We start from the raw sequence: 144,179 nt of genomic DNA on the forward strand, positions 1-144,179 counted from the left end.
TAGGAAAGATACAGAGGCTTTGGAGAAAGTGCAAAGAAGGTTTATCAGAATGCTGCCTGGACTGGAGGGCTTGTCTTATGAAGAGAGGTTGACTAAGCTAAGACTTTTCTCTCTGAAGAGGAGGAATACAGGGTAATGAGAGACATGGATACAGTAATAGCCGGAGGCTTTTCCTGAGGGCAGGATTGACTGACTGGGACGAGGGGTAATAGTTTTAAGATATTAGGAGAAAGGTGTAGAGGAGACATCAGAGGTAGGTTCTTTACGCAGAGAGTTGTGAATGCATGGAATGTGTTGCCAGCGGTGGTGGTGGGTGGAAGCAGAGTCATTGGGGACATTTAAGTGACTGCTGGACATGCACATGAATAGCAGTGAATTGTGGGTACGTAGGTTAGGTTATTTTATTTTATGTTAGGATTAATCCTCAGCACACCATCGTGGGACGAAAGGCCTGAGCTATGCTATATTTTTCCATGTTTTATGTTCTATAACAGGACATAATCTGAGTGTAAGATATGTCTGTGCTTTCTCTTGCCAGGATTACACAAGAGAAAGAGTTTTAAAAAAAAATTGATATATCTGGACTAATTTAGTATTTTAGCATGAGTGAACTAAAATGTGCTGCTAAAATCTATTGGATACTCGTGTGCTTGCAATTAATAAGAAAGGACAGTCTTTCCTTTCTTTCTTTTCTTACTGGAAGCAAGTCATCAATCGAGCCACAGATGAACCGGAAACCGGACAACACAGTGAAAACAATGAATTGGGGACCTTTGCCTCGGGATCACTTCTAACAATTGCAATCAACATTGCAGTAGAATGAGATACTTCTAAGTTATGTGAAAATTTGTTGCTCAGGTTGAGGTTCAGGTTTTAAGTTTGCTCACTGAGCTGGAAAGTTTGTTTTCAGATATTTTGTCACCATATCATAATCAGTGAGTCTCTGTTGAAGCGCTGGCATTCTCTCCTGCTTTTTATTTGTGTCTTGGTCAGTTAAGGTGGGTGATATCATTTCTGATTCTTTTGCTCAGAGGTGGTAAGTAGGGTCCACATTGATGTGTTTATTGATGGAGCTCCGGTTTGAATGCCAGGCCTCTCTGAATTCTCATGTGTGTCTTTTGTTTAGATTGTCCCAGGATGGATATAGAACATAGAACATAGAAGAATACAGCGCAGTACAGGCCCTTTGGCCCTTGATGTTGCGCCGATCCAAGCCCACCTAACCTATACTAACCCACTATCCTCCATATACCTATCCAATGCCCGCTTAAATGCCCATAAAGAGGGAGAGTCCACCACTGCTACTGGCAGGGCATTCCATGAACTTACGACTCGCTGAGTGAAGAACCTACCCCTAACTTCAGTCCTATATCTACCCCCCCTTAATTTAAAGCTATGCCCCCTTGTAATACCCGACTCCATACGCGGGAAAAGGCTCACACTGTCAACCCTATCTAACCCCCTAATCATCTTGTACACCTCAATCAAGTCACCCCTAAACCTTCTTTTCTCAAATGAAAACAGCCCCAAGTGTCTCAGTCTTTCCTCATACGATCTTCCTTCCATACCAGGCAACATCCTGGTAAACCTCCTCTGCACCCGTTCCAGTGCCTCCACATCCTTCCTATAGTATGGCGACCAAAACTGCACACAATATTCCAGATGCGGCCGCACCAGAGTCTTATACAACTGCATCATGACCTCAGGACTCCAGAACTCAATTCCTCTACCAATAAAAGCCAGTACGCCATATGCCTTCCTCACCGCACTATTTACCTGGGTGGCAACTTTCAGAGATCTGTGTACATGGACACCAAGATCCCTCTGTTCATCCACACTACCAAGTATCCGACCATTAGCCCAGTACCCCATCTTTTTGTTATTCTTCCCAAAGTGAATCACCTCACACTTAGCTACATTGAATTCCATTTGCCACCTTTCTGCCCAGCTCTGCAGCTTCTCTATATCCTGCTGTAACCTGCCACATCCTTCCTCACTGTCAACAACTCCTCCGACTTTCGTATCATCCGCAAACTTGCTCACCCAACCTTCTAACCCCTCTTCCAGGTCATTTATAAAAATGACAAACAGCAATGGTCCCAAAACAGATCCTTGCGGAACACCGCTAGTAACTGCACTCCAAGATGAACCTTTACCATCAACTACTACCCTCTGTCTTCTTCCATCCAGCCAATTCCTAATCCAAACCTCCAACTCACCCTCAATGCCATACCTCCGTATTTTTTGAAGTAGCCTACCATGGGGAACCTTATCAAACGCCTTACTAAAATCCATATATACCACATCTACCGCTTTCCCCTCATCAACCTCCTTCGTCACCTTTTCAAAGAATTCAATAAGGTTTGTGAGGCACGACCTGCCCTTCACAAAACCATGCTGACTATCCTTGATCACATTATTCCTATCCAGATGTGCATAAATCCTATCCCTTACAATTCTCTCTAAGACTTTGCCCACAACAGAAGTGAGACTCACCGGCCTATAGTTACTAGGGTTATCCCTACTCCCCTTTTTGAACAAGGGAACCACATTTGCTATCCTCCAGTCTTCTAGCACTACTCCTGTAGACAAAGAGGACATAAAAATCAAGGCCAATGGCTCTGCAATCTCCTCCCTTGCTTCCCAGAGAATCCTAGGATAAATGCCATCAGGCCCAGGGGACTTATCTATTTTCACCTTTTCCAGGATTTCCAACACCTCTTCTCTACATACCTCAAAGCCATCCATTCTACTTATTTGTGACTCAGTATTCATATCGACGACAATGCCCTGTTCCTGATTGAATACTGAAGAAAAGTATTCATTCAGTGTCTCCCCAATCTCTTCCGCCTCCACACGCAACTTCCCACTACTATCCTTGACTGGACCTATTCCTACCCTAGTCATTCTTTTATTCCTAACATACCTATAGAAAGCCTTAGGGTTTTCCCTAATCCTACTGACTAAGGACCTTTCATGTCCCCTCCTTGCTGCTCTTAGCTCTCTCTTCAGGTCCTTCCTGGCTACCCTATAACTCTCAATCGCCCCAATTGAACCTTCACGTCTCATCTTGAGATAGGCCGCCCTCTTCCATTTAACAAGGGATTCCAATTCCTTATTAAACCACGGCTCCCTCGCACGACCCTTTCCTCCCTGCCTGACAGGTACATAATTATCAAGGACACTCAATAGTTGCTCCTTGAACAAGCTCCACATATCATTTACACTCTTGCCTTGGAGTCTACCTTTCCAAGCCACACATCCTAAGTCATGCCTCACCGCATCATAATTTCCCTGACCCCAGTTATAACTCTTGCCCTGTAGTACACACTTATCCCTCTCCATCACGAGAGTAAAAATCACCGAATTATGGTCACTATCCCCAAAGTGCTCACCTACCTCTAATTCTAACACCTGGCCAAATCCAGTATGGCCTCACCTCTTGTTGGCCTGTCTACATATTGTGTCAGGAAACTCTCCTACACACATTGAACAAACACTGACCCATCTAACGAACTTGAGCTATAGCTTTCCCAATCAATATCAGGAAAGTTAAAGTCCCCCATAACAACCACCCTATTACTGTCACTCATCTCCTGAATCACCTTCCCTATCCTTTCTTCAATGATTCTAGGACTATTAGGAGGCCTGTAAAAGACTCCTAACAGGGTGACCTCACCTTTCCTATTCCTAACCTCAGCCCAAACTACCTCAGATGGCAAGTCCTCATCCATCGTCCTTTCCACCACTGAAATACTATCTTTGACAAGCAATACCACACCTCCCCCTCTTTTACCCCCACCTCTGACCCTACTAAAACATTTAAATCCTGGAACCTGCAACAGCCAATCCTGTCCCTGTTCTAGCCATGTCTCCGTAATAGCCACAACATCGAAGTCCCAGGTACCAACCCACGCTGCAAGTTCACCTACCTTATTTCGTATACTTCTTGCATTGAAGTATACACACTTCAAGCCACTTTCCTGTTTACAGGCACCCTCCTTTGAAATTGATGCCATGTTCCTAACCTCCCTACACTCCAGGCCCTGCACCCTGAAGCTACAATCTGGGTTCCCATGCCCCTGCAGAGTTAGTTTAAACCCCCCCCAAGAGCACTAGCAAACCTCCCCAAAAGGGTACTGGTGCCCCTCAGGTTCAGGTGTAGACCATCCTGTTTATAGAGGTCCCACCGTCCCCAGAAAGAACCCCAGTTATCCAAAAACCGGAATCCCTCCCTCCTGCACCATCCCTGTAGCCACGCATTTAAGTGTTCTCTTTCCCTATTCCTCGAATCTCTATCACGTGGCACGGGTATCAAACCAGAGACAACAACTCTGTTCGTTCTAACTCTGAGCTTCCAACCTAGCTCCCTGAAAGCCTGTCTAACATCCTCGGCACTCCTCCTACCTATGTCGTTGGTGCCAATATGGACCTCGACTTCGGGCTGCTCCCCCTCCCCCTCCAGGACCCGGAAAACACGATCAGAGACATCACGTACCCTTGCACCTGGGAGGCAACATACCAAACGTGAGTCTCTCTCGTTCCCACAAAACCGCCTATCTGTGCCCCGAACTATCGAGTCCCCAATTACTACTGCTCTGCTCTTCTTCACCCTTCCCTTCTGAGTAACGGGGACAGGCTCCGTGCCAGAGACCTGAGCCCCGTTACTTACCCCTGGTAAGTCATCCCCCCCACAAGTATCCAAAACGGTATACTTGTTCTTGAGGGGAACGGCCGCAGGGGGTCCCTGCACTGGCTGCTTCCTCCCAGTGCCCCTCACTGTCACCCATCTATCTGCCATCTTTGGAGTTACTACTTCCCTATAACTCTTATCTATGACCCCCTCTGCCTCCCGAATGATCCGAAGTTCATCCAACTCCAGCTCCAGTTCCCTAACACGGTCTTGGAGGAGCTGGAGATGGGTGCACTTCCTGCAAGTGTAATCGGCAGGGACGTCGATGGCATCCCTCACCTCATACATGTTGCAGGAGGAACATTGCACTGCCTTCACTGCCATCCCTCTAAAGCTAACGTTTATTTAAAAAAACAAAACTGGGTCTAAAGAATACAACAAGCAAAATTCAGCACTTACCTACTTACCACAACAGATGTTATTATTAGGTTAGAGGAGGAGGGCGGGTGGGAGGCACTACCCGTGTAGTGCCTCGGATTCCTCTCCTTCGCGCTTTTATAGGGGGAAAAAACCTACCCAGGTAAGCTTACACTAACTGCTTCCGGGTCTCGGCTGCCCCTCTGGTCGTCGTCACTTCCCCCTGGTGCTCCCGCTCTTTCTGTGAAGAGAGAGTGAAAGAGAAAAAAAAACACCTCTGCCCGCTACCGGTAAGTACTTTTAAAACCAAACGGTCTTACCTTCGCTGCTGCTCGCACTGGAAATGTTGAGTAGTGTCCATCTTTGTCTGTGTGTAAGGATACTAGTGATAGTTGGATATGTCTTTTGGTGGCTAGTTGGTGCTCATGTATCCTGGTGGCTAGTTTTCTGCCTGTCTGTCCATTGTAGTGTTTTGTTGTAGTCCTTGCAGGGTATTGTGTATATGACATTTGTTTTGCTGAAGATGGTCCAGGGTCAAAGAAACACTGACCTCACTACTAGATAAACCAAGGACACAAACACCAGACAGCACCAACTCCATCAGCAAGGACAGCATCCTCAAGCTAGCAGACCTGTGCCTCACTACCCACTTTACCTTCAATGAGAAGACTTACATACAAATCAACGGGACACCCCTGGGGTCACCAATATCAGGATTCTTAGCAGTAGCAGAGATGTAGAGACTAGAACAAACAGCCCTCCCCATGATCCAGCCCAAGCTTTGAGTTGACTATGTGGACAACACCTTTGTCAACATGAAGCGGAACAAATTAGAACAAACTTACAACATCAACAGTATTACTGGCATAAATTTCACCAAAGAGGAAGAGAACAGCAATCGACTCCCCTTCCTAGATGTCACAGTGGAATGAACAGTTGATGGAGAGCTGCAGATCAGCGTCTACAGGAAAGCAACACACAGACCAGATACTTAACTTCAGAAGCAATCATCCCAATACCCACAAATGGAGCTACATCAGGACATTATTTTAATGGGTCAAAACACACTGCAGCACCCAGGAACTATGAGCAGCTGAAGAAAAGTAGCTATACAGCATATTCAAAAACAATGGTAAGCACAGTCAGCCAATTTTACATAACAATCCCAAACAAGAACACACAACACGCCCAGAGACTCTCGCCACACTATCATACATCAAAGACATTTCTGGTCATCATCTCCGATTACTCCAACCCCTTGGCATCATGCTAGCCCACAAAACTACCAACATACTGAAACAGCTACTGATGAATCTAAAGGATCCTGTGCCAATAACCAGCAAAACAAATGTCATAAACAAAATACTCTGCAAGGACTGTCACAAGGACTGTCCAGATGGACAGATGGGCAGGAAGCTAGCCACCAGGATACATGGGCACCAACTGGCCACCAAAAGGCATGCCCAACTATCACTAGTATCCTTACACACAAAGAAGGACACCACTTTGAATGACACAACACATCCATCATGGGACAGGCTAAATACAGACATATACAAGAACTCCTAGATGCCTGGGAGTCAATAAAACCCCCATCAATAAACACATCAATTTGTACCCCATTTATCAACCTCCTGAGAAAAAGAACCGGAAGTGATATCACCCAACTGAACAGACCAACACACACAAATAGAAAGCAGGACAGAGCACCAGCGTTTCACCAGAGGCTCACTGATGTTACCAAGCATGGTGACGCAACGTCTGAGAACAAACCTACCAGTTCAGCAAGCAAACTTCCAATCTGAATGATATATATTGCAAAGGAAGATAAACCCCATTCTGTCCTACATACTCTATATACTGGTAGCAATATCATAAAAGAAAAACATTTCTGTTCATAATAGTTAGGTGACTATTGTCACTGCACTTACACATTAGAAATTCCCACTCATTTGTAGAGCAAAGCATGTAGTTATTAACATTTTAATCTCAAAAAGTAAGCTAATTTATAACTGACAAAAACACCTTTTGCAAATTATAATGAAATCTCTGATTTCCCAGGAAACCCATGCCCATTTTAGTAGTAGCACACATCTGAAACTGTCAGGGAAAGCTTTTATTTTCTGAAAGAAAGCTAGGATTGTATTTTCACTTTCACCTTCTTCATTTAAGTAGTGTCATCAGGAGGAACTTTGCTTTATCAATCAATTTTTTTTTATTATTATCCAAATGGTGTTTGCTGAATTAACTAGGTAAATCCTTTGTGATGCATTTGGCATGAAAAAGTTACTCTGTCTGAATGTCTCAGGTAACATTTATGATCCCTCTTTGACATGCTAAAGGTGACCGTGCTTATTATATGGGTAAGTAAAGGTGAAAATGCTTTAGCATAAGATGTGAAAGAAATGACTATATGTTACTCTTCTTTTAGTAACAACATCTTGTGTTTAAACTTGTCATGATTTTCATGAAGTTGCACATTCGCCATTAATGAACTATTGAATTTGAACTAGGAGAAATCCCCCTATTTTTTAAATTATTCAATGAAAGAATCTAGGTTTATTGTCAAATCAGAAATACAGCATCCTTCACTGGGTTACATAATTATATCAGTCTAGAATATGTAGTGAAATGATTGAAAGAGCATGAGTTATGCATTAGAAAAGATTTAATACCTCTACAACCAAGCATGCACTTTACTGTGTTTGACATCATTCTGTACAACATATCTTTGGTACAAAAATGAGTTATTAAACAATGAAGAATTGGAGTTGACCACCCCTCTTGTAAAAGCTTAAAATATAAAGGGCTTAGAGCGTCAGTTAGTTCAGTTAGTTCAATTGGTTGGTTGGCTGGTTTGCAATTTAGATTGATACCAACAATGTCGGATCCATTCCTGCACAGACTGAGGTTACCATAAAGGGCTCTTTCTCAACCTATCCTTTCACCTTAGGCGTGGTGACCCTCAGGCTAAACCATTACCACTTGTTGCTCTCATCCTATCTCTTGTTCTTTTAATGAGAGAACAGCCCTAATGGTTGATTGGACTTTGGCAACTTTACTTTCTTTCAATTTAATTGTTTGCTTACAAAAAATGAAGACCTGGATTCAAGTGCGTCAAAGTTGGAATTGCCATCTTGCATGGGAGGTACCTTAGGAGTAAGGGTGGGTGTAGTGTAAGTTTTTATTGTCAAGTGTACTCGAGTACAGGGAAAAGTGTACAATGCCTCCACATAGGATGCTATCTTAAGTATAAAGGTATCTTGGTACAAAGCTTTGGTACTGAACCCTGAATGGGTGCTGATTTTGCCACCTTTATAAAGCAGCCTGCATACCTTCTTCACTTATCACGGCATTAAAGCACAAAAACAAAAGTTAAAATATAACCGACCTTGCCCATCAGCCTCTTTGTGCCTTGTACTCACCTGCCCATGGTGCCTCCTACCTGACATACTAAGTTTTATACCCGGTACTCATTCCTTCCTCCTTTCTACCTTCCATACCATCTTCTAACTCTGTAGCTGTCCACCATGGCCTTTTTACGATCATATTCCACTCCAACCCCAATGATTCTTGACAGGCCCTATGCCAACCTAGTGCCAATCCTTGTCCCCATCTAGCACCCTTTATATTTGCCTGACCACACCAACTTTCAAGTATCCTCCATGAGCAGACCTCAGATTCAATTCAGAGATGCAACAAAATAAATTTCTCTGTTTTGATTGCAGATTTCACTGAATTGACAATAAAACACACTCATTCTTAAATTTGATTTGGAGGCGCTGGTGTAGGACAGGTGTACAAAGTTAAAAATTACACAACACTAGGTTATAGTCCAACAGGATTATTTGGAAGCATGAGCTTTCGGAGCACTAGTCCTTCATCAGGTGGTTGTGGAGTATAAATTCTTAAATTTATTTACATATATTCCTTCAACTGCCTCAATGAAGATTGCAGAAGATTGGCATTGAATCTACATTGATTAAGTTGCAGCACCAGGTGCACCTAAAAATGAAGTGACAATCCAATGAATCTACAACTTGCATGTCAACGAGCATAAGCATCAAGTTATAGACAGAGCTAATTGATTCCAATATCAACAAGTCAGATGTAAGCACTGCAATCCTGCCAAATTCAGTCATGAATGGTGATGGGAAATTAAGCTACTCACTGAAGGGCAGGATCCACCAAAATGCTGCCCTCCATGATATCTGGGTATAGAAGAATACAGAGTTGAGGTTAAAATCAGATCAGCTATGATTTTACTAAATGAAGAATCAGGCTCAAAGAGCTTACTCTTATTCCATGTTTGCACGATCATAACTTTTTTCTCTCCCCAAAAGTTAAGAGAAACCAGTAACTTCGAATTCCACCAGCTCTTACTTGAATATCACTCAGTTCTCATTAATATTCACTGTGAACATCAATATTGAGTTCAAGATCTTTTCAAGGAAGTCAAATCAATATTTCTTTCTGCATGTTCTTATCATGCAACAAGTATCTTGGGAAACATGTATCAAACAATGGTGAGTGATCAAATAGTAATCCAAGTCAGAAGTAAAACACTATTCAAGTCCAAAGTTGATGCTGTGTGAGACTGAACTCCAAAATCCTTCTCTCCTCCCAATTCACCTAACTTGCTCTCATTCAAAGTTTTTTTCAAGTTTAGCAAAATGTACCACTTCACATTTAAGAGCATAGAATTTTATTTGCCACTTCCACCTTTTTATCAACGTACGCTTGCAACTTATTTTTGTCAATGGAGTTATTTACTGCACATTATAATTTTTAGTATTGTTTACAAGTTTGGAAATGGTTTCCTCTCATCCTATGTCCAAATTATTTATGTGCACCCCAAAAAGAATCCCAATGGACATTTCTCCCACTTGCAAACTTTTGAGGAACTACCCCTAACTTCTGTACTCTACTTCCTCCCTTTTTAATTCAATTTTGGTACCATTTTGCCACTCTGTTGCTTCTAATACATTTCCATAAGTGGAATAAATCTTCTGAGTGTTGAGTCTTTTGAAATTCCTTGTCACAGAGCTGTGATGGCAAAGGCCTTGTATACAGGCCGTTCTGCTATTTTGCAACAATTGTGTTCCTCTGCAACTTTGCTATAGAAAATCTGCTATAGAAAATCATGCTGTAGCAGATCGCTAATAGAAAGTTGCTATACTTGTTCAGTAGAAAGTTCATGTTATCGTGTCTGCAATTTGTCAATCATGTTGCAGCCAACTTGCATTGACAAAACAGCGTTATAACAGAACAACCTGTATATTTAAAGCTGAGATTCTTGATCAGTAGGGGGATCACATGATGCAGGGAAAAGGCAAGAAAGTGGACGTGAGGAATGTTTGATATGCCATGACCCTATTAATATCAGAGTTGACTTCAAGGGTCAAATGACTCCCGTTTATATATCTTATGGTCTTTATGATTATGGTTAATCTTTTGGTATCTAATTGAAGGTGTTCTAAGATTTCTTAGAGCTGCATTTTCCCCTATTCACTGTATCTGCCATTACCTCACAGAACTCTTCTGATAGAATGTCCAATGACCATTGTCATAAAAAGGCAATGAATGCAAGAGTGATGACATGCTTAAATAGAGTCAGAGATGTACAGAATGTGAACAGATCTTTCGGTCCAACTCGTCCATGCTGAAATGATTAGATTAGATTAGATTACAGTGCAGAAACAGGCCCTTCGGCCCAACAAGTCCACACCGACCCGCCGAAGCGAAACCCACCCATACCCCTACATTTACCCCTTACCGAACACTACGGGCAATTTAGCTTCGCCAATTCACCTGACCCTGCACATCTTTGGACTGTGGGAGGAAACCGGAGCACCCGGAGGAAACCCACGCGGACATGGGGAGAACGTGCAAACTCCACACAATCAGTCGCCTGAGGCAGGAATTGAACCCGGGTCCCTGGCGCTGTGAGGCAGCAGTGCTAACCACTGTGCCACCGTGCTGCCCATTAATCTAGTCCCATTTACCAGGACTTGGCCCATATCCCCCTCAACCCTTCCTATTCATATACCCATCCAGATGCCTTTTAAATGTTGGAAATATACCAGCCTCTACCCCTTCCTCTGACAGCTCATTCCATATATGCACTACCCTCTGTTTGAAAATGTCCCTTAGGTCCCTTTTAAAGTCTTGCCCCTCTCGCCCTAAACCTTTGCCCTCTAGTTCTGAACTCCTCCACCCCAGGGAAAAACCTTATCTATTTCCCCTATCCATGCTCCTCATGATTTTATAAACCTCTATAAGATCACCCCTCAGCCTCCGACACTGCAGAGAAAACTGTCCCAGCCTATTCAGTTCTTTAACAACTCTTCCCATTTCCTTTTTTTTTGGGGAGTATGCCAAGGAGTTTCGCTATCAAAGCATATATGTGATTTTATTGTGCAAACTGTTGTCGACTTGATACTAACAAATACACTGCTTCATGGAATAGGGCTAATATAATCGTCATGTCCAAGTATCGATTTAGCTTCAGATATATAATGGACAAATGCTCCTGCTATTGTCATATTGTCAAAAGTTCTTATAAGCTGTTAGCACTGTTTGGTAAAATGAGATTAATATAGAATACTGAACTCCAGGTTTATGTGAGTAACTGGTCAGTTTATGTTAATATTTTTGATAAAGCATGAAATAGCAAATGCGTTAAAACAAAAGAGAATGAATATTTTACTTCTGCTTGAATTTGTACCCGAGTTTTTACTTCTAAGATGTATGACCTCCCTCCAGGTTTAAGATCGAGGTTCTTTTACTTGAGATTTATAAGGAATTACACAGGATACATGAGTTCTAAGATCTGAAATTTTTTTGTATTGTCAATTATTATAATGTAAGCAGTACATTGGTAATGTTACAAGAGATAATATACAGAGAGAGGTTAGTGGATGATCATTCCTTGTTGATTCAAAGTCCTCCTGCTGAGATGAGTGGCTAAAGTACTGCTGCCTGATTACAGCGATGTTCAAATTAGTTTCAATCATTCTTTATTCCTTGATAACGGTGGCAGAATTTAATGCCCTCCTCCTGAGGTGTGGTTTGTTGGTGTGGGAGAGTGACTGAAGGTGAAGACCCTGCCACCTTTCCATCTCTCTCTGCCCCTGCTTGATTGCCATTGATGGGAAAGTTTATGGACAGCCTTTCTCGCTCTGTCAGTTTGTAGGCCTTGCTCAACTGGGCAATTAATGTCTACTTAAGAACCTTTTTACTGCTTCTCTGGTATTCACTGTGTGTCAGATAGTGGCCATGGAATGTGGTAATTCTAAAGTAAAGCCTGTCAAGGTTTCTTGCAAGCTTCTGGGATGAAATCTTGACTCTGCCTTTGTGTTGTCTCCTATAGCCCTACACAGATTCTTGATTAAACAGTTAGGGAAACTCAACCTTGAGGATATTCAATGATCCAACTTCCAAGCTCTGTAGAAGAGAGCTCCAATAACCCTCTGAGGTAATAAATTTCTTCTCATCCTCTCTCTTAAGTGGAAAATATGTTTTTTTTTCATCTTTTGCTCCCCATAAAAGGAAAAATCCTTTCAGCATCTATCAATTCAAATTTCTGGTCAGGAATTGTCATAAGTAGGATTTCTGTTGTTGGGGTCCTTGATCCTGGGAAGGTAAGCCACAGTTGAATGCCTGATTATGACTTAATTTGGTGGACATTCCTAAAGGCAGCATCATTGATTCTTATTGGATTTGTAGTTGGGGAAGATCCCCATCAACTCCATTAAATACTAGCTGATGTTATGCTGATAGAGCTTTGTACTGTAAAAAGATTTTGTAATGTAAATTGGCGAAGAAAAAGTTTAAAGATCTGAATTTTTTATGTAGTTCTGAGAGATGTGTGGCAGAATCAGACAAGAAATCCAGTGAGGCCCATTCTCAACGTTGACATTGTCTCACTCTACCTTTTACATTTTTTACATCTAGCATAGCTAGATTCTCACCAGACAGCAACAACTTGCTAACTGAATTGAATTAGCTTTATTGTCACGTCTTCAAATGAGTACAATGAAAAGTTTGTAAGTCACCATTTACAGTGTCATCTTAGCTACAAAGAAATCTAGGTACAGCTTCTTTAGTTACAAGATTAGTTACAGTATAACAATGTCACTAACATAGGGCATCATCTTAGGTACAGAGTACCTTGGTACAACGCTTTAGTTGCAGAATAGAGAAATGAAGAAAAAAAAAATTACACCTCTACAGTTATAACCATAGGTCAGAAAAACAAGAAGCAAAGTTTAAAAAGACAAACATCACAGTCTCTCTCCAAGGGCTTTCACCAGCAGACGAGCACAGGGCCTCCACATGGTCTGACCTCTAGCTGCTGCCGTGCTCTGCTTTGGGCCACTGGTCTCTGGCGTCCCCGCTCTGGAGCCAGGAGTCAAGACGCTGGGGCTGGGCGTACAAGGCCAAGATAAGGGAGGAAAAGAGGAGGAAAATGCAGAGCAGGTAAGTTCCGGCTGGAGTATCCTACTCTGGAAGCCAATATGATGGGGATCAATACAGCCCCCCACACTCTATTAACATTCAGGTTTTGATCTTACCCAATGAACTAGATGTCAAGAAAACCTAACATGGAAATCAGAGTGGATACCTGGCAGATTTAGCTTGCTGTTTTGCTCCAAACACCCTCCATGTTAAAAATCAGGCACCAATGTTTCAATGCATACTCTGGACAGCAGCCCCTTGCACACTGTCCACAAGCATTGGCATTTGTTGTCTGTAAACTTTAAGAACTGTTGTAGCATTTTTCCAATCCAGGTACAGGATGTCTCTGTACTTCAATGCTACACAATCTCTGGATTCACCATCAACTATTGTTGTAAAACTACTACAAGGATACTTTGTTCCTGGGGAGAAGGGTGCATTTGCAGGCAATCTGGAAGGTGCTTTGGTTTAGGTGGGAACTCATCCTCCTTATGATCCTTATAATCTTATAAAGTTAAAAATTACACAACACCAGATGAAGGAGCATCGCTCCGAAAGCTAGTATGCTTCCAATTAAACCTGTTGGACTATAACCTGGTGTTGTGTGATTTTTAACTTTGTACACCCCAGTCCAAAACCGGCATCTCCAAATCATATAATCTTAAACACCTCTTTCAGGTTCCTATGACAACCTTCACTGTTTCAAGGAAAACCACCTCAATCATTTTGATCTTTGCTCAAAGTGTAAACCTTCCAGGTCAGGCAGCATCCTAGTAAAATTCCTGTATCCCCTCTCTCTAGTATAATCACATGCTTACTGTAAAGGAGTGAGCTGAAATATCTCTCTATCTCTAGAATGGTCTTCCATCCTCCCACAGGCTCTCTCTCTGCTCCCAGTCCACCCCACACCAACATGCCACCTTCTATACCACCCTTGGTGTTGCATCCTCTCTTACCCCTCATTACAGTCTCCCTGTCTCTTTTCCACCCCCCCCCCCCCCCCCCCAGTCACTTTAACCTGCCTCTGCCTAAACTGTTCATTGTTGCATGGTAAGGGCACAGAGCAGGAAGATCAGAGCTGCACACGATCCAACCTCCTATGGAACATTATATATGACCACTGAGATTCGTGATATCACTCCTCATCGCCAAGGCCCCAAATACATCAGGAGTAAACCCTACTACTCAACTCTCTATGTATGTATCCACTTTCCAATTAAAAGTACTTAACATTATTCGCAAAACATTTCACTAAAGACATTCTCATTAATTGCAATAGCATGACAGCAACACCTAACGTCAATACGATTGTGACGAATTATGGAGCTGGCTCGAAGGGCTGAATGGCTTCCTACTCCTGTTTTCTATGTTTCTTGAGATTCCTATACTTTATTATCAATTCTAGGATGAAAAATTGAGTGATCTCCGATCACTTAATTTTAGGGCTGAGGAAGACCGATTATTGATTACTAAGGGATGAAAGATTGGGGTCTGGGAATTTAGTGATGCGGTTAAAATTCAATCAGCCATGAGCTTATTGAATGGCAGAACAGGTCCAGTTGGCCTGCTCTTGTTACTTATTCATATAATGTGTAAGAATTTAGACCCACTACAGCTCTGAACCTCCTGCTCTGAAATCAAATCATTAAGAATGAATGCTTATGTGTTGTGGTTCTGTTCGCCGAGCTGGAAGTTTTTGTTGCAAACGTTTCGTCCCCTGGCTAGGCGACATCATCAGTGCTTGGGAGCCTCCTGCGAAGCGCTTCTTTGATGTTTCCTCCAGTGTTTATAGTGGTCTGTCCCTGCAGCTTCCGGTTGTCAGTTTCAGCTGTCCGCTGTAGTGGTTGGTATATTGGGTCCAGGTCGATGTGTTTGTTGATGGAGTTTGTGGATGAATGCCATGCCTCTAGGAATTCCCTGGCTGTTCTCTGTCTGGCTTGCCCTATGATAGTAGTGTTGTCCCAGTCGAATTCATGTTGCTTGTTGTCTGCGTGTGTGGCTACTAAGGATAGCTGGTCGTGTCGTGTCGTTTCGTGGCTAGTTCATGTTCATGTATGCGGATTGTTAGCTGTCTTCCTGTTTGTCCTATATAGTGTTTAGTGCAGTCCTTGCGTGGTATTTTGTACACTACATTCGTCTTGCTCATGTTGGATATCGGGTCCTTCGTTCTGGTGAGTTGTTGTCTGAGCATGGCTGTTGGTTTGTGTGCCGTTATGAGTCAATAGCCAACCTACTGGACATACAGAACAGAAAACAGGACGCTGAACCTATCAACAAAGACGGCATATTTTAACTACTGGACTTGTGCCTCACAACACACTTCACATTCAACAACCAGATATACGAACAAATCAACGGAACACCCATGGGATCACCAATCTCGGGACTCATAGCAGAGGCAGTTATGCAAAGGTTAGAACAAACAGTCCTACCACAAATTCAACCCAAACTCTGGGTCAGATATGTCGATGACACGTTTGTAATCATTAAAAACACGGAAATAGAAAAAACACACCGGATCATCAACGCCACACTCACAGGAATCCGATTCACGAGAGAAGAAGAAAAGGATAGCCAACTCCCATTCCTAGACGTGATGGTACAGAGAACACCAGACGGAGAATTCACTACAAGAGTATACAGGAAAGCCACACACACAGACCAAGTCCTAAACTATGAAAGTAACCACCCCAACACACACAAACAAAGCTGCATCAGGACACTATTCAAAAGGGCCACAACACACTGCAGTACACCAGGACTGCAAAAAGAAGAAGAGGAACACCTATACAAGGTATTCGCCAAAAACGGATACCCGCGCAACTTCATCAGCAGATGCCTAAGAGAAAGACCACGGAACGAGGACACACCACAACCAAAAGGACTAGCCACACTACCATACATCAGGAGCATCTCGGAACTGACTGCCAGACTACTGCGACCCCTCGGACTCATAACGGCACACAAACCAACAGCCACGCTCAGACAACAACTCACTAGAACGAAGGACCCGATACCCAACATGAGCAAGACGAATGTAGTGTACAAAATACCACGCAAGGACTGCACTAAACACTATATAGGACAAACAGGAAGACAGCTAACAATCCGCATACATGAACATCAACTAGCCACGAAACGACACGACCAGCTATCCTTAGTAGCCACACACGCAGACAACAAGCAACATGAATTCGACTGGGACAACACTACTATCATAGGGCAAGCCAGACAGAGAACAGCCAGGGAATTCCTAGAGGCATGGCATTCATCCACAAACTCCATCAACAAACACATCGACCTGGACCCAATATACCAACCACTCCAGCGGACAGCTGAAACTGACAACCGGAAGCGGCAGGGACAGACCACTATAAACACTGGAGGAAACATGAAAGAAGCGCTTCGCAGGAGGCTCCCAAGCACTGATGATGTCGCCTAGCCAGGGGACGAAACGTTTGCAACAAAAACTTCCAGCTCGGCGAACAGAACCACAACAACGAGCACCCGAGCTACAAATCTTCGCACAAACTTTGAATGCTTATATTGCTGTAACCAGAATGATTTTAATGTAATAAATATTCCTGTGCTAAATACATTTAATATTGAGAGAAATCTTACACTTCGCTCAACATTTCTAATACTTCAACACGATTTGGATGTTGTTATAGCATCTCCAACATTGCATTTATTTTTGCTTCCTATTAGATATTTCATTTTCAGTCAACCTCCACTTGGAGTGTCAACCCTGACATCTGTTTCCTTCTGGTAAGCAATTATATTTTGACAGCAGTGTATTTGAATTTGTTTTGAGTGTTAATCACTAATGTGTCAGCACAATGTCTAAGTTGGCACCTTAGCCTAAAGCAACACATCTTTAACAGACAGATTATACTTCCATCTGTGTCAAATTCATCCTTTATTCTCCTATATGCGCATAGTAACAACTCTCCATATCTTTGACAACAACATCCACATGCTTCTACCACATGGAAGGGCAAAAATTAGATGTACATGGGCAGCCACCATCTGCATGTTCCCCTCCAAATCTCTCAGTATCCTGACTTGGAGTTGCATTGCTGCTCTTTCACTGTTGCTGGGTCAAAATCTTGCATCTCCTTCCCTAACAACACCTTGCATTCACCTATGACATGTGGATTGGAGCAGTTCAAGAAGATAGCTCACTAACGAGCTTTGAGAAGATTTGTAGCTCAGGTTGAGTTTCTAGATGTAGGTTTGCTCGCTGAGCTGGTAGGTTGATTTTCAGACGTTTCCTCACCATACGAGGTAACATCTTCTGTAGCCTCTGGATGAAGCACTACTAATGATTTCTGCTTTCTATTAATATATTTGGGGTTCTTTGGATAGGTGATGTCATTTCCTGTTCCTTTTTCTCAGGGGGTGGTAAATGGGGTCCAAGTCAATGTGTTTGTTGATAGAGTTCCTGTTGGAATGCCATGCTTCTAGGAATTCTCATGCGTGTCTCTGTTTGGCTTAACCTAGGATGGATGTGTTGTCCAAGTCAAAGTGGTGTCCTTCCCTATCGGTATGTAAGGATACTAATGAGAGAGGGTTTTGTGGAGAAAGTGAGGTCTGCAGATGCTGGAGATCAGAGCTGAAAATGTGTTGCTGGAACAGCGCAGCAGGTCAGGCAGCATCCAGGGAACAGGAGAATCGACGTTTCGGGCATAAGCCCTTCTTCAGGAATGAGGAAAGTTTGTCCAGCAGGCTAAGATAAAAGGTAGGGAGGAGGGACTTGGGGGAGGGGCATTGGAAATGCGATAGGTGGAAAAAGGTCAAGGTGACGGTGATAGGTCAGACTGGGGTGGGGGCGGAGAGGACAGGAAGAAGATTGCAGGTTAGGAAGGCGGTGCTGAGTTCAATGGATTTGACTGAGACAAGGTGGGGGGAGGGGAAATGAGGAAACTGGTGAGATCCGAGTTCATCCCTTGTGGTTGGAGGGTTCCTCGGCGGAAGATGAGGCACTCTTCCTCCAACCGTCGTGTTGTTGTGGTCTGGCGATGGAGGAGTCCAAAGACCTGCATATCCTTGGTGGAGTGGGAGGGGGAGTTGAAGTGTTGAGCCACAGGGCGGTTGGGTTGGTTGGTCCGGGTGTCCCAGAGGTGTTCTCTGAAACGCTCCGCAAGTAGGCAGCCTGTCTCCCCAATATAGAGGAGGCCACATCGGGTGCAAAGGATGCAATAGATGATGTGTGTGGAGGTGCAGGTGAATTTGTGGTGGATATGGAGGTTTCCTTTGGGGCCTTGGAGGGAGGTGAGGGGGGAGGTATGGGCGCAAGTCTTGCACCCCCTGCGGTTGCAGGGGAAGGTACCGGGAGTGGTGGTTGGGTTGGTGGGGGTTTTGGATCTGACAAGGGAGTCACGGAGGGAGTGGTCTTTACGGAATGCTGATAGGGGAGGGGAGGGAAATATATCCTTGGTGGTGGGGTCCGTTTGGAGGTGGCGGAAATGACGGCGGATGATGCACTGTACATGGAGATTGGTGGGGTGGTAGGTGAGGACCAGTGGGGTTCTGTCCTGGTGGCGGTTGGAGGGGCGGGGCTCAAGGGCGGAGGAGCGCGAAGTGGAAGAGATGCGGTGGAGGACATCGTCGACCACGTCGGGGGGGAAATTGCGGTCCTTGAAAAAGGAGGCCATCTGGGTTGTACGTTTTTGGAACTGGTCCGCCTGGGAGCAGATGCAGCGGAGATGAAGGAATTGGGAGAATGGGATGGCATTTTTACAGGAGGCAAGGTGGGAGGAGGTGTAGTCCAGGTAGCTGTGGGAGTCGGTCGGTTTGTAGTAGATGTCCGTATTGATTCGGTCGCCTGAGATAGAAATAGGAAGGTCGAGGAAGGGGATGGAGGAGTCTGAGACTGTCCAGGTAAATTTGAGGTTGGGGTAGAAGGTGTTGGTGAAGTGGATGAACTGTTTAACCTCCTTGTGGGAGCACGAGTCGGCGCCGATACAGTCATCGATGTAGCGGAGGAAAAGGTGGGGGGTGGGGCCAGTGTAGTTGCGGAAGATGGACTGTTCCACATACCCTACGAAGAGGCAGGCATAGCTGGGGCCCATGCGGGTGCCCATGGCTACTCCTTTCATTTGGAGGAAGTGGGAGGATTGGAAAGAGAAGTTGTTCAGGGTGAGGACCAGTTCACCCTTCCACTGACACCCTCCTTCGACTGACTGAACAGTCAGTCCATCTTCCTCAACTACACTGGCCCCACCCCCCACCTTTTCCTCCGCTACATCGATGACTGTATCGGCGCCGCCTCGTGCTCCCACGAGGAGGTTGAACAGTTCATCCACTTCACCAACGCCTTCCACCCCGACCTCAAATTCACCTGGACAGTCTCAGACTCCTCCTCCCCTTCCTCGACCTTTCTATTTCTATCTCAGGCGACCGAATCAACACGGACATCTACTACAGCGACCGACTCCCACTGCTACCTGGACTACACGTCCTCCCACCCTGTCCCCTGTAAAAACGCCATCCCATTCTCCCAATTCCTTCGTCTCCGCCGCATCTGCTCCTAGGAGGACCAGTTCCAAAAACCAGTACAACCCAGATGGCCTCCTTCTTCAAGGACCGCAATTTCCCCCTCGACGTGATCGACGATGCCCTCCACCGCATCTCTTCCATTTCCCGCTCCTCCGCCCTTGAACCCCGCCCCTCCAACCGCCACCAGGACAGAACCCCACTGGTCCTCACCTACCACCCCACCAATCTCCATGTACAGCGTATCATCCACCGTCATTTCCGCCACCTCCAAACGGACCCCACCACCAAGGATATATTTCCCTCCCCTCCCCTATCAGTATTCCGTAAAGACCACTCCCTCCGTGACTCCCTCGTCAGATCCACACCCCCCACCAACCCAACCTCCACTCCCGGCACCTTCCCCTGCAACCGCAGGAAGTGCAAGACTTGCGCCCACACCTCCCCCATCACCTCCCTCCAAGGCCCCAAATGAAACTTCCATATCCGCCACAAATTCACCTGCACCTCCACACATATCATCTACTGCATCCTTTGCACCCGATGTGGCCTCCTCTATATTGGGGAGACAGGCCGCCTACTTGCGGAGAGTTTCAGAGAACACCTCCGGGACACCCGGACCAACCAACCCAACCACCCTGTGGCTCAACACTTCAACTCCCCCCCCCCCCCCCCACTCCACCAAGGATATGCAGCTCTTTGGATTCCTCCATCGCCAGACCACAACAACACGACGGTTGGAGGAAGAGCGCCTCATCTTCCGCCTGGGAACACTCCAACCACAAGGAATGAACTCGGATTTCACCAGTTTCCTCATTTCCCCTCCCCCCCCCCACCTTGTCTCAGTCAAATCCATCAAACTCAGCACTGCCTTCCTAACCGGCAATCTTCTTCCTGACCTCTCCGCCCCCACCCCAGTCTGACCTATCACCGTCACCTTGACCTCTTTCCACCTATCGCATTCCAACGCCCTCCCCCAAGTCCCTCCTCCCTTCCTTTTATCTTAGCCTGCTGGACACACTTTCCTCATTCCTGAAGAAGGGCTTATGCCCGAAACGTCGATTCTCCTGTTCCCTGGATGCTGCCTGACCTGCTGCGCTTTTCCAGCAACACTTTTTCAGCTCATATTGTTTTGTGGCTAGTTGATATTCATGTACCCTGGTGGCTAGTCTTCTGCCTGTTTGTCCAATGTAGTCTTTGTTACAGTTCTTGCACGGTATTTTGTAAATGATGTTAGTTATGCTTGTTGTCCGTATAGAGCCTTTCAAGTTCATTAGCTGCTGTTTTAGTGTGTTGGTGGTTTTATAGGCTTCCATGATGCCAAGGTCGGAGTGGTCTGGCAGTCATTTCCAAGATGTCTTTGATGTAGGGGAGAGTGGCTGAGGTTTCTGAATACATTTTGTCTACTTGTTTGGGTTTGTTGATGAGAAATCTGCGGACTGTGTTCATTTGGGTACCAATTCCAATTGGAACTCTATCAACAAACATATTGACTTGGACCCCATTTACCACCACCTGAGAAAAAGGATAGGAAATGACATCACCACAGGAAATGACATCACCAACCCAAAGAAACCCAAACATATAAATAGAAAGCAGGAGTCATCAGCAGTGTTTTGTTCAGAGGCTCACTGAAAATGTTACCTAGCATGGTGACGAAATGTCTGAAAATGAATCTTCCAGCTCAGCGAGCAAACCTACATCGAAGGCAGCTCACTGCTACCTTTTTCTAAGGTAATTAGGTTGGCACAGATGTGATGGGACAAAGGGCCTGTTGTTGTGCTATGCTGTGCTGTTATAATTAGGAAAAAGAAATAAATGCTAGCCTTGCCGGTGCTCTGTTAGGTTATCATCACTATCGGAATAATTAACTCCGTGGTGTAGCTCATCTTAAAACAGTGAAACACTTCCAAGCCTTTTGAAACAGACCTTCCAACAAACTTATTCATTTCTGAATGTGTACCTTACAAACCAAAGCTGATTTGCCCAAAAAACATTTGACTATTTATAATAATAAGTCAGCCTATGAGTTTATATGATGTATTGGTAATTTGCTGAAATCTTTAAGACAGGATGATGATCGCGTTGGCTTGGGGTGCAGGGTGTAATTGAACTCCACAGTCATCAATGATGTCTGTCACTCTTGCTGGTGCTGTCATTTTTTTTTCTTTCATGCAGTTGCTGTTCCAGAATTTGATTATCCAGACATAGTACACCCACATATTTTCTTTTTCAGCCTCTAGCTGATTCATGTCTCAAACTGAATTTTAAATAAGATGTGTCCACCAGTTATCAAGCATCTAATTGGTCAGCAGTCAATTGAATGGACAGCCAGTTTGATGATCAGCTGCTCAACCATATCTGTAATATATTAATCTAGGTAAGCACATAAATCAGATGGTAAGTCACTGCGGCACAGTGGCAGTGTTCCTATCTCTGAACAAGAAGGTTAGCACACAAGTCCACTTGCCACAAATGCCACAGCTGGATTAAAATTATAAACTAATACACACAATACCTCTGCATATCACCAGCTGTCTGAATCATAGACATGGGGATGAAACTGTTATACATGCTGCTGATTCCAAATTTGCAGGCTTTTGAAGGAATGATGAAGTCTACACGTATGGGACACATTATAATGCTCAAGGTTACAAACTCTTTTTGCATATGATTCAATTGAAAAAGGTGACAAGGATTGGCAAGATTGACCTCACTATGTACAGGCTGCAGAGCAGACCTTCACTTTTAGATAGAAGCAACCTGATAGAGACCCAAACGTTGACTGGGGCAATTTTTCAAGAGGAATACAGAAACCTCTTTCCTTCAATTTTATTCTCAGATCCATACATCAAATGCAATTGTTTTGATAGCTAAATCTTGCAGTTTTAAATCTTTTGTTAAAATAAAGACAGAGGAGAAGCTGAAGGAATGTCCGAAAGCGAGACCGGGGACTCTGGGAGCTCCGGTTATGGAGCATCACAAATCACCTGAAAAGGATTAGCAGGGTCTTCCATTCTGAGTAGTATACTGAAGGGGTCTACCAAAGGCATTGCGTCTTCCTGCAGATGAATGAACAGCAATGTTGCAGCCACCCTCGCATGACTCTCTACTCCTATCTGCCACCTCTAGGGGAGAAATTTCATAACCAGTAGATACTGATTGCTGTGCTGGCTCTCCAAGGGAGGCAGTGATGTGTTCACATGCTAGTGCTATGACATTGGAGTGAACGAGAGCAGATCCCTTTGACCTACACTTCAGTCTGTGCATGAATTCTGGCATCTCTGCCAAACACTCCCATGCTTGCTTTTCCATCTCTGTCGGCTCATTAAGGCCAAGACCAGAGTTCTCAGTAATGAGGTCTGAAGGCTGTGGTTCTTCAGACATGCATGTCAGGGACATTTTTTGTAGCTTCCTGCAAGAGCTGTGGCCCAGGTCAATATTGTCATTACCCTAAGCCTATTGTAAATAGATCACTGAACAAATTGCACCTCTCTGCACTGCTGGGGATTGGGAGAAAGTCCTTAATAGTACATTCACTGAGAGACCCGACCCTTCCTCTGAGGTGGTGCTTGAGGTAGTGTTTAGAGGTGGGGCTGGATGATGGGGCTTTTCTTTGTTTCCTGAAGTTAGAGTTTAATCCAGATGTCAGAAAGAAAAACATAAAGGTTTGTTAGTGTCCTGAGCCACCACTTTGACCCAAAATTGTTTGGAGATGTTATTGCTTTATCCATGTGCAGCTGGAAGTAGCAGAATTTCTCACTAGATGGATGTACGTATCCAATGTCTCCTTCATCACAGGTACGGTCCCCTGGGTCTCCTGCCAGTACTGTGCCTGCTCCTTAAAAGGGTCTGGAGTGTTCAGTCAATCATACTCTCTTCCCTCTCTCCCATTCACCCCAGTACAGGTGTATACATACTGACACTTCTGCAGGTACAGAAGCATTGTGAGATTTTAGCCTAGCCTCAGGAGCACTTTTTCTGCATTTTAGATGCAGATTGAAATGGTAATCCCCAGAGTTTTGAATGTCTGTCTGTGTGTCTGTTACTTGCAAGAGGAATGTGGTAAAGAGTGTCTGAGGAGTTAAAATGTTCCGAATGAACTGTGCTTCTGTTTAATCAAAGACCGAGAGTAGATGTGAAACAGTAAAGTATTATGTGCTGTTTGTGACTGCAATATTGCTTAGATGTTGAGATCAAAGCCACCTTTTGTGGTTATTTCCTTTTCCAATGAAACAGGATGGGGGGAACTTGTAAGGTGTCCAGCTGAGATGAAAGGTCATTGACCTGATGGCGCCTGAGCTGCTGAGTATTGTAGCTCCTTTTTATCTTTTCACTGAGAGTCCTGGAGCATAAGGGAGTCAGTGCCATTGTGATGGATATAGTGCAATATTGCTAGCTCAAGTGAACTGTGACATATTCACAGTATGAGGCATCTGATGGACGTGTCTGGCACCCAATCTCTCGTGTCTTCTGCAGTGGCAAACTGACCATATTTCAAGGCCTGTGATTCTGAAGTAGCATTGAGTAGATTATGACACGTACACTATGGGAGCATACAAAATCATTCAGCCTTCTGTGTCACTTCAGCCAGGGTTCCTTGAGTTTGTAATGGATGTACAGCATGGAAATATACCCTTCAGTTCAATTTGTCCATGCTGACCAGATATCTTAAATTAACCTACTCCCTTTTGCCAGCACTTGGCTCATATCCCTCTAAAACCTTCCTATTCATATACCCTTCCAGATGCCTTTTAAATGTTGTAATTGTATCAGCCTCCACCACTTGGCAGCTCATTCTATATACGCATCACCCTCTGCATGAAAAAGTTGTCCCTTAGGTCCCTTTTAAATTTTTTCCCCCTCACCCTAAACCTATGCCCTCTAACTCTGGATTCACCCCACCCCAGGGAAAATACCTTGTCTATTTACTCTATTCATGATCCTCATGATTTTATAAACCTCTATATAAGGTCACCCATCAGCCTCTGACGCTCCAGGGAAAACAGCCCCAGCCTATTCAGCCTCTCCCTGTAGCTCAAACCCTTCAACTCTGGGAACATCCTTGAAAATGTTTTTCTGAATCCTTTCAATTTTCATAACATCCTTCCTATAGCAGGGAGACCAGAATTGTACACAATATTCTATAAAAATGGCCTAACCAATGTTCTGTACAGTTGCAACATGACTTTCCTACTCCTTTACTCAATACTCTGACCAATGAAGGAAAGCATACTGAATGCCTTCTTCACTATCCTATCTACCTGAGACTCCACTTTCAAGGAACTATGAAACTGCACTCCAAGGTCTCTTCAGCAATATTCCCCAGGCCCTTACAATTAAGTGTATAAGTCCTGCCCTGATTTGCCTTTCCAAAATGCAGTACTTCTCATTTATCTAAATTAAACTCCATCTGCCACTCCTCAGCCCATCGGCCTGTCTGATTTAAGATCCCGTTGTACTCTGAAGTAACCTCCTTCGCTGTCCACTGCACCTCCAATTTGGTGTCATTTGCAAACTTTCTAATTATGACTCTATACCTCTTATGTTCATATCCAAATCATTTATTTAAATGATGAAAGGCAATGCACTGATCCTTGTGGCACAACACTGGTCACAGGCCTCCAGTCTGAAAAGCAACCGTCCACCACTACCTCTGTCTTCTATCTTTGAACCAGTTCTGTATTCAAATGCCTAATTTTCTGAGTTATCCACAAGCATTAATCACGTTGCCACTTTAATTCGAATGGTCTCCTGTTATGACCTTCATCAGCAGGATATCTCTTCTCCCCTCAATTTACATTCTTCTATAACCTCTGAAATGGAGACCCACTTTCTGTATGTTCTCGTATGTCTCTGAGGGTGAGTGGGGATTGCCAGGTCAAGTTGATTACTGCTCCTGATTTCAGAGAGTGCAGTACTGTCTGGGCGACTTTTTAAATATGATATTTGAAAGTTGCCTGGAAGGTTCTGGTGTATCTTGGACCTTGCTGCCTATAACATTTGGCATTCTACTCCGAAGTGTAATGAACTAAGAAGAATGTAATCCTGAGACAACCCAATCTGCCCCAAACAGTGGTATCACTCTTCTTTCTCTTATTCCCAATGATACAGTCAGTTTGCACAAACTATGTTCCACCTGATAACCTGACTGTTGAGATTATTGGTATGTGCAAATATTCTGCGATGAATACTTCCAAATAAAGGGGTAGCATCTGATGTCCTTTTTGTTGACTATATTCTGGAAACATAGTTCATAATTGCTGAGCTTTTCAATGTTTGCTTCCACTCATGCAACTATGTGCTCTGAATGAAAGTTGGTTTGTTGGAATAACTGTATCAACATACGCAAGATGCACACGCCTCTAAGAAGGCCAGTATTTGTTTATTTTTACCTATTTGAAAAGGTCTGTGACTCACCTTGAACCACTGCAATCCTTTGTAGCAAAGATACAATCGAATGGCTTGCTAGACCATTTCAAATGGTAGTTAACAATTTGCTGTGGGATGTATCTAGGTCGCACTGGCTAAGGATAACGGATATCCTTCCCTAAAGGATGTTAGTGAAGCAGCTGGATTTTTATTACCTTTAATAGGTTAAATACTGATACCAGCTTTTTATTCTAGATTTATTCTTTAATTGAATTTAAATTTTACAGCTGCCATTGTAGCATTTTTACCAATGCTCATTTTTAATTCATTCTTGGAATGTGAGGGTTTCTAATAAGGCCAGCATTTATTGCCCATCTGTAATGGGTTTTGAGCAAATGTGGTCAACCCTTCTCTGCAGTGGTCTTGAGGAGGATTTTGACCCAATGGCAATGAAGGAACAGTGGCAACGGGAGTAAATATAAAGTGGTGGATACTTGCATATAGTGCAAAATGCATATCATCTGTAAGAGACATAATTCAAGAATTTTCTACAGTACCTACAGCAAGTTTCACTCCATCTCTCTTATCAGTCTCGCTTGAAAAAGTATGCCCATTGTCACTGGGTCAAATTCCTGAAACATCCTCCACCTGCCCACACCAACTTCACTGTGGGTTAAGGGCACCTAGCAATGGGGCAACAATGCTCACATTCTACATTTTGAATAAACATAAAATAGGAATTCATCTCTGCTTTAGAGGTTGTCTAAAACCCTGATATTAATATAGAACATAGAACATAGAAGAATACAGCACAGTACAGGCCCTTCGGCCCTCGATGTTGCGCCGATCCAAGCCCACCTAACCTACATTAGCCCACTATCCTCCATATGCCTATCCAATGCCCACTTAAATGCCCATAATGAGGGAGAGTCCACCACTGCTACTGGCAGGGCATTCCATGAACTCACGACTCGCTGAGAAAAGAACCTACCTCTAACATCTGTCCTATACCTACCCCCCCTTAATTTAAAGCATTGTAATAGCTAACTCCATATGTGGAAAAAGATTCTCACTGTCGACCCTATCTAAACCCCTAATCATCTTGTACACCTCTATCAAGTCACCCCTAAACCTTCTTTTCTCCAATGAAAACAACCCCAAGTGCCTCCGCCTTTCCTCATACGATCTTTCTACCATACCAGGCAACATCCTGGTAAACCTCCTCTGCACCCGTTCCAGTGCCTCCACATCCTTCCTATAGTATGGCGACCAAAACTGCACACAATACTCCAGATGCGGCCACACCAGAGTCTTATACAACTGCAACATGACCTCAGTACTCCGGAACTCAATTCATCTACCAATAAAAGCCAGTACGCCATATGCCTTCCTCACCACACTATTTACCTGGGTGGCAACTTTCAAAGATCTGTGTACATGGACACCAAGATCCCTCTGCTCATCCACACTACCAAGTATCCGTCCATTAGCCCAGTACCCCATCTTTTTATTACTCTTACCAAAGTGAATCACCTCATACTTAGCTACATTGAACTCCATTTGCCACCTTTCTGCCCAGTTCTGCAGCTTATCTATATCCCGCTGTAACCTGCCACATCCTTCCTCACTGTCTACAACTCCTCCGACTTTCGTATCATCTGCAAACTTGCTCACCCAACCTTCTAACCCCTCCTCCAGGTCATTTATAAAAATGACAAACAGCAATGGTCCCAAAACAGATCCTTGCGGAACACCGCTAGTGACGGCACTCCAAGATGAACCTTTGCCATCAACTACTACCCTCTGTCTTCTTCCAGGCAGCCAACTCCTAATCCAAACCTCCAACTCACCCTCAATGCCATACCTCCATATTTTTTGCAGTAGTCTACCATGGGGAACCTTATCAAACGCCTTACTAAAATCCATATACACCACATCTACCGCTTTCCCCTCGTCCACCTCCTTAGTCACCTTCTCAAAGAATTCAATAAGGTTTGTGAGGCACGACCTGCCCTTCACAAAACCATACTGACTATTAATTGGTAATCATTGGTAAAAGATACAAAATCTGTTCCTTTTCAAACTGTTCTGCTAGTATAACTTGTTAAAACCCTTGTATCAACATGCTTTCTGGAAAGCAACATTACAGACCATAGATTCCGATTATTAAGAACATCTCAATTAAATTGAAGTTAGCATCAAACTTATATCATTTAATCTTCATGCTACAGCACTAAGATGTTATTTGATTACATTTTCTCCGTAATAACATGCAAGAGCAGGCAGTTCTGTGAAAAATTAAGTTTTCACAGAATTAATTTGAATTATATTTTCACATTTTCTAAAACAATAATTCATAGTTCTCTGGATTAAAGGAAGCATTTATCAACCTATGAACTCATGCTGTTCATGAATTAATAATAACAAATTAATTACTGATTTTTTTTTGTATGCAATTGAACAAGGTTCTAGACATGCTGGGTAATATGCAGAAAATAGTGTTCCTTTAAACTGTTTTAATCTTCTGTATAGACACAAATTATTTCAAACAAGCTTTTGGAGTCTCTAACCGTTGCGGTAATGCAATAGAATCTACTTTGGAATATTTTCCCATAGCAACTCAAAATTAACTAATTAATCCAAGTTTCTTATTGAGCACAATATGGTATTATCCCCTATGTTCTTTTCATCAAGAGTGCCCTAGTTCAACAGGCAATTAATCTGTTTATGAATTGTTTATACAAATTCATCACTAACTTTCACTTTGCAAATTTACAAATGAAAAATAAATGTATAAAATGACCATAATTAAATACACAATGGTCATGTTTGTTTAGTTGCAAATATAATACAAACGAGCAGATGGATTCAACATTAGAGCATAATCCTTATTTTGGCCCATGTGCCTTATTTAATGTCATCACTAGCCTGATCAGCAGTTACCGCCTGTGTCGAGAGTGGGTTTTTTTCCTTAATTGTGGTTGCAGATAGCTTAGGTGTCTCTTTATTTAATATTCCAGGCTATCCCACACAGAGGACATCTGTTATTAGCCTTTGAAGATGGTGGTGGACTGTTGGCTCGAACATCTGTCTTTTCTTTTTGTATCTCTCTTGCTGGGTTCTCTCATTTGCTGCTAATGTTAATTGGAATTGACCTGATAATATTTTTGGCTTTGTGCTCTTTTCAATACACATACACAAAGTTAACAGGGATTAAGCCACTCCATATCTCTCTGAATTTCTTCACTTTCCTCTTGATGTGAACTTTTTTTTTCCCTAAGCTGTATTCTTGATTCAAAATAAGTATAGTCTCAAACTGAGATTATCTTTGAGTCAGAGCATATTCTATTTTAGAATAAGGATGTAATACTTGGCACCTTACAGATTTTTATAATGTAGTTAATTGACAAATCATTTTAAGGACAAAAAGAATTGATGTAATATATTCTATAGTCTCAGAAACAAATCCTATTCAAAGATAACATTTGTTACACGCATTATATTCCTAAATCCCTGATTAACATGCACTTAAGTGCAACTCTGTCTGCCAAGTGAGTAAAAATTAATCAACACTTTTTAATGTATGTTCCAGGATCTATCTTTTTCCATCTGTTACTCTGTAAATCTAAATCTTTTTCATATACCTATTCTTCTGTTTGCCAATTACCTCTACCATTGACTGTTATATATGTTTCTCATGTTGTGCAAATCTAAATGCAAGACATTTCTTATTAGGCTAGTTTATATGCTGTTCACCTTGTGGGTATGAATGTCAGGCACATAAAATGCAGCGGGTATCTGGCCCACTGCCCACTTGCTGTCTCTGACCTCACTTCAAATTTGCTAGTTATGGTGGTGGCACCAGATTTCCACCCTCCAATGAGCCAATTCAGCCCTCAAGTGACCAATGTAAGGATTCCATCCCACTGTAGCAGGAGATGTCTACACCAAGCCCTCCATGGTTCCATGCGCAGGTTAGTGACAAGCTGATTGTGGGGAGATCTCCATAACATACCCCTACATCTATTTGGAGGGCTCCCACAGCTGTCACCCTCCTCCCAAGGTCTCTTAAACTATGGCCCAACCCTGCTCTCCATAGCACTACAAGATCCCAAGTGCTTATGGACTCCCAATCCAGCCCTACCTCCTCAAGTCTTGAGTGTACTACTCGCAGTGGTCAGTACTACAAGTGTTGCTGTCTGTACTGGAGAGCTGCTGATCTCTTGCTGACACCTCTCTGAGGCAAGTACTCTTGTCCTTGAGGGGTGACGATGCTGCCTCAAGTCTATTAATGTCAATCAACCATTCAATGTGTGTGGGGAAGCTATTCTAGGTACGTTCCACCTTTATCTTATAAATTTTGGATGATGGGGATCACTGAATCCTGTAAAATCCCAACTATTAGTGCTGTATGTTTCTTGTGTGTTTCTAATGTCTTTGCATGGCTTTCACATGATAGTATATTCACATACTCAATGACACTTTTTTTTTAAGGCCTCCAGAACCCAGAAGGAAGGGAATAAATTAACGTGTGTAGTTTTAAGAAGAAATACAGAAAAATTACTAGAGGAGTATAGTTGAAGGTCCATTTAGCTGATTTAGAAAGTTGAAGTTCTCAGAAAACTGAGATGTGACTGGAGTCTGTGATTGATTTTTATAGTCAAGGGTAGTGCACGGGGGAGCTGGGAAGCTCAGAGAGACAACCTGACTTTGGGATCACTGGCATGGTGTCTTGGCATGAGGAAACTGAAAGTATTGTTGGCATCTGAGAGAACTGAAATGGGGATGAATTTTGGGAGATTTAAATGGGAAATCTGGAACACTGATAAGGAATCTGGGAATATTGAAGAGGAATTAGCTCCTGGGGGCACTGAGGGGTCACTGAGACTGAGATCAATGATGAGCTCCTTCTCCAGTGAAAAGATAGACTTGTGGAGACAAAACTTACCAGAAAGACTTTTGCCAGAGCTTGGATTTTTGAGAACTTCTTTTTCTATTGCAAATGAATTCTTTCTAAGTTGTAATATATTATATTTCTATTGTGCGTGTTTAATTTGCTGAGGAAGCAACTAGTCTGCTCCCAATAATAGGCTCTATATTTGACAGAGGTTAGCCAGCTGATGCATAAAGAGTTTTGAATTTTGATTTTGTACTGGTTGTGCTCTTAGGTTGAATTGGTTCATTTTCACTGACATTATTACATAATTTGCTACATAATTTAGATTTCCATGAATGGTTTCATTAATTTTTATTGCAACTTTTATTGCAGCATTGTTGTGCACGACAAATAATGAGTCATAAAAAAAGTTTTACGAATTGTAAAATAGTGAAGGAGGTGTAAGGCCAAAAGAGAGATAATCCGAGTATGTAACATGATGTGTCATAAATTGATGACTTCTACTTCCCTTGATCAATAATAAATCACTATTCCTATTGATTGCTGAGGTGGTGGGGATTTGAACCTTCTCCAGGCAAATTGAAAGCCTATTTTACTGCTGAGAAAATTTTTGCACCATTTGGATTAGGTATTTGTGAGGTAAATGTTCTTAAAAATTAAGGAAAATATTGCTAAAATATTGTGTGTAATGCAGATGTAATGAGTTGGAGTATATTTTTTTTAAATGGGCAGTTCAACCTGAACACCTCACACTGGGACAGGAGCAGTTCTGGACTCACCTACTTGGTTCTCCAGTAAATATGTTCCCCATCCCATCAATTGTTTTAGCACACTTGTCCAGTTATATTTCTGGCAGGAACAGCAGCTGTGGAAAGCAAAAGGGCAGGATACTAAGGAGAGAAAGAAAATGCAACCTCGTGGCAGTCTCTGTCGCAGATGATAATGTTTCTGAAAGATTTACTGTTGGAGATTGCATTAAGTTCCACTCGATCTGAAAATGTCATCCAGTCTTGGGCAGAAAAAAGAAGATTGTAGCTCAAGATCCTAATGGAGACAGATGTGTAATTATTGTTTCCTGAAGGTATTGGTTATAATGTCTAACTAGCTAATCTGACTTCTACCTATTGGAAATTATGCAAAAAATTGTGACTTTTAAGGCAAGTACCTTTTCTAATTCGGGTTGATTTAAAGGTTCATCTTCAACCACTGTTAACCAAGTAGGCTGTTAGACAGCACTCTACCCCAACCTTTAGCAGGTAGTTAGTTCTGCAGTGATACGAAATGATAATCAATATTGACATCATTGCTTAAATGCCATAAAACAATAATGATGAGAAAAAGATTCATTGGATGCAGGACATAACAATTCTGAAAACCAGTGGATTTTAATGCTTTGACAACTTAAAAAATAAGACCATAAGACACAGGAGCAGAAATTAGGCCGTTCAGCCCATCAAGTCTCCTCCACCATTTATTCATGGCTGTAAGTTTCTCAATCCCATTCTTTTGCTTTCTGCCCATATCCCTTGATCCACTTAACAATCAAGATCCTATCCCTCTCAGTCTTAAATATACTCAATGACCTGGCCTCCACAGCCTTCTGTGGCAATTAATTCCATAGATTCACCACACTCTCTGGCTGAAGAGGTTTCTCCTTATCTCCATTCTAAAGGGTCTCCCCCTACACTAAGTCTGTGCCTTTGGGTGTTAGTCTCTCCTACCGATAGAAACATCTTCCCAACATCCATGTTATCCAGGCCATTCAGTATTCTGTAAGTTTCCATTAGATTCCCCCCTCATCCTTCAAAACTCCAAGCATAGACCCAGAATCCTGTAACATTCCTCATACATTAAGCTTTTCATTCTTAGGACCTTTCTCATGAATCTTTTTTGAACCCGCTCCAGGGCCAGTCCATCCTTTCTGAGATATGGGCCCTAAAACTGCACTCAATACTCCAAAGGTAGTATATAGAATACTTAGACAACACTCAACACCAACGCACAGTAGCAATAGTATGTACCATCTACAAGGTATCCTGCAGAAATTCACTGAGTCGTCTGAGACAAGCATCTTCCAAACCAATAACCATTACCATCTGAAAGGAATACGACCGCCTGAGATTTCCTCTCCAAGGCATTCATCATTCTGACTTGCAAATATATTGACTGTCACTGGCCACAATCTTGGAACCCCATCCACTATTTTGCATTGTGGGTCGACCTAAACTACATGGACTGTAGCAGTTCAAGAACACCACTCAGCGCCACTTGCTCAAAGGCAAATAATGCTGGCCCAGCCATATCTGCTGGCTGAACAAACGTCAATCAGCAGAACCTGTGGGAAGACCAACAAAGGCAGAAACGGCACCCTCATCAAAACCTTCGCATCTGACCTGATACTAAGTGTAGGGAAAACAGTGTGAGCTAGTAAGAACCTTAAAAATAGTTGCAAATAAAGGTTTTTTTGGAAAACTAAGCAAAGGAGCATGCATTGTGTTTCTGGAAATTGGTCATTTTGCTCACAAAAAGAAAGAAACCTTTACCATTTATACCCTTAAGTCACATGTCACTGTGTAGTGATGGATGTAATTGATTGGGACATAATACAACATGCTGAATACTTCAACAGCCTATAAAATTAAGAAAATATTTACAAAAGTTTAAGCTTTCATAAAGAGAATAAAACAGCATTGATGCACTGGAGGATTAAAAGCTTTAAAGTCAGAACTTGTCTACTGTGCATTCCTAATGTTGGACCTCAGTCTGCAGATTGCTGCACTGTTTCTTAACCATCCTTTTTAGATGATCATTTCCAGACCCAGAATTTCAAAATGATGGGCAGACTGTTCTTCAGCCATGCTGGCCAAGTGATACATTTTCATTCACTTTTTTTAGCTCCTCGTTTTCCCACAAGTTCTGTTAATTATCAAATGCCACATATTTGCAAACAATATCTATTTATGCCCAGATGTAAGAATCTGAGTTGGTGCTGTGATATGAAGTCATATATGTTACAGGGTTGCACAACCATATTGAGGCAGAAAACTATAGGGCAAGACGATTGACCAGGGATTCCCATGTGGCCTAGTTCTCATTCACACTGAGGAGGATAATGTTATCAACATTATAGTTAATAAGTTAGCAATTGTTTCTCCTGCTGCTGCTCCATTTCTACCCTTCACCATCTCTGGCCCTTCATTACTGAGATGGAAGCAATAAATGGATAAACCTTGATATTCGGGAGATTCGAGTGAAAGGCACTGTCAGATTCTGGAGATGATGTGCTGGTCTCTAGTTACAAACATGACTCCATATTATGCCAGTGATTTTAAAATTAGTCAGAATGTCTTTCAACATTCTCTATTACATTCTACTAATTTCACTGCTTTGGGCATGAGAGGTTTGACAGAAAATGCCCTCTCTGGTGGCGAAGTTCTGTTGCATGTTATACATTAAATTCACATATAAGATATTTGGTTATAGTTGACAATTAAGGAATATGTGTATCAGTAAGAAGAGAACAATTCAAACTTTTTAAAAAAAAATAATTGCAGCTTTATGACCAGCCAGTAGCCAGAAAAAACCATTGAGCTGAACAGCAACTCCGAGGGAAGCATCTCTGAATATAACTTTCCAGAAAATCCAACAGACTGCAGCAAGTCCCAAAGCCTTTTACAGCCAGCAGGGGGAACTGGCCTTTTAAGGAAGCAACAAGAGCAGTGAAGGTCCACTAGCAATTAAACCATCTAAATTAAGTGCCTGTGAACAGTGTTTGACCACCTTAAGCAAATGCCACAAATTCTGCAGCTAATCTTCTTAGGTGTCCTGTTTCTACCCTTCACGAATCCTTGGCCCTCTATTACTGAGATGGGAGGGAGGTCAGAAGGAACCAAAATCTTTTGTTTCCACCAGAAGATTGGGAAGCTGAGCTAAGAATTCCAGCAGTGAGTTGACAAATTTTGGTTTATTACACTCTGAAAAAGGAACCATCATCACTAAGTTGTTTAATTTTTTGCAGGCTTACACGAGTCTAGTATTTGGAAAGTGGTGATAACAAAATACTAGGAAACCATTTGCTTAATAAGAGCAGGTATAAGTTCAAAGAAAATCAGTTGAAAAAGAAAAATTGGGAAACAGGATGCTGGGTTAAATCTTTATCTGTTTGATGGTTTGGCTGGGGTATTAAAAATCAGTTTTATTTGGTAATTATCATTTTTGTTCATCAAAATACAAAAGAAGAGTAAAGAGATCTGATGACATTGGTCGAATTTGATAGGACAATTGTTACGACACAGTGGTGAATCCTTCTGCTAATTAAACCCAACACCCAGAAAAGCTCCCCTCACCTCGTAATCTGTTGAAGTATGAGTGACAGAGACAAATGCCACTATTTAAAGAAAAATATCAAATTTTTCTTTAATTCTAAAAGTGAACAGTAAACAACAACTATTTACAACTCTAAGCCTCCTTTCTCCAACTCTATGATAATATACCAATCCAATAAAAGCCCCCATTTAAAATTACATCAACTTAATTTTCAAAACCACCCAGCAGCTGTCGTCATCAGTGTCTAATTTCTTTCAGCTACAGATCTCCCTGGGTAATCTTCGGTCTTTTGCTGCAAAGATGTTTCATATGAAAGAGGTACCTTTTGATAGTGTTTTGAATGGTAGCCTTTCTTGATGGCAGTTTGTCATTCTCTCTGGCTTGAATTGCTGATCTGAAGGAAGCCAGTAGAGTAATGTAGAAAACCCACTTTACATAGTGTTTCTAGATTTGGTCATACTCTCCTTTATCTACCTATTGAAACAGATGTGTCAAATCAAAGACTTGGTGAGGGGTAGGCAAGGTAAACAAAACAAGGACAGTAAATGAATATATTAGTTACCTAGGTAACTTATTCGAGATTGTACCTTTTAATGTTTATGATGGACCAGAAAAACTTAGGGGTATTTTGTAAAGGTTTCAGGTCCCTGGTGATGTCACAGAGCTGTACGTACTGAGTATAAATAGAAAAGTGTGGGCAGAGTTAGAACACACTGGAAGAAGACTGCAATAATCTAGACTGAATTGGTCTCTGGCAGACACAGAGCACATGGACATAAACAAGCAAAGATTATTGCTTAGTCCTAATCTAATTTAACCATAAGTCAGTGCCTATATATCGATTCCTTTTTTTTACGAATCAGAGATTCTAGATCTCAAATTTATGTTAATGGTAGGTATGAATGAGAGAAACTAAGCCATGCATAAATAATGTTGAGTGGGGGATGGGCGAGAAAGAAGGTGCAATCAAGATAGGGGACAGTGTTCGTGTTCTGAACTAGTCTGAATTCATTATTGAATGCTGAACACCATAAAGTGCTTGGACGGAAAATGAAATGCCATTCCTTCAGCTTGTGGTGGCCTTTGTCGGAGCACAGCAGCAGGTCTAGAACAAAAATCTTATGATAAGAAAGTCTGTATCTCTTCTACCATTCACACACTCTATCGTTTGCTCTGGGCACCCTCAACATCTGTTCCTCCTCTCCCTTTGTCACCAATACAAAAACCATCACTTTGCAGTCAGCCTCACCTTCAATGAAGAGTCCTATTGGACTCAATGTTGCTGAGTATCTCTGGCACTTTTTTTTTCAAATTTCACGTCTCCACTATCCTCAATATTTTGCTTTTATTAGTAGTGAATGGAATTTGTTTATTACTGTGTTTTTTAAAAAATATCTGTTGCACAAGCATTGTGTAACTAAATGAGCAGATATCTTGCAATTACTGAATATCCTTTAAGTATTTTATTGTATTAATAACTGGCCTTTCACATTGAAAGTATTTATTAGGTTTACAAAGATCTTTAAAGAGAGATTATTGAAAGGAACTGTAATTACGGAGTTTCATTTTAGCAGACTTGCATATGACTAGTAATTCAGAAGCGGTAATGGCAAACTCCTAGTAAAAGTCTTTGCTCTATCCGTGGACTTCTGAAAGCCAATTTACCTGTTTCGATCAACATTCTTTATTTCGACCTGAATATTGACCTTTTACAATTACTTCTTTAAACCTGACTTTTTCAGACATCTATAAATTTTTCCATAGACCGTTATACTCAAGAGGGGAACATTTTCCTTTTGGGAACAGATAGATGAGAATAAATTGTGCTGAAGAAGAATCTCTATTGTTATCTGGCTGGCCTATTCCTCCCATCAGGAGATATTTTTAATCAAACTGTTCAAAGATCTTATCGCACACTCTGGAACAGATGAGACTTCTGGCTCAGAAGTAAGGACACTACTACTACCACAAGAGTCTGAGGAGACGATTGCTTTATTCTTCCAGATATGAGGGAAGTCTGCCAGCGGTTAAAGTCAAAGAAAAGGCATTGTAGTGCCTCCTGTCTCAAAGTAGCCTGCCAGCCAAAATTAATCTTGCGCGTAATCACTGTTGACAAACACAAGCCAATTGGCATAAAGCAGAAAGAAACAAACAGGTAACCTCGTTTGAGGAATAAGTATTTCCCAAAAGATTATAGGGCTGTTTTTCTCAAAATTATTGCTTTTCACAGGACCTTTCACATTTACCCAAACAGATAAAAGTGGCATCTGTTTAATAGATTTATTCAGAAGGTGGCATCTCTTCCAGTGCAGCAGTCTCTCACGACTGAGGTTTCAGCTTAGATTCTGTGGTCATGTCCTGCAATGGTTGTTGAAACCACAAAATTCTAGGCCAGGAGTTAAAGTGCTACTGTACTGAAACAGACTGATCAACAATGAAGACAAAAATCAAACCAGATAGGAATAGGGGAAAGAGATCCATTAGTTGGATATTGACTTTTTAAAAAATGACTTTCAGAGCCCTGAGCTAAGTCAGTATTTCCATGTAATCATGTGATTTCATCTAAATGACTAGTAAACTCCCCCACTTTCCCCTTCCCCTCGGGAGATCATTACTAAATTGGTTTAGAACCCAGCGAGCAAGGTCCAGAAGCAAGTTCATTCAGACAGAAACTGGCCAAGAGAGAAAAAAGTCTTTACAACAGTGGGAATGAGTTTGTCTCCATAACAGCCAGTGAAGAAGGGGAAAAAATCATGTGTTGCTGAGAAAAAAGCCCAGCAGCAGAAGGCCCTAAAAGAGTAAGAAGAAAAAACATCTTTCAAGGCTGAAGACCTGAGTTTCAAAGAATCTGACGGTAAAGTGAGCTGAATTAGCAACTTGTTTAAGTGTCAAAAGAGGAGAGTTTAATAAAATAGCAGAGGGAATGCACAAATTAGAACAAAAACTTCAGGTGCTGGAAACCAAGGTAAGCAAGCAGGAGCTGGGAGAACACAGCAAGCCAGGCAGCACCAGGGGGCGGAGAAGTCCATGTATCAGGTATAATCCTTCAGGACTGGAGGAGGATTACACTGGAAACATTGACTTCTCCACCTCAAAACACAACCCAGTTACAAACATTGCAACCGACAAAAGCTCTAATGTGGAGACAGGAGTGACCGTATACTAAGATGTGTGTCTGTAAGATTGTTATTGGGGTAAAATGGTTGCATCTTTCTTCTGGATATTTGAAATAGGACTGCTTCAAATTGTTCTTGTATAGTGTAACACAGTTCGTGCTCACGTGTATGAACTTTTTTTTAAACAAAAGTGTATTTTCATGCTCTAGCTTCCTATTGCAAATATGTTCAGTGACTGACTTCCAGAGTGGACAAAGTGGAAATAGATCACAAGTTTATCAAGCCAGTTTTCAGTCTGGTATCTTATCTAGTATTACTATCAGATGGGATTATGACAATATCATGAAATCAGACTGGGATAGGGAGCAATTTGGCTTTTATCCTTTCATATGTTTGTTACCTGGTGTAATGTCACACCATACAAACCAGGATAGTACTTAACATTGTTTTAATGTGAACTGATCATAGCTGGGGTGACAGCGCACCATAACAGCTTCTGCATGTAAGTTAAAAGAAACTTGTTCCAGTTTTTCAAATATCTCATGACTTCTAACAGATAGTGATTTTTGGTTGAGGACAGCACCAGTGTGAGCTGTAATGCAACTAAGGGACAAAAAGCTAATGGACACTCCCTCTCAGAAAAATAAGAGTTAGCTGAATTGAAACCATATCCCAGCATGGGAAGCATCCTTGGCATAAATTGAATGAAATAGGGGGGTAAAACATTGTAAAATCTCAAATGCTATACAATTTTTAGTATTTGATTGCATTTCAATTTTATATCCAACAAGCATTTCAGAATCTGATCATTAAACAATCACTTTTTATTGTAACAAAATTGGGAAAAAAAATCAGGAATGACGATATATTGCAATGGCTATATTCATAAGGTATAATCATTTTACAGAAATATGGAACAATCATTACAAGCAATGATGGAAAACTAACATGTCGTTAACTGCTATATGTACATTGCCCTTTTTTATTTGCCACCTGTGAAGTCACCATAGCCTTACCAGACCATAGGACTGGGCTCTCATTAGACAGAGAGAAGACTGTTGATAGTTTAACTGGGAGGATGACCATCGTTCAGACAAGGAGACAGCATAAGAAGAGTTCTCCATGGTAACCTCAGCTCGTGAAGAAATTCAACCCATGGTGTTGGCATCACTCTATATCACAAAGCAGCCATCCAGCTGAGCTAACCATAATATTTGTACCACTATGTAACTTCTGTTACCAACCAGTTTTACCCAGACTGCATGATTCTAACAAGATGAGGATAGTGGTAACATGACAATGGTATTATGCTTCAATTTCTCTTGTTTTGAAGTCATTGGGAAAGAAGCATTTCCTTCATTGCACTTTTTTTTTGTATTTTATTGATGCAAGAGAGTGTAAATGTAAAAAATTGAATCACCCAACCTCTACAACTCAACAAACTCTTTTTAAAAATAAAAAGCTTGATGGAAGCACTGACTCCATTTAAATAATAAATTAAAAATTAAATCTGTAATTATCTTGTTAGATTGAAAGTGAGCTAAAGTTTATTATACTAAAAAAAATCATTTTTGATCAAAGATAGAAAAAAGTACAAATAGCTTCCTTAGTAGAAGTGAAATGAAACAAAGCTGGTTTATCTAAAGTGCAGTAAACACTAGCTGAAATGTGATATTTAAAAAAAAACTTATTCTACTAACATGATGGATTCTTTGTTAATATTCCCATTTGGATTACTTGATCACCACTTGTATCATAGGATTTTCTTTTATGGCAAATATGTGGTTACAGGGATTGTGGGGGGCGATTGGGATGCTTTTTGAAAGAAGCACAGACTTTAAGGACCGAGTGACCTGTATCTGCACTGTAGGGATTCTGATTCTTTTGAGATCTTAGTCATGCAGATGCAGATCACTCAAGACAGAAGTGTTTACTTAGATTACTGGCTCCTTACAAATGGCTTAATACTTTGCACCACACAGACTGAATTTGTTTCTACAGGAAAAAAAAATCAGTTTTTTTAATAGCTGAAACAGCACTGGGTGAATAAAGCTACAGAATACTGATGTGAAAATAATCTCTTAATGCAGTGTCTTTGGAAAATGCACAAGTCGTCTTAGGTCTAAGTTCATAGATTTTCCCCTCAGTCATAACTGTTCACCCAATAAATTAGCAATTTAAATTATTAATATTAAGAAACCAAGACAGTGAGTATCCCATTTCAAAGTTATAAACTTGTCTTAGAGGACAACTTAGTAACCAGAAACTATGTTCGCCACAACTTTGCCTATGAAGAACTTGATAGAAATTTGTGTAATTCTCAACTGGAGTCATAAAAGGTTCTTGTTCTATTATAAAAGTCAGTAATTTATTCAAATATGACACATAACAGACATTACTAACAACATGTCCCAAACAGTATTTAATATATCTCCTTTCAATGTTCCCCAAATGTAGCTAATAAGCCTACAAATATAAAAGGTGAATTGGAAGTACACTACAGTATTAGTAACATAAGATACTTTTAATTATAACAGAGAGAAAGAGAGCCCATCAGTTCCATATGCCATATTTTGTGCTCTCCGGATACCTCAAAGCACTTTGCCCCCAGTTAAGCACCTCTGTAATGTGGGACAGTTGGCATTAATATACCTGAAAAGAGTCACAAATAGCATTGTGAAGATGACCAATAATCTGTTAAAACATCAATCCTATCAATTAGCTTCATAGCTGGCACAGCTTTGCTAAAACACTTTTTAATTAAATCACCAAATTGATCGGTTGGTGACAAGCAAGCTTGAAATATAGCATAAGATTTAGACTAGATGTCATAATCTATTCTGTATAGTTTGAACTACATCAGGCACATACCTTGCATAAGTGTCAAGTAAATATTGGTCAACAACACTGTGGGAATTACCTTTAAACCTGGATTGCAAAAATGCTCACAGATTCAAAGTTTGTTTGTTTCTTTTGAGGTTAAAGTTGAGGATTGCTGGGAAGACATTGTCGAAGCTTTTCATCTTGTACTCATCAGGCCAATATGCAAGGAATACAAGTATAATCTTCTATTGTATTTTTTTTTTACAGTAATACTCAAGTTCAGTATTATTGAAGAATTATTAGGTTACAGTTGCTACTGAGCCTCACCTTGGTGGAATGCCTCCATTTAATAGAGCATATCACCACTAAGGTTAGGAAGGTCACACCAATAAACTCAAACACTTATAGTGAATTCCATTGATCACCCTGATATCCACTGTTAGCCTAAAAAGACAACTTTTGCTCATCAATTGTAAGATGATTAAAGATAGATTTGTTATCTTTCAAGCTTTGGTCTGCTGTCTATAATGGATACTAACATCAACAATACAATGATTTCCCAGCAATCCTCAACTTTATTCTCAAAGTAAGCAACAGACTTTGGATCTATGAGCATTTTTTTGTAATCTAGGCTTACAGGTAATTCCTAGTGTTGTCAGTCAATATTTACTTGACCCTAAAGGCACATACCTTGCAAACTATACAGAATAGATTATGATTCCATCATCGTGGTTCAAAATAAATCACAGAAGTAACAAATTTCTTTTACTGGCTCAGTGAAAGATGTTAACCTACTCAACATATACTTAATAGTATTTGTGTGAGCAAGTGATTTATTTTCACACAGGTGGTAGTTGTTTATCACTCATATCCAATGAAAAGAAAACATTTAGATACACATCATACTTCTAAAATTTAGAACTGATACTTTGTTAAAATGTTATACATTGTTAATGTGTTCATGTAACATACATCCATCTGCTATCTTAATTGCAGCATATGAACCCATTTATAAAATGAGACAATTATACATTTATATAAAATGTAAATGTGTTCTCATATTTAAGATACTGTTCTATATTTAGAGGTCATGAAGCTCTCAGATATAACTTTTTTTTAATGTGTTATGATCATGAGTTTTCTTGCTTCATTCCTGATGTGGCAAGTCTTCCAAAGTACTGATAATGCTTTTCCACATTCAAGCATTTTCTTTAAGGATAACCTATGGAGTATGCATCTGCCTGAATTTCTGCACCTCTGCATCTATGGTGATTTGAACATTCAGTATGTCGTTCGACACAGTGCTTCCCACATGGTATTCTCCTGGTCTCTGGAGATTTCTTGTGGGTGTTGTTGCAGCGATGAACCAGAACTGGCTCTTTACTTTCTGATTTACTCTTTAGAAGTCGCTGTAGAATTTCCTTATCAGATCTTTCCCTTTTGAAATCATCCTCATAAATCTTCAGCTAAAAAGCAATGAGGCACAGAGTTAGAATAATATCATAGCATAGTGTTTAATTTCAATTAACCCCTTTTTAAAAAATATATATAGCCTACCAACTTTTTGAATCTACCTGTTCAGGGATGCTACTACACACCTCTGGAGCAGGTGGTAAACAAACCCAACTCTTTGGATCCAGTGGTAGGGACACTATCTCTGCACCACAAGAGGACCCTTTTATCTCCTTTTCCTCTGAGCACCTGGGCATCAATCTCACTATCCCTGGAATCAGGGTGAGAGTATTGTTAAAGTGTACAAATAAGAAACTAGTATTCAGAAAAATGTTTGATTCTGAAATCTTAAGACAAGATTGTAGTCTTTATTCCTTGAATGACATGACCACTGATGTGTGAAAAATGTAGAGCCCAAAAACTATTCTTTAACAGTGGTTACATTAAGTGTGATTCATCAATATCTTCACACATGTACTCCAACCACAAAGTTATTACTTCCCATAAAGATAGCCTGGCAAAATATTTTCTTTTATGGCACTACCCTTAGCAGGTACCAAGCCAAAGCAAAATAATAAACTGTCTACGAAATACTCCTCAAAGGTTGCAGCTGTGGTTCAATGGGTAGCACTCTTGCCTTTGAATCAGAGCAGTGTGTTCAAGTCTTTCTTCAGCTAAACCTCAGCATATTTTTAGGAGCAGCACAATGAGGCAACAGCACTAACCACTGAGCCACAGTGCCAGGGACCCAAGTTCAATTCTAGCCACTGCTGACTGTCTTTGTGGAGTTTGCATATTGTGTTTTTGAGGGCTTCCTCCCTCAGTCCATAGATGTGCAGGTTAACTGGATTAGCTATGCTGGTCCAGAGTTGTGTAGACTAGACGTGGTAAATGTGAGGTGACAGGGATAGCATGAGGGTGCTGGGATGCTCTTTGGAGAGCTAGTTTGGACTCAGTGAGCCAAATTACCTCTTTCAGCACCATAGGAATTCTGACTATAGTGTTAAAATGTGCTAGGGTACTGAAGGACTGTCTCAGAGAAGCAATTGTGCATTATCCATCTCATAGGAAGTACTATTATCTACATATTGTGAAATATAATGTTCTTCTTTCCGTATTTAGCATAGCGGAAGTCACTCGGATGTACAGCAAGGAAACAGTCCCTTTGGTCCAACTCGTCCATGCTGACCAGATATCCTAACCTAATCTACTCCCATTTGCCAGCATTTGGCCCATATCCCTCTATACCCTTTCTATTCATATACTCATCCAGATGCCTCTTAAATGTTGTAATTGTACCAGCCTCCACCACTTCCTTTGGTAGCTCATTCCATACATCTCACCTTGTGTGGAAAAAGTTGCCCCTTAGTTCTCATATCTTTCCCCTCTCAAGCTAAACCTATGCCCTCTAGTTCTGGACTCCTCCACCCCAGGGAAAAGACCTTGTCTATTTGTCCATGCCCCTCAAGATTTTATAAACCTCTCTAAGGTCACCCCTCAGCCTCCAATGCTTAAGGGAAAACAGTTTCAGCCTGTTCGGCCTCTCCCCATTGCTCAAATCCTCCAACACTGACAACATCCTTGGAAAGGGTTCAGAAAAGATTTACAAGTTTCACAACATCCTTTGGATAGGAAGGAGACCAGAACTGCACACAATATTCCAACAGTGGCCTAACCAATGTCCTGTACAGCCGCAACATGACCTCCCAACTCCTGTACTCAATACTCTGACCAATAAAGGGAAGCATACCAAATGCTGTCTTCACTATCATAATCGACCTGCGACTCTACTTTCAAGGCATTATGAATGTGCACTCCAAGGTCTCTTTCTGTTCAGCACTGGGTGGCACAGTACCATAGTCCCAGGTTCGATTCCAGCCTTCAGCGACTATGTGTAGAGTTTGCAAATTTTCCTAGTGTCTGTGTGGGTTTCCTCCGGATGTTCCAGTTTCCTCCTACAGTCCAAAGATGTGCAGGTCAGGTGAATTGGCTATGCTAAATTGCCCATAGTGTTAGGTGCATTAGTCAGAGGGTAATGGGTCTGGGTGGGTTACTCTTCAGAGGGTGGTGTGAACTTGTTGGGCTGAAGGGCCTGTTTCCACACTGTAGGGAGTCTAATCAAACACTCCCTAAGACCTTTATCATTAAGTGGATAAGTCCTGCTCAGATTTGTTTTTCCAAAATGCAGCACCTTGCATTTATCTAAATTAAACTCCATCTGCCACCTCAGCTCATTAACCCACCTGATCAACATCCCGTTGTGCTCGGAGGTGATCTTCTTCAATGTCCACTAGACCTCCAATTTTAGTGTCATCTGCAAACTTACTAACCATACGGTGTATGTTCACATCCAAATCATTCACATAAAATGACAAAAGCACTGGATCCAGCACCAATCCTTGTGGGTCACAGGCCTCCAGTCTGAAAAACACCCTCAACTAGCACCGTGTCTTTTATCTTCAAGCCAGTTTTGTATCCAAATGGCCAGTTCTCCCCGAATTTCATGAGATCTAACCTTGCTAACCAGTCTCCCATGAGAAACCTTGTTGAATGCCTTCCATATAGGTCACTTCTACCATTCTGCCCTCTTCAATCCTGAATTTTTGATGAAGTAACAATCAAGTTTGTGACACATTAATCAGTCCTTGCCTCGTGCATGAGAAATAAAGAATCAACATGGCCTTTCCAAATACATGCAAGTCTCTGTCTCTCAGATTTCCCTCCAACAGTGTGCCCACCACTGACGTCAGGCTCACCAGTCTATAGGTCCCTGGCTTCTCCTGACCTTCTTTTGTTAAAAAGTACAGTGTTCGCCAACCTCCTGTCTTCCAGCATCTCTGACTATCAATGATACAAATATCTCACGAGTCCCAGAAATCACTTCCCTAGCTTCCCACAGAGTTCTAGGGTACACCTGTTCAGGTCCTGGGGATTTATCCTCTTTCAAATTTTGCACAAGAGGTTATGGTGACTTTCAACAAAGTAACAGAAATTGATTCCACCTCCCCCTTTGATGCTTGCACCCCTGCAAGTTTATTCCTTCAAGTTATCATCCAATTTCCATCAGAACTGTTTTCATTTCTATTCTCATGAACAAAGTGTTCTTTCTTTGTGCTGAATTAATTATTCAAGTTACCTGGGAGAAATGCTAAAGGGTAAGGAGAATGATGGGAATATGGAAAATCATCTTTTGAAAATCCTTCTCGATATTGTTTAGGTGCCACTAACATCATATTACTGAGGGGCCAGCAAAAGGGTCCTGCCCAGCTTAATGGGGTAGGCTGCAATAATATTCTATTGTTTTACTTTAAAACCTTTTATCAGAAGTTCTAATTCCAATGGGAATACAGCACTATTTTATTAAGGGAGGGGGTGGAAGGAGAGTGCAAGCTAATTATCAGTCACTTGGCTAAGACTGAGGAGACAGGAGAGGATACTTCTGAGGTTACATCAAAACATCTGAAATTTCTATTGTGCTTCTCAATAAATTCCAATGGCCCAGACATTGGATTGAAAAAGAAAAAAGTACATCAAGGTTTCCAATTATGCAATTCTTTCTCCTGGAGTTACATTACACCTCATTACAGTAAAGTGATATTTCTTCTTGTTTGTACAGTTTTGATTCTTCATAATTGTAGTCTGTGAAACACCCCACCCACTTGCTGGACATATGATTCCCTAGGACTGCATTATAGTAAATGTCACAAGTGTCCAGCTGTCCTACAGTGTAGTGTAATTAACAGGGACTAGGTCTATTGCAAAACAAATTAAGCATCAAGCCATACTACCCTGATGCACTACGTAACATAATTGCAAGTAACAACTTTGCTATAGATAGGCTGTGAATTTTACTGTCCAGCGTTCTGTCCAAAGCCCTACTAATCAGAGTAGCTGATCAGCTGCCTCTTAATCTGGCCTACGTTACAATGAACGTCATCTAGGTAGGTGTCTTGTGGCGCAGTGTCAGTACTAGTGCCCCTACCTCTGGCACAGAATGTCTGGGTCAAAATCCCACCTTCCTTGGAGGGATGTGTAATTTCTGAACAGGTTTATTTAAAATAGCAATACAGCAGTGTCTGTACAGATAAATTCAGCCACTGGTCATTTGACAGCAATTTTTATTTGGTTTGAAAACTGGTTTAATATCATTTGTAGATGGATTGCCTTTATTAAAAAAGGATCTTAAATGATTTAAGCAGAAACAAAATCCATGAACTAACTCCTAGTGCCTTCAATGGAGTGTAAGCTCAGTTTAATACAGAACTTGGAATGGGGAAACAGTTCCTCAAACTCTACTGGTGATAAGAAGAAATATTGCTTTCTTGCCAAACAGTGTAACATTGAAATAAACTAAGATTAGGAACAAAGCACATGATAATGCACTTCATAGCTTCTTGAAGCAGCTATTCCCACTGGAAAATGCTGATGAGCAGAAAGTGAGAATGAGTGAAGATCAGCTGACTTACTGTTCAAGTTCAGCACTGCTCCCTTGAGGGGGTAACATGGCACTCTAGCACATGTGATCTTGTCATAAAGTTGAACGTATTCCCCTGGTGTTTGTACCCACAGGAATTATATGCTGTCAAGTGTCCCCTCCAGACCAAGATCAGAAATGTGTAATTACTAAGTCATAGGATCTATTTCTATGCTCTTCGATCCAAGTAGTCCATATGGACTATGTTCCCAAACTAAACCAATACCACCTGCCTGCATTTGGCCCACATCCTTCATACATTTTCCTATTCCAAAATGTCTTTTGAACATTGTAACTCCAGCTGAATTTAACAACTACTGTATATATTTTTTAAAAATGTGCCTGATGTCCTTAAAACTTTCTCCTCTCACCTTAAAAATATGCTCCCTGAGTCTGGAGACCCCTGGGGAAGAGACCTTTGCTATTTACCTTATCTGTGCCTCTCACAATTTTAAGTTTCTATAAAAGGTCTTCCCTCAACCTCCTACATTCCAGTGAAAAGTCTCAGCTGATTCCTGGCAACATCCAGGTTCAAAAAGCCATTTACCTTCTCCCATTTAATCCCATCCTTCCTATAACAGTGACTAGAACTGCACACAGTACTCTAAGAGGCCTCCTCAGTACTTATTTAATCAATTAATTTCTTCAGTTAATACAGCCTAGTAATTTGAGAAAAAAAAATCCAAAAGGGAAGGAATCCTTTTGAAATTAGCCTTGTTGCAAGTAGTCAAAAAGGTAAGTGAAATAAAGGGAGATACTTCATCCTCCTTACCCAAGAGCTTACAGTTTGGGTATTTTGTCAGTGTCTGGTTGTAACTATTTTGAGAATTAAAATATTCTGTCTTTCAAAACAGTTGAAGGTTTAGCAAAGCATTTTGGTTTGAATTTCAGCCAAAAGACAGGAAATGAAAAATTGAAGAGGTGGTCAACTGTACACCGTTGGAAACTGAAGACAGAAGGAGAAGAAGGATTTTAACTGGAGCAGTGTAAATTAAAATTCTAAGCAAAACCAAAAGAGGAGTGCGCTTCAGGAAAGCAGCAGTCTGAACCAAAATGACTCCTGTGTCCTGTGTCCTATGTAGACATTACTAGCTCAGACTACAGTAAACTTGGTTTACTTAATTCAAGTTTTTGAGAAGGCAGAAGTTATTTTTCTCTCTAGTGGTAGAAAAACAGTTGAAGTGGCCAGTTCCAACATTAGCCCTTTGTATGACAGAGTAAGTGCTCAGGGAAAGTGCACAAAGTTTGCTGCTACTTGTCAGAAGAAAGTGCCATTCATTCAGAGACAGATTTTTTTTTAAAAACAAAAATCAATGCATCTCAGTTAATACCACAGGTATCCTGTTAAGCATTCGATACCCTCAGGAAACAACCTGTAACAGATCTGTGGAATTTGAAAGGCTTAAACTTGCTTGATCATTGGGTACAGACACTTAAGAGAAGAGAAATGACTTAAAATAAACTGAAATAATTCTCCTGAAGTTTAAAAACTCCATCCCTGTCTGAACAGGAAGTGATTGTGTACAGGTATGCAGATACACTGACTATTATCTGATCCACAACCCTTGTTCCAGAAGAAACCATCCCCTGGTCAGCACCTAACCAACTGGAAAAGGGGATAGAGTGAGAGAGTGAGCGAGCGAGCGTGAGTGCGAGAGAAAAACTGGGCACCCATGGGAGAGGGGTTAGTATGTGGGTGCTCTCCTCTGGACAGAAAGGGTACTGCGGAGATGTAGAGGTGAGGCAAAGAAACCCCTTTTTTAACTGAAGAAAAAGTAGAGCATATCCCATGCCGAGTACTGGAGGCTAGGGGAAAAGCTAGTGAGATTTATAGTGACATGTACATTCCATACAAAGAAACGGACAAATGGATAATGGTCTCCCATTGCCACAGAACTGGAGGATGATGGTAGCTAATGAGGATCTTTGGTGGAAGACTGGACATGCCCACATTGGTGTTTCCTACCACTGAGCTAATTGATTACCGCAATACTAACAAATTTCATCTACATAATCTATACTACTTAGGTATAGAAGAGTGAACACGCTGAAGGCGGCTGCTCAATAGCTTAGAGAGACCAGGCTGCACCACCCTAACTCTACTTGCTGTGGAGTGACAGAGGGATGGTACCCAAACTGGCAGCTGTTTGGATGTTGAGAAAGAGGTAAAGAGATACCATTGCTGATCAGTGAAAACAGAAGGTTTTAAAATAAAAAGGCAACAATGCAATATTTGGTGTAGACAAAAAACAGTGTGGCTGTGAAAGTTGCTGGAGAAAGTTTTGGTTCTCTAGTTTATATCCAGTTATTGAATTCTTGAAAGTTCTGCAAGACACTGATACAAGTCTCCAGTGGTCTACAGAAGCTATTTGCATGGGCCGATGACTTCAGAATTCAAGCATGTTATACGGTCAGTGAACAATTCAATATCCGCCGACTGAAAATTTAGCAAACCATCATTTGGAACTGCTCAAGTGAACCAGACAGTTGAAATGACTTAAAAAAAAAAGTAACTATTTGACCTTAGTGTGGGCAGTGATCAAAGAGGATTCAGTTTAAAATCAGATATTAAATTGTTTTGTTTTTAAGCTCATCTCTGCTAAAGTTACAGTTCAAAAATAAAGTTATAAGCCTGGTGTCTGATATTGGTTATTCATTCATAAAGGCTGGTCAAGAAGAATTGGGCAAATGAGGGTCACCAAATTTTTTAGTTTCTCAATCTCCAGCGTTAGCAAGTCTATCTCACTGTTGTACCGAGAACCCTCCTATGCTAACAAACAGAACTTCAAAGAAGAGTCTTCAGAAAAAAAACCAGGGCAGAGGAAAGAAACAAAAGTGAAAAAAAAAAATGTTTCTGTACTTCTACAATCATTGCCTTGATAAGGGAAACTCTTTATATGATCTTATACAGCAAGGTGATTTCATCCATCTGTTCCATACTAGTACTCTTGCATCATCATTGGAGGCAGCCTGAGAATCTCCATTAATACCTTTAGAAAGGTCTCCACTATGAAGAAAGAAAACCTGTCAAGTGTTAGAAGCATTCTGAAATACTTCCTGTGAAGTTCTTAAACTAGAGATGCTAGATGTAAAGTACATTCATTAGACTGGTTGAGAAATCAGCTAAGGTAGTTGTTAAGCCTGTGCTCAGCACAAACCATCTTCCAAAACTTGCTGCTCTGGGTGTGGTCAAATTCTTTCTGGTGGCTACACATTTGCAAGCACACCATTTAAATTAAACTAAGAGAAAGCTAGCTACCAAATCTGTCCTTATTACCGCTTTCAAAAAAGAATGCAGAGAAACAAATTTTTAAAAAAGGACCACAACAAACATGAAAGCAAACATTTCTGCTCTGCAAATCATTTTGATTACATCAATAGAATTGTTTTGGAGCAATTAATGTCCATTTGCAAGTATTCATTATCATCATGGATACTTAAAACAGCTATGCTCTATTCAATAGTGTCCCAGTAATAGAAACTGGAAGCTATTTGCAAACTACACAAATCTTACATTTAAGACTAAATTTCCCTCCCCACTAATAAAAATAATTTAACCATTTTGAATTATTGCACTCCCCCAAACTACCTCAACCTGCTTTATACACAGTGCCTTTACAGCATGAAATAAATCAAAGAATTTTGTGGTTACACAACCAAGTTAAATACCAGTCTACATGAGGACAGAAGCAAGGTTGCAAATGCCACCTTGAAAAAGCTGGAAAACAGATTTAGGGAAGTAACTCTGAGTTTATGGACAAGGAGTTTGATTTCTGCCATCAATGACTGTGATTAAAATGGAGGTTGCACAAGGCACAGGACTAATCCTAAACTCGGGGCGATGAGCTATGAAAAAGGACAGAAACAAAATGTTTAAGAACTTTGGGATAATAGCTGCTTAAAGTGGAGGATTCTCTGGGGAAGGGGTTGTTTTCTAAGAAACATGTCAGCTTATTTTTGTCTTCAAAATCTGACTGCAAGGAGAAAAAGAATGGTTTTTAAACAAACCAGGATGTACCACAATGCCTGAATAAGAGTTCACAATATGTATTTCATTCCTTGCTGTGAAACCATGTAGATATGGGTTCCTTCAATCTGCACATGATCAGGAGCGTGAACGGGTTGGAACTAGATATTAGTTTGAGAGAAATGGACGCAGAAAAAGACACAGAAGTATGGGCTGATGTTCTCACCAGAAGTAACTGCCAGTTCTCTTCAGTTTTAAATTAAAAACTGTTTAAATTTTAAGAAAACCAGTTGTCTTTCCTGCAGCAGTTACTATGAGCTACGACTTTTAATCTGATAGATCCAACATTTTCCAGGTAATGCTCTGTACTTGTTACCAGTTAGTAGAAGCTTCCAGAGGAAGATAATTGAAGGCAAAGGACCTAGCTAGTCAAAATCAGATCATGAACATCAATTGGGAAGCAAAGATCAATAAGACGTTTATGTACAAGGGGGAGGGGTTTATGAAGTGGATCAGAGCTTTATTTAGTAATGTCATACAGAATGTTTAAGTTTACTTGTAGTTCTAGTTTAATTATTTAGAATAAATAAATAGTTTAATATAGAAACCAGATTCCATGCTATCAATTTCAGTCTGAAACAATGATAAATTGGGGTCCTATGCATAAATTTTCAAAAATGTTTTGGAATGACTCCAATAGGGAGTCACTTTGTGGTACAGTACCATTGTTTATTTTAAACAGATGCATGCTGTAAGCAACTGGAAAACACTGCGTGTGCCTTTCATTTGTTATATTGTTCTTTGAAATGTGAGGCTTCTGCCCGCAGAGGAGTAGGAAAGCACAGGACTGTAGGGGTACAAAATACTAAGCAGATTATTTTTAAAGTAGACCAAATTTAGGTGAGCAATGAGATCAAAGGATTGTATGATTGGAGGAGATTGTAAATCAGGCTTGACAGGTGATTGGGACGTGAAAGTTAGGAGTTAGACAGTTTTGGAGAACAAGTTTATCAAAAGATAAAAGGGTCATCCGGAAGAGCTTTAGAAGGTTTTGGCTGGAATAACAGCAGCACGAACATTGTGTAACAGGCAAACTGAGGTAGAAACAAAATCAAATGATATTACTAAAATAGGAGAAGGTTTTGGTAATGATACACATGTGGTTGAAAACTCATGCAAGGTCACAAATGATACCAAACTAGTATTAAAAAACGTAGTTAACCTGCTGTTGAAGAAGATTCATTTGCAAATACATTTCTTCAGTTTTCTTCCTCAGCTTCTCATTTTCTGCTTGAGTACGCTGTCGGTCTTTGCGTTCTGTCTTATAGTCTGATTCATAAAGCTTGGTCTACATTTCAGAAAATTAGGATTCTCATTTTACACCAATTGGAGATGAAATCAAGATTAATTTGTCAGTTATCAAAGGTCAACAAATGCAAGATGCACAGGCACTTAAAAAAAAGTCCTAATATAGTATGAAGTTCACACATTTCTTAGGCGAAAAACTGAGGACGGCAGATGCTGGAATCTAAACTACACATTTCTTGCCAGACTGGGGGAAAAACAAAAGTAGTAATATCCAGAACCTCCACCCAGATCTGAAAGATCTTTTGATTCTTTTCTGATCAAATCATTGGACAGGCAAATAAAAGAATTTAATACTGGCTTGAACCCTCCACAAGATTAAAGCTGGCACCATGTCTCAGGAAGATTAATGGTAAAAATCAGACCTTAGGCCTGCACATCAAGTAGGTAGATTTTGGGATATCCTTATCTGATTGGATAATTGAAGGTTGCTTCATCATAATAGGAGTGGTCTAAAAACTGGGAGAATGAAACAGTTGGCAAGGAAGTAGAAATGGGAGGTTAATTGGCTTCCACACTATCAAAGATCTTTCATGTTGTTCTCCTCACTTTTGCTGGTCTATAAATCATCTAACCTTTCCAACTTCTGATTAAGCAAAGAAAGAAACATCCTGAAACACTGGGCAGAATCTTATCAGCAGCTTTGGTGGTGGACAGACTCCAATCTACAGGTAACTTATTTTTTAAAAAAAATATATCACTAACAGAATGTGAACAGTGCTGACTGGGCCTACATTTATTACTCATCCCTAGTTGCTTTAGATGTGGTTAGCTGCCTACAAGAACCATTGCAGTCCATTTGGTGCCAGTAGGTTTCCAGCAGTATCAGCCAGTGAGTGAAAACAAAATCAGTGATATAGTCCCACGTCAGGATGGTGAGTGGCTTGAAGGGAAAACCTGGCAGGACCCCTATGACAGTCTCGGAGCACCAGACTTGGGGAGCAAAGAGGCCCTCATTATTTAAGTTTTCACTCCCAAACTGAGCGTATGGACTGTTCTTTTCCACGCTATTAGCCTCGTAGCTCAGACTACAAATTGCTTAAAAAAGATTTCTGATCTGTTTAAAGGACGGCTTCACCTTGAAGCATCCACACGTTCTCTTGTATATGCAGCAGTGTATATTGAGCTTCAGGTAGAACATGAATCGCCTACCACTTATAGTTCAAGGGTATATCTAGCGGCAATCCAATTGCTAGTGCTTAAGAGGGGCCATTTGGTCCATCAAGTCTGTACTGGACGTCTTAGTTACCACCTCCAATAAAAATATTCTTGTATGTATCCACTGGGGTCTGGGCAAATTGTGATGACTGTAGATACTGGAAAGTCAGTTGATAAAATGTGGAGCTGGAAAAAGCACAGCAGGTCAAGCAGCTTCTGAGGAGCAAGACAGCAGGAAAATCAGAGTTAAAAAAGGTGGAATTGTTGCAAGGTTTGTAGCTCAGGTTGAGGTTTAGGCTGTAGGTTTGATATCCAGACATTTCATTACCTGGCTAGGTAACATCAGTGGCGACCTCCAAGTGAAGCGAAACGGTTGCCTCCTGCTTTCTATTTATATCTTTCTCCTGGATGGGGTTCATGGTGATGTCATTTCCTGTTCGTTTTCTGAGGGGTTGATATATCTAGATACCATCTATGTGTTTGTTTATGGAGTTGTGGTTGGAGTACCAGGCCTCTAGGAATTCTCTGGCATGTCTTTGCTTAGCCTGTCTCAGCTTAGATGTGTTGTCCCAGTCGAAATGGTGGTTTTTCTCATCTGTGTGTAGGGAGAGAGGGTCGTGTCTTTTTGTGGCTAGCTGGTGTTAGTGTATCCTGGCGGCTAACTTTCACCCTGTTTGTCCTACGTAGTGTTTGTGGCAGCTCTTGCATGGAATTTTGTAGAGGATGTTGGTTTTGTCCATGGGTTGTATTGGGTCTTTTAAAGTTTTAGTTTTTGTTTGAGTGTTGGTGGGTTTGTCATTCCATGCAAGGACTGCCACAAACACTACGTAGGACAAACAGGAAGTTAGTCAGTCACCAGGATACACGAACACCAGCTAGCCACAAAAAGACAAAACCCTCTCCCTCGTAGCCCTACATGGATGAAAAAAAAAACACCATTTCGACTGGGACAATACATCTATCCTGGGACAGGCTAAGCAAAGACATGCCAGAGAATTCCTAGAGGCCTGGCACTCCAACCGCAATGCCATTAACAAACACAGATCTAGATACTATCAACCCCTCAGAAAACGAGCAGGAAATGACATCACCACAAACCCCAGGAACCCCATCCAGGACAAACATAAATAGAAAGCAGGAGACAACAGCTTCGCTTCACTTGGAGGTCCCCACTGATGATGTTACCTAGCCAGGTAATGAAACGTCTGGATATCAAACCTACAGCTCAGCAAGCAAACCTACACCCTAAAGGTGGAATTGTTTTTTGGAAGATTTGGGAGGTTGGCATCAAAACTGGGCCCAAGCCCCAAAACATTGACCCTCCTGCTCCTCAGAAGCTGCTAGACCTGCTGTGCTTTTTCCAGCTCCACATTTTTATCAACTCCATTGGGTCTTGGGCCCACTTTTGATGCCAACCTCTCAAAAGGAAATGCCACCTTTTAACTCTGATTTTCTCCCTCCACAGATCTTAGTTAACTGCAATCAAGTAACATTCACCACAAATTTAAATTTAAAAGATTTGAAGGAGAGAGAGATTACTGCTTACCTGACACACGAGAGCAAGCATTTGGTCCTGAAGCTCTTTGCACTCTTTTTCAGAGACTCCATTTTTGGTTGGATGTCGGGCTGCTTCTGCCTTAGTCAGTCTGCACTGACTGTGGTCCCTTGGTTTCTCCGAGATTTGAACACGTTTTGGGGAAGAGGGTGTTATGTCTTTATGTTCTGACCGTGACTGGGGATAGGTGTAATTTGATTTCTCATTGTGTGGAATTGGTCTCCATGGTTCATCTTCCTGAACAATGATACAAAGTATTTTCAGATAATACAGACACCACCATAGTTTTCACATCATACCCTGACTGCAGCGAATTCAGATTCGATGTTACTATTCCACTGCATTGCCATGTAATATTAAAAAGACAAATTTTCAAAAGGAACTTAGTTTGCATTGTTTATAAATGAATACAAGCAGACACATGACAAAAGAACATAAATTAGACATAGTTCTTGGATGTTATCGGAAAACAGATAACACTTAAGTTTCTACGGCTGGCAATATCGTGCCTGCAGACTAATGATATTGGAATATACCTCCTACCACAGATGCATAACATCTTAATTCTCTCTGGTGAAATGATAAATTTACAAACACACAAAGAATGACTTGGACTAACTTTTGACTCTTTTGATGTCAAAAGAGTAACAGAGTGAAGAGTCTGGGACGGGTGCATTTCCCACAGGGCCATGGCCCATTTTGGAGGGAAGAAGAAAATTTGATCCATCTAGACCCCAGTTCGTCTAACACCTTGGCAACATTCTCCTCTGCAGTACCTCTGCTTTCTGAAAAAAAAACTCAACTTCACTTGTTCATCTTTTGACATTTCCCTTCTGACTTGACTCATGTTTCCATTTCTGGGGATAGGCTATCTGCCAATATTCATTCCAAGCCTACCAACTTCCATTACCCAGCTCCATTTCTACCACCTTCAGTATGACATCATCACATACCAAACAACATCTCCTTTGCTTTTAAAAAATCCTTCCCTCCAGGACAACACACCACCTCCCCCCTCACTTTCCAATGTACTAAACAGTTCAAGTAGGTGAAGTAGAGATTTACTTGAACTTTGTTCAATCTAGGGTACTTTGCTGCTTGTAATATGGTCTCCTCTACATTGAAACCAAATACAGACTGACTAACTGCTTGTTGAATAGCTTTGCTCAGTTCATAAACATCACCCCAACATTCCAGTTGCTTGCCAGTTTACATTTCTACCACAGTTCTGCAGCATTGTTCCATTGTCAGCTAACGTAAGGTAGAGGACCAGCATCTCATTTTCCACTTAGGGACTTTACAACCTCCTAGACTCCGAACTCAACAACAACTTCAGATCATGAATTCTGTCCCACATTTTCATTACCCACTCCGAAGTGTCTAGCTTTCCTCTCAGCATTACTGACCTCTATTCTGCTGTGGGCATATACTCTGGATTCACAACCTTTCTCTCCAACTACAACTAATCTCTAGTTCTGTGCCACCTTCCATTGAACGAATGTTCAATGACAATGTGGCCTGCTGTATGGAATCCATCACTTTTCCACCCTCAGCACAAAATAAGTTATTACTGGACTCAAAACATTAACTGTTTCTCTTCCCACAGATGCTGCCAGACCTGTTGAGTTTCTTCAGCACACATACTTTTACAGTGAGATGCTCTGAGTACAAACCAACCAGGGTATCAACTGTTAAAAGAAATGGATTTGTCTTCAAAATGGTAAAGGTCCATTGAATGTATATTACAAGATGGTTTTGGTTGTAACTACTCAGCACTTCATGTTGGTTTCTGGATGAGCTGCAGAAGTCAAATTATAAATACATCCTCCAGCAGATACTCTTACTCTCAGGTTGGAGAAGGAAACATGACAGTTGTCCAGGAAGTGAGCACAGAGCACTAAGTTACATTTCCTGTGGTCTCAGTTCAACTGTACATCATAGGGAGTAGAAAGCTTTTATATGAAGGAATTGAGCTGACTAGTCCCTTGTGCCAATGTCATCACCCAGGGAACCAATGAATGGCTCTCTTTGACAGCTGAAAGAGGTATCTATGACCTACATCTGCAGGATGCCACCCATGTTCACAGGTGATAGAGTACTCCAGATACAGAAGAATCCAATGCCATGGTGACCTGAACAACTGCTATTTGGGGTCTGTTGTAGGGTCCTTGAGATTTAATTTTAGAGAATGAACATTGCCTGGATAAGTCATATGTTAGCCTCCTTCAAATGATAATGTGCTAACTTGAACTGTTTTAACTGATGTATCAGGTGGCACTATCCATCACTTGCTGTCCTCCCCTTTACCAGCTTCTCCTCCCTACTCTTCTCAATGTCTGTGTAATCTGTTCCCATCTCATTTCCTTTATTTGTTGCTTGTTCTTTCAAGCAGGCTTCCTTTTTCAGCATCAGATATTAGTAAAACTCCAGTTTCATATCATACTCAAAAGGAATGACTAAATCAGAAATATGAACTACTTAGTGTAATTGAAAACATTTCTGCTACCAGATGGGGAAAAACTTAACTGCTGAGTGATGCATTTTGTAGCATCCATGACTTCCCTCCCTGTTCTAAACAGCTGCACCTTCGAGTTAACTTTGACACAAGTATAGTTAAAAGTCTACAAGTCCCCATTTTTGGCACCATCTTGGGTACAAATATATCAAAGTACTGATTCTTAGGAGCAAGAGTAGAAAAAAAAGGAATCAAAAATTCAGAATGACAGTACTTCCATCCCAGTCCACACTAGCACCCAGCCTGTTGACTACAAAAGTAATTTTTAAAAATTACATAAACTCTATTTATTTACCTTCTGAACAAGGGATCTAAACAAATCCAGGGTGTTTGCAAGGTCTTGTAGCCAGAGGTCCTCGCTCTGGGCACCACAGCAGGGTTTATCACCTTGGAGGTACTCAAATTAATGCCATCTATTTCACAACGTTCCAATACATACCTTCATGTGAGCTTGCCGCCTATTGTAATTCCAGCCAGGAATGCAACTGAGCTGCATACCATAGGACAGGAAACATCATTTGAAATTGCTCGCTGAGGATGGCTTAGCTAGATGGAATTGATGGTATGAGGGACTCCCCATCCTACAATTTACACATTACTTTGTAACAAGAGATGATATTGTTAAGCTCATCTTTGTTGCAAACTAAAAATATGGAACTATAACTAAATTGAGGCATTAAGTGAAACAATTTAATTTTACACCTACTTCTTAAAGGTGTTTCTTAAAAAAAAACTGCACAGTGGAGATGGGCTTTTGAAACAAACATTCAAAATAGGATTAAGTGAGGTTTAGATTCTAGTTCCACTAACAGCAGAGGTTTAGACAGTTGAACACTGCAATCAAATTCAAGCTTTAAAATTAACCTGATTAGAATATATCGGACTAACCTGAGTACAAAGATATACTTGCATCACAAAAGGCAACAAAAAGGGAACAGTTTGCAGAGATGCAAGCATTACAGTGTACAGGCAAACGTATTGATCGAATTGATTCATGATTTTTGTTTTACAGGCAAGGTAAATGCAGAGCAATGGTGCTTCAACTAAGATGGCTCTGATTACAAATTTAAACAGTGAAATTGTTACAATGCCTATTAATAGAAGTAAAATATTCACTCTGCACTAAATGTTTGGCAAGAGAACACAAGTCATCGAGAATAACTATTGAAAGAAAGTTAAAAATCACAACACCGGGTTATAGTCCAACAGGTTTAATTGGAAGCACACTAGCTTTCGGAGCGACGCTCCTTCATCAGGTGATTGTCAAGGAGCGTCGCTCTGAAAGCTAGTGAGCTTCCAATTAAACCTGTTGGACTATAACCCGGTGTTGTGTGATTTTTAACACCGGCATCTCAGAATCATATTTAAAGAAAGTAATTTTCATTGCCCTGGGTGTTTTTAAAATGGAATGGTGGGAAAGTAAATTTTGTTACAGTGCAGAAATTCACAGGATGCAACATTGTGACAAATATTGTGTTCAAGGCAATGTTTAAAATGTTGCTGGAGGGAACAATCTTTGTCCTTGACTTGAAGCTGCATTAACTGGTTGTTCACAAACAGGGAACAAATTTCACCCAGCGCATGCGTCAAATTCTATTCAACTTGTTATGGGTTAGAGACTTACCAAGGTTGGTTGGACTGTCTGTCTCATGTTGTGTAATTTACTTTCCAACTGTCTCACATATTCTTGGAGTTGTTGATTTTTCTTCATCTCTTGGATTAAGGACTGCTCATAATACTCCCTTTTGTGCTAATTTCAAAAAAAAGAAAAAAAGTATAATATACTTAATGAAATAATTAGTTCCTAACATTGGCAGCATGATAAAGTGAAGCTTTGCATTAATTAACAAATTAAAAATCAGTTATCCTGCACTAGTACCAACTTTAGCAAGTGATTGGCAAGAGAAAATATATTGCCACAAGAGACCCAAATCACAGATCTCAAAATGGAACCTAATAATTAAAACTAAAAATCAATTAATTTTCTGGAAGACTGCTCATAGTCATGATACAAATTTTTAGCAATGACTGAAACGGAGGAGTTTAATTTAGATTAACCGACTTTGCTATTGCTGATCAAATTTGGATTTAATTGCAGCTCGGCTGAAGTAAATTAGGAAGTAGACATACAGATCAGACCTCAGCTTTTTAAACTGGTCTGTTTTTGACAGAAAGGAACAGGGGATTTTCAACTTCCCAAAATTGTGCTAATGTCTTCCTATAATGCTTCATAGCATAGTTTTTGCTTTGACCAGTTGAATGCTGCTGTACCTTTGGTTTTTGGTGTGACTAAGGAAGTGCTGATTCAAGGTTCAGAGCAATAAGAGGGATACATTTCTAAAGTGTTTCAGCCTTTAGTTGCAAGTCTTCTCATTAGAAATCATTGGAAAAGTTATTATAAAGTTTTGGGACTCTTTAAAAGCAATGAAAGAATTATACCGTTAGTCATATGGTACTGCCACAGTACAATTATTGGATTATACTTGTGAATGAAAAAGTACATATTCAAGGATGAAGCACGTTCATTAACAGAATGTAAAATTAGCTATTTGTAAAGATTTTGTTGGTTCTTGTTATTGCAATGTGAAAGGTAATGTTAATCAGTGTAAAAAAAAAAGGCATCTAGATGAGAATCAGTGGATTATGGACAATCTGGATGTGATTAATGAAATGTGGATTGGAGGAGTCGGTGACTGAGTGAGGGGATTTATTGTGCTCAGTATTATGATTTGAGGCAGTGAGGTTTGCATGATTGTATGAGAATGACTGATTGATTGACAGTCCAGGGAGTGGAGATCAACATGAATCATTATCTGTTACACCTGCAAATTAACTTAATTAGGAAGGCAGATAGAATATTGGCTTTCATTCAAGAGCGGAGAGGTTCTGCTGTAATTGTACAAGGTGTTGGTGAGGCTGAACCTGGAGGAGTGAGATAGTTCTAGTCTTCTTTCTGGAGAAGGGATATACTGGTCTTGGAGATGATATAGAGGAGGTCCACCAGCATGATTCTGGACATGAAGGGGTTATCCTAGGAGGAAAGGCTGAATCACCTGGGACTGTACATGCCAGGATTTAAGAAAATGAGGGAATCTTAAAGATATAAAATTATGAAAGGGATAGATATGATAGAGGTGGACAAGTTGTTTCCGCTGGTGGGAGAGACTGGGACTAGGGGACATGACTTCAAGATTAGGGGGAGTAGATTTAGGACAGAGGGGAGGAAGAACTGTTTTTGCTAGAGAGTAGTGAATCTATGGAATTCTCTGCCCAAAGGAGCAGTAGAGAGAGCTTCATTAAATATGTTCAAGCCACAGTTGGGTGTTTCTTTTGCATAGTTATGGGGATAATGCAGGTAAGAGGAGCTGAGGCAATGAATAGGTCAGCCATGATCTTAAAGAATGGTGGAGCAGGCTTGACAGGTCCAATGGCCTACTCTTCCTTCGATATACTATGACGATGCATCCTCCGTATTGTGGAACAAGGACAAATGAGAATGTTATAGAGTTAATGCACTAAAGCTGATGAAAATTAATATTGCCAAATATATTATTCAATTTAATAAGGAGGTCTGTCAAACCAAGAAATGTCCAGCCACCTAGTTCTATTTTCCATCTCTTTGCCCATAGCTTTCTATGTTCTGTCTTTAAGTGTTCATCTGAGCATTTCTGGAGTACAGTGGTTCCTACATTTACCATTCGTTTAGGTAGGGTTTCAGATACCTACCACCCTCTGGGTCGAAAAGATTCCTCCTTGAATCCTCTAAATCTGAGGGGTATAACAAGTGTAGACAAGAAACTTGCCCCTCAGATAGATGTTAAGTCTTTATCCCCTTGACATTGACTGGTCTACGAAAGGAGAAAAGGTTCTCCTCATCTACTCTCAATGTCCCTTACAAATTTTGTACACTTGAAATCAGAACCGCCACTCCTTTTCCACTTTTGGAAAAATTATCCCCGGCCTATCTAATCTCACTTCTTTGCCAAATACTCCAGCTAGCAACACCCTGGTAAATACCCTTTACACCATCTCTAGTGCAATCACAGCCTTCCTAACATTGAGTGACCAGAACTGCACACAATACTCTGGTCTAGCTTAACTAAATTCTTACATAGTACTATCATAACATCCCTGCTCTTGCATTCAATGCATTAATAAAGGCAAGTATCCCATATGCCTTTTTAAACCACCTTATCGGTCTTGCTGTTTTAAGGATCGATAGACATTCACACCGATCCTCTATTTCCAAGGGGAATACCATTCAATATGTACCCCCCCCCCCCCCCCTTTCCATTCTTAGTCCTCCCAAAATGCAACACTTTATACTTTAAACTCCATGTGCCACTATTCTACCCACCTGACCAAACCTGCCTTTATCATCCCAAGGCTTTCCTCCTCACTATTTACCACCATCCCCTTCCCAGTTTTCATGTAATTTGCATGGTTACTGATCAAAACCACCTACACATACATGTCTAGATTATTAATGTATACAACAAACTGCAAGGGACCCAGCACCAAATCCTGTGATATGCCACTGAACTAAAGCTGCCAGTTACAAAAACACCCTTTGACCATCATGCTCTGCTTGTTGCCTTGAAGCTAATTTTGAAGCGAATGTGCACTTAGCTTCTTGACCAGTCTCCCATACAACACCTTGTCAAACCTTAGTGGAGTCACGTCGACTACATCAACAGCATTAACCTCATCTATGTATCTATTCACCAATTCAAGGGATTCTATCCCAGAGAAATTTTTCCAAACATTTTCCTACTGTTGTAGTCATGAAAGACTGGCTTGTAAAAAAATCTTTATTTTCCCCACAAGTTCAGTAAAACCCCCAATCAGCGTTCTTTCGTTCAACCATACTTGTAATATCAGGAGTTTGCTTTTATTCATTTGGGGATATATTCACATAAACAATAATGAGTGGCAAGAAGACTATTGTAGAAGGCAGTAAACAATCAAGCACATTGCAGGCCAGACGTGGTATAAACAGCAGATTTCCTTACTTAAGGAAGGAATAGTAAGCCAGATGTGTTTTCACAATTCATGAATGGTGGCCATAGAAACTCCCATAATTCATGTGAATGGGAATTTGAGAGATCTACACATCTGTGCCACTTTAGCTACAGATTAGAAATGCTGCTAGCAAAATAAAAGCTCAGAAAGAGTGAACATTAGAGTTGAAGCCACAGTAAATCAGAGAAAGTAAATACCAAAAAGCTTTTACTCAGCTTCAGGCAAACAGGGGCTCTAAATAATAAGTCTACATGGAAATATCTCCCTCTTGTAGGAAGAAAACTTGGATTTAAACTGGGCACTTCATATTTATATTCTGGAGGCTGACTTATCTTTTGGAATTTCTACATTTGAGCCTTGGTTCCACATTACACTTCCAAAACAAAAAGGGACTTAACGCAAATTGAATAACTTGAGTTTCTGGATTCTGATCATTTTCATTGCCCTACACGGTGCCCTGAGCAGAGTGCTGCATTCAAAAACGTCAAGGTGAAAAGCTAAAGGTCTGCTGTAGTTTAGTGTCAGTGGAGCTGCCTTTCAAATAGGAGACAGTATGTTTTACGCAGAAATTGAGACAAAAATGACTGGAATGTTCTCACACACATCAATAGCATGACATCAGTACCATCATTCTGACAGCATCTCCTAGGGAAAGTCTGAAAAAAACCTGAAGCATCAAAATGTGTGGGGAAGCACCCTTCTGGTTCTCCCCTCTTTTTACTCTGCTTTTGCTTTGGAACACAAGTTGTCCCTGGGGCACAAGCAACAGGAAAATTAGCTCAGATCTCTTAAGCAGAGAGTGTATTTGAATAAATGAAATCACGTTAAGGTTGAGGCAAAAAGTGGATATCTGTACTTAAGTGATGCCACTGACAAAAAAAAAAAGGTTTGAGTTACAAAGTCTATCCAAATTAGCAAGGCAATCCAGTGACAGTGTCAAGAGAAAGCAGTTTTGATCCTATGCAGAGATCTTGTGTCATTTTTCTTAAATGGAATCAAATCCCTGCAGGAGTCAGGCCATTCAGTCCATTGAGTCCACACTGACCCTCCGAAGAGCAAACCACCCAAACCCACAACGCTACCCTAAAACCCTGCATTTCCTAATCTACCCTGTCCACACATCCCTGAACACAATCACAACCAATCCACTAAATCAGCATATCTTTGGACTATGGAAGGAAATGGGGAGACCTGGTGGAAACCCATGCAGACATGGGGAGAAAGTGCAAATTTCGCACAGACAGCCACCGGAGGGTGGAATCAAACCCACGCCCCTTCACACCATCTTAGTATTAAATCAACCAAAATGAAGCAAGAATAACACTCATACAAAAAAAATCTGTGCCCAAACAAGCCTGAAGATTATTATGAATTTCTTAGCAGTAAGAATTTCCTACCATTACTTTTGAATTGAAGAAATGTTTAATAATGTTTAGACAAAAATCAAGATTTAAGTGGTTAGGCGTTTGAATTAAAACAAATATTCTCTAACTATTTGATCTGAAGACTTTTAAATACAACTTACTAATTTCTTAATGTACATAATTGTTGGTTGAGACACTGGAGTGGAAAGTAATTTGAAAAGTACATGAAAAAGCAATGAAACCAATTTGTAACTTTTTTTAAAAAAAAGTACAGGCCTAAGTAAGTTGGTCAGAAGTTTAACTTGTTTTGCAAAACTGAAATCTTGAATTGATAATGCTTTAAGGATGTGAAATGCTCTAAGAAAAAAAAAAGTGTTTACAGATAAGCACGTTCAAAAGTGAAGAAGTGACTGTTAACTCAGTTAGCTGGGTGGTCAGTTTGTGATGCAGAGTGATGCCAACAGTGTAGGTTTAATTCCTGCACCAGCGGAGGTTACCATGAAGGACTCTCCTTTTCAACCTCTCCCTTACCGAAGGCATAGTGACCGCCAGTTGACTAATTGTAGAGCAATTCTATGGTCTGGTAGGACTAAGGTGATTACCTTTTTATCTCTAATGAGTGCCCCGATTTAAATAGAGTTGGGTTTAATCACTGCAATATTGTGGCCATAATGTTACAAGTACAGTTTATATTCCCTACAGAATCAGTACAGTGACCTTCAACAATGTAACAGAGATAAAGAATTCATCATAGACTGCAGTGAAATGATACCAGATGTACCCTTAATGCTGATTCTGTATTAGTGTTTACTGTACTTATAGACTTCTTAAAGCTAATAAAAATAGAAACCAACGAGGGCACAGATTTTTTTTGGGGGGGGGGGGAAGAAAACAAAAAAGTACCTAATCCAAAATTGTCAGATTTTACTAATTCACAAGCTCAAACTACTTCTCAGCTTTTCCAATCTTATTCCCAATATTACTATAAACCGCTGTTCATTCCCTTTCTGCTTCATTACTATTTATTCAGATCATCCTTTATTCTTATCCATTTAAAGCTTTTTTTCTACCGGTGTTATCTTTCTTCTGAACACTTAAAATTTCTTCCCCCCATTTTTAACTATTCACAAATTGGGATTGTCAGTAATTGCTCTCTACATTCTTCCCATTGATAAATATTGTTATTTTTGCATCGATTATCATCCATCACAAGCTATTGCCAATACTTACTTACATATCAAAATAGTTTCATTCCCCCTACCAGCATACTTGCTGATCTAACGGCTGAGATTGCTACAGGAGGAGTTCTAGTTCTTGAACAATCTGCTGCTTAGACACAGTGAACACAGTAATCAGAGTTCTCATGCTGGAAGGAGTCAGTCTGTCTGCTTTGTAGACAATGTATCAGTGCAGCCAAGTATCAGGTTAACCAGGGATCCAGTAACACTAGCTCTGTACTAAACACAAACATTGATTCCCCCAAAATGCTGTATGTCAGAAAAGTATTAGTGTTTGATATTGACAAGTAAATGTTAAAAGTCATTGCTCATCATTCTGTTTGGTGGTGCTGTATTTACCTGCTCATTGTCCAGTTTCTTGGAAAGTGCATTGGCATGCTGATTAGTGTCGGAAATCTCCATTTGGAGGGCTGCCACTCTTTGCTGAAGCCCTGTTGTGGTTGCACGATAGATCTGGTCCCAGTCTTGGTTGAGTTTCATCAGCTGAAAGAAGGAAGCAGAGTTTTTACTAGCCGGTCTTCAACCTTTGGTCATATTCTCAGTTTCATTACGATGGATTCCAATCAATTTCCTCACCAATTGTGCATTACACCTTCTACACTGAAGTATTGGAACCAGCAGACTTTACTTTATAAAAGCCAAAAGAACTGTGGATGCTCTAAATCAGAAGGAAAAACAGAAGTTGCTGGAAGATCTCAATTGGTCTGACAGCATCTGAAGAGAAATCAAAGTTAACATCTGCTGACCCTTCTTCAGAACTGATGGTAGCTAGGAAAATGTCAGTTTATATGCAGAAGGTAGGGTGGGTGGGTAAGGAGTAAATAACAGGTGGATAAAAGTAAAAAAATGTACTAGTATGGAAAAGGAACCATTTTTTACAAAACCAGCAATTTCACTGTAAAGGTGACAATTGCTGTATGGGAAGCACCTGCCAAATGCATGATTGGAAAATGGCTCTAGGATCAAGCTCATCAGCCACACAAGGAGCCACAGAACCCATGACCAGTGACATGGAGTTTCCTAGGTGGATATTCATGCTCGTTAGCAAGGGATTACTAAGAAAACAAACAAACAAACCAAACAAACAAAGTCAGTGTGCTTTCTTTTTATCTCAACCTCTAAGATGGAGCAAATGTTGCACTAACCTTGTTCAGGACTTGAAATAATCCAATAACTATTTGTTTTCTTAACACCCAATCTTATTACACCCGGTTGTGAGCAACAGAACAAGTCTTTTTGCTGATGGGGCCAACATGATCAGAATTATTCCAGACCAAAAAAAAAAAAATCAAATCATGTGACAACTGTGACCTTGGTGACCTAAACAATACACGAACTGGAACTGGAACTGAAACTGTTCAGTTGTGGGATGACAGATCGCCAGACCAGTGAGGTAGAACCATTTATGGAAGCCAGTGTGATGAACATCCCAGTTCACTTAACATAATATGCCACAATTTTGCACATTTGCTTCCTTTTCCTGCACAGCTGGTTTACAGTGTATCTCAATTTAGTATCATCTATTTGTTCTTCCATGCTAATCAAGGATTCGTTGAATGTTTGACACTTCTGAATAAAACTCAGACAATTTCTCATCTTCTACAGTACCAACTTTTTCTTGCCATTCTATTCCCTACAGGCAAACCAATTAACTCAAGTCAAAATCACTACCTCCAGTTGTGTATTACCAATTCTAATGATTAAACCTTAATGAATGCTTTCTAGAAGTCTATATAACCATCTATATTAACTTTTTAGGTTACTGTTTTACGGACCTCAAAAATTTGATTAGGTTAGTCAAACATTACTTACCTACGTGGGCTTGTGGCGCAACGGTAGTGCGTTTGACTCCAGATCAGAAGGTTACATGTTCAGATCACGTCTGACTCACTGAAGCTCAATTTCTTAGGGCAGCACAGTGGCTAGCACTGCTGCCTCACAGCACCAGGGTTCAATTCTCACCTTGGGCGACTATCTGTGTGGAGTTTGCACATTCTCCCAGTGTCTGCGTGGGTTTCCTCCAGGTGCTCCGGTTTCCTCCCACAATCCAAGAGATGTGCAGGTCAGGTGAATTGACCATGCTAAAATTGCCCATGTAGTGATAAGGTGTATTAGTCAGGGGTAAACCTAAGTAGGGGAACTGGTCTGGGTGGGTTACTCTTCAGAGGTTTGGTGTGGACATGTTGGGCTGAAGGGTTTGTTTCCATACTGTAGAGAATCTAATCTAAATCAACAAAGCAATATTAATGCCCTCTAACCCTGAATAGATTCTAGGAACTTCAAAACAAAATGATATTGAACAGACAAGCCCAGAAATCTGACTCCTCGTCATCCTAAATAGTGGAGTGACATACAACATTTCCAGAATATACAATTCCCAAATCTACAGAAGATTATGAATAACATTTTCACAATTCCTTCACCTAACTGGTTTAATAAGGTAACCAATGCTGAAAATTAGAGTTCAAGTAGCAATGAATACAGAGCAAACATTTTGTTGTTCTGAAAAGGTCATAAACCTGAAACTCAGTTTCTCTCTCGGATAGGGTGTGATGTGCTGAGTATCTTCAGCATGTGCAGTTTTTCACTTTTGCAATTATTTAAATAATCTGGAGTGGGGTGGGGTGGGAAAAAAAAAGTAGTGTCTTATAATAAATTTTTAAAATGTCCAGTGACATGGGCATTCTTCAGTCAGTGACCATCGGAATTTCAAAAAGTACTTATGGACAAAGCTTTTAATTCCAGCATTTAAACAAAAGATGTCTGCAGATATAAATTTAGAAAGCATCAAGCAGAGTAGTGAGAACTCAGGGAATGTCTCAGCTCTACAGATGAAGGGAAACTTTGAACAGAAAGAGAGAACAATAGACTGACTATTAACCCTCTTCCCTAATGTATTAGCAGAAAAATATTCCTGCACACATTTGCATTTTATGTTTCCAAAGATATGAAAATAGTTATACACCAATTGCAACTGTCGTGATTTCATGTACCATTGTGCTGTGTAGGTCACAGATTGAAAACAGCCATTAAACACCTCTGTACTGCAGGTAAAAAAAGACAAATTACTGCTCACAGTATTGAGCCAGCCATTGCCAAAAGGAACCAAGACAAAAGAACCTTAAATCAACATACTAAAGGCAAGAACCACTCATGTTAACGCAACTGCTACCATCCATTAACAGCAATGATTCTAATCTTTAGCTCTCATGAACAACTTCAAGCATTTTAAAAATTCTTTTGGGACCCACATCTTCTCCCTAATTGGTAGGACATTAACTACAAAGCACTAGAAGAAATAAACACTTTTCCACAAAAAAAAAATGGCTGCATCGACTTCTTTCAAAACAAATTCATTTGTTGTAGGAGAAAAACAAAGTTAGCCACAAGGGAAGGGATCCTTTTGAAGTTGGCCCTCGGTTGCTCACAAGGCTATGTTTGATGGGTGCAGGAGAATGAGTAAAGGGGTGGCCAGTTCAATCCTCCTCACCTGGGGGATTAATTGGTGTTCCAGGTGGGAGAACCATAAAAATGTATTGGGGTTACCTCAACTGGGGACTGATTATAACAATTGCCCTTTCCCCAATACCTTTGAGATAGTGGTACGAGCCATCAATTAAGCAGGTTGCTTTAACCCTGGATGATATCAAACCTCTTGATGATCATCATTGGAATTGCACTCATCCAGAGAAGTGGAGTGTATTCAATCACACTCCAGGCTTGTCAATGGAGGAACCAGACAGTGAGAGTTATTCCTAGCCCCTGAAATTTTAAACTATTTTCTCCATTACTATTTTGCTACTTGCATTAAATATGATAAGTTCATCCCCTTAAAATTTCTCATTAACTGGCATATTATCTTTTGACAGCAAAACAAATATACAGCACTTATTTAAGTAGTATCATTGCCATTTGTACTTTAGTGTCACCCATATCTATCTTAAAAGAGACAAATCTCACCCTTTTTTCTGTTCGCACCATCGACTCTCAGTACTTGCTTTAAAAAAAAAACGAAGGATCAAGCGTGCAAAGAAAAAAAAACCTGTACTTCACTCTGAACCATATGTATAAACATGCACTGTCAAACTGACATCAGTGTTAAATGATACTTGTATGGAGAAATATAAAGTATATCTTGGTAAGGCACTCTGGCCTAACTACAAAATTGCTCTTTTCTATTGTATTATCCAAGTCATTATTACACAGAAATGCACTCACAGCATTGTAATCCTTCTGTTTTCTATTCTTTTTCTGGTAAGATGTAGTCATATTGCCACAAGGATTAAAAACAAAATCACCCAAACAAGTGGAATCAATATAATGACTTGTGTTCCTTCATTAACAAGCTTCTGTAGTAATTCACAACCTTAGAGTACTGCTTTGGCTTACAATGACAGCCTTGCATTTTTTCTTTACTTTGAGCCATGCCCAAAGGATAAAAAGGATTAAATAAGTTTTGGTTATGATTCCTTTGTACCTGCAGGTGAAGAGTCGGAATTCCAAGTGATCAACTTTTGTCAAATGTAAAATATTAAAAGCGGAGTCATCTCCTTTTCCTGGCATCAAACAAATTAAGTTATCTAATAAAATTTATTATTTTGTTGGTTTGGGAGAGTGGACATGCAAATTCACTTTTGTATTCCTATACTACAACTGAAATTGTACTTTAAATTACTTAAACGTACTGCTACAGGCTTAGGAACATCTTAAAGTTATTTCAATTTTTCAGCACCCATGTTTAAAATAGCATTTCCTAGCATTTATACTTGTTCATTTGGATCAACTGGTTTTATTTTTAAAAAGCTGAAAAAGGGACCAAATTGTCATTTGAATTAAAGATTGGAATGGTAGGAAACCACACCATAGTCTAATTGCTTTTGTGATCATCAAGCCAATCTCTTCCACAGTGACGTTTGTAATTAAAATGCTCACAGTTGCTTAGGTATTTCCTTGCTGTGATGCTGAACACACCAATGTCCCAGAGGCAAAAACTAACAGCATGTGGCAAAACAAATATTCTCAGGACATTTTAATAACTACATGCTTGACAGACTTGCTTTGTCAAGAAGAAACTACACTAATTATAAAAGTAGTGTGTTTTTCTTGAGCAGAAGGGGAACTCCAGCAGGGTGTTGCTTAACAGACTTGTGAACATCAGAATTTACATCAGCAAGTTGCTTAAATTAGAGAAAAAAAAAGTGGGAAAGGACCAAATACCTCTTTGTTCAGGCGTCTCAGTTCAGTGTTTCTGTTCAGCAGCAGCAGTTTCTCCTCATCGGCTGTAGTTACACTCATACTTTCTGTGATAAATGTCACATTCTCCTCGGCTCCAAAGTCACTCATATTTTGCAGCAACTGAAGTGGTTCGTTTTTTGGTCTTGAGACACTAGCTCTGGAAAAAAAAAATGAATAGAATACTCAACAGCCTGGGATACTACCAATCATACATGATAAATTTGATACACAATGCATTCCCAGCCTCAGAATATCTTAGATTTGGTGAAGATGATAATATTCATCAGAAGCTCAACATACTGTTGACATAGGCAATGGAGAGTGTGAAGTAAGTGCAGAACATTCCCAATTAAAACAAAAACACAGTTTAGCAATTAAATTACACAGCATCCAGAAACAGGAGATGCAAGATGATCCCTTATCCAAGGTTTCATAAAGCAGTCCACAAATTTGATGCTGCCCCTTAAAAGTTAAAGATTATTGTGTACATCAGCTCAGAACATAATAATGAAAGGCTGCAAGCCAAGGTAAGAGCTGTAAAATCATGAGCAGTCACAACAAGTTAAAAGCTAGTTGTTATTTTGACTTTTTTAAAAAAAAATTAGCATCTTAATTTGTGGAAGTGAACAGGAGGAAAGTGGTCTCCTTTCCAGTGTTCAAACATCCTCCAGATTAACTTTACAAAGACCACAGAATCAACACCAGGGGCTTTGACATGTGGACCGAAATGTAGAAAGTTCAATGACCTCACTGGAGTAGGCAAGGCTAGTGAAGAGATTTTCAAACAGCATAACCAATTAATTGCAGCACCAGTCTCAAACACTGGGCAAATACACCACAAACTCACTTATCCATTAACAATCTTGATTGATCAGGACTGATACCTTACACTCAATACCACATCTCACGTCTGCACATATTTGCAGTTGTTCAACAATAAATCAATCAAATACAAAATCAGATTTGTAGCAGACGAAGTGATGGTCTAGTGGTATTATTGTTAGAGCATGTGTCTAAACATTCAGGGGAGGCCGGTTTGAATCCCACCATCGGAAATGGTGGAATTTGAAAGCAATCAGATTTGTACTATCTTTTCCAGGGCAAGGCAACACATGGCTGAAGAGAGCTCCCAGCCTGTTGGAGATGGGCAGAGTTATATTATCCCATGGAAGAGAAGCTGTCCATAATCATTGCTGCAACTATAGGTGGAGGTCATAAGAGCAGTGGCACTAAAACTGAACATAGTGCTCTGTACCTTAGCTTTCCCTCACCCCATAATCTCTTGGCTTCTAAAGTTAGCCATTCTGTAACATGTATCTCTTACACTCTCCAACTACATGATTCCATTCGATTCTTTTAAGAGAGCAACAGAAATGCCACATGATTAATCAGCATCATAAACAGATCTGTTAAAAATCATAACATCCAGGTTATAGATCAGATTTAATTAGAAGCACTAGCTTTCGGAGCGCCGCTCCTTCATCAGGTGGTTGTGAAGGACACAATTGAAAGACAATTTATAATAAAAAAAGTTTAGTGTGATGTAACTGAAATTATACATCAAAAAATACCAATTGTTTGTGGAGTCTTTCATCTGTTAGAACACCATGATAGTTTCACCTTCATTTGTAAAATCACAAAAGTTTAAAAAGTTACATTCCCAGGTTAACTGTAACCATTGGTATCAGTCAGATAATATGTTGAAGGTGTTAGCCCCATGTTCCTTGTCTGTGCCATAATGTTTAGACCGATTCTAAACTTAAAAGTGAGTTAACAGAGTCTTACATGGATTCATGCAGTTTTTGAGCAAAGTACAATGTAACTTTGCAAGCACAAATTCACCCTACAAAACATATGTGCGTGTGCGTACACGCACGCAAGGATTACTGCCAGGAAGTGTACCAACAACTGAACAATCAGGAACACTACAGGCAACTACCAGCTGATCCAACCAAAGAAGACACCCGCGAGTTAAACACATTGATCAGGACTTTGGATCCAGTCCTTCAGAGTTCTCTATGCACCCTCATCCCACATACTTCTCGTGTAGGCGACTTCTATTGCCTTTCAAAAGATACACCAAACCAATACACCAGGACATCCCATCGTATCGGGCAATGGGACCCTGTGAGAGAATCTCTTCAGCTATGTTAAAGGGATCTTGAAACAGATTGTTCAGGGGATCCCCAGCTTCTGTCACGACACTACGGATTTCTTAAGAAACTCAGCACCCACAGACCAGGAACATTCCTCATCACAATGGACATTTCCGCACTCCACACCAGCATCCCCCACAATGACTACACCAATAACTGCCAACCTCCAACCACCATCCTACAACTCATCTGCTTTATCCTGGATCACAATATCTTCACCTTTGACAACCAGTTTCTCATCCAGACACATGGAACAGCCACGGGGACCAAATTTGCACCCCAATATGCCAACATTTGTTTTATGCACAAGGTTGAACAAAACTTCTTCTCTATGCAGGATCTCCAACCAACATTATACACCAGGTAGATTGATGACATTTTCTTCCTCTGGACCCATGACAAGGAGTCACCAATAAAACTACAGTGATATCAACAAGTTTCATCCCACCAATCAAACTTACCATGGACTACTCTTGACTATCTGACTCAATCTTGGACACATATATCTCCATCAAGGATGGACACCTCAGCACCACACTCTACCACAAACAATCTCAATGCTACACTTCTCCAGCTTCCATCCAAAACATATTAAAACAGCCATCCCCTATGGACAAACCCTACACGTACACCAGATCGGTTCAGAGAAGGAGGAATGCGACGGCACTAGGAAGTACTCAGGGATGCCCTCATAAGAACGGGGTACGATGCTCAACTCATCAACTGCCAGTTCCGATGTGCCACAGCAAGGAACTGTAATGGCTTCCTCAGGAGACAGACACGTGCTGCAACCAACAGGTTACCCTTCATTGTCCAGTACTTCCCAGAACTGAAAGACTACATCATGTTCTTCGTGACCTGCAACACATTATCAATGAGGATGAGCACCTCACCAAGACTTCCCCACAGCTCTACTACTTGCCTTTAAAACAACCACCAAACCTCAAACAGATCATTGTTCATAGCAAGCTGCCCAGGTTTCAGGGCAACCCTATCACAGTAGGCGCTGCAAGACGTGTCAGAGCGTGGACTTGGATTACACGTGGGGACACCTCCCACCTTGTACATGGCAGGTACTCATGTGACACAGCCAATGTTGTCTATCTTATACATTGCAGGCAAGGATGCCCAGAGGCATGACACATTGGGGAATCTGAGCAAAGGCTACGGCAATGGATGAATGGGCACCGCACAACAGACAAGAAAAAGTGTTCCCTCCCAGTTGGGGAACACTTCAGTGGTCCAGGACATTCAACCTCGGACCTTTGGGTGACCATCCTCCAAGGCAAACTTCGGGACAGGCAGCAGCGAAAAGTGGCCGAGCAGAGGCTGATAGCTAAGTTCCATACCCATAGGGAGGGCCTCAACCGGGACCTTGGGTTCATGTCACACTACAGGTGACCACACTCCCAACTGCCCCCCAGCCCAGACACACTCCCACACATGCACCCTCTCAGACTTAAGACACTCTCACCCCCCGCACCCCAGTAAGATACACACGTTTGTGGGGTGAATTTGTACTTGCAAAGTTACATTGTACTTTGTTCAAAAACTGCATGAATCCATGTGAGACTCTGTTAACTCACTTCTTAGATTAGAATCAGTCTAAACATTATGGCACAGACAGGGAACACAGGGCTAACACCTTCAACATATTATCTGGCTGACACCAATTGTTACAGTTAACCCGAGAATGTAACTTTTAAAGAAAAGTTTTGTGATTTACATATGAAAGTGAAACTATCATGGTATTCGAACAGATGAAAGACTCAACAAACAATAGAGGTATTTTTCAATGTATAATTTCAGTTACATCACACTAAACTTTTGCTATAAATTCTGTGTCTTACAATGGTGTCCTCCACAACCATCTGATGAAGGAGCGGCGCTCCAAAAGCTAGTGCTCCCAATTAAACCTGTTGGACTATAGCCTGGTGTTGTGATCTTTTATTTAAAAAAACTTTGTACACCCCAGTCCAACACCGGCGTCTCCAAATCACGACATATCATTTGGTCATTCTTTATAGAACTTTGCTCTGCACAGCTTAGCCAACCCACTTCCTATTTTAAATAAAACATACACTTCAAAAAGTAGTAACTGTCTATAAAACACCAAGGCATCTAGCAATCATGAAAAGGCACTATACACACCCAAGTCTTTTGGTCAGGCAGTGGTGAAACAGCCAAATGATACATCAGTCACCAGCTAATTAATACCTTAGAAGATGGAGGAAGGGTAAGGTGAGGCACTGGGTAATCAGCAGCCAGCAGCAAGGGTGGAGTCAATATTGTTCATATCGGTTTACTGAAAAGGTGAAGTCATGGTTCAGGAGAACTCAAAAAGGAAAAAAGATAATGGATTGCCCGACTTGCCAGCAAATCTGCAGTTTCCAGCATAGAGCTCGGAGGGACATGTACTATGCATCTCAGACATTCTGTGCCAAGTACTAGGAGCATTATTCCAGAGTGCTAGATAGTTCCTCGTCCAGTCTTGCAAGGGATACCCACAGCTTGACATAGTGGCCTGTGTCCATAATCTGTGCAGTCAGCACCATAATTGCTAATATATGCTACACCACTTGTCATAAACTTTAACCTGAACCAACTCTGAATCCCCCATAATCAAAGCAGCAGAAATTTTAAAAATCAGTCAGCAATTATTATGAACATGGTGATGATAGAACTAGCAAGAGGAACCTTCCAGTTGCTGGACACAATTGACTTAAAAAGGTTAAAGGAAGAGGGCATTAACTGGAGTGATACAATCAGCAAAAAAAATGACAAGCCTGGCATCAGTCAAAAATACACATGGATTGCATCTTAAATTTGCACACCTTTAGTGGGTGCTCCCTATGTCTATATTCACACTCTTCCCAAAAAGAAACTGGTCTGACTTCTGGTCAACTCCAGAAGATGCAAGTTAGATAGACACCATTCTAGAGAGATAGTTGACACTGGATACTAAGAATCTTGTAATCCTTATTCTCTTGTGAACTATGATGTTCTTAGTTGTTCAATAGTGTTTCAGAATCCCCAGTGGTGATGCTTTCAATTTGGATTTTGTCCATTCACAATAGAAGCATTGACACTTTCATTTTTATAATATTTCAGTACTTGGCTTTCTCAAATCATTTCCCACACATTACAGTTCAAGATCAGCACTCAGCTCAGTTGGAACAAAGCTGAATCACATTTCTCTCATTCCTCAAAAACAAGTTAGCTGTCTTGATACAAACTAGATGACAGTAAAAACAATCTGCTCACTCAGATTACTGTCACTCTTAGGTTAGTGAGAATGATTCTTATTTAGTAACGTACATCTTTATTGTAAAAGGTAGTTTTAAAATCCCTATCACCAAACATGTAGAGGATAGATGGCAGGAACCAAATGCTATTGTGCTATTGCATAGATGTCAGACCAGGTAGGCAGCATACAACAAGGACATTTACATGACATCCAAAGACATTTAATGGCTCAGCATAAGAAAGGCACCCAGATCTTAGCCAGAGCATACAATTGTAATGTCATAGCAACAGCAGTAACCCCTTAGAGTCAGAGGTCTACAGCACAAAAAAAAAAATGGTTTTATGCTACGGAGTCTGGTGGTCATAAACAAGCACCTAGCTAATCAGATTCCATTTTCCAGCCTTGTATCCCTTAGTGTAGCAAATATACATCTCAATATTCCCTAAATGTTGACGACTTTTGCCTCTACCTCCCTTACAAGGAGAGAGTTCTAGATTCTCATTACCCTCAGTGGGGAAAAAAAAGTTTCCTCATCCTCTCTAAACCTCCGACCCCTTACCTTAAAAGGAGGGTGTCCCCTGGTCAATGATCCTGCCAATGGGAAAAGTTCCTTCCTGTCCATGCCCCTCAAATTTTATACATCTCAAATCATATTCCCCCTGTCTGTTGAGTCAGTTTCCCCCTCCCTCATTCACTAGAATCATGGTTAATTGACATGACAATGCCTTTAATCCACCCCATCCCTTACTACTAGCGGTGTACAGAAATAACAGATTTGGAGAAAGTCTGTAATATTGTAGCAGAAGTTCATAAGCTCCAAGATATCTACCATAAGCAATATCTCAATCTTTGTGGTACTTGTTACAAGGATCACCATATGACATACCATTCAGACCTCAAACTTGCAGTGGTGACTGACATAAGAAAGCAGGTCAAGATGGCACATCAGATGCTGTGAAGTGTCAGTGTCTGGTGTAGCTGGTGAACCTGCAGTTAAATCATTAACAGGAGTCAAAGTCCCACAGGTTAGTGACGCAGATGGTGACTTAACTGCAATGGTGGGGTGGGGATTTGGCACTGCTACTTGTAGAAACAGGTTGTTGTTATTTCAGGCAATAAGAATTGGTATAGTGATGCATGGTCCTGAGGCCAGTATCCCAAGCAGCCAGTCAGTGCTATAGTTTTACATAAGTGGTCACTCTCCTTGGTGTTATTGCTCCTAAGCACAATGATGTATGAACACCACCTTCTTGACCTATCCATCTTCCTTCCCACCTATCTGCTCCACCCTCCCCTCCGATCTATCACAGTCAACCCCACCTGCACCTACCTATCGCCTTCCCAGCTACGTTTGCCACCCACCTCCTTATTTTTTTCTCTCTCAAACCCCTTCCTCCCCCAGTATCCCCTCCACATTCCTCATTAAGAGCTGATGCATGAAATGTCAATTCTTCTGGTCCTCAGATGTTGCCTGACCTGCTGTGCTTTTCCAGCGCCCCATTTTTTTGACTGTAGAAGATAGATGGGCTTTCTGAAAATGTTAAAAAGAGCTCATTTATTCTCAAATGACTGGGGACTACAACAAGCCCTCAGTTGTAGCTTAGCTTAAGGCCACTTTTGCTTCTGACTGAGAAGGTCTAGGTGTAAGTGCCACAGCAAGGATCAAAGACAACTCAGGGCAAGATGGAGAAAGTGAAGACTGCAGATGCTGGCGAGTCAGTTGAAAAAACAAAAACAAAAAAAAAGGGGGGTGCTGGAAAAGCACAGCAGATCAAGCAGCATCCAAGGAGCAAGAGTGTCGACATTTCGGGCAAAAGCCCTTCATGATGAGGGACTTTTGCCTGATATGTCGACTCTCCTGCTCCTTAGATGCTGCCTGACCTGCTGTGCTTTTCTAGTACCACACTGAGTCTTGTGCTGGTGAGATGTTAACCCAAGGGCCCATCTTCCCATTCAGTTGGATATTAAAATTCTACCATCATCTCAAAGATGATGAGAGATTATCCCAGAGATACTGGCTAATATTTATTTCTTCTACTAGTGTTACCCCATTTCAAAACCACAGACTTGAGTCTTGGAGGGCTGACAGAGGTGGGAGTTTGTTTCAGCTCCTCAGTACAGGTGGGCACAGGTGTAACTTCATCTCAAGCCATTTGTTTTTGATGTGAGTAAGCATCAACATATTAAGCCTACTGCAAATGGTTTAAACTGCAGGGTTTATTTAAAAAGCACAACTATACCCATTCACTGGCTTTGTTGCAGTAGAAACAGGCCTCAAGACTTGTCCGTTAGGTCACACCCACCAATTGAGAATAATAAAGGATTAATGGGGTCCTATGGCTGTCCACATGCAGTCAAAGTTCCATAGCTTGAGAAGCTCTGACTTTAGATTAGATTACTTAGTGTGGAAACAGGCCCTTCGGTCCAACAAGTCCACACTGACCCTCCAAAGAGCAACCCACCCAGACCCATTCCCCTACATTTACCCCTTCACCTAACACTACGGGCAATTTAGCCAGGCCAATTCACCTAACCTGCACATTTTTGGACTGTGGGAGGAAACCGGAGCACCCGGAGGAAACCCACACAGACATTGGGAGAACATGCAAACTCCACACACAGTCATTTGCCCGAGTAAGGAATTGAATCCGGGTCTCTGGTACTGTGAGGCAGCAGTGCTAACCACTGTGCCACCGTGCCGCATAAAAAGCGAAAAAAGAGAATTTCCTGTCCTTTTTAATATCACAATCCTTGTTAAGTAAGTTGTCATAAATCTGATCTCAAAGTACAGCATGATAAAACATTAAACACAGAAACACTGGATTCCCAAGATAGTTTTCTGTTAACTCCTTTTTTTGACAATATAATAACAAGTCATTATGGACAAACCATTTGTTTTATTGTTGGGAGCATGCCAAGTTATGAAGTGAAGTGAAATGAAACATGAAAGAACTGGAAACAATCATACCAGACTGCAGAATTCTGCAATACAGAATACATTATTTCCACTTAAATGATGGCAGGGAAAAAACAATTATTCTATAAATCACATGTTCCTCAAGTCTAATGGCCATAAGCTGCAATGCTCATTTCATGGCAGTGAGCCACATTTCACCTACAAATTATTCTAATGAACTATTCTTTTTTTTTTCGTTACTTTCTGATCGTTCACTGTGGTTTCTATTTGTTCCTTTCAGTGCAGTTTGGAAGCTGATAAATTTTGACCTGAAACATTTAAATTATAAACTGCAGCGGTTAATACAGTTAGTTAAAAGGGATATCTTAAAACCTCAGGGAAATTTAGGCACTGCCATCTAAGGAAAACATTTCTTAAAAACTTAAAAGTGCTATCATATTAGCTCCCACAACATAAAAGTGTGTCACATCCCATGTTACAACAGCTGCAGTACAATAGCTGTTTTCTTGTGGTTTTTGCATAGTTATATTTCTTTAATGTTTAATAAAAGAGAATTTAGTGGTTGACATGATAAACTTCTGCAATTACATTAGTAATCACCTAATTTCTTGCTGCAACTTGCTCCAATTTAGTAAATGGTGATAGTCTGCAAAATATATGAACCTTTAGTCATATTATCATCAAGAGCTCACAGTGAATTAATACATTAGTAAATTTCCAGTCATCTTCCACACCACATACAGCCCTTTCCTGTGCAAAAAATCCAAATTTATTCACTTTAGTGCAATGCAGAAATTCCAATTGAGCTACTAGTGTTATTTTCTTCCGAAGAAGAAATTATCCTTACAATTTAATATGAAGACCTATGCAAAAGCAGTTTAATTCTTGTTATAACTATGCCAAGCTATTTAATCTCAGTAATGCATTGCATTAGAAGTTTTCAACACTAGTTCCTCCAGACAAATTACCATCCAGAGATTGAATTGAAGCATTTGTGTTAGGAAACATAATTTGTTTTTATAAAAAAGTGACAGTGATGCTTAAAAGACAAGCAATAAAGATACCAAACCAACCATGATACAAAATTAGGAGGTATTGTTGATAGGGAGGAAGGTTTCAAAAATTATGAAGGGATCTTGATCAGATGGGGAAGTAAGCGGAGGACTGGCAAATGCAATTCAAATACAGAAGAGTGAAAGGTGTTGCAGTTTGGAAAGTTAAACCAAAGTAGGACTTATACAGTAAATGGTAAGGTCCTGAGAAGTCTTGTGGAACAGAGGAACCTAGGAGTACAAGTACATAATTCTTTGAAAGCAGCGTCGCAGGTAGCCAGGGTGGTGAAGAAGGCAGTTAGCATGCTGGCCTTCATCGGGGCAGGCATTGAGTAAAGGAGTTGGGATGTTATGTTACAGTTATATAAGTCATTAATGGAGCCACACCTGGAGTGGTGTATACAGTTTTGGTCACCCTGTTGATTTACAAGGATGTTGCCAGGACTATTAGGCCTGAGTTTTAGGGACAGGTTGGCCAGGATAGGACTTTATTCCTTGGAACCTAGGAGGGTGAGGGGTGACCTTAATAAAGGTGTATAAAATCTTAAGGGGCATAGATAGGATGAATGTATACAGACATGGGGAATTGAAAACCAGAGGACATTAGGTTGAAGGTGAGAGGGGAAATATTTAAGAAGGACCTGAGGAGCAAATTCTTCATGTAGAGAGGTGCACATTTGAAGTGGGCTGCTAGAGAAAAGTAGTGAGGCAGGTACAATAGCAACTTTAAAACAAATATTTGGATAGGAAGGGTTTAGAGGTTACATGGAGCAAATGTGGGCAGTTGGAACTAGCTGAGAAGGGACCATGGTCAGCATGGACCACTTTGGGCTGAAGGTCCTGTTTCCATACAATACTACTCTATGCCTCTAGGTGATCAGAGTCTGTCCGCATATGGCAGTTGACAGTAAAATTGAAATGTTGACGTAGCACTTTCAATGGTGAAGCGCAATATAAAAGCATAACCAAAGTCGTGTTAATGTGAATACAATGTTCTGGGCAAGACTTTGCACATTGATAAAAACTACTTGGCTGCTAGATATGAAGATTCCATTCTCTTTTAACCATTTCATTCCCCCTGTATTTAACCCTTAATTGCAATATAGAATGATGCTAACAGTAGGGCTCAATTTCTGCATTGGCTGAGGTTACCATGAAGGACTCTCCTCAATCTCTTCAGCATAGCATGGTGACCCTCAGGTTAAACCACAGCCAGTTACTGCTACATGAGAGAGTAGCTCTATGGTCTGGTGGGATTATGACAATTTGACCTTTTAATTATGCTGGAATTTTCCAGCGAAGTCTCCATTAAGATAAAAAGCTTTCAGACAAACCTATGAACATCAGGTCTACCATTTTGTTCAGATCTGGTTAAATCAAACCAACAAGAAAGTCTAACAAATGTCTCCAGGAAGACCAGTAAAAGCCGAATCATAACTAACTTTTTCTTAAAACTATGTATACATACACACTTATCAAATTTAGATCAAACTTTCTTAATAGCAGATCCAACATGTCAGGCAAATCAATAAAAAGTGAACATTTTGTTCTTTCGATACCTCCAATTGTAGTTTTGGCTTTTATCGTCTGGTAAATTTCTAAAGCTTTGTATTGTAGAATACACAAATCTCAGGGGTTTTAAATCCGCTCTCATTGCAAAGAAATGGATATGCATGGTGAAATGGACACCATTTTGATATAATACTTTGTAAATAAAACTAAGTATTGCTGCACAAAAGTTAAATAAACTATTGCATTAGTAGAGCTTATTTAACTGTATTGAGATTTGAAAATACAAAAATTCTATTTAAATCGCAATTGCACATTTCAAAATTCTGATTGACTGGTATGCCAATCTTGCTTGTCTTCAAGAAAAAAAAACTCAGACATTAGAAGATGGGAAGTATACATGAGAAATTTAATGAAAACTTTGCAAGAAGCATACTTTTGTTTGACCTATATTTTAGGATTTTTTTCTCCACAACATTACTTATAAATTATCCAGAATTGTTTTGAGCCCTATTTGTCAGATGGTACAGTAATAAGAACATAAGAAACAGGAGTAGGCCATCTGACCCATCAAGACTGCTCTGCTATATGATATGGTCTTGGCTGATGTTTTCATGGACTCAACACCACTTAGTAACAAGCTATTTCACAGAATTTTCACACCCCTTAAGCAGAAAAGGACAGATGTGGGATGGTACATTACGTTTGTACAGTCAACCTGTGGGCTGCTTGTTCTACATTCGATGCTATTTCATAAAAAGAGATAGAGTTGGCCTCCAGTTTCAGTCACACAGAACATTTAAAATGTCTCAGGTCCAAAGTGATCACAGCTGCCAGACAATGGAGCCCCTCAAAAATATCTTGTGTTCACAGCTGTCATTCGGCAGCTGAAGATATCCTCCAAGCTTGTCTGGAGGACTGACTCCCTTGATCTGTTCCCAGGATTCAGTTCAAGAGAGCTGGCTCATTTGAGACAGCCTCCAGGAAATTGGCTTGGGACTGGAGTGCTGCTGACACAGCAGCCCACAGGTCGACTGTACAAACGTAACGTACCATCCCACATCTGGCCTTTTCTGCTTAAGGGGTGTGAAAATTCTGTGAAATAGCTTGTTACTAAGTGGAGCTGAGTCTATGAAAACATCAGCCAAGACCTTATTGAATAGCAGAGCAGTCTTGATGGCCAGATGGCCTACTCCTGTTTCTTATGTTCTTATTACTGTACCATCTGACAAATAGGATTCCATAAGTTGCTCAAAACAATTCTGGTTAATCTACAAGTAATACTGTGAAAAAAATTCCTAAAATATGGGTCAAAAAGTATGCTTCTCAAAGTTTTAATTAAAATTTCTCATGTATACTTTCCATCTTATAGGGTCTTAATTGAGGTTTTTTTTTCTTGAAGACATCAGCTTGACAGGATGTCTTTTGTCCAAAGGTATGCCATTCACAACTAATTTTGAAATATGCAACTGCAATTTTTACATTTCAAATCTTAATACTCAAATAAGTTTAACTTTTGTGCAGCAATGCTTCATAGAACAATTTTATTTTTAAAAATACCAAAACAATGTATCCATTTCACCATGCATATCCATTTGTTTGCATGAGAGAAAGAAGATTAAAACTCCTTTGAGATTTCTGTTGAACATTCTACAATACAAAGTTTAGAAATTACCCAGAGGATAAAAGCCAAGGCTAGAATTAGAGGTATCGAAAGGACAAAACGTTCATTTTATTGTTCACTCAAATAAAGTTCAACTTTCAGAAACTGCCAGTTGAAGAATTTTAAATAGCAGCAAGATCACAGGCAAACCATTGGAAAGAAGTAGGTTTACAAAAATTGGTCATACACATCCTTATCTTTGTAACCTTCTGTTACTACAAGCCGCCAAAAAACAAAAAAAAAAAATGCACCTTCTGATATTTTCCTCTGTGCCTCCCTGATTTTGATTGCTCCACATTGCCAGTTATATTTTCTGCTGTATAGGGATGAAGTTACATTAGAGCTCTTCAAAATCCTGGATAGACAGCTGGAGTGGTGTTCATTCCTGTCTACCATGCCTCTAAGGAAGTGCAGTGTGGATTTAGTAATGATGCCGAGAAGAGGAATTTTCATTTTAGGGGGGAACTTATTGCTAGGGTCAAATGCAGTTCCCAAACCAGTGTGCAAGGTTTTCAAGATTTTAAAGGGAGACTGATATTATAGGTAGAAATAAGCCTTTTCTGCTAATTCCAGAGTCTAAAATTGGGGAGCAGAGCTTGAAGATTTGAGTCAAGTCTTTGAGGTGTACTGCTAGGAACCACTCCTACATGCTTAAGTTGCTGTAGGTTCAGAAGTCTCAACCACAAACCACAACTCAATTCCTAATTTTCATTCTACTGTCTCCTGACGGCCAACCAACACTCATGTTATTGAAGTTGACATTTCCAAAGCAATATCTTAAAAGATATGAACTTGGTCATTTTGAACAAAGATGAACCTGTTCTAAGTAGCAGAGATGAATATCCTGCAAACAAATTAAAATTTTACTACTTATTTCACAAAGCTTGATGTCAAAATATTGACCTACATAATGACTACTAATGAGCCAAAGGTTAACTACTAGAGCTCATTCAGTACAACAAAAAAAATAATATGATACACTATACTACCACTTCACAATCATTACGAAAGAACCAATGGCATGAAATAAGAATAAAAGTGGATACTGAACACTTTTCCCTGTTTTTAAATCAACTTAAAAAAGTTTCCCAGCATTTTTATAGGTTTTTTTTGATATTCCTTAAAGGACCATGATGTGGAGGAGCTGGTGTTGGACTGAGGTGGACAAAGTTAAAAATCACAACTGCTCCTCAGATGCTGCCTGACCTGCTGTGCTTTTCCAACACCACTAATCTAGACTCTGGTTTCCAGCATCTGCAGTCCTTGTTTTTACCAGTTTATAGTCCAACAGGTTTATTTGGAAGCACTAGCTTTCAAAGTGCTGCTCCTTCATAAGGTGGTTGTGAAGCAGGATCATAAGACACAGAATTTATAGCAAAAGATTAGTGTCATGCAAGTAAAATGATATGTTTAACAAACCTAAAAATTGTTAAGTCTTTCATCTTTTAGAATGGGTTGCAGGATTTGGTACATTAATGTGAATCCCGGAACTTCTTTTAAGTCACATTTTTAAATATAAAATTTTGTTATCTTGAGAAAGTGACATCTCAGCTCTGTCTTTATCCCAATCTTGAGTCAGATGGGTTCTATTTCCAAAGTGTAATTTACAAAATAATATATGGATTGACTATCTGCACTGACTGTCTACAGGATGTGCATTTTTTGAGCAAATTGAATGTATCTGCAAATACAAATGCACCCCATAGACATGTGTGTGTGTGCACGTACATATAGAGCATGAGTGCATGTGAGCAAGCTTGGTATGTGTGTGTGCGCGCGCAAGTATGATGGGGCATAAATCGGAGAGAGGGTGCATGGATAGCTGCGAGTATGGATTGTGTTTGTTAATGTGAGAATGCATGTGTATGAAAAGGGTCAGCATGAGTGTGTGAGTATGTAACCGAGTGTGTGCGCACACGCGAGGTCACCTACAGTGTCACATGAACCCAAGGTCCCGGTTGAGGCCATCCTCGTGGGTACTGAACTTGGCTATCAGCCCCTGCTTGGCCACTTTGCATTGTTATCTGTCCCAAAATCCGCCTTGGAGGCTGGTCACCCGAAGATCCGAAGTTGAATGCCCCTGACCGCGTGGGAACGCCCCTGTCGGGTGATACTTGTGCGGGGGACGGACACACACACGAGATGAAAGACTTAACAGCAATCTAGATTTATTAAATATATCATTTTACTTGTATGACACTGTAATCTTTTGCTATAAATCCTGTCTGATGATCCTGTTTCACAACCACCTGATGAAGGAGCAGCACGTCAAAAGCTACTGCTTCCAAATAAACCTGTCGGCCTATAACTTGGTGTTGTATGATTTTTAAACTTTATAAAAAAGGACCACCGTTACTGTGGTGAAAGATCTTACCTACTTATTATTTTGGTCCTGTGCTTTAAAACAATTGCACACTCTGGTTGTTAAAGACTGACATAGTCATGCCATGGATATGTTTTACGTGCAGTCTGTGTGCTATTAAAAATATTCATCTGCCCTGAAAATTAAATGGCAAAATCTTTTGCTCCTGAAGGTGGCAATTTTGGAGTTGGGACGGGCACTTAATTATGCAGAGCTGTAGGGAACATTAGTCCTGACAACTTTGAACTTCCACCAAAATTGAGTTTGAGGCAGAAAGGCCCATTGTTGACCTTTCCATCCAATTAAGAAAACCCTATTTCCCACGATTAAGGAAATTAGTGACCAAACAACAGCAGGTTATTTGCAGGAAGAATGCCTATTGGAAACCACTCTTTGCCCAAGCTTCTGACTCTCTTGACCCCTCTCCCCACAATTCCAAAGTTTAGAATCCAAGTTTAAATTTTGTCATTTAATTTTCAGGGTAGATGAATATTTTTAATAGCACACAGACTGCACGTAAAACATATCCATGGCATGACTATGTCAGTCTTTAACAACCAGAGTGTGCAATTGTTTTAAAACACTGGGCCTTTAATATTAGTTATCTGCCAATACACATGAATACAGGAGTAGGCTACACGGACAATCGAGCCTGCTGTCCCATTCAAATAGGATCATGGCTGATTTAATTACCACACATTTCCATCTCCTCACTACCTTTCACCCTCTTGCTCATCAAGAATCCATTCACACTACCTTAAAAATATTCAAAGATTCCACTTTTACCAGCATTCCCCCCCCCCCCCCCCACAAGAAACAATGCTAACATTCGAGTTGAAGAACATGGAAATTTGAAAAAGGCAAGTCAGCAACGCCACGTTTTCCATGGGTTATAAGCAATATATTTGCTAATTACTAGATTTCTAAGGGAAGCTCCTGAATAAGGTAAGAAACTTAAAAAAACATAGTAAAGCAAGTGGGAAAATTCAATAGACCCCCACACCAGGCACAGAAATAACAATTAACATGTACAGTTTCTTTTAAAAATCACCTTCATAAACATACCATGAGAGCTGACAAAAGTTTAAAAAAAAAATTATATGGTCAATTATCAAAATTTAGAACAGATTAGTTTTTTTGTATAAAACATATGACATTAAAATTAAAGAATTGTGAAGATAATAGGCAACCTTAACAGTTCTGGCAAATTTTAATCTTATAAGAAACTTTGTGATCGTTTAGGAATCCAGAAATGCCCAAAAGACCAGTTTGGGTATCTTCAGACACTGAAATGGCAGTTTGTTCTTATTAGATGTCTGAACTGATCTTATTTTGCAGGACTATCCCCATATCCTGGTTTTACTGACCCTCTAATTTTATTCAGAAGAAGAATATACTTTTAATACCTGAAGTGTGATGAAGTCACAGGAATTTGATGTATTTCATGCTGTTTCAGGAAGAGTTATCAAAATAAAAGAAAATAGGCTATATAGTCTTCTCCATGATGATCATGTTATCATGCAACTAAGTAAAATCATTGACTTTAAGTTAAGGTACATAACAAAAATGATCTGACATTTCTACACATACATGGAGCACTTGTAAAAATGAAAACCAAAAAATTGTAGATACCGTAAATCAGAAAGAAGAACAGAAATTGCTGGAAAAGCTCAGCAGGTCAGGCAGTATCTGTGGAGAGACATCATACTCGGTAGTTCCATGAGTCACTCAACCTGAAACGTTAACTCTGAATTCGCTTCCCAGATGCTGTCAGGCCTGCTGAGCTATTCCAGCTGTTTTTAACTTTTAAAAACGCCTTTTTATCAGAACCACATTTCAGGAGAGTCCCCGGCTTTAATATTTAATGAAGAGGTTTAATTATTTAACACAATTTTTCTTAATGCTGTTAAGTATACTTAACTCGTCATTTTTTTTGTCAAGTTATTTTCTTCTCTAATGAATATTAACCCCTTGCTGAGCTAAAGTCTCAGTATTTTCTTACATCGCACTCCGGCGACCAGTGCTCACACATGAGTCTCGACACTATTCGACTGCAGGAGACCTCAGCACCAAATCTGTCCCTACACAGGAGCTACTTTAGAATTCCCATCCTATTTGGTCGGGGAACCAGACAAAAAAAAACAGCTCTATGATTGAAGTCAACAACCCATCTAATGACTTACCCAAAAACGACTTCAGCTGTCGTGATATCTTTGCTTGCGTCCCCCTGGTGTATCTTAGGATCCTTGTCAAGCCTCGGCTGCAGTTCAAGGCTGTGTGTGGAATGGGGCAGTAGAATAGTCTTACCTTCCATTCTAGACGGTTTCTTCCAACAACTCCCGTCCTGTCACCGACCTTCCAACCTATTTGTTGAAAAAGAGGAAGTGGCTTTGATTCAGTTTCACGAGGAAATTTACTCAGCATCAGGTGCAGAATGTTGTACAGACCGGCTGGCAATGTTACCACTCTGTAAATCTCATGTTAAGACAAAAACCAGCAAATCCACATATTTAAACATAACTTCCGCGTATTTTCATTGTACAATAAAAATTCTGAATTATAAATAAATCTCACGCCAGTTAGTCAGCCAATCACTTTCAGAACACTACTTTCCAAAACACTGCCTATTATTTATAATTTGGATACAAAACTTCCATGCTGTTTTAAAGAGTAACTTTTCATCACGTGAACACATTTGCACAGACTACAAAGTTGGGCGGATATGATCTCTGTGGTTTCAGAAAATGCCCCGGGACTTTCCGAACATTAAAGCAAGCGGAAGAGGAAAACCAGTGTCCGATTTGTAGCAGAGCTCAAACTGAGCTGGTTTGGAGTTTTGTCTTTTGATTAATAAACTCTCCAGGTTGGGTTCGGGGCGTCGGTCCCGGCTCCGCTGTACATGTAGCGACTGAGAGAACGTGTCACTTGGCGAACATCCCTCGCCACCGACCTTGTCTTCTTGGTCAGTTCATTGTGTAACCACGACAAATTGTATCCGCTCCACTACCCCGGAAAAAAAGTATTTTCCGAGGCATGTGACTATTAATTATTTCAAAAGATGTACTTTCCACTGGCCGACGAACCCTTGAAACGATGACATTGGTGGCTGTGAGTCAGATTTGGTATGAGTTTAACCAACGTCATGTTACATCAGGTCCACGGCACCATTTGGCCCAAATGTATTATGCTAACTTCAATGTCCCACAGAGTCTCCACCTATCCATTTGTCTTATTTTGTACTCCCTCCTTTGCTTATCTTGATTTACTTTAATCCTGGTAACCTGAGCACTTTCCAGATAAAGAACTTTCTCCTGAATCGATTTATTATTGATTAGTTTTAGACTCTTTCACAATTTGGCCCATTTATCTCTCCACCCCGAGGCTCCCAGCTTCATTCTTGATGAAGGGCTTTTGCCTGAAATGTCGATTTTTTTTTTCCTGCTCCTGGGATGCTGCCTGACCAGCTGTGCTTTTCCAGCACCACTCTAATCTACACTCTGATCTCCAGCATCTGCAATCCTCACTTTCGCCACATTTTCTTCATACCTATCTTGTGAATTTCACAATTGTAAAGGAGTTTATCAAGTATCAATGATGCTCTTCATATAGTTAGTGTGGACCTGTTGGACCGAATGGCCTGCTTGTACACTGACAGGATTCTATTCTATTTTGAAAAGCATTGCCTTAGCCTTTTAGATTCCAAAAGAAAATCATGTCTCAGACTGCTCCACTTTTCTTGATAAGCAGCCTAAGACACAGTATACTTTTTGGAGACAGTGTTCATAAAAGTTGAAAAGGTACATTACATAACAGTTCATCATCGCATAAGTACTAAACAGATTTATTTCAATGCAGTAAATGGCACCCAAATGTGCTTAATAACACTTATAATTACAGCTTACATTGTGTCATGGACTCAGCCAGACCACTTAAAACATTCTTGCCCAGACCATAACTGTGCAATTTGTTTTGGTAAGTGTACTGTGTACATAATACGTTAGCGAGGTTGACTGCCAGGTTTTAAAACAGACACAAATTTATTCACAAAATTACAGAACGAAACACAAAGAACAAAATAAAGAAGACATACAGAATTCAGTTGGACTGAAGGATCTGTTTCCATGTTGTACAACTCTATCTAAAACTCAGTCTATCCAAACTAGACTTAATTATGCTGTTCAAATATGCAGAATAGTCCAAATAAGCAAACCCCTTAAGTACTGTAAAAATAAAACAAAGACTTACAGGTCAAAGTTAGAAGGGCAGAAGGAGAGAGAGTGTCCAGCAGCCTGTTTCCACACAGCCCACTGCTGAACTCCTAAGTAAAGTTCTGAACTGTTCTACTCAGCTAGAAAGCTGGCCACACCCTCTTGACTTCTACAGGTTACTTCTAAAAACATAGCTTTGGCCTAAAGTCTCATTCGTTTGCATATAAACAAAAAAAGGCCTTTCATCTCTGTACCAGACCAGTTGATTCAGAGCCTGAGTGGTTTATGACCCCTCTGAAAAAAAAACCAAGGAGACATTATCCTTGAGAAAAGGAACAGCTTTATGACAATTGACAAAATTCATTTAATGTCAAGCTTAAAGGCCAAGGTGCTTGACACTATTTCCAACCTTCAGCATCCTACAGCACAGAGTCTTTACAAAGCCGCTGATCCCCACGTATCCATAAATTCCTTTTCCTCCTCTAGCCTATTTAGTTGGGCTGGAATTTACAAGACACCAGCTAAATTTTGGTGAGTTTCATGGAGGCTTTCCCTCATTAAGCCTGAAAGGGATTTCTCACACTATCTTTCTAAATTCACCTCAAACTATGCAGCATAATTTTCTGGTGTCCAGTTGTTGTATCTTGCCACTGGCAATTGCCAAGATCTCCCAGGATTCCTGGCACTGGCACCATCTTTGAAGCCCAGCTGTGCACCCAGTCAAGTGCAGCTGATTCTAGAGTTGTGTTCACAGTTGCTGTCAAGACATGTCAGACAGAGGCAAATTGGCATCCCATTTTGCCAACAGGGACTTGGGAGTGTGGCATGTAGTTGCTGCTTGTGAGATATTAGTGACTGCTGTCCAAAATGAAGGGCCAGAGGATCAAGCAGTGAGCTGGAGGTAACCACTCCAAATTCCATATTAGGAATTGTCGCTGTCTGGTTTCTCTCTGGCCAATAGGAAACTGCATATCAATGAGGTGATATTATATAATATTAAGATGTTAGTGCAAGCTAATGGATGCAAATAGGCCTTTGGTTACTCATCTCACCGTTCAACATATTGTTGGAAGATGGGATGTTTTGCTGTCAACATCAGGATTCTCCTTACTGTTCATCTCATATGATTCTGCCAATTTTCCTGCCTATTCTCACATCATTCCGTGACATAAGAAAAAAATAGCCTTTATTTTCCAAGCAGTATATGTTCTCCTTATTCTCCCTTCTGAAATGCACCACCACCTCAAATTTTTCCTTATTAAAATTAATTTGGTCATTGCACACCCCTTCTGCAAGACCATAAGATTTAGAAGCTGAATTAGGCCCTTAAGCTCATCAAGTCTGCTCTGTTGTTCAATGAGATCACAACTGATTCTCCTAATCCTCAACTCCATTTTCCTGCCTTTTCCCCCATAATCCTTTAATAAGGCAATTCAAAACCATCATCTCAAGGGAAATTAGAGATATATAATAAATGTTGTCCAGCCAGAAATACCCAAATCCAATTAGCAAACAAAAAAAAAGTTGTAATTGAACTAGAAAGTGCTGGAAACTCAGCAGATATGGCAGCATTTTTGGAGTCAAAAACAGAGTTAATGTTTTGAATTCAATGATTCTGTTTGGACTCAAAATATGAACTTTGTTTCTTTTTCCATAGATGCTGTCACACCTACTGAGTTTCTCCAGAACTTGCTACACTTATTTCAGACTTCCAGCATCCGCAGTATGTTTTCTTTTTGTAAAAATGCATCCCACAATTTGGTGCTAACCACAAGATTTGAAATTGTGCTTTTCAGGTCCAAATCCAAGTTATTTGTGAAAATAGTGAACAGCAATGGTCCAGGCTCAAATTCCTGTGCAATACCACTTACTTACCTTTACCAGTCTGAATGGCTACCCTTAAGTTCTACTATTTGCTTTTTATCCTCTAGTCAGTTTGCTACCTATTCTGCTATCTGTCCTCAAACTCCGCATCTCACAAAATTTAGTCATTAGATGTCTGTGTTAAATCTTATTGAATGTTTTTTGAAAATCAAAATATATTACACATGTTACATTCAATTTCTCTCCCCTTTCTTTCACTTAATCAATTTTTTTCATAAAAGCTAGTCAATCATGATATTCATTTTGAAATCCACGCTAATATTTTACAATGCAGATTTCATTAGCTTTCCTATCACTTCCACCGATACCAAAGAAGCTTGTCTGCAGTTCCCTTTGCATTTCTCAATTCCACTTTTACATTCCGCTACTTCAAATTATTCTAATCATATGTGTAAGGGAATGTGTGTGGAAGGGCTAATATTAGCAGAGCTCATTCAAGTGTTTTTGAAACCCCTACCAGTCCGGTTTCATACAGAACTGCTCTTGACAAAAATTTGGATATCGAGTTTGGTGCAGGGTTCTTGCAAAGAGCATTAGATTCTTGGGATGTAGAACCAGCTGCAGACAAACCAAAATATAACAGTGGTGGCTTTTATTAACACGATTAACTACCTATCTGCTCTGCCTCTTCTCATTACTCCATTTAATAGTGTTGTTCTGCATGGCAACATTAAGTGAACACAAGATGGAAATCATATCACGGTTGTGCATCTTTACACTTGGATTTGAAGATTATGGACCACCTGAAGAATTAGATATTGGACCTGAATTTGCTGAACGTGTGCACCTTTTTTTTGATATATGTCATTATGATGTGCTGATTTTTAAAAAATAGAATGAATTAATAATTAGAAAAGCACTTTGTGTGTTTAATATTTTGTGATCTAGGCTTTTGTGCATCATTTTAATTATTCCACTACTGGTGGCCATGACAAAGCCTGAAGCACTGGAATTTCTACCTTAAATCCCTCCACCTTTAAAACTTTCCTACCAAGCACTTGGCCTGTTTAATATTTCTTTACATGTCTCAGTGTCAAATTATGTGTGGTAATATTCTTGGAACACACCTTCAGATCTTTAACTGTAAGGGGAAGTAGGGGAATAATCCAGAATCCGAGACTAATATTTTGGAAAGATGAGTTTGATTCCCACTGTGGCTGACAGTGAAATTTGAATTATATGACAAAATAATATTCTGGAATTACTAGCCGCATGCTCGTTGATGGTTGTTATACAAAGCCCATCTTATTCACTAATGATCTTTAGGAAAGGAAATCTGCCAACATTACCTGGTATGGACTATATATGGCCCAAGATCCATAACAATGTAGTTGACTCTTAACTGCCATCTGAGTAATTAGGGATAGCAATGAAAGTTGGTCTACCTGTACCTTTTGCTACCTGTATCTCATGAACAAATAAGAAAAAAAAAACTATATACCTGGAAATCATTCTTGTTGAGTGACTTATGATATTACTTTAGCAAACCATAATGCTAAATTGAGACAGTCCCACCATTGAGTGAACATTTGTGTGAGATAAGATTGAACAGATTGGCAATAAAGCTACTAATTACCTTTTGCTACACTTGGTCGAAAAGTTGCAAATTTCTTTCATTTCTCCACTTCATCTGTTTATGGCACTATATTGCCTCCATTATGAATGGTGAGATTGCAGAGCACTTGGAAGTGCACAGTAATATAGAGCTGAGTCAGCACAGCTTTGTCAAGGAGAGATCATGCCTGATTAAATCCTCAAATAATTCTAGGAGATTTATAAGTGAGTTAGACAAAGGAGACCCAGTGGATGGGATCTATTTGCATTTCCAGGAGGCCTTCGGCAAGGTGCTGCACAGGAGGCTGCTAAATACAATAAGAGCCAATGGTGTACAGGGCAAGGTGCTGGCATGGATAGACAATTGGCTGACTGGTAGAAGGCAGACAGTGGGATTAATGAGGTTTTTAGTCAGGATGGCAGCCAATGACAGATGAAGTTCTGCAGAGGTCAGTGTTGGGACCACAACTTTTCACTTTAACGATCTGGAAGAAGGAACAAGGGCATCGTTGCCAATATTGCAGATGACACAAAGGTAAGTGGAAGGGCAGATAGTGTTAACAAAACAGAGAGACTGCAGAAGGACATGGACAGGCTATGAGAGTGGTCAAAGGAGTGACAGATGGAATACAATGTGGGAGAGTTCAAGGTTATGCACTTTGGTAGGAAGAATAGAGGTGTAGACTATTTTCTAAATGGGAAATGCTTCAGAAATCTGAAGCACGAAGGGATTTAGGAGTCCTAGTTCAAGATTCCTTTAATGTTAACATGTATATTCAGTTGGCAGTGAGGAAGGGAATGGAATTCATTTCAAGAGGGCTAGAATACAAGAGCAGATTAATTACTGAGGCTGTATAAGGCTCTGAGCAGAACACATTTGGAATATTATGAGCAAGTTTGGGCTCCATATCTAAGGAAGTATGTGCTGGCATTGGAGGTGTTCCAGAGGCGTTTTAAAAGAATGATCCTGGGGCTGAAGGGCTTGTCATATGAGGAGTAGTTGAGGACTATGTGTACTTGATAGAGTTTAGAAGGATGAGGGAGGATCTGCCTGATACCTACAGAATATTGAGAGGTCTGGATAGAATGGACATATTTTCACTGGCAGAAGAGACTAGTACCTGAAGGCATGGCCTCAGACAGCAGGAATGGCACTTTAGAACTGAAATGAGGAGGGATACTTCCAGCCTGAGGGTTGCTAATCTATGGAAATCATTACCACAGAGAGCTGTGGAATATACTTAAGACAGAGATAGATAGCTTCTCCATTATTAAGGGGATCAAGATTTACAGGGAGAAGGCTGGAGAATAGAATTGAGAAACACATCAGCTGTAATGGAATGGCAGAGCAGACCTGACGAGCTGAATGACCTAATTCTGCTCCTGTATTTTATGGTCTTATGGTTAAAGATGACTGCATTATAAACAGCACTGGTTTGAGCCAGGCCTGCACAATAAATTCCCCTAATCGGAAGCAGTTTTGTAAAGAAGTAAAGCAGGTCAATTAAGGAAATCTAAAGTATCAAAAAATGTTGGAATTGCTCAAAAAGCTAACAAAACTTTAAAGAACAAGATTAGTTCAAATTTCATTCACTCATAATTTAAGCATTATTCTTCATGTTTATAAATAGAGAGTGGGAGTTTATTTTCTACTGCTTTTTTTAACAAGCAACTCTCATAAATTCTCTTGTTTATCTTGACCCTGCATCTTTTGTATCTCCGACTATAATCTGGTTGTCAGATTATTATCTGCAATGGCCCACTTTATAATGGGACAATGACCCAATTAAGAATTGTCTTCTGATTTTCCCTTTGCATCTTTTCTATCCCATCAGAGAAAGCTTGGCCTTCAATCACGTAACTCAAATTAAAGAAAGGAAATAATACGGTAACTCTATAGGTTACTACTCTTATAAAGTTTTAATTCCAAATAAAATCATATTATAAAAATAATAGAATTCATGTACATAAGATTAACTTTAAAACATCACTTTTTGCTTCTCTGAAAGCTGATGAGAAAGTTGTTTCGCAGCCTATTAAAAACACAAGGTTTGACAGTGACTTGCTTACAGACACGGCAGTCAAATCTTGAATCATAAAATAAAAGATCTTGATCTGACAAAGCTGGCTTTGGACAAATGAATTTATCAGAAGTCATCAGAGCTTGATAATTCCAGGATGACTCAAATCTCCATTTTACAACAAAGTGAGTTATACTTTAGTAAGAAACATACTATCATGTCAGTAAAAGGAACATGAAGGATAAGAAGAAATTGTGAGAAACCCAATTCAAAATATCACTCAGCATTCATGGGGCATAAACCATTGGTAATGCCAAGCTGAACTGATACTTGTACGATCCTTCACAGCTTACAGCTCCACATCCTTGCAAGTGATGAAATCACCTTTACATAGTCTTCACTTCAGACTTGACTATTCCAAAATACCCCAAAGTGCCCCAACTCTTACCCACTCCATATTCAGGTTCATCCAAATCTCCATTTCCTGTGACCTTACTTGCACAAACTTTCATTCACCCATCTCCCAGTTTGAACTACTTTTACTCCAGATTAAACAAGGGCACAATAGGAAAGTCTTCAGCCTTATTTTGAAATATGTCCTTGACCTCAGCCCTCTTTATTTCTGCAATCTTCAGAATTATAACCCTCTGGAATTTCTAAGCTAACCTAATTTTGGTCTTTTGAACACGCCTAATATTAATTGTTTCAGTGTTGGTGAGTCGGTGCCTTCATCATCAATTATAAACTGTTGAATTCCCTCCCTAAACATCTCTACCTTTCCACCTCACCTTTCTGCTCTGGGGCACTCCTTCTGAATTGGTGTAGGTTGGATCTCAAACAAAGACGAGACGGAGAACAGGAAGGAGATAGACTTTTTGCAAGGTTTGTATCTCAGGTTGAGGTTTAGTGTGTAGGTTTGCTCGCTGAGCTGTAGGTTTGATATCGAGACGTTTCATTACCTGGCTAGGTAACATCATCAGTGGTGACCTCCAAGTGAAGCGAAGCTGTTGTCTCCTGCTTTCTATTTATATGTTTGTCCTGGATGGGGTTCCTGGGGTTTGTGGTGATGTCATTTCCTGTTCATTTTCTGAGGGGTTGATAGATGGTATCTAGATCTATGTGTTTGTTTATGGCGTTGTGGTTGGAGATAGAGTGCTTAGTGGCATGGTGTGAGGACAACAATCTCTTCATCAATGTCAGCAAAATGGAGGAGCTGGTCGTTGACTTCAAGAAGTGGAGTTGAGGGCACACCTCTGTCTGCATCAAGGTTGCTGAGATGGATATTGTTGAGAGCACAAGTCCCTGGGAAAGACTATCATCAACTATCTGTCCTGGTCCACCCACGTTGACACTACAGTCAAAGAAAGCATAACCATGCTTCTACTTCTTCAGGAGGCTCAGGAAATTCGGCCTGTGCACAAGGACTCTTACGAAGTTTTACAGATGCATCATAGAAAGCATCCTATCTGGATGCACCAGAGCATGGTATGGCAATTGGTCTTCTCAAGACCAAAAGAAACTGCAGAGAGTTATGAACTTAGCCCAGTCTATCACACAAACCAGCCTCCCAACCACTGACTTCATCAGTACGTCTCACTGCATTGTGAAAGCAACCAATGTAATCAAAGACCGTTCCCACCTGGCTCTCTTCCACTGTCTTCTGTTCGGCAGAAGACATAGAAACTTGAATATGTGTATGAACAGGTTCAAGAACAGCTTCTTCCCCACTGTTATCAGACTTTTGAATGGACGTCTTAAATGTTAATGTTGATCTCTCTCTGCACTGGCTTGGCAACTGTAACATTGTATCCTGTACTCTGTTGTCACCCTGATGCTCTTGTGTAGTACAATCTGCCTTTAAATCACATAAGACGACACTTTTCAATGTACCTTGGTACACATGTCAGTAATAAAGCTAATTAGTTACTCAATGTACATGATACAAAGCAAATTACAATTAATTACAGAAGTCTGTTAACTCTAGGCAATTCCATTTCTGTCAGTCTCTCACATGAATTGCATACATAGTCTTAATCATGAAAGTCTCCTAATGTGTGCCTGCAGGTTCCATTGGCTGTTCATCTGGTATCTGTTCATTCCGATAGAATTTCATTCCTATGGTGAATGTGAGTGTCATGTGATTATTGTTGGTGCTGATCCATTTCTGTTGTTGGTGACCAGTGTACCTCTGGGATTGATGGTCATTCTATATATTTTTTTAACTAAAATTCCATTTATTTTATTTCTGAAAATATTTGATGGTCATTCTATATTGTGTATTTGTGTGAGATCATATATTTCTGATCAACTGTGTAGTAATTGAACAGTTCTCCAGTTGTATGTAGGTGTCTTCAATCAATCAATCAATCAATCAATCAGTGTTATATGTGGTTGTTCACATTCACTACACAGAATCAAGACATATTGCAAGTTGCTACGTGGATGGACTTTTGTTGGGAGCCTTGAACATTTACCCTCTGACTTTCTAATGATCAGGTCTAGCAATGACTTGGCTATTTTATCAAATTGAAGTTTGGTTTTCTATCATTATGGTTGGCATGGACGGGTTGGACCGAAGGGTCTGTTTCCATGCTGTACATCTCTATGACTCTATGACTCTATATCTTGATTTTGTTACTCGTGCCTATTATGACTTCTGGCTTCAGTACATTTTTTCTTCTGTTGAAGGAGTAATTTAGGTGTAGGGTGACATTTGGGGCAGCATGGTGGCTCAGTGGTTAGCACTGCTGCATCATAGCACCAGGGACCTGGGTTCAGGTTTCAGCCTCAGGCGATTGTGTGGAGTTTGCACGTTCTCCCAGTGTCTATGTGGATTTCCTCTGGGTGCTCTGGTTTCCTCCACAGTCCAAAGATGTGCAGGTTAGGTGGATTCGCCATGCTAAATTGCCCATAGTATACAGGGGATGTGTAGACTAGGTGGATGAGCCATGGGAGGTGCACGGTTGCAAGGATAGGGTGGGGTGTTCTTCAAAGGGTCAGTGTAATCTTGTTGGGTTGAATGGCCTGTTTCCACGCTGTAGGGATTCTATGTTAACTACCTCTGTATCTAAGTTTTAGCCATCTGCCTTTCCATCTCCTTAAATGGCTCAGTGTCGAATATTGCTTTAAAATGTTCCTGTGACTTTTTTTGGGACATATTGCGATAGTAAAGTTGATATATAATATATATATGACCAATGAGATATATACACACACACACACAAAACACACACATATATATGTATATATGTGTGTATTATGTATGTGTGTGTGTATATGTTTATATACATATGTATATATACACACACATGTATACATATGTTATTGGTCAGATTATTGAGTACAGGAGTTGTGAGGTCATGTTGCAGCTGTACAGGACATTGGTTAGGCCACTGTTGGAATATTGTGTGCAATTCTGGTCTCCTTCCTATCAGAAAGATGTTGTGAGACTTGAAAGATTGGAGGATTTAAACTATAGGAAGAGGTTGAATAGGCTGGTGCTGTTTTCCCTGGAGTGTCAGAGGCTGAGGGGTGACCTTATAGAGATTTATAAAATCATGAGGGGCATGGATAGGATAAATAGACAAAATCTTTTCCCTGGGGAGGGGGAGTCCTGGACTACAGGGCATAAGTTTTGGGTGAGAGGGGGAAAGAGACCGAAGGGGAAACTTTTTCACACACAGATGTATGGGGAATGAGCTGCCAAAGGAAATGGTGGAGGCTGGTACAATTGCAACACTTAAGAGGCATTTGGATGGGTATATGAATAGGAAGGGTTTGGAGAGATATGGGCTGGGTGCTGGCAGGTGGGACTAGATTGTGTTGGGATATCTTGCACGGACAAGTTGGGCCGAAGGGTCTGTTTCAGTGCTATACATCTCTATGACTCTAAGTGATTTTCCTGTTATCAGTGGTTTATTTAACTTTACACTTCCCTAAGTTTTAAGTTCTACTTACACCCACCAGAGTGGGTCCATTTTGAGACACCCTGAGTTTTCCTCAGCAGTGTCACTATCTCTTGATGGTGTGCTGAGCATCAGAGCTGCCAGGTCTCTTTGTAAACCTTAGCTTTCAAATTAAAATCTCCTCCATATCTTTGACTTCCTCTACCAGCCCTACAATCTTCTAGAGATAGCTATGTTCTTCAAATTCTTGACTCTTAAGCATTCCCAATTTTACTTTCTTTACTATTGATGAGTTGGTTTTCAGATTCCAAAGCCCTAAGTTCTGGAATTTCCTCATTGAATATCTCCACATTTCTGTGAAAAAGTGTGGCTCTGGAAAAGCACAGCAGGTCAGGCAGCATCCAAGGAGCTATCTGACGTTTTGCGCATAGCTCTTCATCAGGAATGTGGGAGGGGCCCAAGGGGGCTGAGAGATAAATAGGTTGCGGCAGGGCTGGAGGAAACGTAGCTGGGAAGGCGATAGGTAAATGAAGGTGGGGGGGGGGGGGCTAATGGTGATAGGTAGGAAGGAACTTGGACAAGAGGGCGGTGCTGAGTTGGAGGGTTGGATCTGGGATAAGGTGGGGAGAGAGGAAATGTGGAAACTGGTGAAATAGACATTGATGCCATGTGGTTGAAGGGTCCCAAGGCAGAAAATGAGCTGTTCTTCCTCCAGGCATTGGGTGGCTTCGATTTGGCAGGAGAGGAGGCCCAGGACTTGGGGGGATTGGGAGGGGGAGTGGAAGTGGTCGGCCACAGCGTGGTGGGGTTGTTTGGTGTCAATGTCCTGGAGATGTTCTCTGAAACATTCCATACGTTGGCGTCCTGGCTCCCCAATTGGGAGGAGACCACATTGAGAGCAATGGACACAGTAGAGGAGGTGTTTGGATGTGCAGGTAAATCTCGGCCAGATGTGGAAGAATCCTTTGGGACCTTGGATGGAGGGGAGGGGACAGGTGTGGGCCCAGATTTTACACCTGTTGCGGCGGTAAAGGAAGGTGCCGGGAGTGGAGGATGGGTAGTGGGGGGCGGGGAACTAACAAGGGAGTTGCGGAGGGAATGGTCCCAGCAGAATACAGAAAGGGGTGGGGAGGGAAATATCTCTTTTGGGGTCCAACTTGTAAGTGGTGGAGACATTTCAGAGCACAATGTGGTCTCCTCTACATTGGGGAGAATGGATGCTAATATAAGACCATAAGACCATAAGACATAGGAGCGGAAGTAAGGCCATTCGGCCCATCGAGTCCACTCCACCATTCAATCATGGCTGATGAGCATTTCAACTCCACTTATCCGCATTCTCCCCATAGCCCTTAATTCCTTGTGACATCAAGAATTTATCAATTTCTGCCTTGAAGACATTTAGCGTCCCAGCCTCCACTGCACTCTGTGGCAATGAATTCCACATGCCCACCACTCTCTGGCTGAAGAAATTTCTCCGCATTTCTGTGCTGAATTTACCCCCTCTAATTCTAAGGCTGTGTCCACGGGTCCTAGTCTCCTCACCTAACGGAATCAATTTCCTAGCATCCACCCTCTCCAAGCCATGTATTATCTTGTAAGTTTCTATTAGATCTCCCCTTAATCTTCTAAACTCCAATGAATACAATATGCGGAATGTTTCAGGGAAACTCTGAGACACACGCACCAAGCAACCCTACTGCCCTGTGGTCGACCACTTCCACTCCCCCTCCCACTCCCCCAAGGACATGCAAATGCTGAGCCTCCTCCATCAGCAAATCTAACCCATCCAACACCTGGGGGAAGAACAGCTCATCTTCTGCCTTGTGACCCTCCAACCACATGGCATCAATGTGGATTTCACCAGTTTCCTCATCTCCCCTCCTACCACCTTATACAAAATCCAACCTTCCAACTCGCACCACACTCTTGATCTGTCCTACCTGCCCATTTTCCTTCCCACCTATCCGCTCCACCCTTCACTCCGACTTATCACCATCACCCCCTACCTCCATCTACCTATCGCCTTCCCAATCCCACACCCATCCCATTTATCTCTCTGCCCCCTTGGACCCCTCCCACATTCCTGATGAAGGGCTTATGCCCAAGATGTGGACTCTCCTGCTCCTCAGATGTTGCCTGACCTGTTGTGCTTTTCCAGCGCCACACGTTTTGACTCTGAGCTCCAGCATCTGCAGTCCTCACTTTCTCCACATCTCTGCCCTGCTTTGTTTATTTAAGACAATGCTTAAAGTCAAGTTTATTTTCTAAGCCTTTGACCATCTATACAACTGTCATCCTTTGTGACTCCATGAAACTTTGGTTAAAAAATCTTTCTGGTGCTGGAGATCTTAAAATATATAAAAAGTGGTTAAATGCCTGGGAACTGATTGGGTGTTTTCCAGAACTTTGTGGGAAGCTAGGAATGAGATTGTTGGCCCCTTGCTGAAATATTTGTATCGACAACCATGGCTGAGATGTCAGAAGACTGGAGGCTGGCCTCCTTATTATTTAAGAAAGGCTGTAAGGAAAAGGTAAGAACTATAGACCAGTAAGCCTTATATTAGTGATGGGTAAGGGGATTCTGAGGGACTGGATTTACAGGCATTTCAGAAACGCAAGGACAGATTAGGAATAGTTGACATGGCTTTCTTCATGGGAAATTTTAATGGCTATTTACCCTATCCATGCCCTTCATGATTTTATAAACCACTCTAAAATCATCCCTCAGCCTCTGACACAACAGAGAATTGTTGTCTCACTAATTTTAACGAGGTGAGAAAGAAAATTGATGAAGGCAGAGTGGTACGTGTTGTCTATATGGATTTCAGCAAGGCATTTGACAAGGCTCTGCATGGTAAACTGGCTAGTAAGGTTAGATGACAAGGGATCTGGGGGAGCAAGCCAATTGGATACAAAATTGGCTAGAAAGTAGAAGACAGAGGGTGGTGGTAAAGGGTTGCCATTTGGACTGTGACTAGCCATGTGCCACAAGGATCAGTGCTGGGCCTACTATTTTTCATCATTTATACTGTATACATTATTTGGATCAGTGCTGGGCCCACTGCTTTTCACCATTTATATAAATTATTTGGTTGTGAATATAGAGGTTAACAAGTTTGCAGATGACACCAAAATAGCTAGTGTAGTGGACAGTGAAGAAGATTATCTTAGAGTACAACAGGGCTTTGATCAATTGGGCCATTGGACTGGGGAGTGGCAGATGGTGTTTAATTTGGATAAGTGTGAGGTGTTGCATTTTGGTAAGATAAACCAAGACAAGACTTAAACAGTTAATGAAAGGGGCGTGGGGAGTGTTGCTGAATAAAGAGACCTAGTGATAAGGTGTATAGTTCCTTAAAAGTGGAGTCACAGATAGACAGGGTAGTAAAAATTACATGTTGCATGCATGCCTACATTGGTCAGGATATTGAGTATAAAAATTCTGAAGTCATGTTGGGGCTCTACTGGACATTGGCTCGGCTACTTTTAGAATATTACATACAATTCTGGTCAACCTTCTATAGGATAGATGTTGTTAAGCTTGAGAGGGTTTAGAAAAGATTTACAAACACTTTGCCCAAAGTGGAGGGTTTGAGTTATATGGAAAGGCTGAATAGACAGGGGCTTTATTCTCTGTTGTGTCAGAGGCTGAGGGATGATTTTAGAGTGGTTTATAAAATCATGAAGGGCATGGATAGGGTAAATAGCCAAGAAATCTAAAACTAGTGGGCATTGGTTTAAGATGAGAGGGGAAAGATTTAAAAAGGATCTGAGGGTAACTTTTTCACACACAGGGTGATGAGTGTATGGAATGAGCTGCCAGAAGAAGTGGTGAAGGCTGGTATGATTATAACATTTAAAAGGCATCTGGATGGGTATATGAATAGGAAGGTTTTAGAGGGATATGGCAAATGGGATGAGGTCAGTTTGGGATGTCTGGTTGGCATGGACAAGTTGGACTGAAGACTTTGCTTCTGTGCTATTTAACTCTGTGCTTTGTGACACATTATTACATCAGAGACACTATATAAATGAAAACTGCTGTTGACATTAGTTAGGTTTGAACTCTGATCTCAGATTAAGATTGCACTGCAAAATGAAATGTGTATTAAAATGAGGGCAAAAGATATATACAGGATATAAATATAACAATTTCCCCTCCATGCTTAAAAGTGATCATTTTATCTTCATAATTAATTACACTTTGCTTATGTGATTCTGAAACTTCTCATAAGATCTCGTGCCTAAGGCTGGCTTGTATTTTAGAAATATGATAAATTAACTGACCGAGTAAGGTCAGTCTTCAGAGCACCATTTATTTTTTTTCTTCCATCAATGTCTCAGCCATTTATCATCACATTACTTGAAGGTGACCCTGAAGGTTATAAAAATGGCAAAGTTTTCTTTAGATACTTCTCTATCTCAAACCAATTGCACAGCCTCCTCCTTAAAAATGATTGAAAAAAAAACCCATCAGCATCAAACGAGATTCAAAGAGTGGAATGTTTTTCTATAAAGTACATCAAATGGGTGAAGGTGTAGCAGTGTGGTGGTGGATGCTCTTGCTAATTTTAGAATATTATACATTCCACTAATCCTCAGAAAAACACCTAACCTCTGCTCTGTATTAATTAAGACAATACCCTTTAGTTAACAAGGGATTCTCAGCCATAATTGGGTTCTCGTTCTTTACTGTCCTATTAAGGAAGATGATAAATGTACAGTAGCTCAACCCCACAGGGAAAAGTTGGAAATTAAAATGTAAATCCACCTTCAGTTGGATCTACCAGAGTTGAAATGGTAAGGTAAAGCAAACGGCTGATAGCATGCGCAATCTTAGTGTTCATGTTCCTCCTTTCTAACTTGCTTTTCCATAAGGAGAGACATTAATATCGTACTAATGTCATTGGACAGGAAATCCAGAACAACTGGGTGGGTAGAGTTGAATTGTACCTGGCAGATGGTGAAGTCTGAATTCAGTAAAATATGGCATTAAGAGCTCGTATACTGGAGACTGTATAACCATTGTAGTTTAAAAAAAAAATTGGATTCACTAATGTTTTTTAGGGAAGGAAACCTTACATTGTCTGGTCTACACAGGACTCCAGACTCACGGCAATGAGGTTGACTCTTAACCACTCTGTGAAATACACTGGAGAGCAATTAGGGATGCTGCCACACAAGAGATTTGGCTTTGCCAGTGATGGCAACATCTCATGCAAGAGTAGATTAGATTTGATTAGATTACAGTGTGGAAACAGGCCCTTCGGCCCAACAAGTCCACACCGACCCGTCGAAGCGAAACCCACCCATACATTTACTCATAACCTAACACTACGGGCAATTTAGTATGGCCAATTCACCTGACCCTGCACATCTTTGGACTGTGGGAGGAAACTGGAGCACCCGGAGGAAACCCACGCAGACACGGGGAGAACGTGCAAACTCCACACAGTCAGTCGCCTGAGGTGGGAATTGAACCCGGGTCTCTGGCGCTGTGAGGCAGCAGTGCTAACCACTGTGCCACCGTGCCACCCCCAGTAAATGTAAACACTTGCCTGGCATTTGTGCCATTTCACAAAGCACAGTTGAAATTTCAAGCTCGTCATGGGGGGAATTATGAGGATGAATTGGCATCCTACCCTCTCCTGCCACCTGTACCACCTGTTCCCCCACACAACTCAGCGTTCAAGTGTGAGAGGAAAGTCAGATAAAATCTAACTTTTTGTTGGTTTTACCATTGAACTGTGATTAAAATGGCATTAACTTATGAAGTTATTTGATAAATATATACTGAAACCATTTACAATGATGATAATCAGTCATTTTGATTTCTCCTTCATAAACTAAAATTGAAAGCTAGAATTTTTTAATAATTTTTCAACTAAAAATTTTTAATTTTGACAATTATTATCACACAGCATGTTAGGTTAGCTCACCTAAGTAGACTTTATTGATATAGCTATTATATTGCATGTTAACTTCAAGTCTGATCAGCAGCACAGCCAAGCTCCATCCTCACTGGATGTCAAAGCTGAATTCTCAGGCCACCCAAGGCTGGGAACAGATGCAGGGAGAGCCAGAATGTGGTGCTGTCCATGGCCAGGTCCATTCCAAGTCCATTTCAAGACAGTCCTTCCTGTGGCAGCATTTAAGCAGGACAGGGAGAGGGCTGGATCGGGTTCTTGCTCACTCCCAATTGTTGCAAAACTCTTAAGATCTTGGGGAGGGAGAAAATAACATTTTGAAGTGAACACACAGACTTTAGGAGACATCAGCTTCTCAACAGCTGAAGGAGGCTGGTACAAAGTGGGGAACCAGATTTGGCTACCTCAGGACAACACTCCCGATTTATTTGAGTGTCAGTAGGGAAAGAGAGGATCAGAATCTGGAATGGAGAATGGAGAAAAAAAAACAAACAGTAGAAGTAGGAAACGAGATACATTGGTCCTTTTCGACTTGTATGCTTCAAAATGGGTGACCAGTACAAACATTATGTTCATTTTCAAGTATTCTATTGTCAAACTGAGCAGCTTTCTTTCTGTGTAGGTGCCAGGGTAAGTGGGAACTCAACTATTGGCAGGAAACAGATCTGTCACCTCTACCATCATGTGGGCAGAACAGCAAGGGACAAGCTTGCCAATTACTGAGGGAAGGAGACCTATAATGGAAGGCTGTAGCTATCAATTTTAATTGTATTTGACTGTCAGATTTTGGCAGTGGCAGGTAAATACTCCACATATAATACTCATTGATAAAGTGGGCAGGGAAGATTCCAAAGAGAGGGCAAAGCCTCTGGGTAGATGATGTTTCCTTCATTGACTGCAAGCAATTACGTGTTACAAGTGTAGATTCCATGCACAGGAACATTATACTTCCTCTTATAGAATGCCACTCAACCTTGGCCAGAGGGTCTCAGTTATTTCAGAATACCCCTGACATTCATGACATCCTCACAAGCCTGATTATGGACTCAGTTTTCTCATTGTTCAGCTGCATACTTCTCTGTTAAAAGTCATCTCCCTTTATCTCTACTCCTCCTTGCTCACTACATGGGCCAGCTCCTGTATGGATGAGCTGTTGCCTTCTAGACCATCACCGTGCTCAGGTTTCACACCTCACTGGACAGCCATGTTATGAAGAATGAATCATACCATCACAAGGACTGAGACCATTGCAGGAGTGTATTGAAGGGCTCCACCCACATGGTCCAGCACCAGAATTATATTTTCAGAAGCTTGCTAGTCTGTGCAATGGTTGCTTTACTAAGCAGTAGCCTTGGATACTAGCACTTCTATGTCTCTGGCTGGGATCCTGCAGAAGAGTCAATGTATCCACTTCTTGAAGAGATTTCCCTTACTCCTTGCAGGTTGGAGTTAAGATCTGGGGCAACCTGGGCTGGTGGTGGATGAAGGTGAGTCCACTTGTGGAGAAACCTCTTGTTGCGGTCATGGACCAGCTGAACATTAAGAGACTGGAAGCCCTTTCAGTTGATTGATCTCACTGGATGGTCGCTGTGTGTCTTGACTGCACCAACGCTGGCAGAAGAGGGACACATTGCACAAACAAGAAATGATTTTATTCTAAAGGTAAGCCAAAATATAAGAGATATGTTGATATATTGTGGGGGACTTTGCTCATAGACCTGTGTGAATCAATCCCAAGGTCTGTCAAGAAAAGCAACGTCTCTTTTTACAGCAGGAGTCAGGAGTTTAATGTTTTGTTTGCTAGGAATCTGACACACTGGTTTTTCTCTTCTTTAAAGTGTGAGTGCTTAATTTTATGGATTAGAATTGGTTCATGAAAAAATGTTTAAATAATCTACAAAAATGCAAAAAAATGTTCCCAGGCATTTTAAATGAAAATATGATGTCAAGCCTCATAAGGAGGCCATAGGTCAAAGTTTGGTTGAAAGGATCATTTTCAACAACATTCTTTAAGGACAGTGAGCCGAGAAGGCAGTGAGGTATAGGGAGGGAATTTCACAGTTTAATCGGACAACTCAGGCACCAAAGATAGAGAGATTGAAATCAGGGATGCCCAAAGGACTACAGTTGGAGCAACAGTTATCTTGGAGGTCTGCAGGTTATAGGGGATGGGCAGGTGAAAGGACTTGGGAGGTACTTGAAAATAAAGATGATAATTTTAAAATTAAGTTGTTGCTTGTACAGGAGCCATTATAAATCAGCAAAACAAAAAAGGTGACAGATGAAAGAAATATTGTGAGGAAACAGGCAGCAGATATTTGGACAGTCTCCAGTTTAAGGGGATAGAATGTAGGAGAACAGCCAAGAATGTATTATACTGGTCAAGTTGAGACTTAATGAACGCATGAGAGATCAGCAGATGTCCTGAGATGGTGCAATGTTATGGAAGTAAAACTAGGCGATCTTACAGATGATGTAAATATAAGGTCAGAAGCACATCTAAAGGTCAAACGGTACACCAAGGTTGCAAAAAGACTAGCTTCATTTCAGATTATTGCCAGGGAATGGGATCAAGATCTATAGACACATGGGGATATTCTAGCAGGAGTCAAACATTTTAGCAAATTTCAATATTCAGCTGGGATGTCACAAGGGTAAACTTGTTAGCCTGAATAATCTATTGCCATTCTTGCCATTTTTTTATAAGAAAGATGAAGAGGTTAGGGCTATCTTTAAAATAATGGTAGTTCACACAAAAGATACCAATTGCACACAGAAACCAATCTCAGGCTGTTTACACGAGAAAAGTTACTGACAGATAACAAAGCTGAACCAATGTTCATTTCACATGCTTTAAGGATAAGTCATACTATGACATCAATGAATTATTATTTTCATTCAGCATGTTTTGCTATCCAAATGTCAGAAAAAGCTGCATGGTGGAAATATTGCTTTTTATCACAGGCAGGAGATTGGTAACTCTGGTTATTTTGCACTAACACACCCAGCCATCCCCTTTCCCCTAGTTTTGCATGATTTAAAGTAGCATTTGATTTTTTTTTTATTTTCATTTTAACTACCAGTTTTGGTGTTCTTACTTTTCTCATATGGATAGAATTTATTTCTACATCACTAAAAGCAAGTACTCGTAATGTGAGTTGTAAGGAGGATAATGAACTTCAAGATGACGTAACCTGGACTGGTGAAAAGGGCAGACATGTGACAGATAAAACTTTATGCAGAAAAGTGGTACATTTTAATGTGAAGAATCCAAAAAGACATTCAAAAATAAAGGAAACAACTCGAAAGAGAGTGCAGGAATCTAGAGATTGAGAGCTTTTGTGCACAAATATTTGAAGATGGCAAGGCAGGTTGAACAAGTGTCTAAAGAATGCATATTTGATCCAGAGCATTATAAACACAAGTAGAGAATGTAAAAAGGAGGCAGGTTATGACCTGGATCAGCTTCAACTGAATTATCATGTCCAATTCTAGGTACTGCACCTTTGGAAGAAGGTGAGGGCATTAGGTAGTATACAGAAAGGATTTCTCAGAATTGTTCCAGGAAGGAGGAATTACAGGTACCTTAATAAATTGGAGAAGGTGGGATCATTCTTACAATAGTAAGAAGGGATTTGACAGAAGTATTCAAAATGGTGAGAGGTCTGGATAGAGTAGATTGAAAACTGCTGCATTAGCAGAAGAGTCAGAAGCTGGAGGATACGGCTTCTCAGTAGTTTTTGATAGAGCAAGAAACAACATAAGGAATATAAATTTGACTCAGCAAATTAAACTCTGGAATTCACTGGCTGAGAGTGTAATGGAGCCGTTAAAAGCTGGAGTTTTCAAAAGGGAATTAGGTAAGTGCCTGAAGAGCAAAGATTATAGAGCTATGGAGTAGGACAGGGAAGTGAGAGTTGCTCAGTTACTCTTGCAAAATGCTGGCAAAAAAAAGGGCTGACCTTTGATAGAATGAGAGGGGGAGTGAAATAGTGAGAGAGTGAGAGAGTGAGGGAGTGAGGGAGTGAGGGAGAGAGGGAGAGAGTGAGAGAGAGAGTGAGAGAGAGAGAGTGAGAGAGAGAGTGAGAGAGAGAGTGAGAGAGAGAGTGAGAGAGAGAGTGAGACAGAGTGAGAGAGTGAGAGAATGAGTGAGTGAGAGTGAGTAAGAGAGTGAGACAGTGAGTGAGTCAACAGCCAACAGTGCTGCAAGTGGGTGAATGAGTTTCTCCACCCCTCCCCACACACACACTCACCCCTCCCCACACACACACTCACCCCTCCCTCCCCACACACACACACTCCCCCTCTCCACACACACACACTGCCCCGCTCCCCACACACACACATCCCTCCCCACACACACACATCCCTCCCCACACACACACAGACACACACACACACACTCCCCCCTCCCCACACACACACACTCCCCACCACACACACGCTCCACCCTCATAGTTCAACAGCTTTATTTTAGTTAACATTCTAATGGATCTCTTCGTGACACTAAAGTGGGTGCAGAGGATGGTTTCCTTTTCACCTACAATATAGGAAATAAATATGATACTACATGAGGATGTAATATAGCCCTTTAGCTCAGGTCTACTTGCACCCACAATTTTGGGTGAAGTTGAATGTGTACTGTTAATATCTACACCTGAATCTGAAAAGGCAGTAAAACTGAAAAAGCTTGGCTTGAAAATTTGGCCTGTAGTCAAGAAATGCAAAACCTGGCTTGGAAGCAGATCTTATATTGTTGTAGAGCTCTTTAAATAGGATCATTGAAGTAGTAATGACAGGTGATAGAAGCAATGGCCAATAATTTAAAAAATACCTCCAGATACATTGCTTGTGGATTGAATCTTGCATTTCTTATGAGTAAGTGCCCCTTGTGTTGAGTGTTTTTTGATGAGCTTTGTTGCTGCAAGGCTTAGTGAGATTTCTCACCATACCTTACCAAATGCTCCTCATTAACTACCAACGATACCTCTGCAACATCCTTGTCATTTGATTCTCACTCCATCTTATCAAGAATTTTTCCTGGAACAATTCACCACTCAATGGCCTTCCACCGAAAGACCAGCATCTCTGATGTTCATGTCATATTTAAAAGGCTGCTGTGCATCTGAACAAACACCGGCATTCCAGAACATTACTGTGTAGTGATGGACAGTCACTCTGAAATTGTCAGAGGAGGGGAAGACAGCACTGATTCTCCAACAGGGCCCTGAAGGTCCTGGTGAATGGGATGGTGCAGAAGAAGGGTGTCTGCTTCCAGGAGGTCCAGCAGAGGAGGCCATAACGTCAGACCTGGCAGTCTGGTAAAAGGTTACCACCTACCCAGTGCCCTCTCCACGGTCTGAAAGAACAGCCAACAGTGCTGCAAGTGGGTGAATGAATTTCTCCACGACAATTTTCTCTCTCCTATGTCACACTCACTCTTTCTCTGCCACTGCACCCACCTCCCGCCACGGCTCACACCTGCAACATCTTCTGTTGTCAGCTCTCACTCGGCCCAGCCTCCCACACTACTAACCCTGTGTGCTGGCTGTGCTGCCTCCTCACTATATCGGAACACCAGCTCTAACACTAGTAACACCCACCTTCATCTCACTCAGCCCCTCTCTTTCTCTCATTCTCAGAGAAGACAGAAAAAGCCTGGATGGGTGGACAGGTACTCAACATCGGACCCACCTCTTTTGAGGGTAGAATCCTGTTCCTCTAAGAACAAGACCAAAGCCACTCCTGTGGTAATTCTATCACATTCATGTGCTATCAAATGAGTAAGTAAAGCTCTTCATTGCACTACACCTCATTCTCACAGTAATCCCACTGTCAGTGTTATTCATTGTGAACACTTCTAACACTAGATCACTACACCTTCTCTCTCACTCTCCTCACTCTTGCAGGTACCAGTGAGACATCCATAACCCCACCAAAGAAACAGTCTTTTCTAATCAAAAGCACCTCCTCATCCACTGAGGATGAGAGTTTGAGGGCCCAGAGGAAACATAGATAAAGTTGCCTCCTGCAGTTCCCGTCAGCCCAGATAGTGATGTCTTGGTGAGAACATTAGCCTTAGAACATTCAGGAACACAATCTGGTGAGTACCTCACAGCCTCAGCTGGTTGAGGAAGAAAGACATTGAGCCATTGGCGCTCAGAGGGCTGCCAGAGGACAGGCAGCTGCTCGCTCCAGGCCAGATGACTCTGGGAATTCGCAATCAGGGATTTTGTCCACTTTCACTGGGATAAACAGTAGTGGCAGGCAGAAATGTGGGAACACAATGGCCCTCATTCATAGATCGTCATACAATCCCTACAGTTTGGAAACAGGCCATTCAGGCCAACAAGTCCACACCAACCCTCTGAAGAGTATCCCACCCAGATTCATTCCCCCTACCATATTACTTTACATTTCACCTGACTAATGCACCTAACCTACATATCCATGAACACCATGGGCCATTTAACATGGCCAATTCTCCTAACCTGCACATCTTTGGATTGTGGGAGGAAACCAGAGCACCTGAAGGAAACCCATGCAGACACAGACAGCCGCTTGAAGCTGGAATCGAACCTGGGTGCCTGGCACTGTGAGGCAGCAGGGCTAACCACTGAGCCACCGTTCCCCTCTCAAATAAAATATTGTCTGAAAGCTGTAAGTGTTCCCTACAGAGTTGCCCCAAGCATGTGACCTTCTGGCTATGTCTATGGATCGGCTAGCAATTGCCATTGGGAGAATCAGGAGCAGCACGTTCAGGGCCGCTGGAGAGGTGTCCACACCTCCAATCCATCACTCCATACAGTAGTCCTCAGATCTGAAGGCATGGTGACAGGGGGAATGGGCAATGTGGGACAGACACCATGTGTTTCTTCACAAGGAGGCAGGGCAGTTCCAGGAGAAACCCAGCTGGAGTAGAAACTGCAAATAGGCCCTTCAGAAGTCTCCTCTCAGGACACCTCAGAAATTCAGGGCTCTCCACATCCACTCTCCCAACCCTTGAAAGTTCATTTCAGCCTGGATCCATTTGCCTCTGGTAATGCCCAGGCCATTCAGAAACTAGTGCCTCTAGGGTTGTCTGACCAAGCCTCCAGGGACAACAGGCTCCTGAGCTGAGCAAGCTCCCTTCACCCCAGCTGCAGATCCAGAATCAACATGAAGACATAGTGAGAGGAAAAACAAAACAAAACTTTGAGGGAATTTGGTGGCATTGTATATTAAGTATCACATTTGATTAAATTTGATTGGTTTTGTACAACATCTGTTTGTTTGACTCTCTGTCTCACCACAAATATTACTGTTCCAGCATGTGCCTAACTGCATATCCATCTAGGATATACCATGGATTGATATCTGTGTTGAAATGTATCTACAGTATATGGAAGCAAGATGGACAAGGTATATATTGGGTAGTGGGTTCTGCTAGCACCATTGTACCTCATTCAAAAACATCCTAATGTTTTCCTGCTTTTTGTGTCCAAATGTACTGGTGTGAATGAAGTGGTCAGCAATGCCTGGGGTACAAGGTATGTCATACACAGGGAGCCATTGCATTTAGATTGCCAGGGATTGTGGACCTTCAGGTCTGTGTGTAATGTTCTAAAGGTCCTCATATCAATGGGTCTTGCAGCCCCTTCACTCACAGTTAAAAAACCTTAACCTACCAGCACTGGCCAAAGCCACTTTATTCCCCATTGCATAGTTTTAGTGGAAGGCAACAATATGCGCTCTTTAACCAATGATTTCCAGCCGAGGTGATAATAAATGATAATCTATGCTAATAGCTCTCTCACTGCCCATGTGCCAGAATCTCAACTTGACATTCAGGACTTAGACAGAAAATGTGATTTCTTGGTCTCAATGTTGGGAAGGACCTCACTTAACTTCCACTACATTTCTCGCCATAGTCCACAGTTGTTCAGGGGGTAGGAAGATTCCTCCTATTTGTGTTTGCAAAATGGTTATAGAGTCATAAAAGCACAGAAATGGACTATTTGATGTAACTTCCACATTAATCTCATCCCATTTTCCAGCACTTGGCCCATATTCCTCCAAACCCTTCCTGTTCACATACCCAACCATTGGGTTGAAATTGTACCAGCCTTCACCACCTTCTCCAGTAATTTATTCCATACACACACCACCCTTTGCATGAAAATGTTGCCCCATAGGTCACTTTTAAATCTTTTCTCCCTCATCTTAACCCTGTGCTGTTTTGTTTTGGACTCCCTTACCCAGGAGAAAAGACCTTGACTGTTCACCCAACCCATGCCCCTCATGATTGTGTAAACTTCTTTAAGGTCACCCCTCTCATCTTCCAAACTCCAGGGAAAATAGCCTCAGCCTATTCAAGCTCTTCCTATAGCTCAAACCCTCTAAACCTGGCAACAATTTCCCTAATTCTTCCTATTTTCTTTTTGCTTACCTGATCTTTTTCTGAAAACAAGTTCATTTGTTCAATTTTCATTTGCTTTTAGTTTTGTGAATAAAGGTGAATGTTTTGAACCATTTGAAGGCTTGTGATTGTGTTTGTGATGGTCCCACATTGAACAATGATACAATGCCAGACTGTAGAGATCATTACAGAAGGAGTGGCAGTGACCTACCAGGTTGCAAGTTGAGATGTCGCGAAGGACAAGTAAGCTGTGTGGCCTGATTCTTAAAAGTTGATTGTGATAGAAATAGTCAGTTACATGTGAAAGGATATCAGATGTTCTACTTATTTGCCAAGGGATGCATTGCTTTATGGCTGTTGCACCACCACGTTGACGATGAAAGGCAACTCTGAATTGCCAGTGTTTGAGTAGGTGCATGGCTAGAGTCAAAGTGGTGCCATCACCAGGAGAACACAGTATATCCTGATAGTAATGAGTGCTTTCTACCTATCGCGAGTGTGAGAATTGAGTGAGCTTCAGATGAGAGTAGTGTCATAGAGGGATTGTACCAAATTAATGAGGTCAGTTTGGCTCAAAGCAAGAAAACTCACTCGACCTCATGGAGGCAAACCCTCCATGAAACTTGATAAAACTGACACCTAACTGATTTCGGAATAAATTCTGCCGAGTGTTTCTGAGTGTTTGACTAAGATAGAGTCTTAGTACATTTCGCTGTTTCAGTTTTGTGGAACACATTAGTATTGCCACTGTTCCCAATCAAGGTGCAGACTCCATCTGAAATAATAGTGAGCGAATGCCAACAGCTGTACCTTACCCATCCCCATTCTTGTCAGTTAAACCCAATGCAGATCATTGTTCGGTAAGGGTATTGGGTCTGGTAATGAGGACGTTGATGAGTCTTTGCTGTACATTTATGTTCAGACAAAGATGATCTTTGTAAGCAGAAGCAGGAAGGCAGAATATTTTTAACTTCCCTGCATTAGAACTGAGGACAAGTGAAGGCACTTTGGTATTGTTATGTATGAAATCAGCTAATTTAGCAGGAATGGAACATTCTGGATTGTTTTGCCATAAGCTACACCACATTATCTGATAATGAGGATTTAAAAAATAAAGCATGATTCCTTAAAAATTAGTACATGACTACAATATCATGATATGATTATAGTTCGGAAGTGTGTTCAAAGTAATATTATGCTAGATTTATCATTATTTTCACATTAATCATTTGTAAATTTGGTCACATTGATTTATCAATCAAGATTCACTAACACAGTGGGCTCAGGATAGTGCAGTGAATTTGTTTTAATAAACTGATGAAACAGATTAAGAAGGTTCCAGGTTCAATTAACTGCTCTCGCCACGATAGTTGCCAGATAGTTACAACTGGCTCAGTTCACCAGAACAGAAAATTATTCAGGGCTGATTGCCGTTCAGCAAACTCTGTTGGAAACATACGTTATTGAGGGAGAGGAAACTGTAAAGCCCCCACAGTCAAATAGCAATTCAACATCATTAAGGCTTGCACACTTCGATCATTTGGATAAAGTACTAGAGGGAGAGAGAAATCAATATGAACATAATGGTTTGTCAGCATTAAGGTAACATGAGAAAAGAAGGCAGAGATTAGAGAAATTGGTGAGGAGAAAAAGATTTGATGAAAAAAATCTTGCTGCTTCAGTTTGTAAGAATTTTGCTATTCCACTGATATGTTTAGTGAACAAATTGAAGCATGTGTGGTTCATTTATCAGCCTTGCATAATGTTTTTATACATACAAAATAATGAATTTTTTTGCACTGAAAATATCAACAATATCTAGAAAAGCAATACAGAAAAAAGTCTTAATTGAATGTAAAGCCACCTACAAGAGTAACTCGGATTTATGTGTAAGTCTGTCATTGGACATTTAGACTATGGACTGGATCATTAAATTGTAAGGTATTATACAGTATTGTGCTTTTTTCTCACATTTTCCAACACTCCATTTTTCTACCATGTTGGAAATATGATCTCAAACCAATGAGACAGTGGGGAACCTCAGACCATTGAGACTGGCAGGATCAACAGTCTTTATTGAGTAATGAGATGTAAGGTTTCAGAGGAAGAATTTAGGATGGGTGAAATAGTGTCAAATCAGGTACAGGGTGTGGAAAAGAAAAGTTGGATTAAGACTGAAAAAAAATGAGTCAGAAATGTAGGGTAAAATAAAAATAATTTTGGCATTTCAATTAACAATTGACTTCATGAAATAATGAGATCTATAGTTTAAATTACTCCCTTTCTGGGTCATGAAAGTTAACTGACAATTATTAACAATCATCATTTGTCAAAGGACTAAATAATTAATTATAATTTTAATCATTACCATTTATTAACTTTGTGGTGAGTTGACTGAGAAATTAAATACAATTTGAACAAGTTCATAAAAATAGCAGGCAGGCCAAGGGCAATATCTTGTTTGCGTGAAATCAAACAGCAATCAAACATGAATTGATCAGCAAGTTCTGGAGATTCATAACTCATACACCCATAAACCTGCTTACCCATTTAAACTTTACTAACATATACCATTAACATGGCATTATTTTTACAACAATATTTTAGAAACCAGTCAAAGTTGTACATTCATGGATGTGGGCAGCAGTGGAAAAACAAGTAAGTTAGAGAGCAACATTGATAATGGAAATGTGTTTTATTCTGAAAGCTTGTGAAATACATGATACTAAACCACAATGTGCTATATAATTAAATCAAAAAGTTTGGTTAAATTGAATGGGTCATGCAATGGTTTTAGTGGTAGCTAGGCGATCACCACAAAATGATTGCATTTGAGATTACTACGCATTGTCAGATTTGAAGAGGTATTGCTGTCATGGAAAAACTGCAGCACCCTAACTATATTTGAATACAGAAGAGGATAGAACAATGACACTGGTAGTAAAATAATCTCATTGCTTCTCTAAATACACTACACGTTAAAATGAATAATGAAAATGAAATCCCTTTTTTTACTGGCTTCATTCTTCATGAAATAGATATTGCTGAATACAGAAATGGGCCAAACCACATTTACCTGCAGTTTATAATAAGTAGCTTCACAACTTGAAACTTGTAAATATTTACAAATAATTCTCACAGACCCCCCAAATAAGAACCCAGTTAGTGCTACTTGGAATTTTTAATCATATAAGCATAACCTTGACCTTGTGTATCTTGGGATATATTTACATTTTCCTGCAGCTAAGTGTTATGGGGCAGCATGGTGGCTCAGTGGTTAGCCTCACATCACCAGGGACCGGATTCGATTCCACCCTCAGATGATTGTCTGCGTGGAATTTGAACATTCCTCCCCACCCAATGTCTGTGTGAGTTTCCTTTGGGTGATTGGGTGAGAAGTGTAGGTTAGGTAAATTGGTCATGCTAAATTGCCCATAGTGTCCAGTGATGCGCAGGCTGGGTGGATTAGCCATGGAAAATGCAGGGTTAGAGGAATACCCTTTGGAGGGTCATTGTGGACTCGATGGGCTAAATGGCCAGCCTTCACACTGTAGGGATTCAATGATGAAGAGTTACTCGCAACATTTTTGACCAAGAGTTGTTTAGGGTTGATTTGACAGTTAAATTATATACATTCATTTGAGGGAAGATGTTTCAGCTGTACACTTTGTGCTGGTTTGAACAGCTATGAATATCAGCCAACAATCAACATATTTTTGCAAAATTCACTTGACTCAAAACATATCTAAAACTATAATTCTGAAACATTTCAGATTGGACACTATAGAAAATGCCATAAAATGTGACTCTTAGATTCCTCAATTCAATTGCATTCATATGGCATTTACAGCCCATTGAGTTCTTTAAATTACCAGCCATTTCAGTACGCAATGGCTGAAAGGCCTTTCCCCACAGCACACACCAATGCTAAACCTATCAAAAGTGAATTATTTAATGCTTCATTCTTGCAGAAGAGTTGAAATACTATGATGCAAAAGCTTCCTATCTTTACGTCACTATTATTGTTTCTCTTATTCTGATTGGGAAGTTAAAAATAAAGTCAGTATAGTCTTACCAGATTATTGAGCTGCCTTGTCATTAGTGAGACACGGATAATAGTGATTTAACCTGAAGGTCACCACAAATTAGGTGAGAGGAAATTTGAGGTGAGTCCTTCATTACTGGGAAATTATAGACCCATGAAATTGTCATGCAAATTGCTATGATCCAAATGCCTGTTATCCTAGACCAGTCAGATTCCAGACTGAAATCTGGTTAAATAGATCATATTTTGTCCATTTGGTTTTAACAAGGTGTTTTCTCATTTGAAACATATGGATATGATTTTACAGATTTGATTTTAACAACAACAAAATGATATGCAGAAGAAATTATGACAAAGTAGAATAAACCAAATTATTTACTTATAATAATCATTTTAACATTTTGAAATATGTGGTAAAATATAGTACCATTAATCCCAAAAGTACATCTTAACATTAAGCACACCACAGAAATTTTTCTCTCTATTACCCTCCCAGTCTTGAGTCCAAGAACCTCTTCCTGGAACCTTCATATAACAGATCTTAAACATTGTCAACATGGAATAACCCAAACATTTCTGGTTTTGAATTTTTAAACCCAACTCTTTACACTGAGATAATTTGTTTCTTAATCATTCCAATTAACGCCCTTTCTCAGTTTCAACTGATTCAACTTCAACTAAGACCCTACAAAATTGCCCAAACTAAAATGTAAAAAATACTTTTTCCCTCCAAGCTATGGGTTATTCCTTAATCAAAAAAAAGTTCCCAACCTTCTAAATTGAAGTCTAATGCAAAACTGTTTACTGTATTTGCTTATAAAATTCTTCCAATGTAAATAAAACCTTTTACTCTCCAGGAAATCTTTCTCTCATGCAGCATTTGAAAATATATCACCATAGCTACCAAAAACTTACAAGTTAATCATTAAACTGTTTCAGACACACACAAAATCCATATGCAACTAGTTTAAATTCAAGCATCTGAACTCAAAAATAAATAATTTTAAAGTATTTATAAGTTACAAACTTTACATCATAACACAGAAAGTGCCTTTTGTACGAATTTGGAATCTGGATGACACATACCATGAAATTCTATCTAATAAAAGTGTAAAATGCAATGTTCTCATTAGACAATTTAATAAAAAGTTTTGCCTTAAAATTTTAACTTTAATTTTTTTCTATGTGAAGTAAATCATAGCTGTTTGATTGCTCTTTTCTCTGAATTGACCCTTCTCTATGTACCCTCAATCATCCTCTCCTAGTTAACGCGTCTCCTCTCTTCATTTTAGCAAACTATTTGGGATGCAATGGTTGTAAATTCAAATGTTCTTAACCAGTGAGCTGCCTGGGGACACTCTGCAGGTGACTGCAACTCAACCTTTGAATACAAATTACATCCTTTGTCCAATATCTGGTATATCTGTGGATTTGTCCATTATAGCACAATACATTCAGAAGATGACAGATTACAACTGGACCAGATAAACTTCAGATGTTCATCAGATGTTCAGCTAGATGTTCACCAGAAACTCTGTTTCCTCTCACAGGTGCGCATAGAAAATTCTATTTTATTATTTAAATAAGATGAGGAAAGTTAACCTTCTTTTAACATGAGTAAACTAGATTCTGGTAAATCTTTTCTAAACCCTCTCAAATTCAATAATGTCCTTCCTACAGCAGAGTGACCAGAACTGTGCACAGTACTCCAAATGTAGTCTCATCAATATCCTGTACAACCTCAACATAACGTCCCAACTCCTGTACTCAAGGTCTGACCAATGAAAACAAATGTGCTAAATGCCTTTTTAACCAACCTGTCTACCTGTGATACAACTTCCAAAAGTGTAGGAGAAATAGATGTATCTTTGTTCACATTCCAATATGAGGAAATGCTCATTTTAAGCTGTACTGAGAAGCTGCACAGGAACAGGATACCAATTTGACTGTTTAATGAACCACGTGGAGTGAATAATGCCAGAATGTGATGCTAGCTCGGCGATTTAATGGCCTCACTCAAATATCCATTACTCCTGAAGGCTACGCTGCAAACCCTATAGCTTTGTAGGGAGAAGTCTCTCACTGCCACGTACTCAGCACTCGGCTGAGGAATTTGGCATCAGGCTGATGGAGAGATCCCCTCCCTATAGTAGTCCATTCCCACCCTGCTGACCTATCTCTCTGCATCTAGCATTGATTCTCTGGCCAGGCCTCGTAGCATTAAATGCTGCAGCTCAGAATCTGCCTTATGATGTTCATTAGTACAGGAGCTGTCATCAGTTCTTCACTTGCTGCTGATTGCATAAGACTGCGGTTAGGTGGCAATTTTAAGTCAATGTTAAAAGTTGTTGGGCAAAGACTGGGCATGAGGAGGCATGAGGAGATGGGGGAAGGGTTGTGCAAGGGAATGATCTTATGAAGATGTGGGTGTACTGTATCTAATTAAGAGAGTTAAAATCAACAGAAGTACCTAACAGAACCAAGTGTTCTGAAAAGAAATATAATATAAAATTTGGTCGAACAACTCGATTAGCTGGTTGCCTGGAAACAACAAAATAGATTTGAATTAGGCCAATTAGTTTAAATTATACCCCGGAAAATACCAAACTCCAATCCAGTTTGAATTTAGTATATTGACAGTCTTAAAAGCCAATGACACAATCTGATGCTTTGGGGAGTATAAGACTGTGGGAAAATTGAACAGTTGGGAGGAGAACTGCCAAGCCACCAGCATGTAAAAAGACAGCCCAAAAAATAGCTCTCTCAAAAGGTACCTTTATCAATCAGTAACCTATGAAGCAGAAATCTCTAAGAAGAGGAAAAGAAGACCAGAATTCAGAGAAAACAAAAGCTACCTGGTTTTGAGTTAAGAAGTTTTGTTTTGTAAATCGTAATTGGGAGTTTTACAGAAGGGAAGGTAACAAATAGGATAGAGTAAGGAATTGTAAATAGTTGTTATTTAATTATTCTCTGTTATACTTTAAGAAATAAAGTTGTAAAATTTTACTTTAACTAGTTCTTGGTCTACCGAATTTCCACAGATAACTGCATGGGATAAATCTTCTCTGTATTGCTGGTTTTAAATTAAGCAGGAGGGTTTACCCAATGTCATAACAGTTTAGGGGTTCGTCTTCAGGGTTTGAACTGGTTTAGACAGATGTGAATAGATTTGGGGGTATGAAAAATCACGGCACATCTAAACACTTGCAGGTTAGTGTCTTAGATCTTTAAGTAAAACGTAGATGACACAATTTATTTAATTTTGATGATTTGTGGTTAATAAAATTAAAAGTGAGAAAAATGGCTCTTAAAATTGCTAGAGATTCTGGGATTTGAAGATGATTCTCAAATTGCCAAGAAAGTTTAGAAGGAAAGAAAAAGGCCATACTTTTAGATTTAGCAAATATGTTAGATTTGGATTTAATTAAGAACAAAAGCTGAAATAGTAAGGGAATTATTCAAACACTTAGGTGTGTCAGAGAAACAGACAAGTGCAGTAGAGGCAGAAAAACTTAAATTACAATTGAGGAAAATGGAGTTAGAAGATAAACAAAGTGAGAGAGAGAGGAAAAAGAGAGCAAGAGAAGGTTCTTAGCTGAGCAAAGAGAGAGAAGAAAGGGAGAGACAAAAAGAGAGAGAATTTGAACTTGAGAAGTTGCGACTGAGTTAGCAAAGTCAAGTTAATAGGATGGAGATTAAAAGAGAAGGTTGTGATTTATACAAATATGTCAAAACTCTGCCAATTTTGATGAGAAAGATGTTGAAGCCTTCTTTATTTTATTTGAAAAATTGGCTAGGCAAATGGAGTAGTCCGAGGATTTATAGGCAATGCTAGTTCAGATTAAACTTGTAGGCAGAGCTAGTGAGGGATTTGCTGCGCTATCAGATGAGGGGTCAAGAGATTATGAAGAGGTTAAATAGGCTAATTTAAATGCTTATGAATTGGTACCAGAAGCATATAGGCAATGGTTCAGAAACACAAAGAAGGAACCAGGTCAGACTTATGTTGAGTTTGAAACAATGAAACAGTCATTTTGATCGAAGATAAGAAAATTTTGCTTTGTGCTGTGACTTATGATATTGGGATGTGGTTACCACACAGTCTGGGAAATTGAAGATTTGAAAATAGATAAGAATTTTGAGACTCTAAAAGAGATTATTCTGCTGGAGGAGTTTAAAAATTCACTTCCAGAGATGGTAAGAATTCACATGGAGGAACAGAAAGTTCAGGAAGTGAGAAGGGCAGCAGAAGTAGCAGATGAGTACATGTTGGTGCTGAAGACAAGCTTCTGGTCAGACTTTCGTCCTGTGAGAGATAGAAATTGGGAGAAAGGGAGATCCCATTCTATTAAACCAAGAGTAGAGTGCACTAGTAAGAATTTGCCACATGTTAAAGAAACCCAAGAGGGCAGACAGGAGGTGAAAGGCCTCCGGTTTTTTCACTATAATGGAGTGGGACACAGAAAATTTCAGAAGGGCACTGAGAAAAGGTGTTTTCACTGCCAGTAGTTGGGACGTGCAAAGACACAGTGCTGGTTGTTAAAGAATGGCGCTGTGGGAAAAGATGTGGTAAAAGAAGCTAAGCCAGTGGCATTAGTGAAGGTAGTAGAGGAGACCCCAAGAAGTGCCAAGGAACTGCAGGAGAGTGCACAGCCTAGACAGGGGCTGGATATAGAGTTAGTACCTGATCTCTACAAAGAAATTCACTGCTTTGGGTAAAGTTTACTCAGAAAGAACAAAGGCAGAAGGACAAAAAGTTATAATTTTGAGAGATACAGGATCTAACCAGTCGCTGATAGTAAGGGATGAGTGAATATGCACTCTTTCTGATTTGTTATCCAAGAGTGTGGTAATTTGTGGAATAGATGGACAGAAATTTAGTGTTCCCCTATTTAAGATCAGGTTTGAGTGCCAATTTAAGACTGGGGGAGTAACAATGGGAGTGATTGATAGAGTGTCAGTTCCAGGAATTCCGCTTGTTCTTGGGAATGAGTTGGCAGGATCCAAGGTGGGAGTGACACCCCTTACTGTGAAGAAGCCCAAGGAAGAACAAGAAACAGAGGAGTTAAAACAGAAATATCCTGGTATTTTCCCAGGCTATGTGGTAACCAGATCCCACTATCAGAAGTCACAGCACGAAGTGAAAAGTAAAGAGAAAGATGAAGGAGTTGAGGTTCGATAAGCGGTTACCCTGTTTGACAGAATGGTGCAGGAAAGACCTGAACAGGCAGAGAATCAGACAGAAGCATTTACTCCTGAAAGACTAAGAGACCTGCAACAGCAAAACAAGGCAATAAAAGATATATATGTGGATACATACTCTGAAAAGGAGGCAGAAAATATTCTGGAGGGTTATTATCTGAAAGATAGAATCCTAAGGTGAAAATGGAGACCACAGCAGGTTAGTGCAGAGGGGAAATGAGCTGAAGTGTACCAGGTTGTGTTGCCGGTAGCGTACAGACAGGAGGTCGCTATGGGTAGCACATGAACTACCTGTAGGAGGTCACCTAGGGGTATGAAAGACTCAGGTTAAGGGACAAAAACATTTTATTGGCCTGGAATGCATAAGGATATAGTTAACTTTTGCCACACGTGTCATCCATGCCAAATGGAAGGTAAGCCACAAGCGGCAATAAAACCAGCCCCTTTGTTGCCAATTCCCCCATTTGAAAAACCTTTCATGCGGGTTATAATTGATTGTGTAGGTCCCCTCCTGAGAACTAAAAGTGGGAACCAGTATTTGTTAACCATAATGGACGTGTCTACCAGATTTCTGGAGACAATTCCATTATGGAGTATCAAGGCAAAAAGGGTAGTGGAGGAGTTAGTAACTTTCTTTACACAGTATGGGTTATCAGAGAGATTCAGTTGGACCAAGGGTCAAATTTTACTGCTCATCTGTTTAAGGATATTATGGAGGCTTAAGTATACAACACTTTAAATCCAATGCATATCATCCTGAATCCCATGGAGCTTTAGAAAGGTGACATCAGACCTGAAGACCATGTTGAGAGCATACTGTCAGGATTACCTGAATGATTGGGATAAAAGTATCCCATTCGTATTGTTTGCCATTAGAGAAATGCAAAAATGAATCTACTCAGTTTACTCCCTTTGAGTTAATATTCAGTCATGAAGTGAGAGGCCCTTGGAAATTAATTAAAGAAAAATTACAGGACCAAAGTCGGAAATCTCACACTTGAATTATGTATTGGAGGTGAAGGAGAGATTAAAGTGAGTAGGTGATTTAGCTAAACAGCAGCTAAAGAGGGCACAGTGTAGAATGAAGCAGTTGGCAGATAAAAGCTCTGAGACTCAAAGGTTTTCCCGAGGGGATGATGTGTTAGATCCCTTCAAAGCCAGGTTTAGTGGTCCCTATCAAATTTACGAAAAGGTTGAGTCAAGTGAACTGTCCAGTAAAGATGCCAGATAGAAAGAAAAGGTATCGAGTATGTCATGTGAACATGTTGAAACAGTTATACTAGAGAGAAAGAACTGAAGAAACTGGTGTTAGTTATTGCCCTGCAGAGTGAGGAATCAAATCCAGATGATACAAATTTTGATGTGCCTCGAAGTAGATTAAAAAATGAAGAAGTCCTTGAGGAGTGCGGTAGGTTAGTAAGCTATCTGTTCAAAGTTTGTGAGAAGATTTGTAGCTCGGGTGCTCGTTGTAGTGGTTCTGTTCGCCGAGCTGGGAATTTGTGTTGCAGACGTTTCGTCCACTGTCTAGGTGACATCCTCAGTGCTTGGGAGCCTCCTGTGAAGCGCTTCTGTGATGTTTCCTCCAGCATTTATAGTGATTTGTCTCTGCCGCTTCCGGTTGTCAGTTCCAGCTGTCCGCTGCAGTAGCCGGTATATTGGGTCCAGGTCGATGTGCTTATTGATTGAATCTGTGGATGAGTGCCATGCCTCTCGGAATTCCCTAGCTATTCTCTGTTTGGCTTGTCCTATAATAGTAGTGTTGTCCCAGTCGAACTCATGTTGCTTGTCATCTGAGTGTGTGGCTACTAAGGATAGCTTGTTGTGTCATTTCGTGGCTAATTGGTGTTCATGGATGCTGATCATTAGCTGTCTTCCTGTTTGACCTATGTAGTATTTTCTGCAGTCTTTGCATGTGATTTTGTACACTACATTGGTTTTGCTCATGCTGGGTATCGGGTCCTACGTCCTGGTGAGTTGTTGTCTGAGAGTGGCTGTTGGTTTGTGTGCTGTTATGAGTCCTAGTGGTCGCAGTAGTCTGGCTGTCAGTTCAGAAATGCTCTTGATGTATGGTAGTGTGGCTAGTCCTTTGGGTTGCAGCATGTCCTCGTTCCGTTGTCTTTCCCTTAGGCATCTGTTGATGAATTGCAGGGGTATCCCTTTTTGGTGAATACATTGTATAGGTGTTCTTCTTCCTCTTTTTGCAGTTCTGGTGTACTGCAGTGTGTTGTGGCCCTTTTGAACAGTGTCTTGATGCAACTTCTTTTGTGTGTGTTGGGGTGGTTGCTTTCGTAGTTCAGGACTTGGTCTGTGTGTGTGGCTTTCCTGTATACCTTTGTGGTGAATTCTCCGTTAGGTGTTCTCTGTACCATCTTGTCTAAGAATGGGAGTTGGTTGTCCTTTTCTTCCTCTCTAGTGAATCGGATTTCTGTGAGTGTGGCATTGATGATCCGGTATGTGTCCTCTATTTGTGTGTTTTTACTGATTACAAAGATGTCATCCACATATCTGACCCAGATATGTGGATGACACATATCTGGGTCAAACCTGGTTATCTGTCTGGTTTTTTTTGCAGGTTCCTCAGTGTGTTGTTTATCCTATTGGTGAGCTGTGGGATGGGGTCAAACTCCCTCTTTTGGTAGGTGTTGGTATCTGCAAGTAGTTGTTGCACTTTTTGGATGTAGTCTGCTTTGTCCAGGATGACCGTCATTCTGCCTTTGTCTGCTGGTAGTATGAATATGTTCTATTCGTTTCTTAGTGATTTTAGTGCTTCCCTCTCCTTGGTGTTGAGGTTATGTGTTTGTCTTTTCCTTGTTATCAAAGGTACGATACTTTGTCTCACTATTTGTTGTGTCTCTTCTGTCAGTCCATTGATCCTGAGTGTGCATTCTAGTGCTGCTAGGAAGTCTGCTGTCTTGGCGTCTCTGTGGTTGTAGTTGAGTCCTTTGGCCAGTATTGTTCTTTCCGTGTCTGTGAGTTGTCTGTGGGAGAGGTTTCTAACCCAGGTGTGTGTTGTGGTGTCCTCTCTGAAGTGTGTTAGTTTGGCAAACAGAACCACAACAACGAGCACCCGAGCTACAAATCTTCTCACAAACTTTAAACACCTACGGGCGAGAGACACCAAGACAAGCCAGGAAATGGGAATCCTGTGCTAACCGCCTAAGCGCCACATACGAACAACTCCGGTTCCTGCATGAATGCCAAAAGAATCGAATCCTTCCACCACGTGTTAGATACCGACCACCAGTCAACAACCCACAAGCCAGGGACACAGCCAGACAGAACGGATTTAGGATGATCCAGGTAATAATTACAGACACTCACAACAGACTTCACAAATACAGACAAGAAATTGTGCGCCAAAAATCGTTAATTTCAAAAACCACCAATCAGGAATGGACCCGGATCATAGAAAAGGCCGTCACCATAGGACAGAACAGGACCACACATCGCAAAAAAACGGCACTAAAAGAAAAAATGGCCAAACTAACACAACCAACTCCCATTCCTAGACGTGATGGTACAGAGAACACCTAATGGAGAATTCACCACAAAGGTATACAGGAAAGCCATACACACAGACCAAGTCCTGAACTACGAAAGGAACCACCCCAACACACACAAAAGAAGTTGCATCAAGACTCTATTCAAAAGGGCCACAACACACTGCAGCACATCTGAACTGCAAAAAGAGGAAGAAGAACACCTATGCAATGTATTTGCCAAAACGGATACCCGCGCAATTTCATCAACAGATGCCTAAGGGAAAGACAACGGAACGAGGATATGCCACAACCCAAAGCATTAGCCACACTACCATACATCAAGAGCATTTCTAAACTGACAGCCAGACTACTGTAACCACTAAGACTCATAACAGCACACAAACCAACAGTCACTCTCAGACAACAACTCACCAGGACGTAGGACCCGATACCCAGCATGAGCAAAACCAATGTAGTGTACAAAATCCCATGCAAGGACTGCAGAAAACACTACATAGGACAAACAGGAAGACAGCTAATGATCAGCATCCATGAACATCAACTAGCCACGAAACGACACGACGAGCTATCCTTAGTAGCCACACACTCAGATGACAAGCAACATGAGTTTGACTGGGACAACACTACTATTACAGGACAAGCCAAACAGAGAATAGACAGGGAATTTCTCGAGGCATGGCATTCATCCACAGATTCAATCAATAAGCACATTGACCTGGACCTAAAATACTGGCCACTGCAGCGGACAGCTGGAATAGATAACCGGAAGCGGCAGATACAAATCACTATAAATGCTGGAGGAAACATCACAGAAGCGCTTCACAGGAGGCTCCCAAGCACTGAGGATGTCACCTAGACAGGGGACGAAACGTCTGCAACACAAATTCCCAGCTCGGTGAACAGAACCACAACAAGCTATCTGTCTCAGGAGCATAGGACACAGTTGAAAGATTTGTTACTGCAGTATAAGGACATATGTAAGAGTCAGATGTGGAGGACTAATGCTATTGTGCATGAAGTAGACATAGAGAATACTGCTCCAATAAGCCAACACCCCTATCAGCTTAATCCTTTCAAAGCCAGACAGGTCCAGAAGGAGGTGTTGCCCATGCTCGACGAGGACATCATCGAACCAAGTCAGAATGAGTGGAGTTCGCTGATCATCTTCGTTTCCAAACCGGAAGGGATTCAACGATTTTGCGCGGATTATTGGAAGGTCAATGCCGTTATAAAATCGGACTCATATCCAATTCCTAGATTGGAGAACTGTATCAAGAAAGTCAGACAAGCCAGTTACATCACCAAGTTGGACTTACTGTGTGATTACTGGCAGGTACCTTTATCAGAGAAGGCTGAAGAAATTTCTGCATTTGTTACCCAAAATGGGCTGTATCAGTTTAAAGTGATGCAATTTGCAATGAAGAATGCACCCATTACATTCCAAAGGCTCTTGAACAGAGCTGTGGCTGTGTTAACAAACTGTGCAGTATATTTGGACAATGTAGTGACCTTCAGTAAATCCTGAAAAGACCCCATGATACAGTTGGCAGAGCTCTTTTAATGACCACAAGAAGCAAAACTGGTGATAAACTTAAATAAAACTGAATTAGCAAAAGCAGAAGTGACGTTCTTAGGACATAACATCGGTCATGGGAGGTTGTGCCCATGGAACGCAAAGACTAAGGCCATCACGGAATTCCCATGACCAACCTTGAAGAAAGAGGTGCTTTGATTCTTGGGACTCAGCGGATTCTATCTGAAGTTTGTTCCAAACCTCAGCAGTGTAGTGGCACTGTTAACCGATTTACTGAAGCAGAACACAAAGTTTCGATGGACAGAACCATGTCAGGAGGCAGTCGACCATTTGAAATCAATATTAACCACAAACCAGTTTTAGCTATACCAAACTTCTCAAAATCTTTTAAAGTCGCCATCGATACTAGTGACAAAGGAATTGGAGCTGTACTCCTACAGGAAGATGAGGATGGGATTGAACTGCCAGTTGGTTACTTTTTTGAAGAAGATTAACATCCACCAGAGGAAATACTCCACAATCGAAAAAGAACTATTGAGTTTGGTACTGGTCTTACAACATTTAATGTGTATGTCATGAACAATGTGTCAGAGACGGTAATATACTGCTTACATTCTTAGAATGCTTTAGACAAGAACATGAGATTATTTTGTTGGAGTCTTATGTTACAGACTCTTAATTTAAAAATCATACAGGTTGCAGGTCGGAAAAATGTAATCACATATGCGTTATCGTGGATTTAACTGGTAGATGTTAGATGAAATTTGTCTTTATTTAATGTTATATATATCTGGGTATAATGGAAGAATTTAAGGCGAACTTTTATTAAAGTTATCTGATGCTCGGGTAATGTGTTTAAAACTTAGAAAAAAATTAAGTCATCTTTTCATTATGATGGTTCATTTTTTTCTAAAGAGGGGTGGTGTTATGAAGATGTGAGTGTATTGTACCTTTTGAGAGTTAAAAGCTAGCAAAACTACCTGACAGAACCAAATGTTCTGTAAAGAAATATAATGTAACATTTGGTCGAACAACTTGATTAGCTGGTTGCCTGGAAATGACAAAATAGCTTTGAATTAGGCCAATTAGTTTAAATTATACCCTGGAAAATACCAAATTCCAATCCAGTTTGAATTTTGTATATTGACAGTCTTAAAAGCTAATGACACAATCCGATGCTTTTGAGTATATGACCGGGGGGACATTGAACAGTTGAGAGGAGAACTGTGAAGCCCCGGCATGTAACATGACTCCCCGAAAAATAGCTCTCTTAAAAGGTACCTTTATCATTCAGTAACCCGTGAAGCAGAAATCCCTAAGAAGAAGAAAAGAAGACTAGAATTCAGACAAAACAAAAGCTACCTGGTTTTGAGATAAGAAGTTTTGTTTTGTAAATCATAATTGGGAGTTTTATCGGACTAGTATTATAGAAGGGAAGGTAACAACTAGGTTAAAGGAAGAACTTGTAAATAGTTGTTAGTTAATTATTCTGTTATACTTTAAGAAATAAAGTTGTTAATTTTTACATTAACTAGTTCTTGGCCTGTTGAATTTTCACAGATTACTGCACGGGATAGATCCCTTCTGTGTGGCCGGTTTTAAATTTAAGCAGGAGGGTTTACCCCATGTCATAACAATGACAAGGTGTGACGATACCCAAATTCTTTTAATCAGATACACCTTGTATTTCATAGCCAAAGTGTTAATCGAAGAGCTTCAACCTCATTTTGAATAGAGCAATACAAATAAATAACAGCTCTTCGGAGTGCACTAAAATTGTTTTCTCTGGTGCAATTCAGATCCATGTGTCAGTGATTTTGAGAGCTGGCCCTAAATGTCCAAAAGGATGTCCATGATGTGAAACGTGCTAAAAAGCAAAGAGTGAGGCCATTATGTGCTGCAGAATGTGACTACCAGAGCCACTGAGCAGGTCAGTGTGTGAAGCTGATTTGGTGCCATTTGGGAGCTCATGCTTCAGTGAAACAATGGCCTCCCATACTGTGGGTCCTCCACTGGTGAACCAGAAACAAAACACTCAGATCCAAAGATCATAGTCAGAATTTGCTCACCTGGAGAGAAAACAAAAAATGCTGAAGATCACAGTGAGTCAGACAGCATCCATGGAGAGAGAGCAAGCTAGTTGATGCTTCATCAGAGCTGAAGTGAAGTGCGGCGGGGACAGCATTTATGCTATAGTTTTGGGGTGGGGGGAGGGGAAAGATTTGGGGTAGGGGGTGTTGGGTGTTGGTGGAGAAAAGATTTGGATAGTTGAAAACTGCCTTTGCTGACCTGGAGCTCTGACAGAATGCTAAGAGCTGCATGACCCATTTAAATTCTTACAAGCAGGTTGTCCACCGAGGCTGGATTCATGTATTGGAAAACACAGTGAAAAGGTGGGGCCAATTACATAAAATCCAGAGAATTAAACAAGTATACCAAATCACCACCCATCTACCACTGCCGTCCCTACCCCCCACCCCCACCCCCTCCCCAACCCAGTGTCACAGGTCTCTTAGGTGCAGTAAATAAATAACTTCCCATTTTTTCTCCCAGATTTGCGTTCAGCAGTAGGCATTTCCTTGGAGTAAAGCATGTCAGGGATCATGAGCAGAGGGCATGTAGAGCAGCTCAATTGCTAGAAGAGTGAGAAGGAAGAGCAGAGAGTGCCACAAATGGATGTTCATGGAGTAATTTGTTGAATTTAATATCAGATGAGAAAAAAGGGAATTTGTGCTTGGAAGCAGAGGATATGGACGAGATCCCAAATGAGTACTTTGAATCAGTATTCACTCAGGAGAAAGATATAAAAGATAGTGAGATTAGTGTGGTGCACGCTAACATGCTAGGGTATTTTGAGATCAAGAAAATGATGGTGTTGAGTTTCTTGAAGACAATTAATATCAATAAATCCCCAGGACCCAATGGTAACTATCCCAGTTTGAGAGACAAGAGGGGACACTGCTGGAACTTTGACCAGGATTGTTGTATCCTCACTAGCCACTGGAGAGGTCCCGGAGGACTGGCGAGTAGTTTGTGTTGTTCCTCTGTTCAAGAAGGGAAGTAGGGATATTCCAAGAAACTATAGACTGGTAAGTCTCACATCAGTGGTTGGGAAGCTATTGGAGAGAACACTTCGGGATAGAATTTACACACATTTGGAAAAGCATGGCTTTGTGTAGGGCAGGTCATGTATACTTTTTGATTGAATTTTTGAAGGAGGTGATGAAGTGATTGATCAGGGTAGAGCAGTGAATGTTTTCGACATGGATTTTAGTAAGGTTTTTGACAAGGTCCCTCAGGGTAGATTATTCCAGAAGATTAAGATGCATAGGATCCATGGTGATTTGACTGCTTAGATTCAAATTGACTTGCCCTGAGAATGCAGGAGGTAATGGTGGAAGGAGAATTTTCAGGCTGGACATCTGTGACGAGTGGCATTCCACATGGATCAGTACTGGGACCTCTGCTATTTGTAATGTATATAAATGACTTGGATGAAAATGTAGATGGGTGGGTTAGTAAGTTTGCAGATGATACAAAGATTGATGGAGTCACGGAAATTGTAGAAGGTCGGCAAAGAATACAGCGGGATATAGATCAGTTGCAGATATAGGCAAAGAAATGGCAGATGGAGTTTAATTCAGTTAAGTGTGGGGAAATCATGTCTCACAAACTTGATTGAGTTTTTTAAAGAAGTAACAAAGAGGATTGATGAAGACAAAGCAGTAGATGTGATCTATATGGACTTCAATTAGGCGTTCAACAAGGTTCCCCGTGGGAGACTGGATCGCAAAGTTAGATCTCATAGAATACAGGGAGAACTAGCCATTTGGATACAGAATTGGCTCCAAAGGTAGAAGACAGAGGGTGGTGGTGGAGGGTTGTTTTTCAGACTGGAGGCCTGTGACCAGTGGAGTGCCACGAGAATCGGTGCTGAGTCCACTACTTTTCGTTCATTTATATAAATGATTTGGATGTGAGCATAAGAGGTGTATTTAGTATGTTTGCAGATCACATCAAAATTGGAGGTGTAGTGGACAGTGAAGAGGGTTACCTCAGATTACAACAGGATCTAGATCAGATGGGCCAAAGGGCTGAGGAGTGGCAGATGGAGTTTAATTTAGATAAATGTGAGGTGCTGCATTTTGGGAAAGCAAATCTTAGCAGGGTATACACTTAATGGTAAGGTCCTAGGGAGTGTTGCTGATCAAAGAGACCTTGAAGTGCAGGTTCAAATCTCCTTGAAAGTGGAGTCGCAGGTAGATAAGGATAGTGAAGAAGGCGCTTGGTATGCTTTCCTTTATGGATCAGAATATTGAGTACAGAAGTTGGAAGGTCATGTTGAGGCTATACAGAACATTGGTTAGGCCACTGTTGGAATATTGCATGCAGTTCTGGTCTCCTTCCTATCGGAAAGATGTTGCGAAACTTGAAAGGGTTCAGAAAAGATTTGCAAGCATGTTGCCAGGGTTGGAGGATTTGAGCTATAGGGAGAGGCTGGACAGGCTGGGGCTGTTTTTCAAAATTTTACTTGCACATCCACGAATATCATTTATTGTATCCTTTGCTCCCGATGCAGTCTCCTCTATGTTGGGGAGACAGGGATCCTCCTAGCAGAGCGCTTTAGGGAACATCTCCGGGAATCAACCAAACTGCCCCGTGGCCCAACATTTCAACTCCCCCTCCCACTCTGCCGAGGACATGGAGGTCCTGGGCCTCCTTCACCGCCGCTCCCTCACCATCAGACGCTTGGAGGAAGAACGCCTCATCTTCCGCCTTGGAACACTTCAACCCCAGGGCATCAATGTGGACTTCAACAGTTTCCTCATTTTCCCCTTCCCCCACCTAGTTCTAAACTTCCAGCTCAGCACTGTCCCCATGACTTGTCCAGACTTGTCCGACCTGCCTATTTCCTTTTCCACCTATCCACTCCACCCTCTCCTCCCTGACCTTTCACCTTCATCTCCTCCCCCACTCAACCATTGTACTCTATGCTACTTTCTCCCCACCCCCACCCTCCTCTAGCTTATCTCTCCACACTCCAGGCTTACTGCCTTTATTCCTAATGAAGGGCTTTTGCCCGAAACGTCGATTTCGAAGCTCCTTGGATGCTGTCTGAACTGCTGTGCTCTTAAAGCACCACTAATCCAGAATGGGGCTGTTTTCCATGGAGCGTCGGAAGCTGAGGGGTTGACCTTATTGAGGTTTATAAAATCATGAGAGGCATGGATAGGATAAATAGACAAAGTCTCTTCTCTGGGGTGGAGGAGTTCAGAACTAGAGGGCATAGGTTTAGGGTGAGAGGGGAAAGATATAAGGGAGACCTAAGGGGCAACTTTTTCATGCAGAGGGTGGTACATGCATGGAATGAGCTGCCAGAGGAAGTGGTGGAGGCTGGTATAATTGCAAATTTAAAAGGCATCTGGATGGGTATATGAATAGAAAGGGGTTGGGTGAATATGGATCGGGTGCTGGCAGGTGGGATTAGGTTGGATTGAGATATCTGGTTGGCATGGATGAGTTAGACTGAAGGGTCTGTTTCCGTGCTGTACACCTCTATGATGCTATGTCTCTATAAGTGTGAGGTGCTGCACGTTGGAGGTTAAAATGTTAAGGAAAAGTATACGGTTAATGGCAAGATTCTGAACAGCATTGTTGTACAGAGTACATACTTCCCTGACAGTGGCCACAGGCCACAAGTCGATAGAATGGTACAAAAGGTATATGACATGCTTAGAGGAGAAAGTGAGGTCTGCAGATGCTGGAGATCAGAGCTGGAAATGGGCCTTCCTGAAGAAGGGCTTATGCCCGAAACGTCGACTCTCCTAATCCCTGGATGCTGCCTGACCTGCTGCACTTTTCCAGCAACACATTTCCAGATGTGACATGCTTACCTTTATTGGTTGGGGAATTGAGTACAAGAGTCAGGATATCATGTTGCAGCTTTATCGGACTTTTGTTAGGCCAGACTTGCAATATGGCAACCAGAATTGAACAAAATACTCTAAGAAGGATACAAAGGCTATGGAGAGGTTTACCAGGATGCTGCCTGGATGAGAGAGTATGAACTGTAAGGAGAGGCTAGAAAAACTCAGGTTGTTTCCTCTTGAGCAACAGAGGTTGAGGGGAGACTTGGCAGAAGTCTAAAAAACTATGAGATGCATAGATAGGGTTGACGTTCAAAATCTTTTTCCCAAGAGTTGAAATGTCTAATACTGGACGAATGCATTTAAAGTGAGAGGAGGTAAATTTTTAAACAGAGAGTGGTAGGAGTCTGGAATGTGCTGCTAGAGGTGGTGGAGGAGGCAGAAATAGTACGGGTGTTTAGGGGACTTTTGGATTAGCATGTGAATCTGCAAGGAATGGAGGGATATGGACCAAGGGTAGGCAGAAGGGGTTAGTTTAGTTTGAGTCGTATTTGGGACAACATTATGGGCCAAAGGACCTGCTCCTGTGCTGTACAGTTTTATGCTCTATTTTCTAACTGTGAATTTGAACAGGGCTTGAAAACGTGCATGTGGTTTATTCTGCAGGATTACCCAAAACCCATTCCTGCTGATAATAGATAGCAGGGTAATGTTCAGATTTGAATGATAGTTGCACGTAGTGAGGATTAAAACTGCTTTTGACTGGCTGCTACCTAAGTAAGAGGTAATTCTGCATTTCTCATTGTCATTCTAAAAGCCATTCTGCATTTCTCATTGAAATGTTATGGTTAGTATCTGCAGCCATAATGGCAACAGTCTGTGCCTGTGGAGCAGAATGCATTCACGTACTTATACGAGTCCTCTGCGGTCAATCTCATCATCATCCAGCCTGTTCGCAACTGTGTAAATCATAGCCCTTTCCCTGGCTGCAGATCACGTGACTGGTGTCTCTCCATTCTGCGATGCCAGCCATTAGATTACATGTAATATGATAATCTGACCTGGTGGCTGCATGTGATAAACTGAAATATTTTTGTTTCTTCATCCTCAGCATCTTGTATGCCTTCCAGTGGTTATTCTTCCCCTATAGCAAACCAGGTGGCAGTTCTTGGTTATCTGGTAGGAGAAATTCCAAAGGGTACGCTTGTAAGTGACCTGATGGGCAGTAAGTGAGAGACAGACAGTTATGCTATCTGCAGTTTATGAAGTAGAAAGATTGTGGGTCGAAGGGGTACTGTGACAGAAGAAGGAGGATTAAGTATGAGGATGCCGCCATCATTTTCTGTAGCTTCAGCCCTTCTGCATTGATAGCAGCTCCAATAGTAGTGAATACTATCTCCTCTACCTTGGTTTGTGTGTCTGTCCTGTGCTGGCTAGCTCCTGTTGTCTCTGGACGCAGTCTGCCACCTTGTGGTGAGACCAAGTGGTACTATCTGTCCAAATGAGATATCAGTTATTTATAGAATAATAGAACTACTATAGTGTGGAAACAGGTCATTCAGCTCATCGAATCCATACCAACTCTCAGAAAGGCATCCTACCTAAATGTACCCCCCAACCTTTAACCCCATGGCCAAACCACCGAACCTGTACATCTTTGGACTGTGGGAGCAAACTGGAACATCCAGAGGAAACCCACCCAGATACGATTATTGAATAGCCAGCAGCATGCAGCTTGAATTGTGGCTGTGACACTGGTAACTGTATTAAGTGGGAGACCATGAGTCACAGCTTTGAATATTAGACAGGAGTCACAATTGACAGAAATTGTTGGTAAGTGAATAATGGGGCTGCACTGAGCAATGTCTGAGGCTAAGTCGCAGCTGGTGAGATAAAATGTATTTACCGACCTTGAGCACTCTCATGAGTTTTTGAACATCTTGTAGCATTCCATCCAAACCCTTAAGCCACACTGCTTGTTTCAACATTGATGGTGTAGGGCTTCTTGGTCTTCTATGGAAACAATAGTTGTCTTTTCATTTGGCCTATAGTTTTATAGGTGATGAAGCAGCAGCACTCCAAAAGCTTGTGATTCCAGATAAACCTGTTGGACTCTCACCTGGTGTCATGTGACTTGTGATTTTGTCCACTCTAGCACCTCGGGGTGGCTCAGTGGTTAGCACTGCTGCCTCACAGCACCAGGATCCCAGGTTTGATTCTGGCCTCGGGCGACTGTCTATGTGGGGTTTGCACATTCTCCCCGTGTCTGCGTGGGTTTCCTCCAGGTGCTCTGGTTTCCTCCCACAGTCCAAAAATGTGCAGGTTAGGTGAATTGGCCATGCTAAATTGCCCATAGTGTTAGGTGCTTTAGTCAGAGGGAAATGGGTCTGGGTGGGTTACTCTTTGGAGGGTCGATGTGGACTGGTTGGGCTGAAGGGCCTGTTTCCATTGTAGGGAATCTAATCTAATCTCCACATCATGTCTAACGGAGTCCACCACTCACTGTAGAATGCAATATTTCAAAGTTTGGGTGAAGATTTGTAGCTCGGGTGCTCGTTGTTGTGGTTCTGTTCGCCGAGCTGGAAGTTTTTGTGCTTTCCAGCTCGGCAAACAGAACCACAACAATGCAATATTTCCTCAACCACACTCCCCCTCCCCCCCCCCCCTCCCCCCCCCCCCCCAATTCCAAAATACCCTAAACACTCCATCACTTACTAGGCCAACTTCCAAACTTGTGTCCTGGCACTCTACCCAACTGGCACCCAATCACCTACCCGCTTGGCAGCCTACATATTTGGCACTCTATCAACCTGGCACTGTGACAATCTACCCTCTTGGGACCCAAACCTCACTTACCTTAAATATCTTTTCATAAGAACTGCCAAAGGGTATGTGTGCAATGCTGGACAATTAAGTCACAGAATACAGCAACTACTGCTTTGAAAATGGGGTGATGGTTTGCCTTCTCCTGATTATCCTGCACTCCAATCTCCCTGTCAAATTTTAAGTAGGCTCTGCATATCAGAAGGACCTTCTATCAGAAATGTTGGCCTATTTCTTAGTGTAAGAAATTAGGAGAAAAGTGGCAATCTTACTGTGATTGTCAAACCTTGAAAAATCCAGCCCAATAATGTTTTTCAAGGTCTCCTCCAAATAATTCTTGGACAACACTTTTGATTTTTGAGGGCTTTTTTTGTTTTTTTTCATCTAAGTAACTCATTTGTTATGCAATGCAGTCATATGGTAACAATACCTTCAGAATTTGTGTTAATGTGTGATATATGTATGTCTTTTTTGCCCTATACATGCCATATATGAAAAATATCCTCCACACCCACACCTGCTACTTATCATAGCACACATTTTTGTGAAGAAGGTATTCGAATAGATTATGGAATTGTGTGTGCTGGAAGAATGCAGAGTAGACAGGTTGTGATATCAGTCACTGAACTAAAAGTAAAATACTGCGGGTGCTAGAAATCTGAAATAAAAGCAGAACATGCAGGTGAAATTCAAAAGGTTTGGATGTGTCTGTGAAGAGTTATCATTCCGATAACTCAGTTATCATTCCGAATCCAGTTACTCTCCTCCAGGCTGTAGTTTGTACTTGAAACATTAACTTATTTCTCTTTCCACAGATGCTGCCAAACCTGCTGAGATTCTCCAGACATTTCTGTTTTTATTTGTGATATTAGTTGACATGTCACACTAATTTGACAATAGTGGCGCCATTTTCAACTTCAAAATTACAGCTAATGCCCTCAGTTAGCTGAGCACATTTTCAGCAGCAGGAGGGAACACTGGTGGTATTATTTAGGGGCATCTTCAATTACTTTGAGCTTAATTGTTAATTAATTCCTGCTAGTTGTGCTGAGTTAACAGAAATATTTGCTGGTTTATGCTGTTAGTTAAAATTGGTGACATCAACAAGGAGTGTTGTTGCTGGTCTTATGGATAGTGGACTATCATTGATATTTGCTTACAATGTCAGCGACAGATTCCCTTGGAGTTGAGGTCTCATTTTGTAGTGATTGTGTTATGAATAAAGAATGAGTAGTGAATGGGACAGATTATTAGCAATGAGGGATTGAGGAGTGGTGATTTTAAAACAATAACTAAGATTAGTAATAGGATTAGTGGAATGTAACATCTGAAGATGTATTCATTGGGCTCTCAAGTGAGGTTGCTTAATTTTTTTTGCAATGCATTTGGTCCTGGGTACTGCACAACTGGCATCGACCACCATGAGGTTCTGCTCCTATCACCTTCTTAACATCTGCTCAGAGAGCCTCTTGACTTCCTCCTCCTGCACCAAGGCCCCTAGTCCTACACTGGAGAGTTAGTATCCACTCTATCACTTGCTTTGGTGAAAGTGAGGACAAATGCTGGAGATCAGAGTCAAGATTAGAGTGGTGCTGGAAAAGCACATCAGGTCAGGCAGCATCCGAGGAGCAGGGGAATCAATATTTCGGGCAGGAGCCCTTCAGCATTGTCGATTTTCCTGCTCCTCTGATGATGCCTGACCTGCTGTGTTTTTCCAGCACCACTCTAATCTAGACTCAGTCACTTGCTATGTCAATTCTGTATAGCCTTCCATTTTCGAAGGTGTAGACCAGCTTTAAATAGAGGATCTAGTTGAGGCTTGCATAAGCCTCCCATTTTATATCCCTTGCTTACATGTGTAGCTACTGAACTGTACACTCAGTTTTAGTTTTCTGCTGTAATCGTATAAATGACCAGCCAGCATAAAATGTTCCCATTGATTGCATCAGAATGAGTAGGCTTGCATTAAGCAGCCATTCAAATCTCCACATTCATTTTTGGACCTTGACCAATGACTTTCCCCTTACTAAATTTCTCAGTTTGCTTCATTCTTCATTTCTCTGTCTGTCTGTCTATTTCATTGACTTTAACTGATTAGAAATTATACAGAAAGAAGCATCACAGTGATTATGCAAAGAAATCAAATGGTGGTGATTTGTTGGTATGTGATGATCCATGCAGCTGTGTTGCAACGTATGCCTGTGTACTAGTAAGTCATTGAGTAATTTGGGGAAAAAATTATTATGCAAAAGAATATTTATAGCTATCACTTGTGATAAATCCTCAGCCCGCCACAGCTGTGCCTGTCACAATTTTTATTAAACCATAGCTATTCTTTCCCAATTTGTGTCTCTGTTAAGCAAGACTCCTCAATGGGAGTGCTCCGACAATAAAAATACATTATTTCATACTGTGTAAATTTCCCAACTTATAGCACTCGGTCCCTCCTTATGCTCAGCATCTGATCTTGTAATTTTCTTCACAGAGACTACTTTATGTCACTGAGGTTCCCACTCACACATTTGTCACCTGTATGTTTGGTTACTCCAGGACTTTCCTGAATGACCTTCCATCTATAATCAGTTTATCTGCCATCAGTTTATTAAAGTTCTGCTATTGGTATATTGACTTGAATCCTTCTATCAATGGCAAAGCTGCAGCTTATGTCATTGACTACTTTTTAAGTGTTAATTTAAAGTACCATTTATGTCAGTTGCAGTGAGAATAGATCGATTGATGAGTAAAGTAGCCTTGCAGCAAAATAGGGTGAAGTGAAATTCCATCCTCTTTGTTGTTATGAATTGAAGACAGGCTTCTTCAAGATGGGCTTTAAAGTTTGCTCTTTACATTGCAAGGCCTGCTGCTGACTGGCAAGGGAACAGAAATGGACGCTGCAACATTTTGAAGGAATTCTTTGAGGATTCATTGATCACCTTACACACTGACACCAACAATAACTCAGTGCGAGGTCAAAGACTAGAGGCTCCTCCAGAGGTGAGTGAAGGAAAGATCATCAGTGACATGTTACTCTCTCATTTGAATTTCCCCAAGGATTCTTGTGGATATGAGGACTTGTAGGGATAGACATTTATCTCTCCATACTGGACATTCTTTGTCTACAGACAATACCCATTCTTACATTTTAGATTTTGATTTAATTACCATCAATTGTATTAACTTAGTTGATTATCTTTTTCACACTCCTGCCATTTTTAATTTTTTGTTGAAGTTCAAATAGAGCCATCAGCTGGATTTTTCATTAAAGGTAGTCATGCATGCACAGTACCTGGGGTGATTGAGATTAGTGAAATAAATTATTCAGGATTGATCATTACTGTTTACACATTCTGCTTGTTTGAGGTAGAATAGCAGGATCACAGTTTAGTGTTTACTCATACTCATTTGAAGTATAAATACGATGATGCGCAAATCATTTTATCATATTTAATCATCATTAAAACTTATGTAATATGTCCACATTGAACAAAAAGCCTATCCACAACATTTGATTACTCAGCTGTAAACATGGCCTCAAATATCACACTATAAATCACACAAGTCTGCCTAGGAACAACAGCACAATTTCAGCTGCTGCTTTCTGCTTTTGCTCTGACGGTTTTACATTTCAGTCAATTTGACAGAATCTGCATTACAGAAATGTATTCCATGTTGAAAACGCTTTTACTAGTTTGTGGATTACTGTGCAGTGACATTCAAGGTCAGTACACTACTTGGATTGCAATTTTAAAAAAAATCTTAATGTACTTTTTTCTAGGTAATCTAGTAGAGTTAAGATGAGGGTTGGGTTAGACCTACCTTCTGCTTCTGCATTGATCTGAAATAGTTTCAGATGGTACATTTGTATTAAAATCAAGAACTCAGCATTCTGATAACTGAGTGTGCTGCAGTTCAGAAAAGTGAGCCCAGGTCCAAAAGGCAATCACAAACGTATTTGGTTTTACACAAGCTGCAGTCTAATTGCAATCCATTATAAAGTCACATTTAATCATCACTTTATATCAATTTGTTATTTTGAGTTAATTGCAGTAAGGATAACTGAAGAGTCCAGAGCCAGGGGTTACAGTGTAAGGATAAAGGGTAGGCCTTTTAGGACAGAGATGAGGATAGAACTTCTTCACCCAGAGAGTGGTGAACCTGTGGAATTCTCAGCTACAGAAAGATGTGGAGACCAAAACATCGAAGATTTTTTAAGAAATATGTAGATACAGTTTGTAGGACTAAAGGGATCAAAGGATATGAAGAGAAAGTGGGAACAGGATACTGAGTTAGATGATCAGCCATAATCATTTTGAATGGCCGAGCTGGCTCAGGCAGAATGGCCTACTCCTGCTACATTCCATGTTTCTATTCTTTTTAATGTGATAAAATGAGCATACCTTTCAAATCTAAAAAGTCTTGCCCTTCCAGCTCTACAGCTCTACAATAAAAGTAAAATTACTGATCTATTTGGACCTTTTCAAACCCTTTCTACCTGTTTCTACCTGTGAGGGAGTTCCTTACCAAGATGAAAAGAGTGAAGTCAGACTATCAAAATCCTGCATAATAGGATAGGGAACACAGGGCACATAAAGATCTGGTGGTTAGAGCATCGTGACTAAGAATTATATATAAGCATGCAATGTAGTAAGCCTATGACAGGAACCTGCAAGTTCATTCCAATCTCCTATAGAATGTAGTAAGGAGGATTGCTAGTGATGAGGAAGTTCCTCCATTTCACCCTTTCATTTTGTCTGCCCCTCTCGTATTCTAAATGTAGAAGCATCACTCTCCCTGTATACGCTATAATGGCTGCTAGCCTTACAGTTGTATGAACTAGTTCACCTTCCCATTACCACTAACAGCTCATCATCCATAATGGGAAGACAATCTGAATATCATATTCAATTGGCTTTCTCCCTTAAAATTTCTCCATAAGACATGGTGCTGCTGCGAAAGGCTAATGAGCTAAAAATAGTCCTGACTACTAAAACTTTTCCTGGGAACCCCACCCCATTCCTGATGCTCCAATTCTTCCCGCCATAGCATGCCTACACCTGCAATCCTGATCTGGCTTGCTCCACTGCAGGGGAGACCCTCTCCCAACTTTCATGGAGTCATGCAAAATGAGGCTTGGGTATGAACTGAGGCCAATTAACACTTTGGCCAAACACTTGGTTCAGCTTTGACAACTGAAGTGAATTGCCATCTTTAAGTGGTTTTGATAAATTAGTTCTGAGATCTCTTCTATGAATGTCTCAATGCATATTTGCATAAGACTAAGAGGTGGGAAGTATTGAACCATATGTATTTATTGCTTTAATAGGCTATCTGATTGACCAATTTGTGAGGTGGTAAGGACAGATATTTTTTCAAATCAAGGTTTATTTTTATTCTTCAGCAGCTTCACACTTGCCATTATAATGATATGGGTCATTAACTATATATATGGGGTTACTGGGTGAATGAGCATGGGTAGAGTCATGAATTGGCAAGGACAGGATAAGCAGCCACACGGAGTGGCTGGGGTCATGAGGTGGCATTGAGGCATGGAGCCTATGAGGTGCCATGGGTGATGATTAGTAGTTAAGGGTTTATAAAGATTAGAGGCCCAGAAATCTTTCAACATAACTTATCTTGTTGTTTTCAGCTGTGGGGGAAGTTATAATGGAGTACCCTACTCAGACTACCAGTTAAGATTGAAGTCAGACCATCAAACTCCACTATAATAGGATAAGGTAACAGAAAGCACATTCAGAATTAGAATCCCAGAGAACTGAGATGGGGATTTTAAACAACCAGCCTCAGAATTAACTCAATCCCATGGCATTCATCCTGGAGTCACTCCTCTCATCAAAGCTAAAGTTGTGTGTACCCAGGCACTCTTAATGGGGTGGGTTGAGTGAATTGGAAAATTTCACAGCTATCCACCTCAGTATTTAAAATACAGCCCTATTATCTCAAGTGCAGAAGTAGGACTTGAACCAAAAACCATGGAATTGGAGTTAAGATTATAAACACTGATCCAAATCCAAGCATTTTGACTGCTCTCATCTCCATTTCATAAGTATACCTTTAAGGATATTGTTTGGGCTCTTGACAACTCAGCTTATGACATTTTTAAAGTACATTATCCTAATTAGATTTTTCCAGTTTCAAAAGTTCATACTATCATATTATATATTAGATTAAGATGTTATTCTTCTCCCCACTATTTCAATTGAGGTATTGACTTGCTCAAATAAATATGGTTAGATAATCCAATATAACAGAAGAATTAAGCATTAACATAACCAAACAAACATTTCCAATGTAATTAAAAATATTCCCTAAAATACCATATTGACACAATAAAACTGAAAAAAAATTCTACTTTGCCAATCGAACCTTGCTTTAATGAATTTTAAATTACAAGAATGCTCTTTTATTTTCAGCCCAAAGGAGGATTGAAGTTCATACAATTAAGCTCTCCCAAGATCTATGCATCATGAGTTGCCTCTCTGGCTGGAGTTATTTTAATTATACCTGTCTTCGGGTCATCAATGAAACAATGATTTGGATTGAAGCAGAGGTATGACATAATGTAACTAACAATCTAAGGGTTAGGAGCAGGAATAGGTCATTTGGCTCCTTGTCCCCATTCAGTAGGGTTATCGCTGATTTGATTGTGGACTCAATAAGCATTCTAGGCTACCACAAACAGCCTATCACTCCTTTGTGAGTCAAGAATCTATCCATCTTCACCTTCAAAATACGCAAAGATTTTGCCTCCACCACTCTCTGGGAAAGAAAGGTTTGTGGATTCATAAATTTCTGAAGGGAAAAACACCTTCTCATCTCCTTTTTAAATGTTGGACCCATTATTTTTCAACTTGGGGTCTGTTCAAAAGGGAAACGTTCTTCTAGCATTGGCCTTTTCAAACTCCTCAGGATCTTCTCAGAGCTGGAAGATCATCTAAACTGGAATGAACACAGATTCAATTAGTCCAACCTTTCCTCATACAATAATGGCCTTGTTCCAGCAGTCAGTCAGGTGAACCTTGTCTGAACTATTTCTATATCCTTGCTTACATTAGGACCTCAAAACTGTACATAATAGTCTAGACACACCAAACTTTAGTGTGTCTGTAGCAAAGCACCCCTTATTTTATATTTCATTCCACTTTCAACAATAATATCCTATTTGCCTTCCTGATATATTCTTTTTAATTCATGCACCGGGGAGTCACACAGAAATGAGGACAAGCTGCCTGGCTTTGTGCCTACACTAAACAGCAGAGAAGTACTGTGAGTCTTTAAGATCTGTAAGAGGTGGCACAGCACAAAGGTAAAGCAAGGCAAGATGAGAAACAGCAGAGGTGCTGTGGAAATTCAACAGGCACAAAGTACATCAGTGCTAATGCAGAAAACAGGGAGCCCTGAGATGCATCTTGTTCCAATCCATGAGGAAGATACTTGTCCCTGTGCACAAAGCAACTCATCCACAACATTGCAATGGAAGATCTGATCCACTCC

General features: G+C 40.7%; 1 protein-coding gene across 3 annotated transcripts; it reads right to left on the bottom strand.

Annotated features, from left to right (window-relative positions):
* Positions 1 to 39,525: 39,525 nt before the first annotated feature.
* On the bottom strand, positions 39,526 to 90,057 carry LOC122557548 (uncharacterized). 3 transcript variants are annotated; one of them, XM_087992063.1, is made up of 8 exons: positions 90,039 to 90,057; positions 87,977 to 88,156; positions 70,870 to 71,044; positions 65,992 to 66,135; positions 59,653 to 59,778; positions 55,505 to 55,750; positions 52,658 to 52,783; positions 39,526 to 43,008 (listed from the first exon to the last, which is right to left on the bottom strand). In XM_087992063.1, the coding sequence occupies exons 2-8, from the start codon at positions 88,105 to 88,107 to the stop codon at positions 42,754 to 42,756; spliced, it is 1,203 nt and encodes a 400-aa protein (XP_087848189.1). In that variant the 5' UTR covers positions 88,108 to 88,156; positions 90,039 to 90,057; the 3' UTR covers positions 39,526 to 42,753. The 3 variants fall into 3 exon arrangements, with proteins under 3 accessions (XP_087848189.1, XP_087848188.1, XP_087848190.1); XM_087992062.1 differs by lacking the exon at positions 90,039 to 90,057 and adding an exon at positions 88,368 to 88,766; XM_087992064.1 differs by lacking the exon at positions 90,039 to 90,057 and adding an exon at positions 88,368 to 88,765 and having other exon boundaries at positions 88,101 to 88,156.
* Positions 90,058 to 144,179: the final 54,122 nt, after the last annotated feature.

The sequence above is a fragment of the Chiloscyllium plagiosum genome, unplaced genomic scaffold, assembly GCF_037043375.1.
Source record: "Chiloscyllium plagiosum isolate Xiang-an unplaced genomic scaffold, Cpla_swu_hap1 HiC_scaffold_11, whole genome shotgun sequence".
In the NCBI taxonomy this organism is placed as follows: domain Eukaryota; kingdom Metazoa; phylum Chordata; class Chondrichthyes; order Orectolobiformes; family Hemiscylliidae; genus Chiloscyllium; species Chiloscyllium plagiosum.

Bases quoted from the DNA above. Each gene is read 5' to 3' on its own strand.
- LOC122557548 (XM_087992063.1), bottom strand. From the start codon at position 88,107: ATGGAAGGTAAGACTATTCTACTGCCCCATTCCACACACAGCCTTGAA. The intron at 52,784-55,504 runs GTAAGCAGTAAT...TCTGAAATGTAG, and splicing joins TGCTTGCTCTCGTGTGTCAG to ACCAAGCTTTATGAATCAGA. The intron at 43,009-52,657 runs GTTAACTACGTT...ATTGCTTTTTAG, and splicing joins TGAATCTTCTTCAACAGCAG to CTGAAGATTTATGAGGATGA.